This window comes from Gymnogyps californianus, chromosome 5, assembly GCF_018139145.2.
Source record: "Gymnogyps californianus isolate 813 chromosome 5, ASM1813914v2, whole genome shotgun sequence".
In the NCBI taxonomy this organism is placed as follows: Eukaryota; Metazoa; Chordata; class Aves; order Accipitriformes; family Cathartidae; genus Gymnogyps; species Gymnogyps californianus.
The window spans coordinates 9,467,134-9,611,312 of record NC_059475.1 but is presented as its reverse complement, the minus strand read 5'-3'; the positions used below and the strand labels follow the sequence as shown (position 1 = coordinate 9,611,312).

The 144,179-nt window shown below is 39.8% G+C and overlaps 2 protein-coding genes across 2 annotated transcripts; one reads left to right on the top strand and one right to left on the bottom strand.

Annotated features, from left to right (window-relative positions):
• The first annotated feature begins 31,166 nt into the window (after positions 1-31,166).
• C5H11orf91 (chromosome 5 C11orf91 homolog) lies at positions 31,167-32,902 on the top strand. Its single transcript, XM_050898449.1, has 2 exons — positions 31,167-31,524; positions 32,709-32,902. Exons 1-2 carry the CDS (start codon positions 31,167-31,169, stop codon positions 32,777-32,779), a joined length of 429 nt encoding a protein of 142 aa, XP_050754406.1. The 3' UTR covers positions 32,780-32,902.
• A 12,950-nt stretch (positions 32,903-45,852) lies between these two features.
• On the bottom strand, positions 45,853-118,756 carry KIAA1549L (KIAA1549 like). Its single transcript, XM_050898018.1, has 20 exons — positions 118,531-118,756; positions 115,063-115,677; positions 113,525-113,637; positions 111,837-112,056; positions 110,610-110,743; positions 108,045-108,207; positions 104,839-104,898; positions 103,104-103,255; positions 101,464-101,635; positions 97,856-98,019; positions 91,823-92,013; positions 87,177-87,304; positions 76,135-76,313; positions 74,273-74,490; positions 68,446-68,575; positions 62,628-62,975; positions 55,967-56,064; positions 54,596-54,741; positions 50,069-50,220; positions 45,853-46,140 (listed from the first exon to the last, which is right to left on the bottom strand). Exons 1-20 carry the CDS (start codon positions 118,739-118,741, stop codon positions 45,859-45,861), a joined length of 3,876 nt encoding a protein of 1,291 aa, XP_050753975.1. The 5' UTR covers positions 118,742-118,756; the 3' UTR covers positions 45,853-45,858.
• Between the last annotated feature and the right edge of the window lie 25,423 nt (positions 118,757-144,179).

Sequence of the window (144,179 nt, the reverse complement as noted above, 5' to 3'; positions counted from 1 at the left end):
TAGACAGGCAAGTAATTTTAAAAGATATAAGGAAGGACTCTAGTGGTGGTCTATATTAGCGAATTACTGTGTGAAAAGGTTCTTTTTGACGCAATTTGTCCTCCACCTGTACTTGGAGCCTTGTGGTGCGTGCTGCAGGCAGCCCTGAACACTTCCCCGCTTGGTGGAATCAGGGTGGACTCAGCAGCAGGTGACGCAGGCACACTTAATACGGTGCAGTAGGTCACAACTTTTTGAGTCAATCTAGCAGGTAAAATACACACTGGGATCCAATGCAGCCTTAATTGACGAGCCACTTGGAGCACAAACGCCGCAGCTCAGTTTTTTAAGAATATTGGACACAAAAGGTTAGGTGAGATGACTCTCACATGCCCTATCTATCATGATGATTTCAGTTTGCAAAGTTTTTACAGCATCCTGTCTCCCACAGGAAGACTGGCCAGCAGTGAAATTCCCAGTCCTCTTTACTTTTGAAAACTAATGACTTTGCCTCTTCTTTATAAGCCAAAAATTGCTTATGTACATGTTCATAAAGAATACCAAATACTAAATGTCTAAGTGTCATAACATACCACCAAATCCATTTTGTCGAACTTTACATGCCAAAAAGTTTCAGCTAGATGCCTTTTATTCTTGTTGAAGAGTTAACAGGCATAGACAGAGAATATTGTAAGACTTTAGTGGGATGAATCCAGAGCCTTGAGATGTACTTAAGACCAAAAAAAGGAAAATAACTTCTGTACCTCCTGGATTCTCCCAGTTTGATGCCAACAGGATACCCACTACAGGCAATATGTAGTTGCCACACAATACAATACAGTCTCATGGTACAAAGACACAACGCCTACAATACATTTGCAGAGACGGGCCACAGCATCCTTGAGAATCACAGAATCAGAAGTTTTAGGCAGATACTTAAAATTCCTCAGGAGCTCAGGGCCAGTCAGACCGCCTCTCACCAACAGAAGGAAGAAAATTCTTCTCTCTGCAAGCTACTCCTCACCCACAGTCCTAGCATGGTATGACTAGCAGACTCCAAGTAATGAAAATAACATTTTTCACAAATTTTACTGTTCTCAGCTCTGCAGAGTCACAAACAGCTCTGGGAAACAGTGGAGGAGCTCCCTATTGCATAAACAGAATTTGTTAACCAAGTTCCAATTACAGGACCAAAAACCTACCCACTTATCTGTACCTGCCATCACATTAAATCTGATGATAATTGGGTTGAACAGATGTGTAAATCAGGGCAGAATCTGACCTGCCCAATCTCTATTATTAGTGATGTTATTCATCGCATAAAACTCAATTGACTTTCAGACTCTGGCTGAAATCTGCATTTCTGCCCATTAAAGAAACAAAATCTTTTTCATTTAATGCTGTCCAAATTTTGAATTGGAATAAATAAGGAAAAAATACATAGCCCCTAAATTCTCATTTTGTGCCACCAAATACAAGTACACATACAGCAAATCTTGGAAGAGAGAAGAAACATCAACTAAGCCTGGGCATACAATGTAAACAAACACTGTAAGGGAAAAGATTTTCAGCAGTCTTTATAGGAGCCATTATTCAAAGATCGCATTAGCACACAAAAAGCAGAAGTGGGTATCTTGCATATCCTGGTTTTATTCACAATTAATTATGTTTTCTTATCTAGACAGTAAATTTTTAAGACACATTTTCAGTGATAGAAAAAAATGTTGATTATTCTTCTCAGAACTAGCAATTTAAACAATTTCTAGCATTTCAGAAATGTTACTCTATCACACAATGTATATGCCTCTCAAATCATCTGTTTTGCTCAACACTTGTGAAACTATTTCTGATAAACAGTCAACAAGGACCCGGGGGCATGCATGCTATGGCTGTTCCTCACCGCAGCAGGACAATGTGCATGTGCTGCCAAGCGAGCATGGTAGGACTGGTACCTGCAGGAGACAGAGCTATCTCACACTTCATTTTTTTCCCACTCAACAGACAAAACGTGCACAGTTCCTATTTACAGAAAAGACAAAAGTCATGCGTTCTCAACATTCTTTCCACAGCAAAAGTCAGAATACGTTCCTATTGTTGAAAAATGGAATATCTTTTGCCCCCATCTGCACTGCCACCTCTACTGGAGTTTGCCAGGTAGAGTTCCTATGCAGCCCTGCGGCACCTAACCTAGAAAGCAACGTACCTCTCAACAAGGAAACCCAAAATCAAGAACAACACTACCAAGCCTTTCCTGCAGTCTGTAAGCCCATTTCTGCTTTCCATCATTTCTTTGCCTTCTTGAGCTCCTGAATATCAGATCAGGTGTACTAAACTCAGTTTAGAAATGGCAATGCCACCCCCAGACTCTTTGAATGCAACTAATCCCAAACCAGAGGGATTTGCCTCCAAGCCTTTCAGAGGGCCAAGGACAACCCTGCCTGAACCCAGCAGTCTCTTGTGAAACATTTTGTTCTCTCATTGTTAGTCCCCTTTTCTCCAGTCACCAGATACACATCTATGTGTTATTGCCAAGGAGCTGGCACCCCATGTGAACACAACGTCTCCCCAAGGTGACCCACTACAACCAACTCCAGCTCCTGCAGAGCCAACGGCAGTGGCTGGTGATGCTACTGCCCATCAGCTGTGGCTAGCAGCCAGACAGAACAGGCTCAGGTCGGCACGAGAGTTGTTTGGTGGAAAGGGAAGAGAGTTTGCTTGAGTAACCAGGACTCGCAGGTGTGTGCGGCAGTTGCCAGGGGCCAGGTGCAGCACCCTGGCATTGACTCGTGGCGCCTGGTTTCTGAGAGATTTAGTCCATGTGGCTTCAGGTCTACACAGTATCTGCTAAACCAGCGCTGCCCTGAGACGGCTCTGATGCATTCCCCTCCTGGCAGGCATCCTGCTGCTGCTGGGTGTGTAACCAGCTCAGCTACACACAGGGCTGAGCAGCTTCCCTCTATGTTTTTGAAGGAGGACGCTATGCACCGGGCACCAGAGACCTGGCGAAGAGATGGTGCAGACAATGCTGCACGGTCCTGTGCACCATATAGTCACCTCCAGCAGCCACAGGCAGAAACAAACTCAGGTATCAATGCAATGCAAAAAACTAAAGAGCAGTAACAATGAGTCCAAAGAATCTTTCTTTGACATGCCAGTGGGGTGTTCTCAGTATCTCTCATCCATTACACCTTCCTAGCTGTGCTCCAAAGCCAACACAGCAAGGACAGTTATCAAATCCCATCACCCAGGTATCACTTAGAGCTCTTCAACAGGATAGAATAAATCCAACCAACCTACGTCAGTCTCGTGCAATTGCCGTCAATGTCAATCACAGCTACATCAGTTATTTGCATAACTGAAACTACACCAGGGACTGAAATCCCAAAGGAGACATAATCTGTGTCTCCCATCTATATACTGAAAATTACACTGTTCTATTTTAATTTCATTTATCAAATTCTCGCATGGGATCTAGAGCACACAATTTAAAGACCAAGAAAGTGGTTGGTAAATAACTGCAGACTACAAAATTTGACGAAAATCTGTGCAAGGCAAATTTGCAAATATTAAATCCATCTCAGTTGTTGAGGTTCCCCAAGTTCTGTTTTTTTGACAATGGACAGGAAATTCAAAACCATTAACCATAGAAAACAGGTCTTCAGTACAGAAGTCTTTAATCTGGTTGAATGCCTGAATTTCATCTGAAAAGCTCTTACATTAAATATTTCTCTATGACAGATAAGTAATTACCATGCATTATTATCAATCTAGAATGTCTTATGACGTAGGGCATAGATCTATTAAGCTCACAGATAATGGACTGAATCATGAAGTCCTTCTTTACACTGATTTTACATGAATTATTGTTCCAGGTTCCTTTCAATGAAATTGGTTATTCCTAGCATTGTGTTGCTTTTTCTTCCTTTAAATGTCTTAATTGGAGAAAATAGGTAGAAAAGAAACCATCTTAAAGACTAAAAAACTCAGATGAATTCATCCATTTGTTGTTTTGTTCTAACAAATTAGTCACGGTGGAACCACAGTGTCAGGGACTTCTGAGTTGGAAAAGAGCTACTAAATTATCTACTATGCCCTCCAATTCCTTAATTGTCAAGAAACATTTAGTTGTATTAAAATATACGACCCTTACCTGTTGCTTTATTTTTCTCAATAATCCTTCTTCTTATACTGCATATTTCATGAAATACCCATCTTCTTGCAGCCTTTCAAATGTGCTGGTTTTTAGTGCTGAAGAGGAACACCAAGAGCTGTGGTCTACATTTCACCTCCTGCAGTCCAGAAACTGCATTCTGCTGGCAAAGTGCTTACTTCTATTTTTTCACTTTTAAGCAACAACTATTTAAATTATTAATGTTTTTTTTCTCTGGTGCTTAAATTTAACTGGTTTTATTCTCTGGTGCTTAAATAGAGCTACTTTTATTCTTGAGAATGGTGGAATTAGAAATGGGTGGATTCACTTAGTAAAAATCTTGCCTTTTAGTTCCCCAAAGCTTCAATAATTCCAGAGCTGAAGTACAAAATATCATTTTAGTAGATGTCCTCAGCAGTTCATCTTAGACATAGTGATTACTGCAGCCAAAGCAACTAGGTAACACCAGAAAATCAGTTCTTCAGTAATCTGTAATGGAATTAAAAATGTTTTACTTGAGCTGTGATATTCATGAGTTTGCTTACCTTTCTGAGTTTGACTGGCTAGCATTTCCTTACATTTTGTTTTCTTTCAATAATTTATGTATTCCTGAGAACACTGAAAATATCAGGGCCTGTGATCAAGTCAAATCATGTCACACTCAATAAATTATGATTCAGAATTCTTGCCAATTCCTGAAATATCTTTAATCTTTAATTTGCAATTTAAGGTTAACATCCAAAGAGAAACTATTGAAAAGGAGTGCTACTAAGAAAAGTATCAACCCCCTGAAGATAGAGATTTATTAAAGTCACTTATAACTATTTTAAAACAAATCTTCAAAGTTAGATATGTAAGTAATACACAGAAATGTAGGTTTCTGAAAAAGGAGAAAAATAACTTGCAAAGCAAAGCAGAGTTAAAGAAGTGTTGATGTAGTGCAGACATCTGCCTGTGCAACAGCAGCATATTACCTTTAAATAATATACAGAAACTGTGTAAATGCACTTTAATTATTAGCATTTTAGAGAAGACTTTTTTCCTATGGTTGAAATCAGTTGTCATTACGTGTTAGCATAATATTTTACGGAATTTTTTAAATGGATGTTTAAATGTGGACATACAATGGTTTTGTCATACACAAATACATAAAATAAACCACAGAAAAATACAATTGTTTTTATGATGTTCTAGGTAATAAATGTAAAGCAACTAAAGCAGCATGTTCTTTCTTGACTTCCCCCAAAACCTGCTGTGACCATCTCTACCTCAATTATAGAAATACCTTCCTCTTTGAAGGGAGACATATGAAAAAATCTATCAAATTTTAAAATTCAGGAACAAATCACACAACACTTACTCACACAGTACAGCAGTTTACTATTTTGTTTCTTTCCCTGGAAGAAATTAATTATTTGGCACTAGATAGCAGAGTCGGGCCCTTTATTTATTTTGAGAACACTCCCAAACGGTCAAAGTCCCAGTTCACTTTAGGTAGTGCCCTGTCGAGTTAGCGCTCCATTGTTAATTAGAAATGCTTCTAGTTAAAACAATGCAATTAGAGAGGCATAAGGATGGACTAAATGAAATCATATGGAGCCATCCTCTCCAAACCTCTCTGTCCTGTTAAACTGGGATAAAAATCATACCAAAAATAGATTCTGTCATGAGAAATTTGCTCCTTTCTGCTGTCAGAGGCATTGCTTTCAGGAGACCTTTTTTCCATTATTTCAATAGTTCTTTAAAACAGGAATGTAAATGTTGAGCTGAGGGAGTTAAACAAGCAATTCAGATCATAAAAAAGCATCAATTCGGTTTACTCCAGATCATGTAAACTGGACTGTGTTATTTCCACCTTAGTATACATACACTTCTGTATGTTTTGCCCAAGGCTGGAAAAACAGTTATGCATATCACACAGCCTTCTTAAGGAGGCGTTAGCTGGGGTCACCAGTGGGAGGCAAAGGAGGAAAGTTTTGCACACAGCTCCCAGTTTCAGCAAACAGTCGCAACGTTATTCCACACACAGCTATCAAGAAATTCCAGAATCCCTTATCTCACACGTGTATTAGCTTAATATAGTCCCCTCTAGCACTCTGAAGGCCCAAAGCAGAAAAGGACCCCAGCACATCCCACCTCACAGGATACAGCTCCAGAGGAAGATTCCCACGACTAACCTCTTTCCTGGGTGAAATTACACATTTGAATGAGAGCTCCTTTAATCAGTGCTCAAATCAGAATATTTTTCCTTAACAGTAGCATGGAGAAAACTTATTGCTGACCCCCTCGGCATGAAGCAACTCAAACACACAGCGTACCCACAGCACAACTGACACCTAGTGCAAACCATCAACCCGGTGCTACAGCCACTGCCAAAAAGACAAGTAGCTGGAAAAATAATTCCTTGGCCAGAAGAAGTAGGAATGTTTCCTGTCTCTGACAAGGTGGGAGAGTAGGGCTGATCAACTTGCTGGCAGGCAGCATATATATGGCGTAGATGGTTCAAAAAGGAAAGAGAAAAAAAAAAAGTCATGTGTAAACAATTAATGCATTTGTGGCAAAGTTTCAAGTAAATGGGTTGGTCTGCCTTCTGGTACTTAATTAGTATGCTCTGTTCAGTACATACTGTGTTCCCAGTAAGCAATGCCTCCAAAGCAAATTAAAAGGAGCATAATAATCTTGCTTTTCCTCCAGACATACAAATCTCTCTCTACACCTATGTACACAAATATATATATATATGTATACATAGGCAGAGAGAGAAGATAAAAAAATAAAGTTGCAGGAGGAAAACAGAGCAACAGCCATCATGTTCATTTCCTAGCTTTCTGAGAAATCAGCTTTGTAGGGCTGTAGAGCTGATGACAACCTGCACAAGGACAGAGCTTGGTGAATAATTCAGACCCAGTAATTTTTAGATATATCTCACAACTTCAGTGTTTTGCAGATCAGTTAGATGTACCTGTATGTCTGAGAAAAAAGCAGCAAAATGTGAACCAATTCATGTAAAAGTTTGAACGCACATCCATGAAAAAAATGTATGTGGCAATATATCTATTTTCTCATGTCAATAATTTTACAATTATAATGCATTTCACCACTAAAGATAAATGCATTTCACCACTTCTACCTACTAGTGTCTTGGGGTTTTTTTCTGCATTTGACTCCAGTGGGAGCAGGCTGTAACACCTGAGTGTTTTCTTGCAAGTCGTCAATGCAATAATGAGAGGTTTGGGCTTCTCAGCATTAGTATCCTTGTGCCTTTCAAAATGGCCACACTGTAAAAGATGGTGCTCACCCAGCAAGGGAGAAAAAACGACCCTGTATTAAGGCAGAATAGTTTACAAAAGCAGTGAGAGACTTAAAGTGATACACAGCTTGTGTTTATAAAAATTCATAAGCATTTCAAGTGCACTCCTAAAGGAATCACGTAGATGCTGCAACAAATTATTATATAATATAATTAAACACAAAAACCTGCAATAGTAAAATAGCATTAAGGGACAGATTTTCATTGCTGTAGCAGTGGCAGATTGCAAGCAAAGATCCCATTAGAGGTAATGGGAGCTGAAGTTATAATCCACTGTGCAGTGTCAAAAATAATATCCCTGTGGCTTTGGCTTAAACTCGCAGAGTTAAGGCAGCAACCTGATTTCTAATTCTACCCATTGTGTGCAGACAGCAACCCTCACAACGCCCCTCTTCCCCTTCTCCCTCCCAAACACTTTTTCAAGGAATCCATATTTGAGCACGAGGGAGGGAAGGAGATCAGGCATGCTATATATAATTGTGCATTTCCTTTGCTTTTGTTGGTTTAAATCAAGCTTTTACTTTATTTTAGCATGGTTAACCGTTAGAGCAAAGGGCTACCACTGAGAGCTCTGATGTTTTTCACTTTGTAACCATGGGTAAATCACCTTTGGACTGGTGTAGCAAGGTGAAGTAAGCTGCTCTCCCTCTCTAAAATCACCCTTCACCTCTTAAAGGAACAAATTGCACCAGCCTGTGGCCAGTGCAAAACATCGGGGACTCCGCAGTGCTACGGCTGGTAGCAGTATTTCTTAAATGAAATACTCCCTGTAGGGTCATTTCGTACTCCCCAAGCTCTTGTTACCTGCTGTAACAGGTTTTACTTTGTCACTTAAGCTCTTTCAGAGGATGATCAGCTTTAAACAGACTAGATGATACCCACATGCAAATGTAGCCCAGCTCCAATCCAAACCTGTGGGCTTGGGCTGTCTCCCGTCCTTGAATTAGACCTGCCGACTCCAAAGTGCTGAAATAAAAACAATGCACATATGGAATCTGTACAAATGTGCATAGGGTTTTTATTAATTTTCATAACTTCTAAGTGTTTGAGGTAACACGTTTACTGCTGGAAAAGAGCCTTACCCATGCTGAGAGAGGAGATGGGCTTTCACACCTACATGTGGTTGATAGGATGGACTGTGCTCTCTACAAGCTTGCAAATGACACCAAAGTGGGAGGAGTTGGAGGGCAGGGCTACCATTCAGAGGGAACTCAACAAGCTGGAGGTAAGACCATCAAAAACTTCATGAAGTCCAAAAAAGACAGATGCACAGCCCTGAATATGGGATGGACCAACCCTGTGAATCCCTACAGAGAAGGGACTGACTAGCTGGGCAGCAGCTCTGCAGAAAATAACCTCAGGGTCCTGATGGACGAGTCGATGACTTCTCACTTGAATCCCCCAGCCTAAATCTCTGTATCGTTCTGCTTTCCAACAAGCTTGCGGCAAAGCCATCTTATACATATAATGCAATATTTGCCGCCCTTCTCCATCCAAACGTGGCAGGGAATTAATCCCATTTTATGTCAAGGAAAACAGACACATACAGACATCTGCAAACTTGTGTCTGGCTCAGTAGTAGCTCCGCTGGCACCAACCATCAAGTGAATCAGTAGCAGAAGCAGAATTAGAAAACAAGAATTACTGGCTTCCAGTTCTGCCCGTTATCTGTTCAACCACAATGATTTTACATGAAAACCTTGTCTTACCTGGGACAGCTTTCGTGATGTGTTTTAACAGCACTGAGCACAACAGCTTTCTGGCCTATGACTGATAATTCTTGGCATTACTGTAATGCAGATTATGATAATTATTAATAATGTGCTGGGGTATGAATAAATTACACGGAATATACGAAATGATTCTGGTGCAGAGCAGTGAGCTCCAATACAACAGAAAAAAGTAACTCATGGCAGAGTATGTGTAATAAAGTAATAATTGTCACACAAGTGATAACCTCTAGCACAAAGTTTTTTGGGAAAGAACTGGCTTTTTCATGTATGTTTGTACAGTACTTAGCACTATCCACAACCAGGCCTGCTACATAATGTTATGGTTCAAATAAACAAACAAACAAACAAAGACAGTAATACAAAATTTGAGACATACAGAGACCTCTCCAATAAAGAGAGAGGGAAAATGTGAGGAGAATTCATGCAGTAGGGGAGAATGTTTGCTACACCTATATCTCTTCCTCCTTTTTGATCACCTCGACTGAAAAATTTAGTAACTGGGTAATCAGAATGAAAATTTCTGAATCAATATTCAATAAAACTAATGAACTCGGTTTTCAATGCAAGGCATTTTGGGATGTGGCACACTGTTCAAGCCACTTTTATACTCCCCCTATCACAAACTAATTGCAAACATCAGTGTGAATGAGACTAGGACAAGAAAAGGTTTTGAAGGTATTCTCCTGGCCTCAGCCGTTCTGTCATTTCTAAAATTTCATAGACCGACCTTCTTGTCCAGTAGATTCAAAAGCTGACTCAAAAACCAGATATATGTGACCTAGGCTCATTTTCCAGGGAGAATACTAGGAATCCACTAAATCTGTTAATTCTCTATAGTGAAAGGGTCAAGTACAAAGTCATGTTTTACTTGAAGTTTGTTCCCTCCTGGAAAAAAAGGTTTTCAGATGAACTGAAAAAAGGAAGAAAAAACCCCCACAGTATCATGTGTACTAAGTCAGAGGCAAAGTCTATAAATATCACCCTGAAAGGATAAGAGAATTCTCTGATCTTTTCCAAGATGCCTGGGACGATTATTTCACTTTCTGCATTGCTTCTGCCACTAACTGTCTGTTAATTGTTTGATTGTTCTCTGCTGTTGCCTTTTGAAGTACCTTTTATTACATTCTATGCTTAATATTATAACACAAATATGAATTACAAATGAAGCAGCAGAAAGAAGAGTTGATGGCATGAGCTGAACAAAAATAATGTTTTTATAAATAATATTTAATACCTTTGTCAAAATCCAAGGTTCAAATCCTGCCTCCAGTAAAGTAAATGGCAGAACAAGGTATTTTATCCCACTTTTTGGTACAGCTCCATCAGTGTGCTTCAGAAATGAGCAAGAAATCTAGGTAATAAAACTGTATAAATCCTATGATCCTTTGGTTTTCTAGATGGCATCTGCTAGAACAGGTGCAATAATTACTGATTACTGGGGCCTAAGTGTCTATGATTGCATGACAGCAAGGATGACTCACAATTCATTTCATATAGACAACTGGAAAGAAAATCATTTTCAGCTCTTGACTCTATTTTAAGCATTTCTAAAGCATTATTCACCATAGTATCAGTGAAGAGGCTAGACTGTAAAAATGAAAGTCTTCATAGACAACCATTAACCCCCTGGGTCATTCATACACAGGACAACATTTATCATGTATCCTTTAGGGTATGCAAACAATACGGGCTTCAATCTCCATATTCAAATGTAGCTCTTAATACGTATGAGTGCAGTACATGCCTAGAAAGACCATTAATCTTTTGGGTCTTTAAAATGAAGAGGACTTTTCTAGCAATGACTTTGAACAGCTAAAGTCATGGAAACATATTCATAATTGGTTTAAGTAACTAATTTTGGCACCAAATAAAATTGTTGTTTCATCTTTTAATTCAGCAGAAACCTGCTTCAAAATTAATAATTTACTATCTCTATTAAACAGAAAGAACCCATATAAATTGTACATTTTGATAAAGTCCTAACAATTGTACATCTAGAGCTACATCATCGGTATTGCAACAGTCCACTCTAATAAATTTATGTTTCAACAAAACCCATTTCACTTTTTTTTAAGAATTCACTTATTTTTAGATAAATATAGAGTCATTAAGTGGATGATGGTAATTCTGTGCCCTGGAATTTTTCATAACACATAATATTAAATGCCTTGAAATGTTTGCATATCTGAGAGGAAATAAAATAGGATCTTTAAATAGAAGTTAAGAATTTATTTGATTCTTATACATTATATTCTTGAACATGATATTATAGTTAGCAATAATAAATACTATGGTCCTACTCTGATATCAAAGTCAAGTTGTGCTAGACACTGCACAAACACACAGACTACAAGAATTGCCAATCTGAACAGACAAATTAGCAAGCAGAGAAGGAAATGCATAAGGCAATTTTTCTCCTATATCATTAGCAAAGTCCAAAGCAGACGTGATCTGGAGACTCCATTCAGTGGACTACATTGCCTCTTAAAGAAGACTGGACACAACTACATGTTGGACTTTTACCACCACAATGTAATTAAACTGTGACACTGGCACTAGTCCATATGGCAAACACAGAGTAGACTAGTAGTTCTATGCCCTGAAATGGCAAGCACTTCCATGCAATAAATATCTATGTTATAGCAGCTACTGTGAACGCTGTAAGAAAAAACACCCGTTTGGTAAACCTCCACAAAGAAAGGCTCACACTTACAATTTATTAGCATTTCCACTATTTAGAACAAAATAATTCTGAAGGTATGTGCCCTTCCTCACCCTACGTCACTTGAGTTTAGGCTAATGAAAATAAACCTGACAGTAACAACCAACGCATCTCTAACACATCCTAGTGCCCACCTTCTATATTTTGTTACTTTAAAAGCATCAAGAAGCAGAGGAAAAGGCAAGACTATCAGTATGCCTCATTGTTCTTAGCATCACCAAAGCAAAGGGAGACAGGCAGTTAGACAATAAATATTAAACAGCAGAGATTCATTCTCTACACTCAAAAGAGTTCCTTCTAAAAATGAAACTGTCAGCATTGACTATAAATGTTTGTTTATTATTGATCTTTTAGGACCTGCAGTTGTTATGAAGTACTAGAGATTGCAAACTCTCTGTATTTTGGAAATCAGGCACTGAGCATTTTGATAGCAGAAGACAGGGGAAATAATTCATCTCTTTTTTAAAAAAAATTATCCTTATTATTTAGCTCTCCTTTCATCAGAGCTTCATTTGAAGTTTTTAGTCACTCTTGTATTAAAAAAAGAGTTCTGATTCTGCAGGAAACACTCTCAGTGGGAGGTATCTTATAAATTAATACACAAAATTGAGGATACCTTTTACAGTGCAAGAGTATAATCTAGAAATAATTTATGGAAACCCAGATTAAAGAAGACCAGGGAAAAAACACAGGAAGTTCTCAGAAGTGGGGAATAAGTTAAACATTAGAACAAGAAATGCTGGTTAAAAATACTTTAATCATGCAAAACCCTGGTTACAGTCTCAAGCCCAGACAGAAGGTAACCAAGCTGGCTTGCAAAACTTTCACTGACCTAGAAGAAAATACCTTCTTTAATGTGTACAGGATTAGATCTTCCAAAATTTTCTTCAAGCATTTGTTGTAAAATTTCATCCAATTGCATTAAATAAATCATCAGATTAAGTCTCCTGACTATGTCTTGTCATCCGGGAAGAGAGGCAATTCGACCACTTTGGGTGCATCTACACTGCAAATTGGGCCATGACAGGGGCACTGGACCTCCCATTTGGGAGCCAGTTTGTCTACTGGGCTGTGCAGAGTTACTTGTTCCAAAACAGGACTTTTAAAAGCCAGTGACGCACTGTTCTGACATTACTATTATACATCATACATGGAAAGTTGGAACGGAAAATTAGGTAGGTGCGTAACTTCATGCGTTCCAGCACAGCTCATAAACCTTACTGCGCTGAGCTAGAGTCAGGTTTTTAGGAGCTTCCTTGGCACCTGAAAGCTCTCCAGGGAAAGATAAACTTTGGCAAGGAGACACCAAGATAGCACTGCTGGACGGAAACAAAAACTGCAGGGAGATGAGATGGGGTTACTCCCCATGCTTACCAGAGTCTTCCACCGTGAATCAGACACTCCCTGTGCAAGGGGTGAATTATACTGCAAAGCAGGCTGAAAATGGAAAACCGGTCTCCCATCACAACGACAGACCAGCAGCCCCCTCCTGAAAATGAGCTGGTAAATAAAGGCACGCATCCTCCTTAAATCCAAGGTGATCCTCACAAAATGCAAACGGAGTGGCCTCGGATCCCAATGAGTCTGTAGAAATGCTGTTTGGGAAGGAAGTCAGACCAAGAAAGGTTGCAGATCATTCCCAACACTTGGACAGCATTTCAGCCCCCAGTGCTACAGATGGACCCACTACCAGATGTGCAAGGACTCCTTGACCCTGGAGGTCACGGCCTAGGAAAGCACAGAAAAGGCATCTGTGGTCCACAGCACTGTGGATATAATACTCCTCAGGATGTCAATTGGAGCTCAGTTCTCCCCAGGAAGAAATGAGCCATGCTTGAAGGAAAGGAGGATCTTCGATGACAATGGCTGTATTCTGTATTTTGACGTACATTATTTCCATTCAGCTGAAACAACAGCGTGTGCAAAGGCTGCAGTGGAATGAAAGGGAGAATATGTAGCACAGGGCAGGAATTTAGGCTCTTTCAGATTTTTTCATCTTTTTCTGCAGATTTACACATAGTGTTTTTCAGATGGGAAGCGGTAGCTGATGCCGTCCCATTCTTTGCTTTTGATTCTTGTAAATTCCTATTAGGTTAAATTCTGATTTAGTAGCTTGACGTACTGTGAAATGACTATAGATTTGAGCTCTAGCCAGGCAAGAAGCCAAGCTAACTGCATTGTGAGAAGGATGGGCCTTGGCTCTGCTCTTGAAAATTTAACACATTTTAACAATTGATTTTCAAATGAAATACGCTTATGTCACATCAAAACAGAGCAGTATTAGGTTTCCTCCATACTTTGTGCTGCCGAATTCAATTGCCTCATTTGATCCTAATTGCAGTAAAAAAAGACAAATGGCTCCTCACATTAACAATACTGGAAAAAACATAACTGCTTAAATTGCATCTAGCAACAACCTGGGAGTCAGCACAAGCACTACAAACTAACTGCAACGTATATGAAGCAACAAAGAAACAGAAACTTGTATTGGTTATAACTGAAGATTTAAAGTCATCTCTAAGCGTAGCATTCCCAAGCACAACAGAAGTAAAATTTTGCTGTGACAAAGCGTAACTGCAGCAAAACCGGTCCAAGAAGCCTAGAACAGCCCAACAGTGGCATATGAGAAAACAGAGCCCCTGCTCATCTCTCAATGTTCAGGACCATCTTACAATAAAGCAGAACAATAAGCTCCAAATCTGAATCAAAATTCCCATATTGCAAGGCTATTCCTATCGTGTCTTACTGCTGTTTTGAAAAAGCAAGATTACTTCTTTCTTATCCTGGGCAGCTCTTTCTCATCCAGCCTCTGCCTGAAGGAACAGATCAAGCAAACAGACAGGGCCGTCTCCCATCCACAGACCTTCAAAACACACAGCTCCCATTGCTTCTTCAGCTTTCCTTTAACGTTTTCAAACATATACGTGACTTGCTGTGGACTGGATATTTCCAGAAAGGAAAACACAACATTAACTACACAGATTTCTTTTTTCCTGGAAAGACTTCATTACAACTGCTATGTTCTTTCATATGAGAAGCAACAAGCTTAAAATATATTTCCCTGTAGAATATCTAATTATAACTACAAAAATAACCAGTCTGTTTGCTTTGATCTTCATAATAGCTGTAAATTCTAAGTATTGCATTAATTGTACATTCAAGCACCATGAGCAATTGTGTTTATTACAATCATTTTTCAATTACAAAATCATTTTTCATAGTCACCTTAAAAAAATGTTTCTAACAAGGAGCTTTGGGTATTTTAGCCTAAAATGACAAAGAAAGTTCAGATGAATAATTATGAACCAGGAAAAATTGTGACTGCAGTATATACTTACTAAATTTTGCAGAAGTATTAAGGCAATAGTTACTGGAATACAGTATCACATGAAGTTCATATATACTGACAAAAATCATATTAAAATAATATATTAGCAATAGAACACAGAACGATGAAGGTCAAAGAAATAATGTTCACTGATTCATCTTAATGTGAATGAAACTTTGAATAATGGCATCCTTAGTTTGGAATTTCTTGGCTCTTGTTTTGTATCATGCTTCTAGTATCATTTAGGAATCATATTATCAAATAATTCAAAGGTAAATTTTAGATACTACATAATAGATGTGACAAAACATTACAAAAATTATTTCTATCTTTCTAATGACACCATTTATAGAAATAGTACCACAAGGCTTTTCAAGTGAGGCTTATTTTAACTTGATATTTTTCTGCAATGCTGAAACCAAAAAATATATTGTGGCCTTAAAAATAATAAAAAAGAAAGTGTCTATACCCAGATGCATATCTACTTTAACTTCATAAATGAAATATAAAATGAAAACAAAATTGCATATGGTGAAAAACATACTGATTTCTAATATCAATCAGTATTAATAACTTAAACTACCTTAAGTAGCTTTTAAAACTGATTTTATTAGACATTGCACATTAAATGTGGTTTTTATACTATTTTCCAGCAGGTTTTTCTTTTCCCCTAGAAAAAGTTAATTCTAGAAAAGGATTTTTAAGGAGTGCAATTACATAAAAATTAAGAAAATTTTACTGTGTTTGCAGTAAGTGAAAATTTATGTGTAAAAAGTCTGACCTAACCTTTATTGCTGACAATAAAAATATTCTCATTCACTTCAAAAGGTCCATGTAATAGAATATTTGGACTGATTATCTAAGTTATTTTTTAATTTTAATTTTTATTTGTTAACAAATGAAGTAGCAAAGGACCACCAATGTTGCATAACTTGTTTGTACAGTTGTCATCACTAGAAATGGTACAGAAAGTTGTTTCTTATCATAGAATATACTCACAGAACAATTTAGGTGGGAAGAGACCACCAGAGGCCACCTGGTCCAACTGCCTGCTCAGAGCAGGGTGCACCAAGTAACAAGTGCATGCATCAGATCAAACCTTTCCTCCATCCAATACTGAATGCATCAGAAGAAGAAACAAAAGATTTATGTGTGGTACCTGTTGTGCACCAGTATATAAAAGCAAAAAAATTCCTTTGCCAATTAGACGCAACAAGCAGAGATTCTGAGCGTTGATTAACATTTTCCCCATCTTTGCAAACTGCAGCGCTGTTAACAGTCATAAACTAATTGACCATCCATCTTCTAAAGCCCAGACATCACTTCCTGCGTCTTAAAATCCACAGCAGTAATGAACATGTGTTGATCTGTATTACTTCTATTCAGAGAGGGAAAAACGATATGAGATTGGGGCAAGGTTGACACAACAGGGATGTTATGACTGAAGTCTCCTTATTCTCTTGCCCTAATTCCAGAGACAGATTACTACTTAGAGTCAAATGACTTGGATTTCCACAGTCCATAGTGAAAGCAAGGAGAAGTTTTTCGCTGCAGCACTTTCCGATCCCTTCCCAGTAAAGCACGGTAATTCAGTAAACCAATGTTAATGTTATGATCAGCAATTTAACCAAATTCCTTATCAGCAATTACTTATCCTTTCCTATCAGCAAAACCCACAGTCAGTATTTTGTGCAATATTCACTATATATATATATATACACACACAAGTGGAGTAAGGTCTGACCAGCTGTGCAGAAATACAGCTTCCAACAAATTAATTTCTGTTAATGTAGAGAGAGATGTTCCACTATTTCCTGGCATATGCAGAGCAGCAGGATGTGGCAGGACAGCAGCCCTAAGCAGCCTCTCTTAAAGGATTCATAAGGAAAACTCCATGGCTGACATTCGCAAAGCCAGCTAGGAAAATGGACACCCATTCTGCATTCACTTTAAAGGTAATTTGCCATCCAGGTATTTTTCTTCCTTCTGCATATCTAGAATTCTACACTCATAAAATTGCTGCTCACAGGCTTGGAAATAAGACTCTCTTCCCTTTTCTTTGTTGCAAAGTTATCAAGGGCCTCTTTGTTCTTACATTGTATGGTTCATTAAAAAAGGAGAACTTTAATTTCCCTTACAATGGAAGTTGTGCCCTCAGAAACTGCACATATCTCTGAAACAACCCTATGTGGAATCTGTTGATACCAGACATATATTTCCCACAGAAACACTCTCACAGTGAAAGAGAAATAGGTTTTCATAAAAGAAACTAAAAGAACTTGAAAAGTAATACAAAACACAATAAAAGAATTTATTTCTAGCAGTGCATTTCTGAAGTATCTATCCTTTTGGAGATGTGTCACAGTTTCCTAAAGGGTTTGTATTAAAAAACACTTTTAAAATACACAGCAGGTTTCTTTAGGGATTCTATCAGACTTCGTTTCTAACTGATTTTCCAGAAGTGTATATTTTAATAGAAAAAATCCTGCTACACTAAACATTAATGTCAGGTAGCAGACAAGATCCTCCATTCTAGCACTCCACTCATGTTGCACATGAGGAGTATTCAGTGGGGAAAATTACTTGGCTCGACTGTTAGACAAATTAATCTCTGCCCTCACAGCCCCCTCCCCATCTCGATCATTATTGACTGAGCTGTGTGTAAAATGTCTTTGCATTGCAGTGACATGTATTTTTAAGTGCATGCTAATGCTGCACACTCTTGCTTGGACACACCACCCCCGTTTACATTCGGCATGTTAAAATTGGAACCTTTCCATTATCCCATTTTCACTACTCAATAACCTCTTCCGTTTCTGAAGTTTCTTATTCTTCTTGTGAACCTTTATCTAAGAAGCAGGCTGAAGCACCAGGCTGTGCTAATAAGGAGAAAGTCCCTAGTGAATCCATGTCTGGTTTAATCCTTATTTTCAGACCATTTCTTCTGCAACATATACTAATTAATTAATTTCCACATTTACTTGCCAAACTCTATTCCATAACGAGTGAACCTCCACTGTGACTTCTCTCTCTTTCTCTGTGGACTTCTATAGTATGTACCTACTCCTTTTCAGTATGTCAAAATTTCTGCCACCCAACACAGCAGCTGGAATTTCAACCACATTACATCTTTGACCTGTCCTTCTACTGATAACCAGACAACCTAAGCCTTGCTTTCATCTTTTCAACACCTCATCAACGTTCAGTTTCCTGCCCCCAAAATTCCACCAGCATGTTCTTTACAGCAGCAGCTGCCACCTGTAAGGCTTTCCCATACCGTACACTGGACTTACTCAAATTCCACCTTGCTCAAACTTCTCCTCAAATTCCACCTTCTCATTCAAAAATCTTACTTTGGTATTAGTAAAGATAAAATATAAAAGGTTATACTACCTATTTTTCACCCCTACTTAAACTACTTTCTTATTTCAGCTCAGAATATGAATTGGGGAATAGGATCTAAAATGGCACTTGAGTAATTTCATGATTATACCAAAGATGTTTTCTCTAAGCTTTAGGTAAGAGATTTTTTTCTGCTAGATTATTCAAGCCTTGTCTGAACCCTCACTTTTTTGTAATATTCTTCACCAGCAAAATCAAACGAGATATTTCTCAAATCGTCTCTCCTGCAGTGCATCATTCCATTATTATTTTTTATGGAACTGAAGCACATTTGGATTACATTTGTGCATATTCATTCTTGGATACCATTAACTCAATATATTTCTAGATGTCTGTGTGCAAAGCCACATTGCTGCACAGAGGAGAAGAGAATTTCAGTTAATTGGGAACCAGCTAGAATGAGGTACTTAACAGCTGTACAACCTACGCAGGGACCTTAAATCAGAGTTAAGATTATCAATTGTCATGCTATGCAATATTCAAGAGAGACATCTGCTGGCAATAAAAGGAAAGAGCACCGATCATGAACTATCATGAAAGCACTACACATTTAATTATGCGGATATATACTTATCCATGAAAATGAACTATTCAGGGCTAATTAGAAATACCCAATCTGCTGAAATCATACATTTACTTTCATTACACCATTTTCCAGATGCATCCTGTTTCATTTATGATGCATTTCATCTGTTTATGTTGGATATGATTTGCTACATTACACTACTTCACAAATGTTGTCAGTGGGATGGATGCAGCTTAATGCAAGAGGCATTTATTTACTAAAAGGATTGTACATCTGGTTTAAAGTTAGACTACATGCTCTGAGTGCAAGGTACTTTATAGATATGAGTCCTGTAATTTTAACAAATCAATGACAGGATGCCATCCAATAACTAACTTTGATGATACCTTAACTAATGTCATCCACAGCAATGGCACTGAAGCCAGAGGAAGAATGATCATTAGCACAGCACCAGTGAGATGAGTCTCCAGCCAGCCTTCCAATGCTGAAGCTATTTTGCTATAATCGGGCCAAAGATTATTTTTAGCCAACTTTCATGTGGGCTATTAAGGAAAAAAAACCTCCTTAGCCAATGTCTTAAAATGACACTTAGCCACAGCCTTGTTAGCTTGGTTTGTTTTAGCTTGTGTTTTAGTATTCATATTTTGACCTTTGTCAAGAGCCAAGGAGGAAAATGTACCACAGGTGTCAAAACATTTATGATCGTCCAGCAGAGGACTTTCAACGAAACACTGAGGCACAGAATTAGCCATTGCTAGTGCAATATTGCTGATGCAGCTGCCTCGTATTTTATTCCACCTACTTTTTAAATTTTCTAGCCTTCTTTTGCCAGCTATGAAGCAATTTCTTTCAGCCTTGCTCAGGAAGGAGCCCATTCTTCCACCACCCCACTGCAAGATGGGAGAAGGTATCTGTAAGCAACAGCCATGCTGTTCCCTCTCCAGGATTTATCCTTGGGTCTTAGGAAAACACTTGTGACCAGACTTTCCATTTTCTTTTGGAATACACCAGATTACACATAATACCTTTTTTTTAAAAAACAACACTCTGGAGGGGTATCTTACGCTCCTAACAGTACGCCTATTCACATGGTCCTCCTCCTTGTGCCCTTCCCCCTCGTATTTCTTCATCTAGGTCATTTTCACAGACAATTGCCTCTGATATTTTTGTGACCGGGTGGCAATAGCCAGCAAGTCTTCACTGTATTTGCCCTCCCTCTACCCCCAAACTTGTGCTTAAATTAGATGACCTTTTTGCATTCTTGCTACAATTCAGTCCTTAAAGTAAAAAAACAGCAGAGGTGCCCCAGAATTAATTGAAAGCTCATCGTTCGTTGCATTAGGGCATTGAACTATTGTTCAAATGAGTCAATTGAAGAAATGGGAAAACAATTTTCCAAGAGGTAGCAGAAAAAGGACAGTAACAGACCTGCCTAAACAGTAAAAAGCCCTAGAAAGAATACTAATGCTTCAGGGAAAATATATTTTAATCAAAGTTAAAGCAAGGGGAAAAAAAAATCCCCTATCATTTCCCTTTAGGAGCTTTAAACTGTTTTCAAATTGTTTTAATAATTTCAGCTACATTATAAAAAAAATAACTTCTCTGTACATAACGGCAAGATTCCTTCTAGGCTTCCTTTCTAATTCAGTCTTTTTATCCTAAAAGGCCCAGTCCTACTTCTCGTCATCTCTCTCCCAGGTTAGGAGATGCTTTAACTCCTAATTGGCTCCACTCTATTGATTTCCATAGCTTTACTCCAGTTCTTTCCATCCACGTCATCATCATAACTACAGGAACCAGGCTTATCTAAAAGTTGTTTGTCGGAAGTGACCATTTTATATGACAACAGGCTATTCACCAGAATTAGTATTTCTGAGAGGAATACTCATCACTTTACATAATCTGTATTTTTTAGTGTGTCGATGCCTAGAGGCACAGGTATCGTCTGAAACACACTAACCTTAAATGCATGGATTACTATCTGCCCACTACTGAGAGACTGAAGCTTCAATCAAGCATGTAGGTGGTTCTCAGGGAGCTAATGATTAAGGTCATCTTACATCTGCTCTTACAGACAGCAGTACTTGGTGATCTTTTCAAACTCTTGTGTTTATTAATCAGAATTAGCTTGACATGATGATGGATGGGCACTCCTTTAAAAAAAAAAAATTATTTTTGTGTATTGATTTAGTGTATTCTGTTTTCTCTTCCAGATTCTTTATACATAGGGTTAAGCTCTCTGCTGGATCATTTGGTTTTTCATGATAAACTACAGAAAGAAATATAGAGAAAGAACTGCCAAAAGCACTGCTGTGGCAACCAGCTAGCCATAAAGTTATCTTCCAGCAGAGGGAATGAGGTCACAGCAGCTGAAGATGGAACTGCACAGAATCCATTTAAACCATGATATATTATCAATATAGTCCATAAGTCTTCCAAATACTTAAACTGGTGGATCTTGCAAAGAAAAAAAGAAAGAAATTCAATGACAGACCATGATTATTCCAAAAGGCTAAGACATGGCTAAAACATTAGGTTATGACTTTGCTGAGAAAAATAATGGCCTAACTGTAAATCTGTTTAAGATTCATCTAATTTAAGCTGTTTAAAATAAAAGAGGAAAGTTAAACAATCAGTCAACATATGCTAGTTGCTACTCCTGTTTATGAAACATATATCTTGTTTGTACACTTAAAAAAATCAGCCTGAAGTAGCTTCAAAGAAAATGCTACCTTTATCATAATTTCTGTTCATCAATGCATGGTGCTAGTAACGGTGAGCAAAGGCATATTGAACTGAAATACTTGAATGACATCTTTGCTCTGAATCAGCTATGCTGTATGATGAAAATGCCTCTTAATGAAACTCAATGTACCATTATAACACAATCTCACTGCAATCATTGTACTTTTGTTTGGCATGAGCCAGTCTCCATTATTCTAAGTAGTTAATGTAAGTAGCGCAGATTGTACTCACTGATACGATTTCACATTCCTTGATAGGATGGGCTGCAGCTCTGAAGAAAATTATTAGTGAGTCAGAGACCACTCACATTCCAATGCTGCTATAATTAGAAACCATCGACATCTCCAAACTGCGGCAATTCTAATCCTGAGGATAACTGGAGCCTATCTTTTACAGTAACTATTGGCAAGTATGAATAAAAACTCACTTTATATGCCAATAATATTTACACATTTCTGAAAATATAATCTTACACAATGCTAACCCTTAAAGACATAACAGGTTTTTAGCACAGTGCTTAGCCCCTAAGTATAGTGTAAACTAATAAAGAACAAATCCATACAAAGGCTTTTTCTGTTAATGTCTATTTGAAATAAGTTACGAGCATATGTATATTCACAGTAAAATCCATCTGAATTTTAGAGGCTTTGCATAAAATCTCCCAAGTAAATTTTGAGATCTATAGACTACATCATCATCTGAAAATGCACAGATTTATGACGGTGTCAACTCCCAACACACAAAGAAAAATATTTGAGTGACATGTAGATTCTCTTCCAACCTCTTTCATTTCACAACAGGAAAAAACAAATTATGCAACCCATTCCAGTACTATTAAATAAACTTTATTATTGTCAAATCTATTAGTGTTTATTGAGCCGAGATGAAATGGTTCTGCTATAGGAATTTTAAAAGGTGTTTGGAGTACAGCATATGAACAGCCAGGAGCAAGGTGCAAGACTGCCTTCAGGATTATTCATGAGTTCTATTATTTCAAACCTGGCATGGATTGGGCTCTCTCTAATTTTTTATGTGGTGAACTGTGCCTTTTTCGTGCAACCTTATCTGTTGTGATGACTCATTTCATGTGTGTGTGAGGTACCACCAAACCCAGATCTCTACTCTAATGCTCAGTGGAATTCAACTTTCCCATTCCACAGGAGGTCTCATTACTTCCTTTAGATTGCCAGGTGTACTCCTAAAACAATATGATTTCCAGAAAAGACTGTCAAAAATAACATTTCAAGAATGAGGTCATCCTAGAGATATACTTGGTGGCAAGAAGCAGGGTTTGACAAAGATTCATCTTTAAAGAAAAAGCACCCATCATTAACTCAGACACAAACACAGCTAATCAAAGTACTTACCTGCTAAATTAACATGCAGAAATTACTCTGCTCCATCAAAATAATCATTCCTTCTCCATCACCCTACACATACTCATACCCAAGATACAATGCATAAAAACAGGCAACTTCAAAAGATCTTTTCAGAGGGTAGATCTGGTAGGTAGATCTTTGCAGGTAGATCAGCTTTTATTCCATTTATGCACCCTTCACCACTTTGTCTTGTAAAAATGTAGCGTCTAAACCACTTCTGAAACCACTGGATTCCCATTCCTGACATTCCATAGAAGATCAGGACATAATGGCAAAGAGGAGAAAAACCTCAAAACATATAAAGCTCCCCATTACCAGACTTGAATGCCTTTAAACAAGCAACTCTAAGTCTTCCAGACAACTTCTGTCTTGTTGTTTCTTACCTCATTTTGTGTTCTTGGAATAAGGCAGGTGTTTTGAATTCAGTAGCACAGAAATCACCAGAGATGCAGAGAGTCATGGTCTCTCTGCCAAAATCTCCAATTTCTGTGACTGAACACACCATAAACAAGACTGAAACACCAACACTGAAAAACAGTTTGATTTATACTTTCTATCCAAAACAGTGTATCTTCTTCTGATCCGAAAGATTGGCAGAGACTTTTTTGCACTTCTGCTAATCCAAATTTCTATTTCAGGCACTAAGTCTCTGGCTAATTTTGCATTTCAATTGAAAACTCATCTCTTAAAAACTTTTTAATTAGCACTTCTTTCAAGTTGTATAATTGTTAATTAGTTGCTCACTGTTAATTTTAAGTTTGCTGGTATAGTGCTTTGAGACTTTATAAATAGCCCTCTGCACATCGGTTTGCATTGTTGTAACGTCATAAATCTAGCAGACCAGACACACGCATCAGGGAAGGGAGTGGCATACTTCTGAAATCAATCCTACAGATTATAAACTGAAACCAGTATAAACTCAGTAAAAATAATTATATTTTATTAATAGAAAATAATATAGTTTAATTTATTGTGGTGAGTTGACCTTGGCTAGATGCCAGGTGCCCACCAAAGCTGCTCTATCACTCCCCTCCTCAACTGGATAGAGGAGAGAAAATATGATGAAAGGCTCACGGGTCAAGATAAGAACAGGGAGAGATCACTCACCAATTACCATCACTGGCAAAACAGACTCGACTTGGGGAAAATAATTTAATTTATTGCCAATCAAATCAGAGTAGGATAATGAGAAATTAAACCAAATCTTAAAACACCTTCCTCCCACCTCTCCCTTCTTCCTGGGCTCAGCTTCACTCCCGATTTCTCTACCTCCTCCCCACCGAGCACACAGAGGGATGGGGAATGGGGGTTGCAGTCAGTTCATTATGCGTTGTCTCTGCCACTCCTTCCTCCTCACGCTCTTCCCCTGCTCCAGCGTGGGGTCCCTCCCACGGGAGACAGTCCTTCACGAACTTCTCCAACGTGGGTCCTTCCCATGGGCTACAGTTCTTCACAAACTGCTCCAGCTTGGGTCTTTTCCATGGCATGCAGTCCTTCAGGAACGGACTGCTCCAGCGTGGGTCCCTAATGGGGTCACAGGTCCTGCCAGCAAACCTGCTCCAGCCTGGGCTCCTCTCTCCACGGGTCCACAGGTCCTACCAGGAGCCTGCTCCAGCACGGGCTTCCCACAGGGTCACAGCCTCCTTCAGATGCATCCACCTGCTCTGTCGTGGGGTCCTCCACAGGCTGCAGGTGGACATCTGCTCCATCATGGACCTCCACAGGCTGCAGGGGGACAGCCTGCTTCACCATGGTCTTCACCACAGGCTGCAGGGGAATCTCCACTCTGGCACCTGGAGCACCTCCTCCCCCTCCTTCTTCACTGACCTTGGTGTCTGCAGGGCTGTTTCTCTCACATATTCTCACTCCTCTCTCCCAGCTGCTGTTGTGCAGCAGTTTTAGCCCTTCTTAAATATGCTATCATGGAGGCGCTACCAATACCACTGTTTGGCTCAGCCTTGGTCAGCAGCAGGTCTGTCTTGGAGCCGTCTGGAACTTGCTCTGTTGGATATGGGGGAAGCTTCTGGCATCTTCTCACAGAAGCCACCCCTGTAGCCTCCCTGCTACCAAAACGTTGTCATGTAAACCCAATACATTTATTCAAATTATCACAATTTATATTAATACACTGTGGTAGTAGTCACATGTCTAAATCAGGATTGGGTTGAACAGCACCAGCATCTTTTCACATATGGAGAAGAGAAGCCTTCTGGAAGGGACTCCAAACATAAAGAAACAGAAACAAGTTACAAATTAGATGCAGTACCACAGCTCACAAACATAGTGGGACTCTTCTACTTATAATTAAGAAACAGCACGACAAATGGCACAAATGTGAGAGACAACATGCATAAGGAGCAGAAACGAACAAGGGGAGCAGAACTGTCACAACTCACTGTCTGCAAACCCATCCATCTGAAGTACAGCATGGGAGTTCCTGTATAGACTTTTAGAAGCTTCTCCCCTAGAAAGGAGAAAATCTAGTAATTTTTGCTGGAGAACCTGAATAACAGGCAATAAAGGCTAGGGATTTAGGTACTGAAAGTGGGAAGTTGATATAAAATACATTATTGGACCAGCCAGGAACACCAACATAATGAAATAAACTAAAAAGGGACGAAAAAAAGACAACTAAACTAAAAAGCTGAACTAAAAAGAAGAGATGGCAGAATATCCATGCTGGAAGACCAACACAACTCTCAACTGAGTGCAAAAAATGTGATTTATTAGTATATATTTTAAATAACACATTAGATGTTAAATCCAACTTTGTAACATAACTTTTCAGGGTATCTCAGCGATGAAAATCTGATTTTTTTTTTTTTTAAATGCCATATAAAATTCGTTGTAAAAGTGGAAGAGCTGTAGCTTTTGTGGTTTTTACAGATTCTTAGAGCAATCTGTGTGAAAACATGAATTCACACACATGCATACTCAACACTTCTGAGTATCAGTATTTAAACTGCATATGTTGCCAGCAGCTGTAACTTTTCAAACTGTAAATATCAAGCCAACGGAAGACACTCTCCTAGGTATCATTGAATGTAAGTACAAATGAATGTGCATACAAAATGCAAAATAAAACTCTATATAGCTTAGATGGTGACACAAGCAGTTAACAGCATAGTTTACCATTCCACCATTTTAAATGTTAATATCGTCACTGACACTGCAGACTGCATTGCCTGCTGCCACTAACATGAGAATATTTTAGCTGCCCTCAGACTTCATAACTTTAATTGAGTATCCTTAACTTCTCTCAACAGAAAAGCCTTTCAAAAAGTTTTTAAGTACTGTAGAGGAGTGGTGGCTGGAATACTGTCACTACTGTCCTTGTTGGCTAGATAACTAAAAGACTTGCTTGTCCAAAATTAACATTGTCATAAGCACTTCAAATATCAGCACTTAAATACAGAGAGATGAATGTGCTAAATTTATCAAACTATAACCCACTACCAAGTATATGTATATTACTCCCTCTATTGGATCAAATCGGTATAGTTATTATCCACACTGCAATTGCTGGCCTACAAAGTACATATATACATTTTTTGTCTCAAAACTCTGCCCTTATATCATTTATGGTCAGGTTAGCTACACAAAATTTCTGTCTACATGATGTATTCATTTGCATAACCGAGGACTAAAGGATCCCAACTTTGGAAACAAATTTTGAATGCCGAAGATGAACGCACATGTCTGACTGGTGTGTAACACTGTGTAAATATGGCAAATGAACATATCTTTCTTAAAAGCAGAGTTTTTCTCACGTCTCACAGCATGACAGCCTTTCTCCATCTTGCACAACTAGCCTTCCTGGCCAGTAGACAGAAGTATTTCCTCTCCCTTCCCTGCCTCTTACCAGATGTCTCGCTTACAGGAGGCAGCATCCAAAATGCAATCCTGCTTTATCATGCATTCGCTTGTGCTTTAGGTAGGACCTGTGTAGACATGTGAAAAGGGCCTTATTCCTGAGGCCTAAGTAGAAAATAATATACTTCTAAACCCTTTGGTTAAGCAAAATGACAGTGCTTTCTCCCATGGGAGAAGTCCTACTGTAACTCATATAACTGACTCAGATGTCCTGAAGACATCTAACAACAATGTATATAGTGACTATTTTACTATAAAACTTACATAAACCCTTTTGCTATTTAATACGATCTTTGGGGTTATATTAATAGCAATGCATCACCTCAAGATGCCTGTACAATTACAAAAATAAAGCCTAAAATATCTTGACAGCATTCCCCTCAAAAAAGGTTAGACTGTAACTCCAGAATGTCATCATCTTAATTTCAAAATATCATTACCAAGAACATTATTTGCTTCACAGTAAAGAGGCTATCACTAATCATACATTAAACGAAGGAGAAAATTTTAAGAGTTATGAGAACTGGAAATCTCTGAAACCCATACTATAAAGATGTGCATTATAATCTGACTAACTCTCCCTGCTACAGCCTTTGCACTCCTGGTCATCATGTTTATCTAATCTCTGTATCTCTTAACTGCTGATTCTGGCAGCAACCTTTTCTGTGCTCAGCACATACTTATCTGCATGACTAATGCAATCAGAAAGAAAAAGCAGCACTTTCAACATGGTATAAAAACTCCACCAGATGGCATTTAAAGACAACATGACCCACTACTTCCGCATTCGTATCGCGCACTATTTTTGCTATAAGGATTAAAAAAAGGAACCTTCAGGTTCATGATTTTAGCATCTAGCATATAAAACCATGTATCCCTGTGATTCACTAGTCCACATGTTTTAGGATAATAGAAATGTTTATAAACTGTACATTTGACTGATACCAAATGATGAAAGAAAAATGCTAGAAAAAGTGTTATCACTACCTGTGAAATTACATCACTTGTATTATGCGCTCTCCTTCAAAAATTTTCCTCTTTGGTGAATGCAGGTACCTTCCTCTTACTTCTCAGGACATTTTTTCCCATTTTGCCCCTTTCAGCTGAAAATCTCCATTCTCTGTGTTCCAAAAGAGTTATCTTTCTCTTTTCACTAAGATTGATCTCCAGAAACTTAGAATCGCTGCAATGGATCAGGGCCAAGACCGACCTTGACATCTCTTGGCATCCTATCCCTGCTAGTTGTAATAAATGACCAAAACTTCACAATATACACACGTGTTAATGAATATCCACATTTCATCTCTCCCAAATTAAGTACATATACTTGCTCTAACTCTGAAAAATGGCATTAATAACCCTATCAAAATGTTTATCAATAGGCTATCCTTGTTTTCCATACAAGCATCCTTAAAACTAAGTTATATGGCAGAAATCCTTGTGCATCACCTATACATCAAAACATTATTTAGAGTATCTCTAGGACACTCTAGGATAGTATGAAGCATGCCACTACTGAAGAACAAATAATGGCTAGGACTGTTAATGCCACTTCACTAAAAATATACACATCAGTCATAAGCGCTATTTCATAAAACAAATGCTTTTACTAAAGACCTAATATTTTTCTATTTCTCAATTCTTTCAGAAGAATTTTTAAATTCTTTTTTCACCAGTCTTTTGAAAGCAGATGTTTTTCCTTATGACTCCCTACATAACGAATACACTATACAAATTTAAGATTGGGCTTTAAGGTCATGAGAACCTTACTGGTTTTCTAATACCCCTTCTCTTCCACCTACATATATACTTACACACAGCTTTATATACTTACATTTTGGTTTTCCCTACTGAATACTAACTAATAATATTTTACCTAATCTTCTTTAATAGTTAAGAGGTGGGGAAGCAAGGGTGTGCTTGACAGTGCAACAGCAAGACAGTAGTTACTCTACTGTGGTGATAGAAAAGGCTCAGAGGAAAAAAGTGCAAATCCAGTTATTCAAAGTATTACTAATTTAAAAGTACACCAATATTACCCCAGTGACAAAGTCCATTGTACCAATAAAAAGGGAGCTAAATTAGAGCATAAACAAAGACAGATTGAATCAGATTCAAATAAAATAGCAATGTGTCAGTCTGGTTTGCATGTTTACAGATATAGAGAAACTTATTTGAGGAAAGATAAGTGGAAGCACTGGGCCTTCTGCTGGTTTCAAAACTAGAGCTCCGTGCAAATTCTGCATGAGCACTGTTTTGCTTTCAAAAGTGACCCACAAAGACCTAGTTAAGGAAAAGTTATTGACTTTTACTATACGTTCCCAAATTATCATGGAAACAAAAAAAAAGAGACACTTACAGGTGCTGTGTCCACCTAATGCTTGGACTCTTTCCTCACATTGTCACACAGAATCAACTCTATTGGTGGTTCTTGTCTAATCTACTAAGAACTGGGGGAAAAAAAATCTTATTATCAGACTTCTCATCTGATCAGCGCTTATTTCAAATATGTGTGTTCCATTCACAAAATATGCAACCTGTTGTGGTATTATACTGGTACTGGAATTTTAATAATGTAAGCATACTGCATATAACGCAACCGGTTTTGACTCTAAGTCAGAGCACATTCCCTAAACAGTGCATATGAAAATAAAATACTGAATGACTCCTGCCACTATGTCTCCGCTCCTACCACTTTTCAGGGCACTGACTGTCACTCTTGTGACAGCTAATGTCTGTAGATCTGCTAGATTTCAAAAAAAACCATTCACTTCAGTATTGGCTCACAGCACAGAGCACTACACCTAAGTACATAGAAGTCTGCTTCTAGAAAAAGGTAATACCAAACTTCTCATTTTATTAAAGGGAAGGCTTTAAAAATGGAATTTACTGCAGAGTACATGGCAGTCCCTTAGGGGCTGTGTATTGCTGAAGTCTGCTCAAGCCTGCATTAGTCCTGCAGTGGGCTTTTCACCTCATTTTAAGTGAATTTACTGATCGTAACTAACCTCCACGGCCCCTGCAGTCATCAATCCTTTACCAACAGCACTGGTACAGCATCAGTCTTATTAGGGTTGTCCAGAACACCTCAAATCAGCTTAAATCCATCCCAGAAGTCCTCCTGCTGGAAGGAGACCGACAGGGTCTTTTTGGCCCGTTTTGAGCTCCATAGAAGTAATCAGCAATGCCCCTGATAGCTGCCTAGGGCTGGAAGGGGTTTGTCATGTTTAATGGAAACAGCTAAGGCTAAAAGAAATAGCAACCAGCCAGCCAGTATTAAGGACAGGTCTCATCCTCAAATCCAAATAAAATCATGGAAGGTTTTTGGGGTGGGGGAACACCCCACCCCCCCAAAAAAAACCCACCCTATAATCCTGAACATCAGATATGCTGAGCATTAGCTATCTGTGAGCAAACACCTGAAAACGAAATTTTCCCTAATCTCATCACCAACATCCTTCCATCCTCAGTATCTTGTTCCCTTATTTCACATGTAGCCTGAGAATAAAGTGCTAAAAGATGATTTTTAGAACACCACCTTCCTCACTTCTTTTAACAAATGCAACTTTCAGAGCCTAACGCACCCCTGAAATACCACGTCCCCGGCCCAGAAATAAAACTGGTGGGTGAAACACCTGCCCTTTCACAGGAAAACTCAGCCATGCTGGAAACATCACCCACAGTTGCGCTCTGTATCGGTCGTGTTAGACCTTGGGAGATTCAAAATTTACCCGCCGTCCCGCGCCGCGGGGAGGCCGCCGGGGCCCGCCCCGGCCCGCCGAGGGGAGGCGGCTGCCCGGCTGCAGGCCCCGGGGAGGGGGGAGGCCGGGGAGCCGTGGGAGAAGGGGAGGAAGGAAAGGGGCCAGCCTCCGCCCGGGCTCCCCCGGCGCTTGCCGCCGGCGCTGGGAGCTGACCCGCGACGCCCGGCATGGAGGAGCCCGAGCCCGGCCCGGCCGACTCGAGGCCGGCCCGTCTCCCGGACAACCGCCGTTGGCGGCCGGCGGCTGGCGGGCGGCGCCATGACCGAGCAGCGCCCGCCGCGGCCACTCTACTTCCCCCACTTCCACGATCGCGCCGAGCCCGTCCCACCCCCGGCCGATGGCGGCGGCCCTCGGACCCTCTTCGCAGTCATGGGCGGGCAGCGGCAGCCCATGCCGGCTGCCGCCGCGGCGCCCCGCTGGGCCGCGGGGCTGGCGCCCATCGCCTACGAGCCGCTGCGCTTCTTCTGCCCGGCGGCGGCTGCGGAGGAGGGCGGGGGCGCGGCGCGGCGGCCCGGGGAGCAGCCGCAGCTGGAGGGCGAGATCTGCGAGCTGGGAATCCGCCTCAAGGAGCTGGAGCTGCTGGCGCTCGTCGGCGACGGCTTCGACGCCCATCAGTGTGCGTCCCCCCCCGGGGCCGGGGGCGGGCAGGGACTCGGGGCCAGCCGCCGCTTCCCTGGCTGCGGAGCCGTCGCGCAGCCACCGCTGCCTGCCCCGGCCGGCAGAGTAGGGCTTGGCTGGGCAGCGAGGGGGGGGCCCCCCTGCCACCTCAGAGCACAGCCCGGCCTCAAAGGGAGCAGGTTCCTCCATCAATAACCCCCGAAACGGAAACCCCCTGAAGGGGCAGTCTTGGCTCTCTCTGCACCCACAGCCCCATAAGCCAGCCAAGGGACACAGCAGTGCTCCTGCGGGGTTAGGTGTGAGGCTCCCCAGGTTTGGTGCCCTGCACCTAACCCGGCCACAGGTGCCTGGGGGAGCACATAGGGTGCAGGGAGCAAAGCTGTTGTCTCCTGTCATCTACCCCAGTCACTGGTCGTGGGCAACCAGCTGAGGGCACAAATTAAAGGAGGCACAAGAATTACAGATGTGGTTACTTTTGCACAAAGGAACAAAACCCCCAAAGTCATAAAGTGTTAGCAAAAAACCAATTAAGACGCCACTTAAATCAGAGGGAGTTTATACATGCAAAATGTATCCACTACTAATGAGGTCCTGCGGTTGTAAATCAGCATTGATGTAAAATAAAGGCCACTGATGACCGCAGATAGTTGGAGGCATTTAAAAAAAAAAAAAGTGAAATAAGTTTGGCATTTTAATTTTAAAACCTGCTGGCCATGAAGGAAATACAGGAAATAAAATAGTTCAGCAGATGGTGATTACTGAGAGTTCCAGTAGGGAGGCCAACAACTGTAAGGATATGATGCTCATCATTTCCTTCAAGGCCACAGGCTGCCAGTCAGGAAGCTTTCAGGAGTGCAAAGGTTACAAGAACACAGAAAAAATGTCCATCAGATACACACATTCAAAGGAAGATTTCAAAGAAATTCTGATAGGTAGTTTGCATACCCTTACTTTTCAGAACAGGAAATTAACAGGTTTTTTCCTTCGTTATAGCAATATATACCTTTTTCCATTTTAATACCTATTATTTTCAATACATGTGAGAAACTTTAGTTTTCAGATATTTGCTAGACAAGAAATTGTAAGGAATATTACTAGCTTGCTTAACACATTATTTGATTTTCTTAAAAGTATTGTAAAAATGACAAAATTAATGACAAATTATGTTTTGTTCCTGTTTAGATAAACTTCTGAAGGCACTGAAAGAAGAAAAGATACAAGGCATGAAAGCAAAGCAGAAGCTGAAGAAATAGCCACCAACGTGATGAGGATTATTTCAGCTGGTTATTCTGTCACTATATCACTATAGAGTATTTTAATGGATCTTTGATATTATTTTTCTACTTATTATATGCTATTCTCCTACCAAATTAAAAAAAACCAGTATATTTTCTTCTTGACTTTTTTGTGTATTATTTGTCTGGTACTAGTTACTGATAACACTACTATGTATTTTAACTTTTTTTACTGCAATTACTATAGACAAACAGGATGAATAATATTTTCTTCAAAAACATTAAAAAATTAACACTGCTGATGTCAGGATTCCTAGCATTCCATTGATGTAGCAGGGAAACACAGTAATTCCAATGCAAAACATGGAGGGTTTTTTGTTTTAACTCTAAGTACGTTAAGTAAGTGCAACTGAGTAAACAGAGATGGTCAAAAGTCCTATGCCTCTAAGCAAGCTTTAGAAAACTACTTTCACATTAGCATAAAAATCTTTGTTACAATCACAGTGTATTCGTTTGTCTTTAGTGTACCACAAAATTACAGAATTTATGGCTTGAGTTAGTTTTTAACAGAATAGTCGTATAACATTTACTTTCAACTAACGTTTTACTACTATTTTTGGGACTAATAGTGCTTAGGCTAAAGCCTGTGGCAGTTTTTGGAGTGACAACATGTTTGGAAGGCATGTCCTTTCATGAGAAAAAACGGACAGAGGCAGTGATGACAGATTGAAGATCTGGGGAACATCTGCCATTAAAAAAGTGATGCCATGTATAACATCGAGAATAACCTAACAAAGTGGTAAATAGGCTCATAAGACTGATTAAAAGATACCAATTACTTTTTCCTGTTCTAATTCAAGAGCAGTAGGTGGCAGCATGAAATAATAAAGTTACCAACCCTGAAGCTATCATATTTTGGCAAGCAGCTTTTTTAAAGAAAGCATAATATTTTAATCTGTTTTTTAAAACAGCGTTCAAGTTGCTCGACTGTGAAGCATTTTAACACAATATGATATCAAAATTTTATTTCCTATCGCTGCTTATTACAGCATTCACTCTTACACTATCTTAATCTTTCCAGCCAGATTTTGATCTACCCTACACAGAGTTTATATTAAAAAAATATCTAGTTTATAACTCCCATTTGTCAATCAGCAAACTATAATAATCACATTTTATCAGAGCAGCTAGGAGATCTTAAACAGAATCTTACCATCTGCAATTGCCGTTGTCAGCCGGCTGTCTCCGCCAATATGTCAATTCATAGTTTCATCTGCTAATCAATATGCTTTTTAATGAAACAAAGCCTGAGCAGGGCCAGGGGAAGCGTGGTAAGGCCAGGTTTTGTCCAACGCTCCAGTGTGCCTCAGGCAGGACAAGGTGAGGGACCAAGCCCCGGGCCCATGCATGAAGCCCAGGGGCAGGACTGGCAACAAGACTACCTGTAACATAGGCCCATGGAGGGTCTCACCGAGGCAACCCTAAAACTTAGAAGACCCCTGGCAGGCACACCTGCAACGCAGCCCAGGCCAGGGTGGGAGCCGGGGCCTAAGCTCCAATGGGGCTCCCGGGCCTCTGGGGCAGAGAGCAGGTGGTGGAGGGCCCGGAGGAGGCTGGCCATGGTGCCTGCGGCCTCCTGGTGAGCCCGAGGCCCTAAACTAAACTTGCCTAAACTAAATACCAGAAGACAAACTCGGACAGGACAAAAAGGGCCAATATACAGGGGCCTTCAAAGGCTTCACACAGAAGTAAGAACTTTTAAATCAAGTTGGGTAGCAGAGGAACTGTCTTCATTTTCCCAAATCTCCAGAATAATTTCACTCCTAAACCACTCTTAAGTTTTCCAGGGTTATTGCAAGGGCCTACAAGGATTTCCATTACATATGACCACTGCTTCCTAACTATTACTTCCCCTCACCTTTTAGCAACCCTTTCACTTTGCATCCAGCTCTCATCAGCCATTATTCACTCAGGTTTTCTTGGCTTAAACAGAGCTACTTTTCCCTGCACACAGTTTAAATCTTTTTCCGTCTGTTGTTCAGTTTCTGTCTTATGGCCTTTATGTTAAAACAACACTTCATGTTTAATTACTGGGTGATAATGCAAGCAATAACATCAGTTACTATGTAATCTCAATTAAAGTTGCCTGGGGACACACATCTAATGAAAAAAAATCATTTGGTTCATGTGCCAAAACAAGGCAGAATGTTCTCCCACGGCACTCTGCTATTAGGATGCTTTGGTCAAAATCCTTTCACTGAAGCATCTCAGCATTCCAAGAAGATCATTAAAGGACAGTGGCTATCTTCACTGGAAAGCCAATTTGGCCTTCTGTGTGTGAAGTAGCACCTACAAAAGTAACTTAGAGACTGTAGGGGAAACATAGGACATACGATGAAATGTTTCTGCCTGGAAAGAATCACTGTTTGTACTTTCCGTTGGAAATACTAACATTCATGTGCATGAATTTGGCGAGAGACTAATAAGCTTGTATTAATAGCCTGGACAAACAATCAGTTAAACATAATGGCGCATACGTTGATTCTCATTTGTCCATGAACATTTTATTTACCTTTATTTTTCTTCTCTGTTTCCACCTGACCTTGTTACATCCAGTAATTTGCTCTCATCTCTGTAGGCTTATGGGTTCATCTCAAAACTGATCTATTTATTGTTTCCTTTGTAAAAATTAAAAGTATATTAAACCAAATAGAATAAGGATTCTTACTGCAGTTTTTTTATTCACAAAGTATGTGTCATTCATTTTTTTAATTGTTTCTGTTCTCTTAGACTGCTTAGGGAAGGCTAAACCTGACATTTAGATGCTGGCACAGCTCAGATCTCTTTCATATAGCTGCCTTGTGACTCAACAAATCTACCCCTATTGCATTCAAGAAAGAAACATTAGGCTACAATTTTGATTCATGGTCAGAGATCTCAAAACATCAGTAGGTTGCTCCCATTTCCAATTCTTAACAAAGAAGGCTTCTCAAAAAGCAGAGTGTCACATCTTCTCAGCCAGCCTGAGGGCTGAGCAATGACAGCTGTCTTGCTGAGAGAGCCATGTCTACACCTACAGTGATACTCATGTGCTCCCCGAGGAGCACCCTCAGGTCTTTCACTTCCGAAATCTGAAGCAGCCTTGGCTGCTTTATGATGGGAAAAATTAGATACAAAACCATTCGAAAACAAGAATGCATTTAAGCTTTAAAGTATTTTATACCAAACAGTTGGGTCCATCAAATTTCAGGCTGCTTTATTTTAGTTTGCTGTGTTAAAATTCTCCAAATTAATACTCAGCCTTATTACAATGGATCATTAGAATGTAAATTAATCTTCAAGTAAAGCTGCCTTAATTAGCTCAGGGACAGATTACAGAAGAAATCCAAAAGCACTAAGCTATCATAAAATTATTTTTCTGTTTTCAGCAGTGAATGCTGTATGATAGATTCACCTGTCCTGAAAATTCAGAGCTAACATCTCAACATAAAGTAGGGAAATCAAGAGCAGTACTTAACTCTAGGAAACTTGTCCTCTTTTGTTCGTTTGAGAGGTAGTGTTTCTTAAGATCAGTGACATCTAGATACTGAATCAAAGAGGTGCCATAAGAGGTGCTAATCAGGAAGCAGTTGATACGTGGTGCATTTGGCCTTTCTAAGGAAACATATAATTATTAACAACAGTAGTCAGTTGTTTAATGTTACACACTAAAAACATACATTCACGAAATAGGCTGAGATTTTGGTATATCTTGAGAAAAGCCAGAACAACCCCTTGAGGCAATTTAAGCACTCACAGTCACAACTTATGTATACGTAACTGTATCTTAAGTATACCATCTGTCCAGAACCTTAGTAGTGATACGTACACTAGCAAGTTCATTTATTTCTATTTTGGGAAGGTCCTTTCCTGCCTCATTTTTTCCTCTGAAAATACAAAGAGAGGGAGGAAGGGTTAGATGTGTTCCTTGTAGTAAAATGAACTTCTTATTCCAAATTTCCTGCATCACAAATTACACAAAAGCAGTACTGTCAAAAGCACATACCTGCATTTTCCGTTTTCTTTTCATATCACTTCAGACTGACAGCAGGAAACTTAGGCCTGAGTAAATACCGATAAAAAACACAGTAACGGACTGAATAATAGGGGAAGGCATAGAGGACATTAAGGTGAGAACGAAAATTCACAAAGGAAACGCAGGATCACAAGATGTCCTCAAAACCCACAAGCTTGCTGGTTACTGTCCTGCTCACCTCTGTAAGGTAGGCAAACGCCTTTCTTCAGAGGGAACGCCACCACTGAAATACATTGTTTTAACTTGTGGAGTTCTTCAAACTCCTTTCCTGTCCTTTGGCAGGTTCTGCCTCAAGAGCATGAGCAGCGGGACCCCTACACAGCCCAGGAGCCTGGCAGCTCCAAGGGAAAAGCATGCTCATGCTTTAAAGCAGCTGATATAAAGAAAAGGACACGGCAGGAACAACCAATAAGTAGCAACATAGATTTTAAGACATATTTTATTTAATGTGCAAAATTGCCAAGAAAAAACATGTACAACTTCAACTAAGCTGTAGCCACTAACATGAAAAACTATTCTATGTACTCATAAGCTTCATTTCTAGAATCACCCTATGGTTCAGAGTAAAAACACAGCCATTTGGTAATGACCCAGAACATTTTAAATGCCGCCTTTTCAGTGATATGTAAAATTCTACCATTGGTATGGTTTTACATTTGTAATTTCAAAAGGAACCAGTTCCTGGAGATTTCCCTTCTGATTGCATAGTGTAAAATTTTAATTAATTATTTTCTTCCTCTTTCTGTTTAATCCCTAGACTTGGCTTTACAAATCACTCTCAATTTTGCAGCTCTAACTGGCTTCAGAAAACTAGTTTTCCCATTTACAGCTGAAACACTTATAAATTTTGAGCAATTTTCACAGACACAGCCATTACAGTTTAGTTGAATCAAGCTGTGAACAACAAAGATAACATGGATATTTGTAATCATGCAGAGATAGTCCTTTCCATAATTCAAAGACGTAAGAAAAGTTCATTTCATCAGAAAGTGAGATCTGTTGCATGGGAAATGAGACAATTTATTGATACAACATCTCTGTAAAAAAGTGTAGAGGCTGTTACTGGAAAGGCTTCCTAGAACATACTGAAATAGTATCAGGAGGTGGGGTTTTTTTCTGGTAAATTCACATATATTTAACTGCTACCAGGCGAACAGGTAATTTGTAGTCTTGAACAATTACCAAGCTCCATGAAATAATAAATAGTGCTTCATACTAAAGTATCCACTTGCACTCCAGGGTTTCAGTGTTTCTAACATTATCAATTAGTTCAGCCTCTCACCAGGGGTGTGAGGAGAGGCAGTCCCTTCACCCTGCTTTACGGATGGGGACACTGAGGCATAGTCAGATTAAGTGCCTTGCCCAGAACCAATCTGAAATTCTGAAGAAGGCTGAACTGACCTCCTATCTCCTAATTTCCAGCTACCCATAACCAGATAGCATCCTTCCTCTCTTTGGACAATTTTAAGATATTTGTGATGGCTAATTCACTGAGAGAATACTGGATCAGTCCTGCTCTCGTTGAAGTGAGCAGGTGTTTTGTCAATAACTTCAGTGGAAGACGTTATCTGTATTCGTGTTTTGCCTTAATACTAATATGACATCCGTAAGTATCACAAAGCAGAACATGGGCCAAAGCCACGCAGTGCCATAGCTAATTAAAAATTATATCACATATGTTGGTTACTACTTCTATCACACCAGCAGTATATTAGCAAGCTAAAGAGTGCACCTTTTTGTGTACACTGATGTAAAAGTCAAATTCAGAATGCACAGCAATGGCAAGAAAGCCATTAAATGAAAATAAAAAGACAAAGAACATAGGAATATCTGTGCTGTATACTTGTCCTTTCTAACAAGATCCAAAGAACTGCCCGGAACAGACCCTTTGTTGGGTCTGAGCTGTTTCTGCTGGGTTGCTAAATCCTAAACCAAAATTCAAGCCTCAGTAAGATGGGTTCTATCTTGTTTTCCAAAATTTTTGGCTTCACTGTAATTTTTTCTATCAAATATGACCTTGAATGGAGTTTGAAGAACCCAACACCACCATGAAATGAAAAAAGCCTTCCCAGTCTGTCTGTCATAGAAAGAAATATTTAAATTAATTTGGCGGAGGGTGAAGTGGGTTTTTTTTTCCTACTTGCAGTGTTGAAAGTAGTAAAGGCAAGGACAAAGAATAAACCTCAAGTTTACTTACATTCAGATCTCCCATGTTTATAACTCTGAAATAGAATACGCTGTTAATGTTGCTATTTTTGCACTGTTTTAACAAATGAAGAAATCAAAAGCTAATCAAGTATATAAAATTGATTCCAAGCAGTTAACTTCAAGACTCTTTGACCTGCCATAGTAATAAATTCGTAATTACTTAGTGTCCATCCACTGCTGAAATAGAAGGTTTACCACCTATTCTTCTACTACAGTCACTTGCTTTTTAGATCCTGGTGAATCCCTGGCATAGGCTGCTGTATTCTGCTGCATCACATCTCAAGGTATCTGTTGGTTAAGTTTGCTGGTGATGCAGGACCTAAAAGCCACTGATTCCTTGCAAAAAGCCAGAGTTAAGGACCCACAAATTTCTGGTTTAATAGTTTAAAAAATTAATCATGTACACAGGCACTCTTTACAAGGTCCCACAGGAGGCTGCAAAAGTCAGTGCTCCTCACCAGATATACGAAATTTTAACTGATGCCAGCGTGTGTTATGGTGTTTAGACACTGGTTTACAAAGCATAGAAATGCATTGAGCTGCAGTGAAGAGGGACATACTTCGGAAGAAAAATTCACCTCCTCTCTAAATATTGTACTCAGTGGAATCAACTTTCTGTATGATTTACAATCCTTTGGACCCATTATTGCCTAGTATGTAAATGTGTATTTATAAAGTTACAAAACTATTTACAGAATGTAATATAGTTTCAAGCCACTCCTTGGGAATGAATCGAGCATGGAAATTCATGAAAAGTCAGGCACTTCTTAAAACAAGAATTATTTTTAACAAATGCAAAAAAATCAAATTCCTGAAAAACCTCTTCATGGTATTTGTAATTATTTTTGAGACATCTGCTATACATTTGACCACCTAACTATTTAAAACCTGTTTCTCATCTTTCATGAGCTTCATAACAGAAAAACTCTGGGAACTAACTCTTCATTACTGCCTCTGTACACCTTAAGGAACCTGAAATGGATGGGGACAAATAGATGGATCGAAGAACTAGTTTTCAAAAAATATTTTATATATTTATAACATATATATATATATGAGTATGATACCATACTCTCTTACTACCATGCGTATTGCTTTGGTGGCTGTAGTTTTTACGTCTGTTGGTATTAAGGGCTGCCCAAAGGGCAAATGTGTTACATAGGGTAGTCTATCCACCTCAGAGCCCCATCGAAATCCCCATCTCATCTCCCATGTCTTGTACACAGCCCAAGCAAAAATTTTCCCAAATAATAGGAATCACCAGATGCACAGTTTTCTGATTGCTTTTCACTCATTGGGCACGGCAAAACATTTTTGATCCAGGATGGGCAATACAGTTATTCTCAATAGAGATTCTGCAGTATTAACCAGGTTTGCCTTTATGACTTGGCCATCTTGAAACTTTCTTTTAAAGAGTGAGTCAGTACGCAATTCATTCACTGACCTATATAAATCTCATTTCCACAAGCTGAGTTTTGCATTATTTATTTACGAGAGAAAGGTAAGTGTTCAAAAAAAGCATTCTAAATGAGTAGTCTTATCCTTATTTTGCATGACTACCCTTTAAAATGGGAAAATTTAACTTTGAAGTATTTTGATAAGCAAAAAAAAAAAAAAAAAAATCTTACTCAGTCCTGGAGTTATGGCCAAAAAATTAACCCATGAAAAGAAAGTCTAGCACAGAAAGTGTAAGTTACCACTTGACATACTGATTCCATATAGCGCTGTTACGAAGTCTACAGTGCTATGTCTAAATAACATTATAGTAAACAAGCTTGAGCTAATTCATTTCTCTTTGAACACACACTGCTTTGTAAAAATTGCTTCGCAGACCAGTACTGCATCTGGAGCGATCACAGAGAGCTAGGTAGATGTTATTTACCCCCTATACTTACTTTCAAAATTACGTCTGTCGTACTCAGAACAGCTGTGTGCTTGTACCTTTTTATGGAGGGGCAGTAAGTGGCGAGAGGAGAGATCTGCTCCGTCAGCCACAACAGCGTACTGAGCAGAAGGGGGCTGTTGCCTTGCATGCACTCTGACTACTGAGCAGTCCTGATCTTAGCAGACCAAACTTTCCCTTTTTCACAAAGCCTTAAAAAAAAAAAAGGCTAACGGTATTAATATACTAACATACTGTATGATCATGTCTCTTTATTTTTCCCCCCTTCTAATGATGTAGTAAAATATATATAAGATGCCATACAACTTGGTGCTTTGTTACGAGAGATTACTTTGAGTAACTGGAAACCACCCGTGTTAATTATGTCACTCTCTCATATGGAGCTGCACAGAAGATGCACATGGCTTACACAAAGGAGTGGAAGCATGAATTGATACACTCTCTTGTGATAGGACCAAGTCTTAATTTATACATCTTGGTCACTGACAATGAAAGGAATGCACCTTGCCGAGAACAGCTGCCAAACACAATCATTTTCCAGTAGGTATGAGTTAACTTGCGACAGAAGATCCATGGTTTCCAGACCATTAAGGTACTCCTGACCTGTTAATATCCTTCATGTTATCTCACGCTTGTTCTCTTCCTATCCCATTTCATGTCAATGAGGTATGGGAAACCACTGAGATTTGCTTCTGCTAGCTCAGAAAACTTGCTGCTTTCAAGCTCCCTCAGACTTTTAGAAGCTGGCAGTTAGCTCTCATATCTGCAATGCACGACTAAAAAAAGTACATTAAAATGTAATTAATTCTTTAACAGTCAGACATCTTGAAATATAATGAAAACTGTAGTTAGCTTTGTATGTATCATCCCTTAAACAAGACAGTTCTGCCACTCAATCCAATGTTGCTTTTTCTACCTGCTTTGCATTTTTATCTTACATTTCTTACACATCTTACCTTTTCAAAGTTAGTCTGAAAAAGAAATGATCAGTACTTATGATAATTTCCCCATTTCTATATATAGGATTTACATACACTTCTGTCAAGTTCCACCCATGATATTATTAGATACAAATATTATTCATATTTCTAGACGTGAGTGCTAGAGCTTCTCTCAAATCCAGATAATATGTTTTTCTCAAAAAATGACTGTCAAAGAGTACCCTCGTATCCTCTTAAAGTTACTGTTCTACTGATGTTGTTAAATGTCACACATAGTATACCTACTGAAAGTGGTCATTACACACATACCGGGAAGTAATTTTACGTGCATTTCATTTGCAGATGTTTCTACTGATGATTTACAAATCTGAAGACAAATAGTGGTCAGAACATCAACATTTTTGTACACAGAAAACAGTCTTTTCACCTAAACATTTAACATCATTTTAAAGAAAATTGGGGCATTTAGTAGAAAAACCTTAATGACTAAGTTTTTATCAGTAAAAATGGCATGAATATATTCTGATGAGGTTATAACTTTAAACAGGTATACTTTCTTCTTTGAAATCAGTATTGAAAAACTATATTGTAATTGTAGCCATACAAAATGTTTATTATATTACAAATTATTTGTACACTATATTTTCACTTTATCATTGCTTTGTGCTCAGACGGTATAAATATTACAGCATGATTTTTCTTTCCCAGGAATGTCCTTACTGTCTTGGTATAATCTTACTTTGTACTTAAAAAAAAAAAAATACAGAAACATATTACAAACAGGATAAAAAGCCATTATGAATGAAGAATGTAAGATGACTTTGTGAATAAAGTGCACCACAATGGTTTCAGAGTGATGGTTCAGGGAATATTCAATAGACTGCACATCGTCAATACAATACCAAACAAAATTAATTTTGAAAGTCTAACAGGTCTTCCTCAGTAGTATGAAGAGTACTTTGTTTACTGAAATGGTTTTTCTTCCTAGAAGGCTATTTAAATGTTTTTATTTGGGGGTTTTCTATTTGTTCATTTTGTTTGCACGTAGGCCTTCAAACCCTGTACATCTACATAATTGCCAAACTTTTTGATTTCCAGTATGCCAAGATATATGCTTCATCATATAAGATATATGAGGCTTTACCTCCACACATTTTTCAATAGAACTACTAAATTGCTTAAATTTAAGAATGGGTACAGATTTACAAACAGAGCTAAGTGTCCCAAAGATACTGTTTAAATCTGGTACATCCTACCTCCTCTGACTCTTTTGGGAATATGTCATAACATTACCCTTCCCAACTATATGGCTTCAGGGCTCCCATCCATGTGATTGCTGCTGCATCCATACTGGCAGCTTTAGGATAACTCTGCAAAACTGGAGTCTAAGATACAGAAATGTATTTCACAGCACATTTCACTCCCATTGCATAGAAGGGCCTATCTACTTGCAAAATTTCACGGGGCTAAATAGCAGAATCATTCGAAAACTGAGGTAATAAAGCTGATGCAAAATGTGGCTGACACGATTTAGTGTAGATTTCACTTACCAAGTTAGGTTAAGCCAGTTATGAACCAGCTTAGGCTAAATAAAAGTAGGCCATTCTTCAATTATGTCTGCACTTCTGTTATGGTGATTTAAATGACTGAAAAAATAAGCAGAATATTGTTCAAGGGATTCTAGTGAAACTTGCACATATAGACGAATCCTAACGGAGAAACTCAGCCTTGCTCTCAGTGAGTGAAGTTCCCACTGAAGCCAACTAGAACTAGTCTTTTCATGGCACACTGAGATTGGCCCAGTATTTTTAAGTTGTTATTTTAAAGTGTGATATTCTTAGGCAGCTATTAATTCAACACAATTTGGATGTGTTGTATTACACTGATAAGATCAGTATTATTTAGCAGACAGGTAACTGAGACAGCAGTCTGTCTTTACCAGACTTGTATTTATATGAAAGATTGAGTTTCTTTGGTTGTTTCATATCCAAGTCACCCAAATGTATATTTGTGTACTCCAGACATAGTATGTTTATATTGATCATTAAAATCACTAGGGTTTTTTTCTTTTTTTTTTTTTTTGCACTTGGTTTATGGAAATTTTCTGACTATAGCAGACTAGTCACTTGTATAAATATACAGCACATATATACATAGAAATTACAAAAATACATTTTATTTATATCTGATTTTTAAATAACAAAAATGACATTTCACGTTTGTTGAAAGATTAGCTAGCATTCCGAAAGCTTCTGCAATATTTAAGGTATTGGAGCAGAAGATATCTGTATATTCTAGGGTAACTATGTATCACAATCTCAATCAGAGTTTATAATATAATTATTTGGGGAAAAAATAGCTCTGCTTTAAAAGTTTGTGCTTCATCAATTTCTTCTTCTATCCCCTATTCTAGTCTCCTCTCTCCTCCTCTCATTTTACTGATGGCCAAAAAGCTAAACCAAGTTCCCTTTCTCACCTCAGTAAAGACCAAAGAAACTCAGGGAAATGAAATGATCAGACAAAATAGCATAAGCAATTGAGGATAACTAAATAAGTTACTGAAATGAAGGACATTACCTTTAACTCCAGTCCATCAAACATGCTCAACACAACGAATTTTGCAACAACTTCAGTTCCCAAAGCTAATTGCTGAAGGAACTGAAGACAATTGTTCACGATCTCCAAGTAGTTTGTACAACTGCAAAAGATAAACTACTGTCCCATTCAACTGGTTTGATTTTCTTTTGGGATTGGATTCATACAACAATGCAGTTTAACAATTAGTGACCTTTATCTTGCACAATATAAAGTCAGCATAATTTCTGGAAATGCTTTCTTTTTCACAGAACATTAGTATTTTTGTTAATCCATGTAATTGTTTACTTATTTACACATTAATATAATAATCAGGTCCTCTACATTCAGAACTTCCTAGGTGTGCATTCACTGTTCCAGTGTAATCAAAATCAACTGCAGCTTCAGGTAGCACTTCCTGGCATCACTTTAGTAGATATCATTGTTTAAGAAAGAGAAAAAAGCACTGTGTTAAACAGAGGTTTTCTTGTCCAAGCAGGTGTATTCATTATTCCAGGTTGGAAAGACTTGCTCAAAGGTCTCAGGTTCACCAGCTTCACATGCATTCAGAGTGAAAAGCCTGAATACAGAGCAAATGCGAATAACCTTTTTTCATTTCTCCTGGAAGCTTCTAGCACCAATATCCTTTGTTGGCTGTTCGTGCATTGTATTCTCTCACACTGAAAAAAATCTCCTCCATAACTAATCAGTGGCATTGAGGGACAAGGTAGCCACCAATTATCAAAATATCATTCACCTTCTTCACAGTGTTCTCTTCTTTCACTTCTTTGTACTGTTAATAGGATGAGGAGAATTGGGGCTATTTACAGGACATTTATTTGTATTACTTACTCATCTTGAATTCTTTTGGTTTGAATACGGTCTCTAGAATGAAAAGGCTGAATGACTCTGCATTGCTGAAATCAGCATCCCTTATACAATGTCCTGCAGCAAACAATTACCGCAATGCCTACCATGGCCTTTAGCTAACTCTGTTCTACTGTATTTTCTTCTTTAATCAAAGTTTTGACATGCAGAAGTTATTTTCAGCAGCTCTGCCTTTCAGCCTGCAAATGAAACATCGTGTGGCCCAGACATGTTCAGCAGCATCTCTAGCAACGATGGGTCATAATACGAGAGCTAAGTGACAATTGCATATGATCAATCTTATCCGTATTAACCAGTTACATGGCAGCATTTCCTTAGCTGGCAAGCAGAATTACGTATCTTCAGAGTCCTGTTGCTCTACTTTCAGTCATTTCATAGTGTTGACTTTTCAGACAGAGAAAAATGCCATCGCTGGCACAATTCACAGCAAGTTTGTAACTGGAAATTAAAGGAGTCGCTTTCTTGGCTCCCCCAGGTTGCATGATACAAATACCGTGCACAAGATTTATTAGACCTGAAACTCAAACATATCTGTTTGCTTCTTGGCCAGTTTAGCAACTTCTTCTCTTATTGCCTTTACGAGGGCAGCTGTAGAAATGTTGGTGAGAGGAGCATCAGACGGGTCATTTTCTGTCAGGCTCTGCTGAGAAGCTGCGGTGGACGGCAAAGGAGCTTGTTCCAGGCTGGGATGCATGCTCGCTTGCTGGCTGTATTGGCGAGGAAGTCGCGAAGGAGAATTATGTTGGTAGCGGGGCCGTGGATAAGCCTCAATGTATCCAGGTAGTGGTACCTGTAGAGCATTGTAATTATACAAAATTATACAGAACAATTGATCCGCAGTGCCACCTGCCAGGTAACACAAACCTCCCCAGGGCAGAATAAGATGTAGCAGATAGGACCATATGAAGAGAACGTAAACCTCATACTCCTAAGTGTCCATTTACAAACGTCTATCTTGGCATGTGCCATTTATGCACATATGTCAATGTAGCGGGTACTCAACTCCCCAGACTGTGGCAGCAAAACCACCTAGCAGGAGAAACATTGCCTGTCCTAATTTATCATCACTGCAAAAAGTCAAAGGGAGAAGGCTTTCCTGAAAGTGTGTCCTCTGCTTATTATTCTTCCTAAACATATCAGTTTTAAACAGACAGCACCACTACGTTTCAGGACACCAAAAAGCCTAGAACAGAAAAGTAGAGTTTGCTGATTTGCAGCCACTGTCTAATCCGTCAGCCAAGTCTCTGGACTTACTGTTCCTAACAAAAACTCACTAGATGCAGACAACAGGGATAAGCTCAGGTATGCCAACCTGGACACTCAACACTGACTTCTCAGAAGTATCAGGATTTCTGGTCACATTTAACAGAATTACATGGGGGGGTTGCGATTTTACTCTGTTGTAACTTCACTGATTTCAGCCCCACATTACACTATCTAAAACTAAAATAATAACAGAGGCCCTTTAGTCACTGCAAGATATTAAATTTCCTTCACAAATCCATGAACCCCAATACCAGTCTTTCTAGTTCTCAGAAGTTTTTAATGCATCAAATAAAAATAGTATTTATTTATGTTTTGCAAAAGTCTATGAAACAGGAATGTACAGCCCTTCATTTTGAAGAAGGCTTTATGTTGTTACAGAAGGCAACCCATAACCTATTACTAGGACAAGATAATTTCTCCTTGAGAAAAAGCTTACCAGCTGATTGTTCTAGTCCATGCCAATGACAAGTAAGGAAAGTTCAGTGATGCTTTTTTATTAACTGAGTGACTCAGAAAGGTACACTTATCTACACTATACTCAGAATACTACACTTATAAGTTAACTGATAAGTCTCCACAATGTTTTATGACTAAAAAGTTAACTTTGTAATTCTTTTTGCTTTAAATGGGAAAAACACATGATTTTTATTTTCCAAATACATTAAGGTTTTATGTAAGCATATAATACAGGCAGCCAGGCAGATGTCTCAGCTAATTTTTGGATTTCAGTCAGGCTGCAGTGTAAGGTGCTTCACCCACCAGGGCTAAGGCTTTGGTGGGTATGGCAGAAGCAGAGTTTCAGAATTTTAGGTGTCTGCAAGCAGACTGAAATGTCAAGATGTGAAACATCTGCCAATTTTGTATACCTTCTGGGGAACATGGGACCTCAGCATGGACTTCAGAATGACAGCTTTGGAATTTTGCTTAAATCCCATTTTGACTCTGGCCCTGTGAGAGTTTAACAACCCCTTGGGTGCTTTTGAAAATCTTGCCACTTCAGGCATCTAAGAACCTATGAAAACCTGACCGCTAGGATTTACACATGCTTTATACGATCTTGGATATCCATCAAGCAATGAAGAGAATGTCAAACACGTTCAGTATGGTGTGATAAGATAAACATAGGAAGCAGGCATGATATGAAAGTGATCATTAAATGCAGTTGCATCTGTTTAGTTTACAATAGAGTATTCAAAAGACAAACATTTTAGTAGTACAACATGTGAACACGCCACTAGAGGCCACCAGGTTACTACTTTCACTAAGCAGCATCTAGCAATTTAGAAAATAAATGCTTTGCTGGATACAGTTCCCTTCTCCCACAAAACTTGGTGCTTCAATACTTACGTTTTAACTGAGAAAATAGTACATTACAGTAAATTGACCTTATAAGATAATTCTTTGTTGTCAAATCTCCTGTTTCCTATGTCCCTTTGTTTACAGTCCAGCTAGTGGAAATGCATGAAAAGTAAAAAATCTCAATTTTCACCTTATAGATATTAAGCCTCTGTTCTTACTAATTGTCAAGAAAACCTTGGAAGCATGATCAAGCTATAATTTAGTGGCTCAGAAACCAGAAAGCATCCAGAAACTCAAACTCTGAGTATTATTTTAGATCTTTATTTTTTGCAGTTTTATTCAGGCTTTCTGACCGTATTATGTTGCTAACACTATTACTAGTTCCTCTAGTAATGATTTTCAAATAAAGACAATTTCTTGACAGACTTGCAGTTGTTGGGAGGCGCAAATTCATTGTAGAAACTGAAGTGTTTTGGTTTTACATTTTTTCCTCTTCTCCTGCAAAGTCACAGAAGGAGACTGACCACACTCCTGAAAGTCTGAGTAACAAGAAGTTGTTAAAGCTCTGTAATGGGTAAGTGAAGTTAAAAGGAATATTTGTTTCCTTTGAATTCTATATTGCCACAGTTATTTTTCAGACAGCTTCTCGCATCCCTCTCCATTCCTCTGTGTACGGTCCACCAGCACTAACTGCTCTTCCCACCTCTTTCCCTGAAGACAGGGAAACCCTCAACAGGGTTACACACTTCTCCTTCCAGAGGAAGGAACTGGGGGCTGGAGACTTGTGTTCCAGTTTTGTCCAGTTTGTTTTCAGTCTCCTCTTTTGACAAGTGATATCTGACTCTTTTTTCATGGGACTGCAGCCAAGGACTAGGAATACAAAAAGGAAAAAGAATGAAAGACAAGTGAAATACTTTTCCTATTTTGTTTTTTCGGTTTTTTCCTTCTAAAAGAAAAAGTTTAAAATTATTGCTCAGACACAATGCGCCTCCTGGATTTAAAATGTCAGTAGGGTTAAAAACAACCAAAAAAATAAACGAACGAATAAATAGAACAATGAAAAGAAAAAGGGTTTCCATGCTTTAAAGGGCAGCTCTGGGAAGGGAATCTGTATGACAGCATCAAAAGCCTCCAGGTGTTGGGGGCACATCAGCAGATGTGCTCAGCTTACAGATGAATATACTTCTTTTTTCCTGACAGTTCAGCCTACAAATTCAGACTTGCATCTGACAGTCAAACTGAATTCTTTTCCTCGCAGGCATCAGGAGCAGTGATAAAGATTTGGCAACAAATAGCCGCCCCCAGGAACATTTATATGACTGTGTTGTCTCTTGCTTAGCTGCTCAAAGCCAACTATTAGACTCCAACTGCAATTCACTAAAATATTCTGTTGATGATATGCACAAGGAAATAGAACCCATCTCCCAGTTTGTTTGGCTGAATTGGTTCTGCATAAATACCAGATGTGAGCTCAAGCAGCAGAATTGATCTTTTTTTTCCTAGTGGAAAAAAAGCCCTGAATTTTAGAAATTGTTTCAAACATGATAAACTACTGCAATTCATTTTAGGATGTCTCAACTTTATTTCTTTAAAATATAGGTATACTTTGGGCTAAAAATTACATCTGTCCCAGACTAGAATTGTGCAATTAATTATTTAATTCGTGATCTGTCACGGCAGCCTGCAGGAGGACTTGAAACACTGCACAGCAGGGCTGCGGCAGAGCCGGGAGCTAGCATTCGGGAGCTGGGCTGTCGTGAGAGAAGCCTCCAGGAGGGAAAGATGCTCCCCAGCTTCCAAACAGCACAAGGCCACCTCGAGAGGCAGCATCACCTACTCCTGCCACGTGCATATCCAAATATTTAACCTCTGTCTTGGGAAAGAAAAGTGGTACCTAACCCATCAACTTTGAATGGGTGCCAGCCCCTAACCTAGTGAATGATTTAACTCTCTAAAAGACGTTACTTACAGTTCATGGGATGGACAGCTAAAGTATCTATGCCCCCTCTCATAGCTTTTCACTACTAGAGATTATTACCATTCAAGGAAGAATTATCTTGCTCGGATTCTTTGCTGATCACTTAGCATTGCTTAAAACCCCTCCTCTGCAAATCACAGAAAACATATGTAGTTAGAAAAGCAAGGATGCTTACTGAGTCTGCCCACTGTCCTGGTAATTCATTGTCTCCAGCATAGGGCATCCAGGCTTGGTTCCTGTATGCGGTGGGTGGTGTTGGGATAAAATAGCCTGTGAAGCCAGGTCGGTTTGCTGCTGGTATGGCAAACACTGCTGGTACAGTATTTCCTATTAAGAAAGAAAGTAGATATAATTAATAGCTGACATTTTCAGTTACAAATTAGAAGATAATGCTTATGAAGTAACTGGCCCCAGTCTTTTTCTTTTTTTTTTTTTTTTTTTTAATTGGTGAGAATGGGATTACCATCGGTTGGATGTAAGGCTCCCACCATCTGACTAGAACATCTCTATAATGCTGGGAAATACTGGAGAAGGCAAGATTTGCAGTTGTCTATATAATCATGCACAGCCTTCAGATAAAGATATGAGGACTTAGGACTTGATCCTTGTAACAACTGATCTTCATCAAAACTTTGAATCATTAGGAAAAAAAGGCTTTTTTTCCTCTTACATTTGCTTCCTTGTATTCAATTTTTAGCTGTTGTTACCATGGGTTTTAGAGTAGTGCATCTTTCTTTTCAACAGCAGGTTATAGAGCATTCAGTTTACACAGTAGAACTGTCTTAATATCTCTAGGCACAAAACCTACAAAAATGAGTGTGATGATACATTTAAAAGGCTGTAAGCTCAACAACCCCATCATAAAACTTCAATGCTTCCATAAAAAATACCAAGGCTTTACCTGCTGAATTCCTGTTCCAGGAACAGTCTATGACTGCAATAAATTATGCAGCTACGACTTAAATATTACCAAGGAAACTTGTTGACGTGAAATCTGTTTTATCATGTCTTGATCAAGATGTATGCATAGGGATGTCCAGGAAGCCTTCTGCTAAAATTCCACTATCATACTCCAAGTTGGGTGGGAGAAACCAGCCTTCCTAGGATGAGGTTCACCCAAATCTCTGGATGTGGTTACATCTGCTCTTTCAGGTAGGGTTTATAACTGGGGCTCACAGAGATGCAGAGAACAATGTGGTTCTTGCTGCAATTACTCAGATTATCCACAGGATATAACTAGGCTGTCTGGAAGACCAGCATCTTCTCACACGCTCCCACTATTTCCCTTGAGAGAAGCCATCATAACTCCATGCATTTACGAAGTTTAGAATAAAATACAAACAACTTGCTTGTCTGGTAAGACTTCCTTCCTCTAGTGTCTATTTACATGTGAAGGCAGACACTAGCAATGTACCACAGCTACACTAATGTCACAAAATCCTGGGTGGGAAAGCTCTATATCATCTTTATCAGGTAGTAAACAAAGCATGTGGACGGTGTGTTTTGAGTACTCAGTTATAATGCATGGACACGTATTTTACTTTTCAGATGCACAGAATATAGCAAAAAGAACATAATTTATGTGAAAGCGGAAGAGCCAGTAATCCCCATAAGAACACAAAGTATAACTCAGGCATTTTCACTGAGGAATGGAAGTCCAGTAACATTGGATAGATGGGCACTGGCTCTGTACTAGAGTCAATGCAGAGAAAATACACTACTTCTCCCTTCCAACAACACATCATTTGAATATTGCCACTAATTGCCCTCAGTAGATATGATGCTCCTGTGTAAGAGATGCCAACAAAATGGCAAGACATGGGCATTCCCCCAAACTTCATACAGAGAATAACTGATAGAAATTAACATCACTTACTGGCTGCTTCAAATATCTGCCCCCCGGAATGTCATTTACAGCCCTTGCACATCCTTGCTCCTGAACACTCTGCAAGAGGGTTATGCTGCCTACTCTAATAGATACTGGGAACACTGCACAGGCACATGCACAGAGATAGAAATACTCGAACAGTGACACCCATCCCCAAAGCAGTCTCCACAAAAACAGCGATTTATAAGTTCTCAATGATCTCCCATGTAGTTCTAGGCCAGAAGGGCTATGGAAGCAATCAGGGCTTGTGAAGAGGAGAAAAATATATTTTGTAGCACAACTCTCTCCAGAGCAGAAACATATCATCTGTTTCAACACTGTTTCAAAAAGAAAAAAAAAAAATATATATATAAGAAGAAAAATGAGGGATATGTCATCCAAAATATGGACTAAAAACTTCTGTGTTATGCTTGGCATTTACACAGTGTTTTCTACTGTTAGGGATTAAGTCCTAGCTTTCATTTTGATATTGGGTTGTAGCACCTTTTCACCTATGTCAGGGAGGATGCTGGAGTCACTCAGCCATCAGAGAAGCAGTCACCATGGAGTTGCTATGGACCAGTCAGATCTATGATGTATGGCTGCATGGCAGGTAGCCACAGGGTATCTCACAGGACCTCTATCCCAGTTCCCCCAGCCCCTTGGTTTGGAAGGAGGTGGGCTAAGAGAAGAGGTGTGGGCGATCTTTGTTCTTCCCAGGTCACAGACAGCACAAGGTTTGCTATTTTAAATGAGTTAGCAAGGCTGGAAATAAGTATTCTTCAGACGGGTATCGAGAAGAAAGTGCAGCTCCTGTAGATGACACATGGCTTCTACACCAAAATGCTCTTTTAATTTAACCAAATTGAGCTACTATTCAAAATGAACACTCAATTGGCTGATGTAATACCTTATCCCAATTCTTATTGCAACATCAGTATCTTAGAGCTGATATTGATGGGCTGCATGAGAGCAACTTTAGGCCGTTTCATGCCAAATCAGCACTTGCAGCAACGTTTCTTCATGCATTGAGGCAATAAAAATTTATTTTCCTATCAGAACATTAGAAATCCTTGTATTACAGTTGCAGGTTCCTCACAACTCTCCTTGTCTTTCCCTATATTACAGCCTTTTGTAGCATCTATCATATACAAAAGTTTCCTCCAACTACCCCCTGAATTATTCTGGCAAACTCCACAATGTACACGAAGGTCACTTTGTCTCTGCTGAAATGCAGCCACTCTTCAGTGGTAACACAACATACCTGTTTTTAACATACAACAATAAAATCTCCACATCACTGGAAATGATAAAAAAGTCTGTCACACAGAACACATTACTGCAGGCATGAAGAAAGAGCTCTTCGTAGTGTGGCATATTTTATAGCTCGAAATGCTTTAAAATGAAAGGGTGAGTGTCTGCTCTTTTCAGATTCACATGCACCGTTTGCAGAAGGTATGACAAGAAGTGAGAGTCGAATGGATCCTTCAAACCTACTATATTTAATTAATTGACAACAGATTTGCATATCCACATTATTATTCTCAGTAGAAGATGTTGAATACAATGCAGATAACTATTACTTCTGAGGAAGCTAAGAGAAATTTTTCTGGCAGATTAACAGAGCAATATCTAATAAACCTACTAATTTCAAAACTTTGAACTGACCATGTAAAATTTTTTTAATCTTGTAAGGTCTTTTCTATAGCTCTTCAAGAAAGCTTCTCATTGACAAAATATGTTATTTCAAATATTTTCCCAGCTAAATGTTATCCAGATACCATCAAAACAGTGTATCAGCTTAATCTCATGATTAAATCAATTCATACATAAACAAAATCCATATCAAAAGGACAGGAACTCACTAGGCCTTTAAAACTGGGACATTTAGACCCAAAACAAGTTCTGCACTTGAGCAGGAACTACGTTCTCCAAAATAGGAGGGGAGACAAGCTAACGGATTACCTTTGACTATGCAAAAGCACTGCTGCCTTGTGTTTTGAAGGGAAGCGGGCACATATCTTCAACTTACCCCCTCAGCAGCCCACTGTTGTGACAAGACTAGGGGTTAAGTTTCTCGAGAGGAAATAGGGAGTCATAAAACTCATCCCACAGTCAGGCTGGAAAACCTCAGTCTCGCACGTGCTGTTCTTCATGTCCACTTGTTTTTCCTCCCTTTCCTTACAAACTAAGCAGAGCTGAATGCCATTAAGCCTCCTTCTGCAGTACTACTTACAGCTCCATTGTACTTACTCTGTTTTCAAGCAGTTGGCCTGATGTTCTTGACTGATAAAATTATGGAAGGATCCACCTCATTTCTCCATTCCCCTCAGAACCCCGTTACCCATCTCTCCTGCCTTGGTTGTTTCTGTACATGGTACAACACAACATGCAAGTCACGCAGCAGTCCCAATGCTGCAACTTCTGCTTTTGCCAGCCAACACCCTCTGTACCAGCCCGAAAAATTCCACTGGATTTTGTGGTACAGATGAACTGTTTTACTGGGCTTTAATAATTCAGAGTCCTTACCAGTGAGCCAGCAGAATGCCATACTTGAACAAAGAGCATCTGGTGCGTTACTGCAGGATCTTACCTTCAGAAATGACCGTTTCCTGGTGCTTCTGCAGGATGAGTAGTATTTTACAATGCAGCTGATGGTGCATTTACAAAGGAGCAATCCTTTGTAGGTCTCCTTCAGTTGCACCAGGAAAAAACACCTAATACAGTCTTTCTCCAAATAATCACTTGTATTTGCTACATACATACATTCATTTATATGCAAAATAAATTGTGAGGCTCTCAAAGCTGCAAGTTGGGTCTGCACTATTTTTTCACCTGAGTGAAAAGCTGATTGATCAAGTGGACCAACAGACATCGGAGTTCTCGAACCAGGCGCAAAAGATGCCTGATCATGATGCTGGACCTGATCTGCCCCACTGGACTCAGGTATTCTCACTTTGCTGCCAATATCTGATGTAGACCTGTGCATTAAGAAAGAAAAAAATAGAAACTTTTGTCATTCTGACTGACAGATGAGATTCATAGCCACATACAAGCCTATCAGCTTGTATGACAAGCCAGCTAGGAATGAACTATCTGATTTTGCTCTGGCATGACAGAAGTTTGGAGAACAACTGGAGAAAAATAAGTCTGGAGAAGTCTGAGAACAACTTCTTTAGCCTGGTTGCTACTTTGCCAAAGCATGTTACTACTATTGCATAGAGCCTTTGCTTGCTGCTTCAAACAAATGCCTGTGACATGCAACACAAAAACCAGAGCTTTACCATAGTTCATCAACACAAGACTGCAGACAATACCATATTACTACTGTATATGTGACATGGTATCATCTAGTAGGAGACTACTACGGTAAGTAACGTTAACCGCACTTGGGAAGTACTAACATCTTTTGAAATGGTGTGTCCCAGTTGCTTTAGAGCTAAAATGTAATGGATGAACAAGAATATGTCAACAGACAGTGTCTGTATCCTGAATATTTGGATGTAGTTACGATATCGTTAGCAGCCACTCAGAAAAGTTTCCCTTGGCCTCGGTGCTCCACGGCAACTCTCAGCATGCCTGCGGTGCCTGAAATTGCAGTTGGCACCAGGCAGTACCTAACAGCACAGCACTGAAGGCTAAATGAGTTCATCCACCACAGAAGTGTAAAAATTCCTTGAAATGCATTTTGTGCCTTACTGTGAGGAATGCCTTGAGTGCCTTACTGTGAAGAGGAGGCAAAATGTATGCACTGAGCTAAGGCAGTCAGGCTTTTGCATGTATTTGGCTTCAGAAACACAGGTATGAGATATCCGAAAGCTAGGCAGGAATCCCCGGACCCGGGGTACTGAGAAACATCTTACAATTCATCCAACCCCACAATAGAGAAAAGCGGGGAGACTGACAGTGCGAACTATCTACCACACATCTGCAATACAATACGCCATTATGTGAGTTGAGGCAAAGCATATTTTAAAAGACATTGGAGCCTGGATTTCCTAATTTTATTGAAACTGATTAGCCAATAGAAGAGAAAATTCATTGTTATTCCTTTCCTCTTCGTGTTAAAATGAAATAAAAACGTTTCCAATTTCATGAATGTGTCTTTATAAGTGCCTTGTAAGTGCCCCTTCAGGGTTTGCCCCAGTTCTTATAACAACAGTGGTTTTTAGAGATCATACCTAAAATAAAACAACAGATAAATACCTCCTGAGAGAGGCAACAGCCACAGGACCTGTTCTGGGAGGGACAGGAGGAGGAGGAGAACCCATTACCATCTCAGGAAGCTGAGAAAATCTATAAGCCTGTAAAGGAGAAAAATAAATATTTTCTGAAACACCAATAGATCTCAGTCAAATTAAAAACCAAAAGAAAGTCAGAAATTAAATACCTGCTTCACGTGCCGGCCAACAGGAAGTTAACTTTTTGTGGCATCAATAGTAATCGCATTTTATTTGAGAATTTACAGTGCTTGGGTGATTTTAGGATGTGGAAGAAAACATGAACAAATGAGTCCAGAGCCAAGATGAAGTCTAATTAAAATAAAAGGTATTAAACACTGTCTCTGTGACATTTGTAACCTTGCTGGCAAAGCAGATCTGTTATAATTATGTGAGACTCAACAGCTGCTTTGGACCCACAGGAAAAAGATCTCAGTATTTTCGCTTCCTCCAGAAACAAACTATTTTAAACATTCAGAAAGCGTCCTCAGAGGAGCATCTAGTGAAGTGAAGGTGCCTGTAAGCAATGCATATTTCAACCTCTTCCTTTCAGCCTTGAAGGGATGAAAAGAAATTCTTCACAAAAACCCCAAGCTCTGTAACTTCCTAAAGCAATAACGAAGGTCTCAAACAGTTCTAAAAAAGCAGAGTAATTCAGAGGAACACAGGACCAACCCACTAAGTCACAAAATTAAGCATCTTGCCCATAGTAATTCTGGATTTCATCACTAATACATGTGAAGGACAAGTAATCGTGTGCATGAAACCCATGGCACCCAAGAAATTACATGCAGGACAAAATTTCTCTTCTAAATTCTTTGTACTGCTATAGATTAGAGGTCATAATTTTGCTAAATATACTTAAAGACAGAGGAATGATACCTTTCTAGCACTTCATTGACACTTCAACACATTGTGTTTTGGGGTTGGTTTTTTTTTAATTATGCTTTTATTGACGATGCTTCAGAGCGACGCACAGGATTAAAGATAAGATCAGAGCAATAGCAAATAACAAATTATGGGGAGGCTGTGCAGTATCAAGACATAGTCATTTTGAGAAAAACTAGAGTCCAAAGTCCAATGGTGGGACTTGGGCCCTCTAAACAAGAAGTGTCTGGTTTAGCCAGAGAAGCTTCCTCCACAAACAGCAGAGAAAGCTAAAAACACGTTACCATGGGATGAGTCACTCTCTATCTCCTGCCTGTAGAAAGAGCCTACAGGATTTACATGACTAGCTCAGACTTAACACCTACACTTAGGTTTGAATTTGGCAATATAAAGCCCACACTAAATATCAAAAAACACTACTTTCAGTAATCATCTTTAAAAATTACACATTTAGACAGTGTTCCAATACCTTCTTTCTCAAATAGCTGCAAAACTGGGTTAACACAGAGGAACGGTAACTTATCAAATACTGACTTTTGATGTTAGTGTCTCTAAGGGAAAAGCAATACAGACCAAGCATCTTTCTCCCGCCTCTCACTGCCACCACTTTTAAAGCAGGGTAGAGTCCCTCAAAGGCATCTCTATGAAAATCATTTTTCCTTTCATGCCACCTACAAAGTCTCCTAATATTTACTTTCACCATGCTACAATGGTATTTAAAGTATTTCTATATTTAGGTGAAAAAAAAAAATCTAAAAAGGCAATGGTACGTTTCCTATCCAGGGGTTAGAAATACTGATTTTTAATGAAAAAACTGTATAGAAAAAAACAAATGCTATTCGCATCAAAGGAAACCTCAATTAGATTCCTCCTAATAGTGCTGGACTTGAAATGATCTGCAGTGCCTCTTCTGTATATCTGAAAACCTGGCAGTGCTCTCACAGGCTGAACCTTCTGGCTCCACAAGCCTTTCATCCCACATCTTGCTCTCAGCATGCATTTGTACCAAGCATGAAATTCTTTTTTTCCCCCCTATTTTAAAGCAACAGCACATGAGCTAATGTTTCAGAGTGGTCGGTGACTCCAGATACTGTTTGGGTGTAACAGGGTAGACAGACGCACAGAGGTAGATTTAGGTTTTCTCTTGTGTGTTAGTGGATGTGCTTTGGAATATGAACATCAAAGGAGGCATTTTAAGGGATCACAAAGAACAGTTCACAAACATGCTGTGACTTGCACTGAAAATTTTGGGGAAAAAAGTAAAATAGAAAAGTGAAGCACTTATTTTGCTGCTTACGTAGGAGATGAACAATTTTGAGTGAGTGGTAATATTTTGCCAATGGCTGGGCAGAGGGAATCCTGTTAAGGTAAAAAATCCTGTTAGAAGATCTGCTACACCATGCCGAGGAACAGTCCGTCCTGGGGGACGGCAGTCAGTCCTCTTTGTGCTAAGCTTCCACAGACACCAAAATGGTTATGAGAGGGAGCTCCAATAAAATTTCTAGAATTTCTCTGATGGGCTGGGGCATTAGTGTTTTCCTGCATGCAACACACAAATGGAAAAAAACGTTCAGAGGCTAAATTAAACCAAAGTTTTACTATAGAGGCGTGTCTATTATAGATTTAGATGAGCCCTTAGGTTCTAGGCTAACTGGCATGATTGTAGAAATAAAGTCACTTCACTGAAATTTGTACACTGTTGTAAATCCAATCAGGAAAAAAAAAAAAAAGCTGATTTCACAGAAAATTTGCCTGATTTTATTCTTCAAAATGAGTTTATCCTTTTAAAAAAAAAAGTTGCAGCACTTTTGTTGTTCGCCAAAAAAAACCAAACAATGAAAACCAAAACAACTGAAAAAGAGAAACATTCTGCATGGATTCCAAACTCTATTTTGTTGAAAAATGAGGACTTGTATAATACAAAGGCTATAACAATCACTGGCAGAAGTAATCAAATCTGATATTCAGGACAGACTGCACAGGTACCAGACTGCAGACCCCACGCCACCCTTTCAGGAAGAAATGCCAGTGAAGGAATCTGTTGTGGCTAAACCACTGACAATTTAAAAAGAGAACCACTGAAGAATTTTAAAAAGTAATGTGGAGTTAGCAGAGAAGCTTCAGCCTTTGGGCCCAGGAAACATACAACACAACCCTCTGGAAGATGAAGTCCAGCCACCAGCAGACACCTGCACCAGTGTCTTCTACAACCCACAGAAGTCTAAGGTACCGCCTGTCAGGATGCAGGAAAGAAAAGTTAAATCAGCACACAATAACTGAAGTCTAAAGGAGAAACTTTGCAGTTAGCTTTTAAGGCTACGTTTCCCTGGTTGCAGTATTAAACTATTTTACCACCTCCAACTTACAGATTTGTCTTGGGTGAAATTATTCAATGTTGCCTTCTAATTACAGAAATATCCATCTCCTTTCATCTTACCATAGGAATTAGAAGGGCAGTGTCTTTGTTTACTCATTGAATGATTTAACTAACTTGATTATTTGATTATTAAATTGCAATCCAGGAATAATGCAAACATTGATTTCAGCTGGATTTGGTTTTGATTTACTAGCTGTCCTGTTTTATACTTAGTTTAATAACTGTTATTGAAAGTGGCTGAACTTTGGTAAAATACTCTCACTTTACGTCTGCTAAATGAAGAGAAGCTCTGAGGACTTGGACGCATTACCAGTCACTCAGCCTGCAAGTCTGTCCATCAGTGCCTGTTGTATGGTGCTAGGTCTCACCTTGGGACCCAGAGCTCTGTTACTCTCACTCCTCTTTCCAGAGCACTAAAGAGGAGAAATGGGAACTGGTCCAGCCTTGTAATAAAGAGGCTTTTTTTCCCTGGCCGTAGCTCTCTGCTCGGCTCAGCTGCGTGAATTTCCAAAGCAGTAACATGATTTGCCAAGGCACAACGCTGGCGGTTGTGTTATACACTCAACACTAGAACTCCATCCTCCAGTCGTAGTATACCAGCTGGATGACAAGGACCCAGCCAAGTGTTGCTCATCCCATTTTTGGAGGCTCCAGAACAACATTAAGAGTTTGCATTTTACTAGCTTTTCTCTGCCAGGAGAAGGCATGAGCCCCATATGAAGGAATCCTGCTATCCCAGGTCACCCATCTGCGGTTTGGCAAACAGGCCTTCCCTCACAAGAGCTATAGATAGTTTAGGTATTAATGTTAGCATGTAAAAAAAAAAAAAACACAGAAGGCCTCAAAAGGGAAAAGAAAAAGGAAAAGGAAAAAGAAGATCCATGCACGCTCTGGACAGATACACAATCATTTGATGGTGGGACTAGCCAAGAAGTTGACTGCAAAAAATCAAAGATCCATAACTTGGAGGAGACCTGAAGAAACATAGACCTGAAGAGTAGTTCTGGTCCCCTGAAAGCGTATGGCACAAATACTTAGGAACAGAGGCAAACACTAAGATGGAGATTTGCATGCAGATTTTTGCTGTTTTGCCTCAATCCGTTTACCATTTGTGCGTTATAAAGGTAGAGCACGTCTGTGCTAGAAATCTTATGCAGCACTTGTATCACCTATGAAATGCCTTTGCATTAGGTTTCATAAATGTTAGCACTCAAGTTACTGGAAATCTTGTGCGATCTTGTAAAAAGTTTAGTCTAGTGTAACTGGACTGTGAAGACCCAGATCTCAGAAGAGAGTGACGGACTGAAGACCTTTATACTTGCCTTGTATCTACTTGCCGGTAAAGCCAATGTCTGCATTTGTTCCATCTAAGCAGGCAAAATGCTCTTGAATCCAGATTTCAAATTGTAATAGCATTGTTAATGTTGACTTTTAATTGCCACTAAGAACTGAATTTTAAGAAAGGGCAAAAATAAATAATTCTTGGTTTGCAGCGGTAACATCTTCCCCCATATAACAAACATCCCAGTGCTCAGGTACCTCCCATCCCCAAAGCTGCTGGAGGCTGCTCACTCCCCCCTCAGCTCACTGAGCCCGGACACCTCTACGTGTCAGCCAACCCACTCCCGAGCGCTCCCTGTTGCAGCATCTCCCCCAAAGCTGCTGAGGGGAGGTATCCCAGGCAGGCAAACAGCTGCTAAGGTGCTGAGAGCAGTAATTCTTCCATGTTTTTCCTACCCACAGGTCACTTCCCACACACATCTCAGCTGGATATTTTCAATTCCAATCCTCCGTCCCCATTTGAGAACAAACCAGTAAATGGTGTGGTTAAAGTACAGCTCGTATTCGTGAAACTAATGCATAGAAAACTATGAATTAACAGCCCTTATCCAAAGTCCAGCAGCCTGTGCCTATCCTAATCTGTGGCAATCAACTATCTTCAGGGAATTTTTTGACACTATCTTCAAAATGCCAGAAAGATAAGCAAATGCTTAAAGGTCCTAAACATGCAGATGATTTAGAAGAGTAATAAGTCTTAGAAAGAAAACAGTGAAGCATTCACCAAAAAAGTATGGCTATTACATTTTTTTAAAACCTGTCGCCATATAATATTTTTAATTTCATTTTAGAAAGACTCTCTGAAGTGTCAAAGTAATTTGACTACCCATTAGCTGTCTCTTAAGCTTGTAATCGAATTCTAACCATAAAATATGATTATATGCTGTATGAAGTTCATCAGACCAATTTCAAAGTGCCAGAAATAACCTTTAGCATGATTTAAATAGCACCAGCCTGAACCTTTGCAGGCAGTGCCATTGGCTTTCAAATATGTTCAGAGTAGTTCAGAAGCAGCATCCCTTAATGTATTTTTTTATTGTCATGGAAGGAAGTCATAGTAATAGTTATTTTGAATTGAGGACATTTTTCTGCATTATCCTCTTATTCTAGCCAGAGTAAGGGACTCAATTTGAAATGCATTCTTTCAAAAAAATATTCGTTTCTGACCAAAAAAAGCCTTAAAATGAACAACTTTTCACACTGATATTGATAGATGGGTTATTTCTCATCTGAAAGCAATCATCTCTGGTTTAGATTTGTACCTGACATATAAGAAGGAAAATACGTTGCTGAGTGTCACAATACCGTATGTGGGAATTCAGATTTCACATGCTGAGGGTGTGCACAGTGCTACTGCGACTGCTGTCTAGATACCTACAAAATTCCATTAACAATTTCCACCCATGGATTTAAATTCTTAATTCATTTATTACTTCTGTGAGGTAAGGAGATTAGCCACGATTTGAGGCTAAAAAATGAAGGCTAAAGAGTAACTTACATAAGGTCAACCAAGAAACCTGTGGAGTTAAACCATCTCTAGAGTCCCAAGTCAATAGCTATAACTGCAAGATTATCAGTAACAGCCCACATTTCAGGTCAGTGATTATTACACTTGGTTCACTCTCTTGCAATGATGCTCTTCAGTGATGGACCTCATGTAGAAGCATTGAGTGTTTCACACCCAGCTGCCTACATAGTTGTTCTACAAAACCAGATTACTTCCTGATACGCATTCAGTGAACAGGAGGAGACATGCAAACAAGTTCTTGATCTGTTGAACAGCCTGGAGCTTAGTGCAGCCTATTCTCTCAAGCACAATTTAGACAAGACAACCTTGCTGCTAAAATAGATACTGGGTCTTCCTGCAAGAGATGGGTATGGGTAAGCATACGTACATACACCCCACTACCCATACTGATTTACTGTAAGCGTGGCTTTACATCTGGTTTTAAGCATGTAAACGGGGCTACTTCTTTAAAAAATGTGTCTCAGAGAAGAAATATCTTTATGATATTAGAGTATACTAAAGAGAAGTTTCACTTACTGGTCTTGGTAAACTGTACTGATACATTTCTGGTCTGTATGTGGGTACCCACTGTACCCCCCCTCTAGGTCGGGTCATGGTACCAGGAGCACTGGTCACAACCTCCGAGTAGGGCAAGTGCGGTGCTGAGCTGTACGCCTCCTGCCTGCTCTGTCCTCCGTGGCCCGCAGAGGCCAGGCTGAAAGCCTCTTCCAAGAGCATATGCATCTGCTGTCGAACCTCATCAATGGAGGGCTGAGAACTTAGTGTTGAGGTCTCCGAGTGGCCTTTGGCCTGACGGGACCTGGTGTAACTCCGAGGCTCATTGACACGGTCAACATTTGTTTCTTCTATAATTTCAGGCTCAGTCTGTTGGATGGAATAAAAGCATGTATACGTAAAAAGCTTTACAAGACAGTGTTTGTGCTGCTTCACACAAAACATTCTCAAACACAGATGTAACATATACAAAGTCAGGAATTGTGACAATATAGACGCATGACAAATATTGGAAAGGAGTGATAGGATGCAGGCGAGTATAATAGCCTTTTATATTCTACATTGTTTGCTGTGAAAACTAGCAGGGACACTCTGTAGCAGATTAAATTGTTAATGATTCACTTAAAAACAATTAGAATTAATGTTTAAATTCTTTTCTTAGTTGTTAGTATCAATGGGAGTACAACTGTGCCAGGAGGAGTATGGCTCTCTAAATAGTACCATCACTATGAAGGACCCCTTACAAGGGACTGCTTGTTACAGTTACAGAGACTGAAATTCTTTTGTCCATTCTCACATGTTAAGATTTCAGAAGAATTAAAGTTTAGTTTTCCTGAACTTTCTAACCCAGTGAGGACTACTAACGATGATGCCACAAACTAGGTCCTGTCCCTTGCAGAAAATATCCTGACCCAGCTTGGTCATCTTACCTAGCCACCAAACAGTAGTTACACAGAAATTTATCCACAACTGATGTGGGAACAGTGAATGAAACATGTACTCTAACGAGCAGATAGTACTCGTGCAGCTTAACTTGAAGGGTTACTCCTAGGGTAATTCCTTCTGTACAGATAAGTACAAACAGAAATCACCCCTCTGGTTTTTTTGCCTGTAACTCCAAGACAGAAAAAATCATCATATTGTAAGAACTTGACAGTGAAATACCTAAATTCATCTATATTCTGTAAGATTAGTTTTACAGCCTATAGTTGTAAAAAATACATTTTAAACAGGCAACCTGAAAAAGCAACCAATTCCTTGTAATTCTTTAAATATCAGTAAAATGCATTTAAGACAGGATAACTGGAATGAAGAATAGGATACGTACCTCCTTCTATATATAGCATGTGGTTAGAATTGTGTTAGCATTTAAAATAGCCACAAATAAAAGAATACAACAGGATGTTCTTATTAAAAATTCCAGCACTATCCTGATAATTTAGTTGAGTGCTCTGTAGCTCCTAGTGTGGCATACTTTTCTCCCATGTAATAGTGCTTTTCTATACCTGACTAGATAAGCAACTGTGCCCCCAACCTTTTGCAAGCTATGTACGGTCATACGTACTATAGAACAATCATAGTACATATTTCATCATTTGCAAAGGAAAATATCAAACTGACTTTCTTCTTTTGTTATCAGCTATTCAGAGAAGAGTTAAATGCTTATCCTAAAAACTGACAATAAATTTAAATAAAAGATCTTAATTTGTTTTGTCTCTTAGCTGTTATAAGTATAGCTATATTTTGTACTTAATGAAAATACAGCAATAAAAAATGAAAATTAAGACAATAATTAATCATTTGCATATTAGAATTTAATCATAATTTATATGGTAATAGTTATATGGTATGTTATCCAAATTCAAAACCACAAACCCAACTTCAGGCTTCCTAAGTGGTACACACATCAGATTGGGCGAGGAACAACGTAACTGCACAAAGTTATCTTAAACTGAAAAACTTTGTAGGAAATCTTCAACTAAATAGTTTCCCTTAATTTTCTTCCTACATTTTGGGTCCGTTGTTATTTGTGTTGTTACAGTAAATAAAAATCAGATAAATTTTAGAAGCCTGACTATAAAATGCAATGGTAGTTTGTATAAGAGCAACCAAAGAGCCTCTGAAATCATACTGCCCCAACTAAATGATTAATAACCATGGTTCTTCTATTTCCTCATGCCCATAAAACTGTCAGTGAATGGAATCCCACAAGAGACCTGTTAGTACCCAATGCTGAAATAAATCAGGTTCTCTACTACAACCCCTTGGTGAAGCCATTAGACCTCTACAGAATGTCTAAAATACATCGTATGAATAAAGGATGCATATTAGCAGTCAACATTAAGTCAGCTTTGATTTATCAATATAAAAGTTGACATGAAGATTTTGGAGGAGACTGGTGACCATTACTTTTCCTCAAGTTTTAAAATTTATTTCAATTCATCCTATCACTTTCTGATGTATGTCATTTGCTTTCCTATCAACTGAAACACGTAAGTATCATAAATAGATGCCATTATACATTAACGTTACCGTTATAAAAATCCAGATATTGTTCATACACATTTACTGTATAATACAAGGAACTGGAATTACACGAAGAAGGAAAAGAAAATCCTGTACTGACTTTATACACTTTTGGCATAACTCTGCTGCTGCAACTATACCAGTAAAATTCTTCATGCGAACATTAATCCATAAGCTTTTTGAGGAGTTGCATTAACTTAACTGTATCAATAAAATTATAGCAGTAAATTCTTTTGTATATTGATCTCTTAGATATGTATAAGGTCATTTTCTTCCTTTTACACCAAAAACAGCCTAAATATTTTCTGCCCTAGTACAAAGGTCATTAGCAGTCTCGAGGTTCTAGACTCTTTCATTATAGCATTTGCTCTACTCACAATTGTCTGTGAACATGTTGGAAATAATGAACAAATTAATAAAATCTCCTTAATCTACTTCCTAAGTGAAGGTGATGATAGTAAACCCTGTTGGGTTTATTTAAAATTGAAAGATACGTACTGTTCAATAATAATCCATTTATAAAAGATGCTATAAAGGCAAATAATATACTCAGAACATCAAACAGTAGAATATACACTCCAAAATAATACAAAAAGCTATGTATTCTATACGGACAGGTATGTAACTATTGACCTCATATCCTGACCAGTTTTTAGCTCTGAGAAACAGGACCATGATTCAGAGAAATATCACAAAAAATCAGTATAGGGAATGAAATATTTTTAGAAAACCATAATTGAAATATTAGAAATTTGTTATGTAAGGGGAACCAAAAATACATAAATAAAAAATCAGTAGTGTGGAATGGCAGATTTCTGAGCTCTTACTTCCCTCTCCTATTTAAAGGACAAAGCGAAATCATGCAGATCATAAATTCTCATGATTTGGTTGTCTATATGAGTCTAGCAGTTCTTAAGGAGTTTTCTTAAAGAATCTGGGGGATCTTAGTCTCTTTTCTTAAAAAAAACCAAAAAAATCCCCAACCAACCAAACAAAAAATTTATCATTGTTCGGAAGATAAACCTCAACACAGAACCTGGGCATACTGGTAACAGCTCAAAAAAAAAAAAAAAGAAAAAAGCAATTTGTTAATCTGTTAAAAAAATCTCATTATTTGAAGGTAATATGAGGTATTTGATTCATGAATTTAATTATTTGGAACTGCTTATAAAACACAAATTTCACTATTCTTTGGCAGGACTTGCTGCTAGATAACATACTGGGAGGAAGAGGTTAGCAGGAGTCTGAGAAGGCTGGAACCTTTAGAATGACAAAGTGGATGTCAAAAAATGGTACCAGATGTTACTAGATAAAAAGGAAGGACGCAAGAGTCAGCATACAAACCAGCCTTTTTCACCCATTTTCAGATGTCAGATTTACAGAGGTGTTTAGTTGCACCACTGGTGAGGTCCATATGAATTCCATGCATAAATATAGATATAAGTGCCCGCCCGTGGATATCCTGGGAGACCAAGCCTGTCAGATGCTCGGCACAGCTCTGAGGAACCTCAAACAGGAGTGAGGGAAACCAGCCCACACTGCAAGCTGCGGCTTGGGAACTAAATTTCAATATCCTGTCCCATTTTCCCCTGGCATTTTTCTGCTTTCAGATGGCAAATACATTTGAGTTGGAAGAGGTGCACTGCAGTGAATCTGCAGCACATCGGGCAAAAGGAATTTTATGTAACTTATCAGTAAAAAAGACTGTGCCACGGACAGCTCGTCCAACTGCAACGTTAAAAGAAAGGCGAAAGCAAACTTGTGTGTGATGTGCACAGATCTCAGAGTTTATAATTACTTTCATGACATTTCAGAATCTGCATAAGCTCATTAATCTACTTTCAAGGTTTTTAACAAATTTTCTTTAAAATATATTTTATATGTAGTATACACAATATATTAAAATATATTTTAAAAATCTTCTGCTAACTACTTATGGCATATTAATTTTGAACTAATAGCAGGAGGCCATGCCTGCTCCCAGAATGTTTTCAACATTCATTTCAGGAAAACATCACCTATGAAAAACTAGCTTTTATTAGCGTATTAAAAAAATCCCTTGCTTTCTTGAAACATAGGATTTTCAGGATACTGACGGAAGACTGGCTTGACAAAGTTTTTATCTAAGAAAGCTCCAAAAATAAAGGAAACATTTAAGGGGCGGAGGGGAGGGGGAATGATCTTTTTGAAAAATGTAAGACTTACAGGTTATACCTTTCTTTTTTCAGGCTACAGCGATGTATTCTAACGCCTCAGAAAGCAGTGAACCAGTCATCCCACTTACATGGCACAACATGACTCATGCAATCTGATGGAAAGTGTCCAAATGCAGAAAATCATTTAAGAAATCTGACACCTACAACATGCCCTGAAGAATTCTGTAAAAGATTTAAACTTCCCTGAACACATCCCCTGACCTTGGTACATTCCTTCACCTTGCTAAAAAGGCATCCCTGGCAGCTGAGAGAGTTGACAATTAAGCCCCACACAAAATGCTTGTCATCTACAGAGTTTAGAGGATGAACAACCACCAGATGAACTTCCTTATTTTCCAGAATGGTTTAGACCTTTTCTAGGGACTGATCTTCAGGGGTGGCTGAGCTACAGCATTCTGTACACGTGACGAAGGATTGAAAAATTCTACATTACCCTAGTGTGGGGGCTATTTTTATCATTCTGGGTGCACGCAGTGTCAACTTGCACCCAGTGTATGTTCAGACTGCACAAGACAACTCATCTGCCTTGTGTTGGCTGCGTGAGTTCCTTGGACCATAAACCAGCATCTCCTCTGGCTGGTTTTGACATTTACCTATGCAAAACTCTCCCAGTTCTGATGTAGTAAGAGGACAGTATCTCTTCCTAGAGGATTTCCACAAAACACTGACAGCTGGACTTAAATGAAATTCCCAGAAGTTGGTTGTTCATTCTTCTGAATCAAGAGAGCGGCATCAGGGGTACAGAACAAACACAGGATTTTAATTGCAATGAAAAAAAGTTCAGTATCAAGTAAGTGGCTGCATACTTAGAAGAACTATCTAAATTCAAACTTCAATACTTTGGCAAATAACGGGTTTCAAGGCAAATGTTTTGTTTGCATTTCAGACTGTAAAATGATGTACAGCTATAAAGTACGTGAAAGAGTCTGTGCTCTGAGTATCCTGAGCTTTTTTCAGGATGCTGAGTGCACATAAAGTACTGTAACATTAAATACCCAATGGCACTCTGGCTTGTAACTTATCAATAGTTTCCTGTTTCTAGGAGTAAGTTAAGACTTTGCTGAGCAAATGTCACTGCATATATCTGATAAACTTACATCATAACCACTGTTACGGATTCCACGTCTAGGTCTTTCTCGAGTCACAAGAAGATCCATCTCAGTTTCTCCTGGGCTAGGACTGTTCAAAGACTGCCTGCTTCTGTATACCGAGTTCTTCATCGGTTGCCTAGAAAACATGAAACAAGAAAACAGTAAAACGAAAAGAAAACAAAAAAATGACAGGCAGCAGTTTTCAATACTTACCTTTATTCTAAAATGATGAGGTTCATAAAAATGCCACTTTATTATAGGATATTCTTTCTATGTATATGGAAGTGCTAGAAATCAGTAACATTATTAAGAGATCATTAATTTTGTTTACTGTTAAAGAAAATAAAGCTACGTAAAAGACATGGACATCATATGTGGGAGCTTATCAGATGAAATATGTCCCAAGAAGATATCAGAACCCTTTTAACCTCAGCTGATACGATTCAAATTCATAAAAAATAAATAGGTGCTATTATGAAAAAATAATAGGACCTCCCACACACTCAGATGGGGAGCAGAGATTTTGGTTGCTGGTCTTGAGCAACGAGAGAGAAGCGGAATAACACTCCACTGAAACAAACACCCAGCAAAGTGAACGGGAAGAGAGACAGGAGTGGGAGGGAACTGCTTGTAAGACGCTGTTTTTAAATAGCCAGTTCAGTAACTGGCCTCAACTTTATCAGAGATCTGTACTCCCTGGAATTAAACTGCTTCCAGCATAGCTCTGAGCAGCACTAGGGCAAAGGCATCCCTAGGCGTTGAGCTTTCACCACTCTGTGCTCAGGAGCGAGGGGAAGCAAATGTAATAGAAAGACAGCATATAACTCAATACACAAAATATGCTGTAATCTTTCCATCCCAACCATTTCTTCCCTTGTTATTGGTTATAGAAAAACAAATATAGCATTACTCTGTAAGATACAGAACATATCTGTACATAAACTCTTCAGGAGTGGTTGCCAAATAGTGATACAGGAACTTCATGCTTCATCAGGCTGCATGTTTCAAGAAGGCTACATCTAAACCAGAAAAGTTTAGGAGATGTTGTTCTCATAGTGTATCTGGCCATCAGTCATTTTCTTGCATATCCCAGAGAAGCACTCCTCCCATTGTAGATCAAATAATGGCATGCCAGTTTCATTTACTAACACAGTGATTACACTGTTGTTAGAGCCTGATATAAAGTTGTCTTTGCCTAGTCATGCTATTTTTCTGCTTTGTGCAATTATTCCATTCAAAATATTAAAAGTAGATCAGGACATCTAACATGTCTGCGTGTTGCTCATTTTGCACAGGGGACCTGACGATGTTCATAGTGAAGTAAGAGAAGTTGCACTATTATGTCTGAATTCACGCTTTCAGTCTCCGTTTGCGAGGTGAGATTTACACCTGAATACTTTCATCGTGCTATCAGATGGATCCCCAACACGAGCTGGGGCCCACTGGACCAGCCCTGGTTGCTATGCTCAGCAGACAATAGTAAGCGATATAGCAAAGGTGTAACAACACAGATTTTGAAGTGACCTGCTTCTTCAGTGTCTGCACTTAGGTCAGATGGACAGCTATCCATACCTGCCAGGATATATTGTCTCTTCCTCTGGCACTTGAAGCCTGCAGTTCTCAACTAACCCTCACAGATTGACTGGAAACATACACTTATTCCTTGTTTTCCCAAGGTTGTCTTGGGTAGCTAGTACTACCCAAGTAGTGATGTTGTAGTAATGTTGTGTGTCCACAACATTATTTTGCTCAGTTATTTGTGAGAAAGTAAAAACATCCTTAGTGTATCGCATTCATCCAAGTACATTTTTACATTAGAAAAATTCAAAAATGACAATCATTTTTTGGCCTTCAGTCAAATCTTAGCAAAGGATTGCTGCTGTGGTAGAGGGTTCAACACAGTGTTGGGATGATTTTGAGGCTACAGCAAGGGAGGGTTTCAAAGGCAATAAACATCAGTCAGATCACAACAGCCTTTCAGCCATGATTGATACATTTGTGGCAATCAGAGAAGAGTTGAAAACAGAAATTTGGAAGGGGGCTATTGAAGGGAGAAGACTTGGGTGACTTCCAACATTCTCCTATGCTTGCCAGGTAACTTGAGAAAAAATGCAATCTTGTGCTAAGATTTGATTGAAGGCCAAAAAATGCTTGTATTAAAGTTAAGTGAGCCTGTGGCTGAGAGCTCTATTTGAGTTAATAAGTGGGGTAAAAATAAGGTCTCCAGAGTCTGAAATGTTTGGGACTGCCTGAACTGATTACAAAGAGATATTTTGAGTACTACAATATTTGAGATATTGAAAAGCCTAGAACCATTTCTGTGACATAAGAAGCAACCATGTTAAGTAGCATGTTCCATTCAGCAATTACAGACTTCATGGTTTAACGTCTCAAGAACCATCAATGAAATGAAAAGACAGCACAGTTCAAATGAATTCACTGCTAAGAAGAAATCATTCTTCAGATATTACAGATTTGGTTAACAGAACTTTTTGCCTTGACAGATTAGAGCAGCAGAAACTGGTTTGCAGAAATCCAGACAGACAGACATTTACATGATCAGACAGGATAAAAGGTAGGGCAAAAAACCATCAATTTCACACTTCTGATTAAACTAAGTACTCAGGCACATACTTAATTTTAAGGCAACTTTCAAAAACTTCTGTGTGACTTTTAATCACAAATCTCCATGCGCATGTTTGAAAGTCCCAAATGCACTGCCAAAGCAGAAGACAAGCAGAGGTTTTGGAATAAATTTCCCCTATAAAAATAATATTGAATAAATTAAAGTGCCTTATCTTGTGTCTTCCAAGACTATACCACCGGTATTACCAGAAAACATGGGAAACTAGGTTATGCTAAGGCTAATCAGATCTGACAATCTTTATGTTCTTACATTAAAGGTCTCTAAAATTTCATATATGTTTTACAATAGGTCCATAAATACTTAGTTGATGCAGTTGTGATATATTTTCTAAGGGATTCAAATATACAGCTCTCTAATACATACAGATTCTTGACCTGATTACAAACTATTAAAGAAAATCCCAGAATAGTGCATATCATCAGTAGGCTCTTAAAAATTGCCTTGAGATTGCCAATTAACTCATTTAAGAAAGTTTTACTAATGAGAAAGGAGGTATGAACGCTAACAACTGGTATTCAAATGGGTTAGCAAGTGCCTTCTGGGAACACAACTAGAACATTTTAAAACATGAATTTTATGGTACAGAAGACTCAAGTTACTAAGAGCACAAAGCTGTTTGTTCTTGAACAAATCAAATTATTTAGTAGCAGTGTTTTGTAAATCAATTTTAAATACAATTTAAAACAAATCCAAAATGTAAAGGTGTTCTTGAGTAATGTAATCAACTGCATCTTTATTTTCTGATATATTTTGGAAATGCTGTAATAATGTGATTTAAGTTAGTGGAATATATACAAAACAGAAAAGAGTGGAATAGACCTTTTCCCTAGAAACTTTGAAATCTTTGACTTACTCCTAAGTGATATTATTTTTAAAAACAATATGCAATTTTTCAGTTTTTAATTGCTGTAACTAAAATGATATAAACAATGATTCCAAGCAGAAAAAGTCAGAAATCAAATCTTTTCAATTTTATGCTAACCTAGATTGCTTTAAAAGCAATTTTATTTCATTACAGAAATACAATTGTACTGATTCATTTATCAATAACCAAAACCCACGTTACCTTCTAGTATTATTCAAGGTTTTACTCCAGCAGTATGCCATTTTAGCCATCTTATTTTTAGTTAGAAAAATGAAGACAATAATGCTGTCATGTGTGTTGCAGCATATCAAGTTCAGTTCCAGGTCTTAGTATGGAAACATAGACTTTGGAATTGGTTTGTCTGCAAACATCTGCAACATCTGTGAAGTTCATTAAATGCTTCGTGTCTTTACAGAAAGTGCATCAGAAATGGTTCTTCTGTCTTCCTGTGTAGGGATACAGACTATATATTTAACAAGTAAATTCGGCAGTCAGCCTTTTATGGTTCAGCTACACAATGAAATCATTTCTCTACAGCAGTATACCTGCCTTCAAGCAGTTTATATCATGCCAGTGATCACTATCTCAAATAGACTATGACAGGTTTACACAACACATTAGAAAACACACAGAAAAAATGTATTCCAGGACCTTTCAGCACATTGGCACATGAACAAACAAACATCAGTATATTTAACAAAAAGCAGATGGCTAGCATTAAAGCTTCATGTGTAATGTTTTAAACATTTCCTACATGATGCGACAAATAACAAACATCCAAAGTAATGCCTCAGTCCTTCACTATATGTACAGCACACAGTCATATCAATGTTTCTACTGTTCCATCTATATCTTCTGGACAGAGCGTGCAGACCGAGCAGGACTCCTGTGTACTGAGGGTTCAGTATCTTACCTTTTCAGTGCACTTGGAGTAATTTATTCCTCCCTCACTGGAAAACTGCAGAAGGAAATGATGCCCCAGACCCTCCAGCAAGGACATAACATACAGTTAAGTCAGCATCTTTTTTCTTCATTGACCAGTGCAACCCTGGGAAACGGCCCATCAAGGGCAGTATCCCTCAGTCATTTAACTCTAGGCCTATAGAAGTTCATCTGATCACAGCTTTTGCCCATATTCCAAGCCCACACTGCTTTTATATTTCCCATTACAGTCTTTTTCATCTCTGTACCCCAAGGGTAATTGCTGAAGTTGCACTGTGTGCAAAGACCGTGTCACCACCAATGCTTTGATTGCAATCATGATTTATGCTCATAGGAAAACTTTGGTCTGAACTTTCCAGGAGATGGGATGCCAGATTGCACCTCCAGGCATGAGGGCCATTTCCAGAGGAAATGTACTTTAGTATCCCTTTTCCTCTCATGGATCAACTGCTGCTGGTCCCTGATTACAGTAAGAACCAGAGCCCTCGTGGTGCGAGGTGCAACGGCAAACACACTCTCTTATAATCCTTCACACCTCCACCACCCCTAAGGAAGAGGAATCTGCATACTGTGCCATTCCTGGAGTAGCACTGGTGTGATCTCCTCTTTTCAATGTTTCAACATGTGTTTCAGAGAGCACCAGCAACAGAGCAGGTCCACCCACCCACCCACCCACCGTAGGCTCAGGCAGAATCAGCATGTACACTCCCCCCTCGTTTCTAAAATGGGGAGATGAATACTACTGGTGTGCCATCCTCAAGAGAGAGTGAAGTGTTAATCAAACATTAGTACTGTTATACAATAGGCCAGCTTCACGTCACAGATGAGCAAATTATGAATTTCTCTGTTAAAGGCACAGGAAGATCACCAATAACAGGCACACACACAACCTTACAGATACCATCCCTGCAGGACTTACTGAAATACATGGGCAACGTACTGGTTGTGTTATCTTATGCCTACTGCAATAGTTATATTCAGATAAAAATAATGACAAAATAATAACACCACTGAACTTTGGAAAAGAACAAATTCAGATGCTAACTTCCTGGCCTAAGTCCACTCTCAGTATTACCAAAAACATTACTACCACTTTTTCTATTTACCTTACTTGGAAAATGACTCACAAGAACTTGCAACAGTTCCTTCCCTTATTTTTTTGTCTTTCCATTTCTTTCTTTTCAATCACATTGCAGTTTTACCAGATGACATACTTGCATAAATAATCATGGGTTATATGAATTTTCTTCATAAAGTAGAAGGGGCCAGCTGACCATGCAACAAACAGTTGGCTCATTAAGAACGGCTCCTTTGATTGCCTACAGCCCCTGGGCATCAACTTTCCTCCCAGACGAAGAACTGCATATAAAACGTCTCACCTGTTCTTAGGCTCAGCAAACGGAGATGAGACATCTGCATCTGGATCCAAAATATGGTCAAGTTCTTTCTGGTTTTTTTCATACATCCTTTTTCTCTCTGTCAGCCCCTTGTTGTTATCAACCTGTGGGAAATCATAGTACCCCTTCCTCTTGGCTTTCAAGCGCAGCTTGTTGCGGTAATGTTCTATATCGGACTTCTGCTTCAAAGCCTTGTTCACCTAAAAGGCAAAAAGACGTTTAAAGGACGGTGCTGGGCTGGCTACTTCCAAATGATATTGTCAGAGTGTGTTTGATGCGCTGCATGTGTCATTTTACAGAGCGCATTTTGTACCACACTGTGCCATCTGTAAGCAGTGAGGAACTGCAAGTGAACAGAGTCGCTGCATTTTTATGGCTTAGCAGATGGTTAAATAATTTTAGCCTAAAAACTATGTACCATTACAACAGTGACTCAGATACACCCACTGAAGAAAAACACTGATGATGTTCGCCAATTGTCATGACCGAACACTGTGCTTGCTTTTGGGCACCACAGGGAGAACTCACTGATGAAAACTCTTCTAAGGTCCTGTAAGTACAGACACATTGCCCCTGACTACACAAAACCTTACATAAGTCATCAGTGATGGCTGGGGAAGAATTCCAGTGAAATATCATCATGTGTTCCTTTCATTTATATGCTTCCTTACAAACCTGTTATGGGCCCGTCAGAAACAGGATCCTTAAATAAATGGGTGTTAGGTCTGACCTGGTACAGGTCAGGTCCAATGGATGCTCCTAAGTATTGAGAAAATTTCCCTCCTGCTTCAAATTGTCAGTTACATGGAAATGAGCAATTTACTTGGGCTTTGTGCTTCCAGAGTCAAATTCCACAGTCTTCTCACAAATTTCTAGAAATGTACGTACAAGAGAGCACACAGTACCAGGAATGCCATCCTGTTGACTTACAGAAAATAGATGCTGAAATCTAAATAAGCCTTTCTCTGAGTTTGGAAACTACATGGCACATCAGGGCTTAAAATACAAGCACGAAATGGAGCACGACAGACTGCTCTGATCCAGGCCCACATGGGAAGCCTGATGACACTGTCTTTTACTATGTCTCTGGCGGCAGCCCTCACTGTTGCTTTTAAACAGCATCAGGGAGATTCTGGCTGATCTTTAAATGACTGTTACAGTGCGAGATTGCAGACAAGACACCTCTCTGGCTTATCCCCACCATGTTTAACAACTATATAAAAACCTCAGTCCTTTGTAAATGGACCAGTCTTGATCAAGTCTACATAAAAACATGAATAATCATACAAGTGTTGGAGCCAAAGCATGGGTTATGGCCAGCACCTGGATCAGATGCTTGTGCCTTCCCCACCTTGTTCCCAGGAAACAGCTGCACCCTCTGTGCACAGGCTGGACCCTCTGTGCAGACTGAGCAAAGCCATGGTCCTGTTGCATCCCTTCTTGCTCTGAATGAGATGGATTGCTCAGTATAGAAAGATCAGCTTGGCACCCAGATGATCTATATACATTTCCTTGCTCAGCTACAGAATTCATGTAGGCAAAGATCTTATTCTGCTCTCTGCCTTCATTACTCATTTTGTTAAAACAAATATGATAGGAGAGAAGGATATTGGGAAGGTAGGAATATAGAAAATTGCCTCTTCCAAGGTCGCATGCATTCATAGGTGCATTGTGAAAGAGCAGATCTTAAATTCTCAGACCTCTGAGCCCGCAACGCTAATGGGACTTTATATAGCATCAAGGTGAAAACCTCCTACCAGTCCTCAACTCTAACAGGCTTAAGATTGTTCCACCTGTGGATGTAGCCAAGGAAGCAGCTGGAGACATTATCAGACTGTCCTTACCTCTCCATTAATGATGGCAGATTCCTGGCTTCTGTCTGATGCAGCATGAACAGCAGGTAGTGCCACAGGTTTGATAGCTATCAGCTGTACCGATCCAGAAGAGGTGTCGAAGGGGTCAATGGCAGATTTGGCAATGTTATCAAAGAGAATGCCTCCTTCCTCTTCATCACTTATGGGCACTAAAGCACATCAAACTTATTCAGCATAAAGACACAGATATTTTTACTGCATGTTCAAGGTGAAATTCAGCGAGCAAATGCTTTAGATTAATGATGTGCTCAGTACACTCGAGGAGCAGACCTGGGAGACCTTTACACTGGAAAAAAATCCCATTAGATTACAGATAACATTATGTATTCAAAGGATTATCTGGCACTCTCCCAAAGACGGTTGATTTCCAATCTGCACTAATAAGATGGAAAAAAAGGAGAAAAAGAATGACACAGAAAATGGGATGAAAATGACAATGAAAGTCAAAGTACATCTTTTGCTAGGTTTCACATGGAAAAGACATTATATGCGCGCACACGCACACATGTCTCCACGTGCCAAGGCATCAGTAGTTACACCTGATCTAACCCAAGAGTGCAGCTGTTTTGTGTCTTATACTGCAAGAGCATGGGCATTCTCAAAATTTGAAAAATAAACCTACTGATTTTAGCAAAAGTTATTAATGCTAAAATGCGATCTGTTAAAATGAAAGCATTACTGTTGTGTGTTAAAACATGCTTAAGAAATTGATGGTGTCCAAGTTATTTTGTTATTTTTTTTGCTTTGCAAAGCAGTACCTCAGGTGGCTGTAAAGTTAGACCATTAACATTTCTTAAGAGACAGGAGAAAGCTTCTGAAAATCTTTAAAATTAAATGGCATGGCAAAGCATCTTTAATTTAGATTTCTATATAAATGGATAACTCTTTCACATACAATTGGGTCCTTTCTCCAAATTTTGTTTGTAAACCTGCATCACCTTGTCAGCTGTTGAATCTTAAACCTTTTATCCTCATTTTGGAATAAAAGAATGACTCTAAAGCATGAGCACAAATTCTACAAAGAGATCCTTGCAAACATTTTTGAATAATTATGCTATTAGAGGGAAGAATGTTTGCTCCATCTCCTAACTGACAGGAGCAGAGATCCTCTGCTAAAGAACAAAGTGGTCTGCTCTAAATTTATTTCCTCTGAAAATACACTCTGGTTTAATATTTAATCACTGCACAAATTACAATGGACTTGTACAAACTCAGCAGTTTAGACAGCCAATGATTTTGGTAAGAAAATATTTGACAGTGGTAACTTAAAATATGAACCCACTGAGTAAGCTCATTATCTTTCTGTCTGTACTCAGTGTGGACTGGAGTTGACACTACTTGAGCTTTTTAGAAATACATGGGTTAAATCACTCTGTCATTAAATATTGTCCCTCCGGCTCCACTGAACTGTCCAAATACGAATGAGTCTTTAGTGGGTCTGAAATCCCCTCAGCCCTCCTGGGGTTGTTCAAACACTCTGAATTTGTATGCTCACCGGAGCGAGCGGTTCACAAGCCTGGCTCACTGAAATTAACTGCCAGACTCCCACGGACGACCATGCTGCCAGGGCACCACACCAGCAAAATCAGATGAACGAAGAGATACTTCCCTGTCACAGACCACACTTGAACAGGAACGCATTTACATTACAATGAGTGTAAAAGTGAGGCATGGACGTTCTTCCCTGGGGGCATTTTGAATCAGTTCAGTTCTCATGTAAGTCACCAGATGCAGTTCTGGAAGATGGGGCTTCTCTGTAATTCACTGCTGAAACTTCCACACCACCCTAACAAGGTACCTCTGTTGTGGCATGACTATCTCTGAGAAAGAAAAAGTTTGTCTGAATTGTAGTTTTCACTGACAGAGATGGTCTCTCATGATGATTACAGCTCAGGTGAGCCTGGATAGTATCTCGACAGCGGTCCAAGTACCAAGAAGTTGTGGAATTCCTTCTCCTTGGCTGCGTGTCTCAGCATTTGCCTGAGCCAGACATGCCCAAAAACCCTGGCTAAGCATCAACTTCCAAAACATGATTCTTTCCAAACATCCTCTGTGTACCCTACTTCAAGCAGAAAGCACCGAGAAGTGCAGCTGCGTTTCCACCCCAGTGTTTCAGAAGGACTGAGCTTGCTGAGACCTCAGCGGTGATCTCCAGGCACCCACAGAGAGCATGACTAGCTACAGATGCGTGGGTTGTCTCCTCAGACCTCATTTCAGGATCAGAAACCAAGAGTTTTGCTTAATTAAACAGAATTCCTCTGGTTCAAAGACTCATTAAAGAAAAGAAAAATTAAGGGTAAAGAGAAGCGGGAATCACAGACAACAGCTGCGTCTGATGTGGTACGCTAACACCAAAGAGCATCCTCAGTATCAGCCCTCTCATTGGTGAGCACATCTCCTGCATCTACTGCAGTGCTATTGGCATGGAAGTAATCACCAAATGGGACTAGAAATTGGAATTCTATTCCACCTTAGCTTAGCACTTGTTCATTAATTGGCATTTATAATATAAAAGTAGTTTATTTCCATTGCCCTTTTTTTCACCAATGAATGATAAAAAGAGTCTGTGATCTGCAGTTACTGGCATGCTGCTATAGTTTTTATTGGCAGTGAACCATAAGCAAGGAATTGTAGGAATTTTAATATTTGCTCCTATCCATCTCTTCCTGAGAGAATTTACAGCAAGCATTTATAACACGATGGAACCACAGCAACCTCTAAACTTTAAAAAACAAACCAAAGGGAGCTCAGAGAAAAGTGGGAGTGCTGGAGTGTTTGTTTCTGATGTGTATCCCTGCCCCGGGCCAGTCTACCCATCTGAACACCTCAGCTGGGCAAGCGACTGACGGGCATGGGAAACTTCAGAAAACTGCCCAGGTATTCTTTATAGTCACTCGCAATAAGCACACTTGCTTATTATAATTAGCAACACAGATTTGAAGCGATGCTTTTAATTTCTGTTTTTAAACAGATGCATACCAACATTATTATGGATTCATTATTCTACTCTTGCTTGCACTGTCTGCGTGCACATGTAGCAAGAATTAGAAGTTCAGCAGCAGAAAAGGGCAAAAACCCGACTTAATCACCTACTTAACAGTAATTTCCCATCTCTGAAATATCTTGTGCTAGGTATCTCATGCCATATGATCCATTGAGATTGAATTACTCCTCCTAATCTTCCTGTGACTGAAGTACATGAAGATATATCCAAAGCAATCATTTATTAAGGTTGAGTGCCAATTGCAGTGAAGATCAGCGTGGCACTGGGTTTTTGAAGAGCAGGACCATCGCTGAAGCTTTATCTGCACATCACTGCAGCTATTAGTATACAAGATTTGCTAGATTAAAGCTGCTTCAGGGATGCTAGCCTCCAGTTTCGGTGCCGCTCCGCACTATTTCCAGCCGGCGACGCCAGCAGGTGGTGCTACCCACTCGTGCCACCGGTCCTCCCGCCAGTGGAAACGGGGCTGTGGAACTGTAGCTCTGAACGGTTAAGAAACAACTAGCCAGGTGCAATATTCTGTTTTTATCTAGTTAGTAATTTATATTAAATTAAAAAAAAAAAGTTATATTTTTGTCAGCCTAAGATTTCGATATGAAGGCCACACAAGATTTCTTCTCCCTCTCTCTTTCCCTCCACCTTGTCTTTCCTCCCCTCTCCCAAATCAAAATACAGTGGAAGGGAGAAAAGAAGGACTGAAATGCTTACTTGTAGAAAAGACTAAGGAAATTGAAGTTACCTGTGGATCAGGTAACCTTACAGCAAAATACTTGAAACAGAGATATGTGCTGTCCTGCTCAGAAGCAACCATTTGAGCGATTTTGGAAGTCCTCAGAAAAAGAATGATATCGATGGAGAAAAACACATAAAGCCAAAACCTGGGAAACACTCGCAAGCAGGTAGACGTGCTCTGCCTTTTCTTAGGTCATTCAATGAAGCATTTGAAATTTTCAAAGATTTATTTTGTATGAAGGGAATGCAAACATTGTAACCATACCTATAGCGTACACCTATAGTTTGACAAAGAGCAAACTGTGCCACAGATCTAAAAGACCATCTCCTTAGAAAAGAGCCTGTATATCAGTATTTCAAACAGAAATCCAGACTCCTGAATGTAAACTAATAATGGGGAAATAATTTTCATTTTAGAGAAAATCTCTATATAGAAAAAAATTAGAAATTTTCTACATCGTCTAAATCATTCCATTTGTCAGCTGACTGTCTCCAAAAAGGTATGAACAAGAGCTGTTAGCAATAAAAAAAGTATGCTTCTGAAGGAGTTTATAAGCCTATAAGTAAAATACAAATTTCCTAACATCAGTATCTGAACCTATTCAGGACTGAAATACCTCTCTATAAGATACTGCAGTGTAACAGAAAACATACTTGTGTAAACACACATACCCCCTTTCCAAAATACACCCATCTGTGGGACAGTGCAATTCTAAGCCTTTCACGAACAGCAGAAATATTACATTTTCAGAGAAGCAGATGGCTTACAGACTAATGGAAGCAGGTCATGACTCCTCCTCGATATTATTTTCTCATATGCAAAGTCTGCTAAATGCCAGGCCACATGTCTGAGGTGTTGCAGTCTGGGTTTGCCTGGGTTCCTGAAATAGGAGTTACCTGAGCAGGTTGTTTGAGATCTCTAAACTGGTATTTGCAGGTTTTTTATGAAACTGTATACATGGGGTGTCTACTCTGTCATTAGCTGCTTGTTTTGTTCACCTTCTATGAAGCAGAAGCAAGAATATCCCTCTCTGTGGTTATGCCTTCTCCTCCAACCACATCTGCCTCATCTATTTAAATATCAAAGTCTTTCAAAAAGAGACCATGTATTTCATAATGTTTGTAGAGAATCCATCAGCCCCGTTTCTTGGCTGGCACTTCTTTTCATACCATCCTAGACATGTTCAATAATTTAAAAAAAAATTATTCAACTGACAAGGATGATGACTATACAAAAAAGATAGGGAAGGCATGAGAACCTACAACAGAAGCCACGTCTTTAAGAAAGTAGTGCTCTATGAGTTTAAAAAAGCTTTGCAGAAATAGTTTTCTGTTTGCACAATAAAACCATACATTTGTCTTCTTCAATACTGACATGTTAGTGAAAGATCACAACCATCCAGACTGCCACTGGATCTGATGGCATGAACATCTCCACACTCTTCGTACTGTTGCTTGGATGAAAACTGCTGTCAGACTCAATTAGTGGCAGAGAAAAGCTCATCCAGAGGGGAAGGCAGATGTGAATCGAGGACTACTTAGTTGCGCAACCACCTGCAGATCCCAGTTCCTTCAGAGGTCTGCTGCAACAAGCACCTTAGCAACATAGGATAAGGTATTTTCTTGCCATGAGAAAAGTAATCAAAAAGACTGGCTCAAAAAAAAAAAAAAAAAAAAAAAAAAAGGCAAGCTGGGTTAGCCATGCTGACCTAAAAGAGGCCAAACAAAGTATTTTCCACTTATTCTATGCAAGTTCTACTACGCCTGTGAATACAGCACCTGGGTGGCCCCACTCACACGGTATGGACAGCTTGGAGGTGCTGTTTTTCTCCCACTCTCTCTCTGGGGAAAGAGGCGGTGGAGCACTGGCACCTTTTGCTTTTGTAGGAGTGTGAAGAGGCTCAAAAATGTGGCTTAGAAGTTCACAGAATAGGTTACAAGGCTTGGTTTGCCTCTTGCAAACCAAAAACAAGTGGAGAAAGCCGTGGGAAATGGTATTGGCTACGTCTGAGGAAACAAAGGGTTCACTGTCACCAGCAGGATGCTAGGAGGGTCACAGTGCTCTCTATATTTAAAACAAACACACACAAAAAAAAGACAGTGGACGAAATGGAAACAGTATGGGGAAATACTAGGCTGTGTCACGCAAGTGGAAATCTTTGGAGAAAAAAAAAAAAGAATCAACATGTAAAGCTTCTGGGAGGCTCAAGGAGAATAGTAACTGGTGCCAATACAAGGGATTTCAGCTGAACAAGTGGATTTTGTTCATTCTTTTTTTTTTTTTTTTTTACCCTCCTATGGTTACATATCAGGAAATTACTCCAGAAAAGCCTAGCAATTTACTGTGAGGGGGTGAAGAGTTAGACCAAGATCCCCACTAACGCTTTCTGGGGCAAGTGAAGCTAATGCTTCAGGATGAGGGAATGAGTGATAAAAAGAATAGACTCCTCTCTCTACACCATAAATTACTCCTAGCACTCTGATTTCTCAGCCTTTCAGAGACACAGGCATCATGAATGGGCATCATCTCACTTCAAATCTGCACGTGTGCTCCAATGCAGTTGTCTGGGCTCCTTCCTTACTGGAAAGAGAAAAGCAAGTACCTGCAGAGCAGAGATCTGTTCCAATTAGCTATGATCCTCTGGAGTCACTAGAGAGCCTACCTGGGCAGGTTAGATTAGGACCAAAATTTGGCAAGATGAAGCCCTTTCCACTCTAACTTGTATTTCACCCCACCCAGCACAGAAAAGGTAGATGAAGGGTGCTGGACGTTTGCTGGGATACACCAGATCCTCCAGCTAACTCTGTGTCAAAGCAGACTGCTACTTTGCTGCTACTGGATTCAATTGCTGTTGCCATATTTCATTTTAATTTGAGTCACTACAGACAACTGCTCAGAAATTCAGAAAAGCTGGCTCTGACGCTGAGCTGCCACATCAGACAGGGTGAAAACTGGTGGCCCACACTTCTGTAGAATAAAGGAGGCAGTGTATCATAGCTTGGGTGAGTTACATCCAAAAATCCCTTTGATTTTAGCTAAGCCAATAATACAGCCAAGTTTTCCTCCCCGGTACTTTGTTCCTGCAGACACCTGATTTTCAGATATCCCTACAAAGAACACGGAAAAGAGAATTAAAAATTTATTTGACAGCTTCTGCCTGGACAGAGAAAATGATAGTCTTAGAGACTGGTATTTTAAAAAGGAGTGGGGCCCTTGGCTGAATGACTTCTGAAAAGTTACATCTATTTTTAAAGACAATGTCCAAATGCTTGGAGATGAGAAGTATTCCAGCTGGGATTCCTAGGAGGAGGAAAGGAAGGTTTCTTACTCAAGGAAGTTTGACTCTTTGGGAATGCTGTTGTGCATCTCCACCTGTGATGTGTGTCCTTTCATGATGATGAGGTTCAAGTGCAAAACTGGGCTCAACTATACGAGTTCTCAGCCCAAAAGGTATGGAGTCACATGCTTCGTTAAGAACTGCTAAGCAAACTAAACCTTATGTTTTTCTCAAAACAAAAAAGCAATCACAGCCTCCTGAAGATGCTAATGGGAAGGTTACAAGATCAAGCACTTAAAGGTTGGAAAAACAACCTACATAACTTTCACTGGCTTCATTTTGGGAGGAGCTGGTGAAAGGAAAGGTTTTACTGTAGGCTGCTATAGTCCTTTAAGTACACGTGGGTTCAGCCATTTGCTTCTCCCTGAATGATGTTTGGCCTGATAAAACGATAGGTGAAAGTGCTAATATCCTGTTGTTCTCTTCCATGCTGTCTTACAAACCCATCTCGGAAATTGCCAGCACCGCTGTTGGCTGATTCATTCATCTCACAGTCCTCTAACCTAGGCAATTGGGCACTTTCAAAAAAAGATTTTAATTCTGGTTTTTTTAAGTGCCCAAAGTAAATGAAAGCACAACTCATCAACTTTTAGAAAGGAAACTTCCTATTAAAATACTAATAACTGTTTTCCAAGAAAAACAAAAGGAAAGAAATGCAACTATCTTACCAAAGTTTATCACTATTGTAATGCAAATAGATATTTTATTCGTGTTTTCTGTAGAAATAAGGCTCAGCTGAAGAGTTCTCCTGATCCTCCAAAACATCAGGTCCTTAAGCCAAGCCTGTCTATGCTGGTTTCACATTGTTGACTCTCAGCCCTGACACACTCCATTCGGAGTCAATTTTGATACAAGCCATACAGAGTTTATGTACTAAGGTAACATCCAGTGCTGTCATTTTTCCATGTAACTAAATGTCAGCAAGAAATAGAATCTAAAATTGGTCTGTAACTATGGCAACTAATGAGCCATTCTAACTTGGAGTCCCCAAATCAAACATGTGACCATCAAGGGATTCATTCCAGTTTTAAGATGCTGCTTTTCAGAGAAGAAAATATGCTGCTGCTTTTGCTGACATGCGCATTAGAGGCGTTAGCCTACAACCGGGCTAGAGAGCTGGAGCAGGTTCAAACAACTAGGAGAAAAGCAGCTTCTTTCTTAAACTGGAAGGAAAAACAGCCAACACATTCTATTGATGCTAATCACGCTGGATAAAGATAAAACCCAGCAAAAAGAACAAAATATCAGAGATGACAGCAGTGTTTGTAATCATAGCACTGGGGAACAAAGCATAAGCTCTGTGATGAAAAGTAATGGGTGCCTTGATTTTTGTTTTTTAATTTTAACTTAAATAGGCATTTGGGATCACACAACTCAAAAGTAAAAAACACATCTGGACATGCATATAAGAACAAATGTGGGGCCAGCTCCATAGTTCTGGTAAGAGGGAGGCCATTTCACCTCCCGTGACCACGTCTTCCTTCTCAGAAGCTGTTCTGAAAGGGTTGTATAACGAAACTCTCCTAAACACATCTTAAAAGATATGCCCACAGCTAAAAAGTCCCCATCTCTTTACCAGAAACAATGTATTTATTCACCTTCATATCTGTGCCTGGAAACTACCAGGTGACCCTTTGTAGGGCCATGGCAGTCAAGTGAAGGAAGTTCCTCTAGAAGTAGCTGAAGTCTCTACCAGGAGGGCTCTGCAGATAAGGTGTTTCACGCACAGGTTCCTTCAAAGCGAGAATAGTCAGACAGAAACAGCCTATATCTGTTTCATATTTTGTATATATGCTGTACTACTACTTTTTAAGTGGGCAAATACTGCTCTTCCTTTCTGCCACAGGAGCTCAAAATCTTGGTGCCAGCATGCAGTAGGAACAAATGACAAGAATCCATAGTATGAATGGAGTAGACACTAAAGATGTTTTCCCTATGGCGCTAGAACTAGAAGTTATTTAGCTACTTCGAACAAGGAGCACCTAGACCATATTAAGTAACATCATTATTCAGGCTTTTTTTCAGAAGACAGAAGAGAGAAGGTAAAATAAACATGTAAATAAAGCAGTTTACTAGTTTTCCAGCATAATTTGAAAATTGCATAGTTATTGTTATCAAATAAAGTTGAAGCTAAAATTATAATGAAATTAAGACTTAAAATAAAGGGTCAGCATTCCCTTATACTACATTGAAAGGTTTCTTTAAGTATCATGTGTATGTTCTAGAAACGCACTACAGTCCAGATCAGAAGAAAGGTTGTTAGGTGTTAGTCAATTCTTTAACAAAGAAACTGGAAGTTCTTACCAATTTTCTTTGAAGATTTAAAACCTAACGAAACAAAAAAAATACCTTCACTAAATTATTTGCCTACATGTGTAAACATCACCTGACACTGTTTTTGAATATTGGCTTTCCTGGGTAGGGAAGAAAAAAACCAACATAAATTACAGCTTTTAACTCTGGAAACCATAAATGTTGTTGTCTCGTAAAATGAGCTACATTTGAAACAGTGTAAAAATAATTATGACCCTTGAAACTTAGATCCATGAAATATTGTTACACTGTCTATGAAAAAAAAAAAAGACCTCTTGGAGAAAGACCAGTCAGAATACTTATTATTACAGGTCTGGAGTAATCAGTAAAGTGACAGGTCTGTCAGAAGAAAGCAGTACTGGTGACAAACACATAATAAAAGCAGATTAACAACTTCACTTCTCTCTGTGAATTTGCAAATGTGCATAAATCTCAGTGAAGTTGATTTAAAAACAGAGTACTACAGTTATATCAATTATATGGTCCCCACAAGATGCAATGCTCTATGGTACATGAATGGAAAGAACAGAGGAAACTTAAAAAATGCAGTATGATTTTACTGTACAGAACAGAGGCCATCTCTGGTGCTTTGTATCTGTCTCTATATCGCACTGTATTCCTGCTAAAGCAGCAAAGCCCTTGTGTGACACTTTAGTATTAGGTATAACGATCATCAAGAGATGATATGATTTGATACCAGGGTTGCCATCAGAATGCTCCACAGAGGTTACTCAGGTGATTTACTGCAGAAAGGAGAAAGAGATCTACACTAAGGTTTTCTCTTTATCTGAGTCCTTCCATCCACACTTACATTTTTAACAAAGAAGAATTATGGACTTGTGTTTATGACAGAATCTGATGAGACCACATCCAGTTTAATTCCCTCCCTTTAGAGGGAAGTGATCTATTGGTTCAGCCACAGTGTTTTCTATTCATATGGAAAATATAGCTATGGAAAAGCTATAAGTCAGGAGAAATGAACAGAGACACCGACAAAAGAAAAGCAAGGAAGAATGGGGATGGAATTCTACTCTCATCAGATGTTCCTGATACATCTCAAGTCACAAGGTCACCACCATCAACCAAGGGCTTGTAAAAAACATCCAGCGTAACATCCTAGGTGCATCAGGAAAAGCTGCCAGTAAGTGTTAACAACAAAAAGGTATGACAAGGATGATAAGAGATGGAAAGTTAAAGCTCTAGATATCTCACACTTTCTCAGATTAATTTTTACCTAATTAATTCATCTTCATCAGATCTGGGCCAGCTTAGCAACAGCAGTAATGGAACTTAATATCTTAGGGCTCTACACAGAAAAAAAAGCTGTAAACCCTGTCCACCTACTAAGCAGCATCATGTCTTCATTAGTTTACTGGTATTTAAAGAAAAAAGAAAAAAAAAAAAAGAAAACTTGCAAAGGCCCACACAAAGAGTAAACACCATACTGTTTCATGTGAGGTTGCGAAACAGTTATAGCAGTAAAGGGGGAGAAAAAAAAAAACAAACCAGCTACAAACACTGGTACTGCTGAAGGTATAGGAAGATGGTTTCAACATAGTTAGCGCCTGTGTGGGTAGGGCTACAGGGGTGACCGCAAGCAGCTTTCATCAAGAAACACTTCTCACCGTTTCTTTTCCTTCCTTCGTCTTTTGTCACTTTTTGTGGTGCCATTACTTTCTGGAGGGAGCTCCGGCCGGAGCTGGGCTTTCCCGACCCGTTGCTGATGATGGAGCCGTTCTGACTCGGGGACCGGCTGCAAGTAACCATAGCAACAAGGGAGGCTGTGAGTTCTTCCTTATAAACCTCATTTCAAGGTTATTTCATTCGCACAGTTTGCATCACTGAGTTTTCAAGTCTGATTTTGTACCAAAAGGAGACAGAATATAAACTGCACAAAGACAGACAGTAAAGGCAGGAACAGAGCGACGGTAGGAGAACACGACTTCTCAATTAGCTCAGGGTTGATAGGCATCTTAGTGGCATCGAATGCAACCGTTTCTCATGCACAACCCCCACAATGACAGAAGCGGCACTGCAGAGGACAAAAAATCCTGTTATCAATTCAGTGTCATTTATACAGCTAAAATAAAGCAGATCTTTGTTTTTGTATATATGGCTAAACTAATCCCTTTATTATTTAGCCTGCATTTACACTCAACTGTTTTGTCAGCCACAATGCAAAATTCACTCACTTTACACATACGCACATACAATGCGATAAGAAAATTCTCCTTTTTTCCTTTTTGTACATAACCTGGTTTAACCAGCACCATTATTTGCTGAAACTCCTAAGAAAAGGCTTGTTTTACTCAGCCATTGCATATCCTTGCCCTGAAACTGGTCCCTGCAGAGGGTGAGGAGGGAGGGCAGAGCAGAACCACTGCGAGCGTTCAGACCCAACGAGGAGCAAGAACAGAAATGAGCAGCGTAACTCCGGGCTGCACTGGGAGCAAGCTCTCAGCAGAAGTTCTCTTCTTTTTGGGGTGGGCAAATTACTCAAATCCTAATGTACAAGTTGGGAAAAGGAGGCCAAAGTGGAAAATGTTAAATTTGGTGCTACTCCACACCCAGACACGGTGTCACATTGTTTCTACACGTGAAACTTGCCACAATGGGAATGAAAACTATCCACAGGACCTGTATAGTTACTCATGCACCTGTCTGCAATCTGTCACTGAATTGTCATGGCCAATGATGGGATAATGTAAAGAGGTTGCATTGGAGGAAAAAAAAATGGACTTAGTCACAAGGACCTTCATTTACAGAGAAAAAGATCAAATCAAGTTCTATTGCTGTCACAATGGCTTTATATCCAGAAAATAGTACTAAAGCAAAACAACAGTAAAAAACATCCTGTAAATTATTGCCAATACTATATCGACAGCTTGAAACATTCATTCACCTCCAGTTCTGACTGCCCTGTCTGGTCTAAGTGGACAGCATTTACCATGGTCAGAACAGGAAAGGGCAAGTGTGAGAAAAGTAATTCTTAGGGACAGTTTTTTGAAGACAGCCTAGGTGGAAATATATTTAATTTGAGACAGGCTCTTTCCAGCTACAGGGCTTCAGGAGAACTCAGCATGCAACCCAGCTCAGGTCAGCCCAGCTTGAGGATTTTCTTGTGAAATTCTATTGAGAATAAATATTCTTGAAAAGTAGCATTTCTCCCCTATAACCTGTCTGTCACTGCTAATGACTAATCCCAGCCCAGTAAAAACATTCATCCAGGGACAGACCAACACCTGAAGAAAATCTGCTCCACTTGGGAACAAGGAAAAGAAGTGACCACAGATAGCTTGTGCAATGATTTCTGCTGCCACTAATCTAAATATTCATCCTTTTTAAGTGGCCATTTAAGTTGTTAATACAACAACTGCGGAGTTTCCTTCAGTGGTAATATCAGAGAAGATATTCTGATCAGTTACCAGCCACTTCATGGCAGTCTGATTTAAATTGACCTTTCCAGGCTGCAAAGTAGCCTGGATGAAAGACCAAATAGATAAAGGTCAAGAAATATTTCTTCATCTTCAGAAACCATTAAATTCCATTCCCAGACACAGCTCCTGGGAATGAAAAAAGGCTAAAATTCTGCATGTTCTCTCTTACTCAAGTCATCACCCTGAAGGAGGCAAAACTAACTCTTAGTTATTTGCTTAGAAAGGCACCAAGGTTCAACACATTTTATAATGAGAATAACTTTCCTGTGATTTCCTGGATCGAGTTTGCTTATCAACATTTGTTTAAAATTGTGCAGATTAAGTAGAGGGGGATTTCTGCGCTCATTCAAAGGGCTGAGTGAAGTGCTTAATCACTTTTGTTAGAGGATTAATTAATAGGGCTGGTTTACATTTTTTGTGTGTATTTACACATGGCTTTGGAGAGGCTTCAGAACATTTTAAAGAACAGTGCCTGCAAAGACTTAACCTGTGGCAGTCCAGCACCAGCAACCGCAGCCGGTGTCATGGTTATCTTCCATTTGTCATTTCATCAGAGGACGGAAGACTTCAAAAAGAACAAGTGCTCTTTTGTTCACATGGACTATATAACCTGACTGTCACCATTCGAGTGATTTATGGTGCGAACAACACATCGCTGACATTAAAGGGCACAATAACAGTTTACACCCAAACGCAGCGAAGTAATCGCAGGAACGAGGGGAGTTCTCAGCTGGCTTACTCTTCTCTATTGGTACTCCCTGCAGACAGCTCTCTCCATATTCCAGGTGATTTACTATACAACCAGAGAAGTACGCCAAACCAGACACCAGCTCAGAATCCTTCTGTTGCCATTTTTCTGTAAGGAAAACCTCAGCTTATGACCAATGGGGAGGTCTAGCCCCCGTGAAGAGCAGCAGCACTGGATCCTCCAGCCCTGCACTGTGCAGGCTGACACCTTCCAACGCGGCCCCTCCCGCGGCTGCAGGTGGCTCCAGTGTGTCCCTGTCACAGCATACAGCAATACTGTGCCGAGTTTTCCAAGCTTTTCAATTACTCCAAAGGGGCAAATATCATTGTGCATTGACTAGTACAAGATGAGGTGACTCAACTATGAAGATTTGATTTTCTATAGAATTTCTCTGCACTAGCCAGATACTCTTCTTTTATGTTATCAAGTCCCTTCAAGAGTCAAGGACTGTGTAATGCCAGTGAACTAGACAACAACTGTTACCTCTATTCAGGCTGTTTACCTAACAGTTTTATTTTCCTCTCTTCGCTTCAGTATCATTCTTCAGCAATAAAAATTTAATGATCCTCCACTCTAAATTAATTTCAAGGGTCAAGGAAAAATGGACTTGAAGCATGCAAAACAGCTAGGATAAAGGGATGGATAATCTGCTTTCCTTGCCTGAGATGACCAAGACAAAAAATAATGAATGACCTTCAGCTATTCTGATGATAATTGAGGATAGACATGAGGTAAAACTTCCTAACGGGAAAGGTAGTGAAGAACAGATTGCTTGAGGAGGCTGTGATCATCCCACCACTGGAAGACTTTAAAACGAGGTAGATTAAGTTGAGTTAGGGATGTATTTGACCCTTGTCCTGGTTTTGCCTAGGACAGAGTTAATTTCCTTCTTAGTAGCTGGTACAGTGCTGTGTTTTGGATTTAGTGTGAGAATAATGTTGATAACACACTGATGTTTTAGTTGTTGCTAAGTAGCGCTTATCTTAAGCCAAGGACTTTTCAGTTTCCCATGCTCTGCCAGCAAGCAGGTGTGCAAGAAGCTGGGAGGGAGCACAGCCAGGACAGCTGACCTGAACTAGCCAAAGGGGTATTCCATACCATAGAACGTCACGCTCAGTATATAAACAGGGGGCAGTTGGCCGGGAGGGGGGATCACTGCTCAAGCATCGGTCAGCGGGTGGTGAGCAATTGCATTGTGCATCACTTGTCTTTTCTTGGGTGTTATTTCTCTCTCTCTTTTGTTATATTCCTTTTCATTACAATTACTATAATATTTCATTATTATTATTGCTAGTATTATATTTTACTTTAGTTATTAAACCGTTCTTATCTCAACCCACGAGTTTTACTTTTTTTCCCCGATTCTCCTCCCTATCCCACTGGGAGGTGGGGGGGAGTGAGGGAGCAGCTGCATGGTGCTTAGTTGCTGGCTGAGGTTAAACCAAGACAACCCTACAGTGGAGAAGAGGAAGAGCCAGATAGCTTCCTGGGGACCTTCTAATCTGTGATCCTACAACCCTGTAGACTTGCTATGAAGAAACTGCAAACCTAGGACACTTCACCCTAGACACTGACGTTATCTAGTCTATTCTTACACTCTCAAAAGTTTTATCCTGCTGTAGATGCTTTGGATCTAGAGGTCTTCCATAATTTAGCGGATGTTTAGGGTTTGCCCTTCTGCTAATGAAGACATTGGGTCCAATTCTGGAGCAACAGAGTCTGTCAGTGGAGCTACAGCAATTTACAGTGGCTGAGGTCCTGTCTTTTGGTTCATTTGAGAGATGATTGGTGTTCATGCTCCAGATCCCATGTTTCATTTGGGTTCATCTCTTGTACAACACCAGCACGCATATGAGAGCCACTTCCCATTTACCTCCTGTATGCATGTACAATCTGTGAAGACTTCACTTTATCTTGTATTTTGCAGCAATCTTACACATCCAGCGCAGACCAGCATTATGCCAAGAATATATCATGGAGGAACCATCTGCCACACACAGAGCCTGCCAAACCTTATAGGTTTTTCCTAAGCAACGAGCAGTATGTACCCTATCCCACCCCTCTGCAGAAACACGCCAGTCCATACCTTTTCCTTGTTTCATTGGATTTGGCAGTTTTGATGGTGCTCCCATCCTGAGTAATTTCTCTCTCCTGGGAGGCAGGAGCATCTCTAACTGGAAGTGGAAGTACGACAGTCTCCTGAGTTACAGGTAAAACCTCATCTTCAGCTCCCTGCTGACCTAAGTGTTGCTTGGCATAGTCAAAGCCTTGTACTGGCTGCAAAAAAAGTGGGAGAAAAAAAAAGAAATTTCCAGCATGCGTCATATGTCAATATAAAATTTCAACTCCAGTATAAAATTTTCCCCTACCCCTTAACTTCTTTAATTACGTAAGCAACAGGTGAAAATATGTAGATTGCCATATGAATGCCCAACAACAAAACAATTTTCTGATGAGATCTCCATTCCACGTATTTTAAACATGATTAGTTAGTATAAAATTGATCTTGGCTAACCTTTCTTACCCTGCCGTAACACCCCCAGAAATTCCTTTAACAGACAATGGAAGAATGAGCATATGGAAGAAAAAATTAGGAGGGAGAAAAATAAGACCGTACAGAAAATGGAAAACTTTCTCTGACAAAAATCTTGTGTTTCCAAAGAGGGTGGGAGTAGTTTATTCCAAATCAAGACAAAGTAAAAAAGGCACACATCAAAGTTTCATGGGCAACATTTTCCAGAAAAGGATCTTTTTCAGATCAGCGAAATTATATTTCCCCTGGCTTGCCAGTTGCCTACTGGGAAGGTTGTTATTGACTTCACTTGTTTCTCTAGGGAAGCGGCATTCGCAAGAGCCCTGCAGCAAGGCAGCCAAGGGCTGTGTGCCCAGTCTCTCCTTCCCCGCAGCCCAGCCGGGCTTTCCCTACTGCCTCTGCAAGGAACAAGCAGAACTGACACATGCCTTCTGGGCAAAGCAGCTACCAAAAGGTGGATTCTCTTAATGGAAAAATTAAAGCATTTAAGCAAAACTTAACCTTACAACCTGCATTTTCTATTGGGAAAAAAGAGGAGGAAAAAAAATATGAAAAATAAGTCACTCAAAGAAATTCCTGGCCACCTCTGGAAAAAATATGTAACATATAAAAATGTTCTTGCTACACTAAATTGAATTAATTTACCAAAAAGTGGAAGGATGCTGTTCCTGAAGTACAAAGACTACTGACAGAATGCTAAAAAAGCACCATAAAAAACTTCAAAGGTGAGTAATGGTGATTTTAACCCTCAAACGTACTTTGGGAAACACATCAGAATTAGACAGTTAATAACTGAATAGTCTCTCTCAGGTTCCTGTCATGTTGCCATGGAATACTTTGGTTCCAGAAGAAAATCAGCTGGATAAAAAAATTTGCTGATGGCATAGAAAAACGATGACCTCTGAAAAAACATTTTCTCTTGTTCTGTCCCTTACTAAATCTGGGCTATAGCTATAAATACAGAAAAATTTCATAGGCGATCTCAGTCTGAAAATAATGGGGCTGTCTTCTATTTTTTAAAACAAAACAAAACGTGCTTTTTGTTTAAGGGGATCTGCATCGCATTCCCAATCTCCTGTTCGAACTGAGGCTGATGATTTCTAATGTGCTCACGTGCTTCAGTATTCCTCTGATAAGTAGCTCCAGTGCATTAAGGAGACGCTAACTGGGCTAATGCTGATTTGGGAGAGCAGACATCTCCGCACATTACTACAATGGAACTTGCAAAATATCAGAGAAATGCCAATTCACCATCACCACCCCATGGCCAGTCATGATGATATCGCCCCTGATGGAGCCTTCTGCCTGCCCTCCTCTGAAGGCAGAGTACCACAAAAGCAGCCACCAAATTAGCTCCGAAGGGAGGAAACGAAGAAAGGGAAGGGAATGAAGAAAGGGGAAGCAGAAGCTGTGTGAAGGACAGCTAGGAAGAACTACTGCACAACATCCTAGATGATAGTAATATTTTTAACCAAAATAATGTTTTTCAACCTTATTATCTATATTAAGTGTTAGTCAAGACCCTTCTAGATATTCTGCAAAAAAAGGTAACAAAAGAGAAAAGCTGATTAAATCAGTTATTTCTCCCTCCATGCCTTTGAAAGAGTAGAAGTTACAACTTATACTTCATCTCTTATTTAAAAAAAAAAAAAAATTAACAAAAACAAACAAAACCAAACCAGAAGCAGCAGAACATGAGAATTACTAAACAACTCTGCAGAGTCCCAGCTCAGATCTGCCAAAGGAAGAAAATGAAGGATTATTTTAATCTGAGTTCTACTTACCACCATGTCTAGTAACAAACTGCAATAAAGGAAGAGCTGAAAAAGCCATCCTCATCAGCGGACATATTGCGTTAAATAAAATTTGATCTTGGAACCCTGCTCTGTAAAAGCCCACAGGAGCAGATGGCTTTACCACCCCTGAAGGGAACTGGCAAAACTAAATCACGATCAGGCACTGCTGAAGCACTGCAAGTGTAGATGTCCAATACGGCCAAAATACTGAGAAAGACCGAAGGACTGGGCTTTGAATATTGCTTTTGAAATAATAAATGAATGATGAGACCATTAAATTACATTGCCTGGCAAAGGGCAGATTGAATATAAGGAGTTGTTTCTGTGACTTTTTCCCTTGTAATGGTCATGAAAAAGACACTAATAGTTAAAAAAACAAAAAAAAAAGGAAGAAAAGAAGAAAAAAAAAAGAAAAGAAAAAAGGAGGATCAGCCCCTCCCCTCTACATGTATACCCATGTACACAGACAGTTTCTCTGATCTTTTCTTTTCCATGCCCTTTATCAAATTGATAGTGGTTGTTTTCTCATGGCCTGCAGTATTTGCTTTTGCTTGCGGGTCTTAGACTGCAGATCTTATCTCTGTTTACCTGCAAGCTTATTCTTTCATGCTCTAAAAGAAAGGAAAGGTGACAAATCAGATTACAGCCTTTAAAAAAGCATGCTGTGAATTAGAAAGCAAGGGAGGTAAAAACTAACATCTATCCAAAACCTCAAAGTAAAAACAGTTGCTCAAAATAAAAACAGCATTGAAAGAACATAAAAATAAATTCCCATCAGAATTTCACCGATTTGAATTTATACTTCTTTTAATTTTACAACTGGAGAGCCAATTGAAAAAAAAGGTAACAGTCCCTTTTCCCTGCAACTTAGTCCAGATGTCCCTGACTGCTAAGGCAATTCAGAACAGCAATACAATTCCTAAGAAAGATACTATAAATTACACTACGTATGAGAGGTCATTTTTTAAAGTTCATTTATTTAGCCTTCAGTCTGTTACAACAAAAAAGTCATTCCTTAATTACCAGGCACAGGCAGCAATCCTGCTGTTATGTTACATCACCTCCTCCAGCTACAAGAAGGATATTTAACGCTAAATGTTTCATTACCCCTCCATGCTGTATTCGTGCATCCTATCCCGCTGGCACGGGACGGAGCCTCTGGAGGGACGTGGCAGGCAGCTCTGCTCTGCGAGGACCTGCAGCCTCCCGCTGCTCCCAGCAGCAGTGGGACTGCAGCGATGAGCAGGCAGCTCTGCTCTGCCAGTCCCCTTGGTACAGGACCTTTGGAATCCGAACACCTAAAATGGCACCACTGAAAACAAAAGCAGCTGAAATCCAAGGCTGTGAGTATCCCATAATACTCTCTTCTCCCCTCTATACAGTTTGCTGGATATTCAAAAGGTATCAAAAAATTGCTCCTGTGATTCAACAGCAGATCTCAGACGCACAGAAACAAAATATTAAAGCTGCTGCTTAAACTAAAAATCACTCTGCTGTGACTCCACTTACAGAACAGATTCAGCATTAATCAAGCAGTCTCAGGCACTTTTCTAAGCCATGAAATATAATATATTCCTTTTAAATGTGATATAGATATGTGCTCATCAGCTATTTGTACTGCCAAACTGCATGAAATGTAGCAATTACAGTTCAAGTAATTACCACTATTCCTGATATCCCTGATGCTGGAATTAAAAATAAAAATAAAACTGTTCTTTTCAAAATGACCTTATTTCATTATCTTCCCAAAATACATTTCTTAGCCTTATTTTAAGTAAAGATGCTGAAATCAGGAATGACAAAACCAGTCCATTCCCAATCCCGCTGCAGATTTTATCTTCCACGGTCCATATACCAGTGTATACTCTCAACTAGACCTGGATGAACGTTTTTGATGGAGCCATTGTTGTGAAACTAAATGGAAAGCAATTTAGCTTTCATTTTGAAATGCATCACTTTTCATATAATGAATTAAATTAAATTTTATGGAGTCTCAAAACATACCAAAAAGGGGAAATGCACTCTAGAAGCGGACCTCCTGCACTCCAGCTGCAAATGTGAGCAAGTCTGCAGGAAAATGTCCTGAAACGAGTGTAGTGTGGATGCTGGGAGCTCAGTACCAATTGTTTTGTTCTGCAGATCCAACTCCCGTCTGATGACATTGACTACTGATGCAAATGTAACCTGACCGTGTATCTTATAGCCTGATTAAATCTGATTTCTCAGGAAAAGTAAAAATTCAACTTTCTCTTTCTTTTTGGAATGACAACTATGGATTAAAATATTAAAATACTTTCAAGTTTTTTCTGTGCTGTAGCTTCAACCAGCAGTGGGGGTTTTTTTAAATACCAACTTTCTTTAGCTGTAAAGCATCCCATAATGATGGCCAGCTCAAAACAATGTAGAAATTCAGTCTCCTTTTGTCCTTTAGCTGGGACTAAGATTACATATAAGAAGAATCAAGTGGTGCATAGTATTTGCAACAGCCCCTAATAAAGCATGATTTGCATTTTAGAGGTTTCAATGGGATGTTTTATGATATCACTGCATTAGTATTAATTTTTGTTTGTGTTTGTGATATTGCTTGTTTCACTTTTGCAGATCTAGTCTTAACACTAGTTTGATAACATCAGATAAATAGATGAGCATGCTGGAACCAAAATGGAAACGTCTTTTTCAGATCATTTTTGATACAGATGTCTTTTTCCAGCTGGCACCAGCTGCGCCCATCTACAACTAACCTAAGATAAGGAGAAAAGAGCTGTCATATGCATCATGCCTTCCTTCAACTCTCCCTCCAATCCACATTTTTCAGCGGAAGCAACAGAGCTGAAATCACAATAATCCTGCTGTCTGTAGCATTAAGAAACCAAAGAAAAAATTTATCATTTCAATCCCATGCCAATGGAGAAGAACAAAGCCAGCTAAAGGGGTGAAGGAACAGTGTGACTTACACACAGGCTCTGTAGGCTAAAAACTCCTAACTTTGGGTGGCCCTGTTTAAGAGCCATTTAATAGCAGCATTGAGAAGGCAGACTTTTTTCACTACAGAGACAAATCAGTATTCTGTGACATTGTTCTGTTAGAGACAGAGAATCAAACTGGAAACGCATTTGATTGAGGGAAAAAAAAAATCTTGTAATTGATATGGGTTAGTAACTTTAAGGAAAATATAATTGTTTGAACCCAACCAACAATATCCACAAATAAATTAGAAAGTTCAAAACATCTAAAAGAAAAATAGCAGCGGGAGAAATTTTCTGAAAAAAATTCAAAGCATGTCTTTTCTGGATTAGCAGTTGAGTGGAGAACTTCTGGTTAGGACCAGGTCTGAACTGCTGCCAAAGCCCAGAGCTTCGGCCATTGCCACTTGCAGCAGGCAGGAGCAGCTCAAGCCATGGGTTTGAGAATGAGGTCCTACGGGAGACGTGCTGCTGACGAAGCCTAGGCATAGTATCCCATTTCCTCAACTTTACAAAGGAAGCAGCTGCCCTGAGTAAAGCCCATTCAGCCCTAATGGCTCAGTGCCTTACATCACTGTGTAATGGTTATTCTGTCACTGCTACCTATGCGGCAAGGGACCTGTGACGGAAGTTGATGAGTTCTGAGTAAAACAGAAGGGTAATTGCTGTGACTGGTGGTATCAAAGACAGAGAAGAAGTGCAAAGATCCAACCTGTGAGTAATGACCGTTTCAATTCCAAACATCCTTCAACTACATCTAGCAGAGAGACACAGTGAAAACCTCAGAAAGCAAATGGACATCTTGGATCTAGAGACTGGTCACTCACTTTAGCTCTCTGAGGCAGGTTCATCATGGTGTCTGGTTTGAAGTCATTCTTGTTCTTTCTGCACAGAACCGCTGTGATGATGATGATGATAACTGTAACCACAGCAATGGGAGCCAGCACCGCTGCAATGATCCACAGGTTGTTTGGGGGGTTCTTCACCACAGCTACAGAAAGCCGCAAACCAACATTGGTTAAGTTTCGCTGTGCAAACGCAAGATCTAAATTGCTTCCAACACAGTCTTCAACTGCCTCCATATAATAATAAGTATAAAAGGATTATTAGTAATCTAGCTATACCTTTGTATTCCTTAAGTAAAAAAAATGAATCAGCAACACTGTTCAATTCACAAATCCCTGGGCTCTCTTCTCTTAGTCATATGTTACTTACTTAGTTATATGCAAAAGCGGCCATCAACTCCCAAGTCAAGTTAGGTGCCATATTAGATATTACTCAGAATAAACAACTAATAAACAACTACAGAATAAACAAAAAAAGGTGCAAGTAATACATCCTTAATTATTTTTCAAACAAAAAACCAGCTTATAGTAAGGTAGCATGTATGTTAAAAGTATACACATGGAGTCCATACCTGGTGTCAAAGACTTACTGGCTCAGCAAGAGTAAACTGGCAGAGCTTTTTCAAAAACAATGAAGCTAAGCACACTAATAGTTATTATTGATATCAATAGGACAATTAAAAAAATGCTTCTCTTGTGCTCTAGAAATACTTTATCATAGTTAAGGTCAAAATGAATCCATCATTTCTGAAGGAGGGGAAATTATTATGTCGGAAAGAGCTACTTGCAGATATATCGATAATGGCACCAGGAAAAGGGTACATTTCAGAAATGCAGTGATGCTAAAACATTTTAGATTCCGTTTTATCAGAATAAAGTCTCTTAGTATGAACCTTCAACTTATACATACATAAGAGATCCTCCTGTGACACATCCCCGGTTCTCTCATTTCATTTCTTTCTGGAAAAACACCAGGTAATCTCCTATGATGCTGAATTTCGGTTTAGTGAAATACTTTGTGGACTTCACCATGCTATCTCTATTTATTTTCCTATGCCACTGGTTGCTGGCATGGACAGGCAATTGTGAGAACACCAGCGTAAAGCAGCCTTTCCCATTTCCTAGGGGACTAGCACTTTCAAATGTCATTGAGCTTATTAGCTGTCAGAGGCACTCAGCATCTTTCAGGATCAGACTTCAAATGCATACCATCTTGTTCAGCAGCTGTTACGAAAGCCAGCTGAAAGTCTGTCTGAAGCTTGAGCCTATTTTCTTTGTAGATCTACAACTTTTTGCAAAGCCAATGTAGTTTGTTGGGTGATGTAGGAATAGCAGCATTAGGTACATATCTTGCACACAGTGTAACAGTAACCGCATGCTTGAAGACTGTCCAAAAAGCCAGGTTGAAGCCTTTCAAGGTTCACTTTTCAATGGACTTGCATAATTCTAAATTATTGACTTTGACATTTAGTTTGGGGATGAAAGGGCTGTGGGGAAGGAAACTGAATCTGAATTTTATCAGATAACAGTAACTTTAATTATAGACTGCTGTTGTGGGAGCAGCAAATAATTGTTGAAAAATTACAATTATTCTTTCTAGGGAATGCAGAGGAAATGATGACCTTATGGCTAATAGGACAGACATTTAGGAATCCTGGTTTACATCTTTAATTCAGTTACCAGCTTCCAATGTGACCTTGAGTAAGTCAATCCACAGTTCATTCAACTCAATAAGACTTCAGTGGATTTTGAAGCAAGCCTTTCATTTTGCTATAACTCAGTCCCTCACTTATAAAACGGGAACATCCATATTTTTTGTTATTATTCATCTGTCTTGTCTAACCAGACTATGAGCTCCTGAGGGTAGATGTCTTTTCTTACTGCATTTTGGTACAAAACTTTTCATTCTGCTATAACAGAAATTATAATGAGTAAAAATGAAGTGCACACAAAGTATTTTCTTTGGGAATACAAAGACAGACTACAAATACCATGTCCAAAATGAAAGAAATTGATTTTTTTCCATAATAAGGCATAAAGATAGAACTACCTCCTACATTTCAAATACTCTAGCTTCACAATCTCAGTTACCTGGGGTCATAATTTCAATTTCTGTATATTCTCTTCTTACAGTATTCTGTGCATATTTAACTTGCATGAAAATCTACAGGTGAACGAGGCTGCCTTATCAGCCCATGGAAGTAAAAAGTTAGCTGATGAGCAGCAGATGTCATAATTACCTAAATACCCGTATAAATCACAAAACTGCACCAAGAGCTAGGAAACTGCTATGTATTTTCTATAGCTGCTTTAGTAAAAATTACATTAAAGAAATATTCTTAGGGAAAACAAAGTAATTTAGAATTTAAATGCTAGACTTTATGGAAGCAGGAATGGAGATCCCCGGTTTCAGTCCAATTAAAGTCAGTATCAGACTGTAATCAAATCAAGGATCAGGTACAGTATATAGTGCATTCTCTGGAATTATATCATACTTCAGTCTTCTAACTCAATCATATGTTTATGGATGATACGTCAATTACTTATTACAGTGATCCCTTCTTTTCCTGTCACTGTTACATGTAATTATTTCAATACCACTGCTCCTTCAGGCAGAAATAATGGCACCAGAGAGTCCCATTTTATATGCTGTTTAGCCAGCAAGGAGATCCAGTACGGAAGTCCATTATATAATTTTAATTCCATCTGGATAAATACCTTGGCAAAGTGGAGACATTCAGTTAGCTAAAGGCATCAATTCATATATTAAGCTGTTATTGCACAAAAACCCCTCCAAGCTCCACCACAGGCTTGGGTCAATTATACAGGAATACAAAAAAAATTTTTTTTTAAGAAAACACCTGTGCCCACAATCACTCAGTAACTGATGCAAGTCTTAAAAGAGAAATTTGAAAGCACTTTACTTTTCAAGAATGGATTACTTCTTTGGCCCCATTATTCTGAATGATAGTACCATATCTTGAATCTGAAAGCTGTCCATACACACAAGCAGTTCTGTTCAATTTCACTTTTCTGATTTGTGTCTAAACAGTATCTTTAACAGCCATGTGGTACACTTTACAAAAGATTGGTGAAAATGATTATTTTAAAAAAAAAAAAATCCCTTTGAGATAGAAATAATCTATGTTATTTTGAACAAGTTAAAAATAAGGGACATCCTGATAGCCCTTTGGGCCAAGTTATTTGAATAGCAGTTTAGCCCCAGCAGTCATTAGCCTGTGGTGTCATGGTTTCGTTAGCATCAGAATTAATTCTGACTTTACAGTTCCATAAAGTTGTTCAGTTCATACAACTGTATGTGTGTAAAATTAGTTGTACAGTAGAGTTTACAGTGATTGGCTAAATAACAGTTGGTATATAGCTTTGATTTACTATGATAAAAGATTAGTCTGTCTTCCATAGGAAAAAGAGCAGCCTGACTTAAGCAGCTGCTCAGAAAGGTGCAACTGTGATCAATGGAGGCTCCCCACACCTACACTGGTGTTTTCACAGAGAAAGAAAAGGGAAAAAAAAAAAAAAGAAGAAGAAGAAATACAGGACTAAACCAGAATTTTTAAAAGAACTCTTACGATCAGCTTGAACTTGAATAACATAACCTAGTGTCAAGGCCATCCGCTGGGAGTCAACGGTACTCAAAATTTTGGCAGCTGCAGTGCCCAGCAAAGGTTTCCCATTGTATAAAGTATAGTATGTCAGTTCAGCCGGCTCCTTGGGTCCTGGAATACGTTGGATTTTTACCATCTTTCAGGCCAAAAAAAAAAAAAAAGAAAATGAGAGAAAGATAAATAAACTGTGTTCATATTATACCACTGCAAAACCTGCCAGGAGCTACTTGAAGGCAGTGCCCTCAGGGAGCTCCTTCAAGACCGCATATAAGCATAAGCTCCATGCAAACATTCTCACAGGATCAGAGCTTTTCCCCTTCATAGCCTAGGCTATTAAGATTAGGGAGGACTGACTGCCGCCTTAGAAAATTTTAAACATAATCCTAAGGTAAAACCCTATACTAAGAAAAGCATGCAGTAAAAAGGAGGAAAGGATCAAATGTTTGGACATTACAGTCCTCTCTAAAAAAAGAATTCTTAAAATCTGTCCTAATATTGAAAATTATACTTTACTGGCATATTGCAGTTGAAAAATTCCCTCACATTTTACTTCTATACTCATTATTTTTGATCCCAAGCTGACAATGAAGAGAACCATGCTTTTTCCATTTTATTCTGCAGAACACCGGCAGAATTTTTACACTGTACCTCTGTCTTTCCTGAGAGTAGAGGAAGTGTCAAACACCTCTAATGATGAGAGGAAAAAGGAGTTTTGTGATTCTTCTCCATTATGTTATGGACTAAAATATGTCATGTTTTCATGGAAAATTTTACAAAGGTTCACACTTTTGGCAAGTAAAAACCTGTTCCCTTTTTAAAATTCTTTCAGTGGGAAAACACACAGAATTGTGGGCAAACGAGAAAAGTAGTAATTTGTTTTTATCTCTCACAACAAGCAATTCTTGAAAAACATCATGTAATTAAAAAAATAAAAGCAATAACTTGTCATGCAATTTTTGAAGACAGATCCTCTTTGAATCCCCCACAACTAGCATCAGTTGGCTAAATCAGTGAGAAAACAAAATATGATCATTTTAAAATACTGAATGGGAAATGTTGCTAAATAAGAGAAAGATGATTAATAAATTACCCAGGACTGAAATCTCTACTTCATAATGTGATCTGTGGCCACATGATTTGGTGACTAACCCTGTATAAAGACTGCCTCATACATTTTTTTTCAACAAAAGGACAAAAGAAGTTCTAGCTTTATTGAGTTACCTAGGAAAGGAAGACCTAGGAAACTTTTTTTTAATTTAAGAACAAAAGCCTGGAACTCTTCATTATGCTGAATACGAGACTTTACACTAAAATATGTACTTTGTACCAATCCTCATAGCAACCAAAGAGAAAATGTTTATTAACGCTGATTAACTAATGACAATTTCTAAAAGATGAGAGGCATGCAAACATAGCTGACTGCAAAAAAAAGAAATCCATTAGTAATGCCACGCATATTGCACTCGCTGCTTTGGTATTCATGAAAAAAGACAGGATATCTCAACCCAGTTAAACAGTTTTTCACACAAATTGAGGCAGTACACATGCAAACGAAGCCCTTTTTTCAACACACATCTAGGCGCAACCGATGCCGCATTGACCACCTGCACAGTGTAGCTGCCCACAGTAGTGGCACGTTTGAATCGTCTTCCTTGCTGATGGGACATCATAAACAGCGGGGCCAAACGCTGCTCCATTAATCTGGCAAAGCTCTGATTGTTCAGTCCCAGTAATGCAATATCAACCCCTTGAATAACTGTGGGAATGGAGAAAATCACATACCAGCACACCTCACATGGACAGATAAAGTAACACATGGTCTGCAGGGCAGTTTGGGAGAGGGATGTACTAACTAGCTTAGAAGAAAAATAGCTGGACACTGTTACACCCCCTCAGTAATTCCCGATGGGGATATAACGTGCTTCTGTTTCAGCCCCTGCACTGTTCTTCTCAGATAATGTCAACAATATTTCAGAGAACAAAATCCTCCAAAAACTTTCTGAGGCCTTCAGTTTACCAAAATGGCTTCGGGAAGCACCTAATCTATGATCTTCAATGTAAAAAGTAAGTTAAAACCTGTTTGAGACCTGCCTGGTTTTATGCTTATTTCCAGATGTTCCTGTTAACTAAACCACAGTTTTTCATCCAGCAGTTTTGAAATCTGAAGTTAAGATTTTGTACAACTCAGTTTGAAACAAAATATCATACGTTTGAGAGCACTGAAAACTGAATAAACATTTCCTAAGTATAAATAAATGTAAAATTAAAAAGATACTAAATTTACATAAAGTTCAAAAAAGTGATATGGTATGCTAATTTAATTCATACATATGTATGATTTTTCAATATTATTTCAAAAATCTTTTGGGACCATTATGATTTTTTTGAAAACAGTGTTTCCATTGTAATATCAATAATACTCCATTGCAGTAAGCGCACAAAGGCAAGAAGTGGAGTATCGGGTTCACGGGGTCCAAATGGGGAGGAGCTGTACCACTCCCTTCAGAGGATCATAATCTGCACAAACTTATTTTTTATCTCAAAATTATGAATAGATATAACAGCTGCCAAATCACACTGGCTTTTGGAAGCAGAGTGTAGAATTTAAGCTGTTTCATGTCAGGCTCCTTTTCTCTTGCTCTCCTGAGCATTAAACAATTCCAGGTACAGACACACCGATTAGAAAGGCTTTGGTATCTACTCACTCGAAGATGTCTGAGGGAAAGGGTGTCTTTCTTGCCCAGTTATCACTTCTAAAGTCAAAACGATTGTGAATGAGAATGTGATACCAGTGAAATGACTGTGATAAAACAAGTATTTTTGAAGCCTAGTAGCATTCTCTGCACCTTCTTTTCCACCAACAGAAAGTTATATGCTTAATGGTTCAGGTGAAAGCTGCAAAAATTCCTGGACCCAGACAGTCAGCAAATCATAACAAACTTCCTCGGTTTAACAGATCACCTTTCTTCCTGGGTTATGTGTACAAGACTTTTTGATTTCAGATTTAAATCCAAGTTGCAGGGGAAAAAAAAAAAAAAGCAAGCCTATTTGTGTTTTAAAACTCTGAGAAGAAAATGCTGCTCTCAGAAGTGCTTAAACCAAAGTGGCATAAATTCTGAGGTAGGTGTTGGACGCAGGAGATGTCTCTGTTCAAGATGATGAATCACAGTTATGCCCCAGAGTAACATTAAATACATTTGCCCAGTTGAATGCAACAGGAAGGTTCAGTGGGCAACCACTTATTTTTGTGTAAAATTACTGCACCGATGCGTTTATATAAATGAGCACTAAAAATTATTATCTGAAGTGCATGGAGGAGGGAAGGAGATTAAAAAGTACCTGTTATCACCCAGTAGTCTCTAGTTGACTCTGAGACATCAAGGTTTGGATACTCCAAAGCTTTAAAAATAAAAGTTGAAATCACGTCATAATATTCCAACATCCTACACATTATATGTCCCAAAACTGGTTAACCAGACAGTGATAAATAAAATTGAACTATGGCCCAGGAGGAGATCTAGAGGCATAATTTTCAGGGTTACAGTTTATCTTCTGTCTGAAGAAGGACATCAAGTGTAAACAGTACAAGCACTGCCGTACAAAGTAGAACATACATCTTCTGTTGCCAAAATATTGGCTGGTACATTGTCTGGGTCAAAGCCCAGGATTGCCCATTACTAAAAATGATAGGTAGTATGCACGTCTATGTTATATACATTTCTGCTGCTTTCTCTCTGTGAGTAAACCCCTGGGGAAAACAAGATGAGATTCTATGATGATTCTGTGATTTAATCCTTACTTAACCCAGACCATAACTTTAACCTGAAATACTAATAGGCCAGGATCAGATTCCACCAATCACAGAGTGCAATTCCACATGAATTACAAATGAGACTAACGAAACTGCGAACACACCTTAGAGTGTGGTACTCTCACTCTCTCACTCTGCACCACTTCAGGTATTACTGCCATATGCGTTTACATCTGTGAGAAACTGATGTTTGCCATTTTGATGCCTTTTGTTAGCTTTTCTATCTCCGAAGTGCATTAGGCTGTAAAGTTCAATATGCTGCTAATTCATTATACAGCTCAGCATTTTTTCAATAGTTTATGCAACGCAGAAAGCATTAATACTTGCAACGTAATTCAGAAAATATCCATGCTTTGCACGTTGATATGCTGCTATTGAGTTACCTTGATTTTTAAACTCTAAAGTGGCTTGAAATAGTAAACATTGTAAAGGATCTGATTACGCGCAGTAACTGCTTTTGAGGAGGGATTTCACAGCGTGTCCTGAGCTGTGCATTTCCATGACAGACTGCGAAGGCTCTGGAGGAGCTGCTGGAGCCTACTGGGAAATAACATGCTCTGACAACAGCCGCAATATTTGTTTGATAAACTGAAACAACTACACTGCCACATGAATAAGCATCAAACACTTTTCAAAGTAAAGATTTTCACAAGACACGCTATCAGTCTGAAGCCATAAACACTACGTGCACATTAAGTTCATGAGTTTGCAGTACACCTGCTACACTGGGAATAAACCCAAGAACTCCAAAATGAAATATGAGCCCTTAGTTGTTAAAGGAGCACTAGCTAAAGACTTTATCGGGTCAGTTCATCATGTGCAGGCATCAGCAGAGCACTGCAATACCACACGAGACTCTTACTGCGTGACAAATGGCTCCTGAGTACGAAGCATACACCTGTACTGCCTTTGTGAGAAGCACCATAATCCTTTTCCTATGCAACAGGCCTATTTTGGAGGCCAAACACTTGAACTGAGCACAGCCATCATCAAAACTTCCTCGGGCTTTCTTCTTGTGCTCCTGGATGCCCCGTGAAGACAAGTCCTGCACACAGGGCACTCTTCGGACAGGCTCACCCGCCAGCCACAAAAAGGAAGGAGCCCGTCTGATGACGAATGGTCTACATCCCTTTCTAGGTCCTCAAGCACACCCTTTGTCAACAGCCTCCCTCCACCTCCCCTTGCCTGTGGAAAGACTTGATGAAAATGCAAGTCTACCCTGAGATGTGTCTCTTACCCTGTGATGGAAAGTCTGATTCAAAAGTGCACCAACGCAGTGCAAGAACTCATCATTGGGCAGTTTCATCTATTTGTTTACAAATATCTGGTTTAGATATGTAATACCTCAAAAATAATATACACCTCTCCTTTTTCAAGGATTTGCACAATCAGCAGAGTTAGCTGTGATTCCTGACTGCCTTGCACCAGACAGTGACCACTTACCCCACAGACAGCTCATTATGCAAGTAAATGATGAAGAATTGCACAAGATAATTACTCTGCTGTTGGGCTGTTTGCAAATAAAATGGATTGAAAAAAGGTAACTTGTGTTTTCCCCAGTGCTCACTTTCTAGCAGCCTGGTTCTGCTTTTTCTTAGAATCAGAAAATGAACAAGCACCTTAATAATTTTACCTAAAGCTACGAATCCACTCAGTTCAGTGTTCCGATCATAAAGACATATTTGGCTCTACCCTTATGTGCCCGATTATTTCCATACTTGAAATGAAAAATCACAAACTACTCCATCACTGGTTTAGCCTTATCAGTGAGTTTGATAGCTACCAGAAGCTTAACCAGATCTTTACTGGTATTTGAGCACAGTATTTCAAATTTAACAAGCATCTCATGAAGATTTAGACACAGTGAGATCAGCTGAAACCTGCCCTTCCTTAACCAGAGTCCACTACCATGCACTGACGTACCCAGCACTGTCTCCTCTCACTTCCAGTAAACACTGATGTCCTCCAGTGAACGGATAACCCAGCTCTACAGTGAGCTTAATTTCACATACCAAGTTTAACAAGCAGGTTAAACAGAAATCTCCATAATCAAATGTCTTGTCCCTTTATTCATTTTAGAGAAATTAGCATGCAGAGTCAGAAAGCGTATATGCCATAGAGGCTGCCCAGACACACAACTTTAGCTCTCTGTACCTGACTCTTCATAACAATTGAAATGCAAGCAAATTATTGACGCTAAAGTGCTTAGACCACATTTTAAACTGAGGATGAAGTTCAGCAAATACAGCAACAACTTTTTAAACGGAGAAGCGTAGATAGAGCTCACACACTCAAAGCGTGCTACCCAGCCCTGCCACTGGAGCAAGCACCAGGGGCTGAGTCTTCCACTGAAGTAAAGGGCTATGCTGAAGATTAACTTCATCTGCTGTGCTAAGTTTTCCTGAAATGGAGAACTGGGGACATTCTGTGTTTTGTTTCATATAAAACTACAATTTTATTTTGTTTCAAACCTGGCACAGGCATTTTTTTTATTAATGACAGCATATATGCGTTTTTCTTAATTATCTGCCAGTGTTTCTAGCAGCTGAAGTAAATACTGAACCCAGAAAAAAAACCCACCTAATCCCCCCTCTTTTTTTTTTTTTAAAACAAAAAAAGTCAGCAAACACACCTACAATCTGTGAGCTGGACGACAAAGCTTATGGTGCTTGCAAAGCAAAAGCCCAACGCTGGCTAATCTTAAGGAGCTGTGTGCTGGGAAGCGCATACTTACATTCTGCAATGGTGAGAGGCGGGTAGGTTAGGTAGAAACCCACCAGCTCAGCTGACAGCTGATTAAGAAGGTTGCTGGAAATAGTGCCATTTAGAGTTGTGCTTTGATTGTTCACTACATAAAACAGAGTGACAGCTTGGGAGACATTGGAGGTGTTCAAAATCTGAAACAAAGGTAAAGAAATAATGTGTAGCTGTGTTCCAGCTCGGTTAAAAAAAAAAACAAAAACAAACCACCCAATCAAACTAGTGCAAACAAACTGGGGAAATGTTAACTTGAACAATTAATTAGATACAGCTCACTCAACATGATTGTGTAAAACTTTACTTGTGTGATACTTTAATTCCTACTTTAGCACATGCAGAGTTACTGGAGGACAGCAGCAGGCAGAAAAGGTGCAGTCAGGACTGAAAATACTTTTCCCTGTTTCTACCAGGAAATGTAAGATGAGGGAGAGGACGCTTATCAGAAAAAGCATTCAGTGTTTGATGCAGAGGAATTAGGCCTGTATGTCTTGCTCTCTTTGCTGCCTTCCTAGTGCGGTTATCTAGACCTACACCTTTTCCATATAAAATAAAGGGATATCATGTCTCTTCCGTTCCTAGCATCATACGATTACCTGCTCTCCTCCCCACTTTAGCTCTATGCCAGTCTCTTCCTGAGCCCAAATCTGATGACTGCATTTAAGGACCAATTCTATTTAGTGATTACTGGATCAGATCCTCAAACACAAGTTTTATGCAGGAAGCAGAGAGGCAAAGGTGGAGCAGGAATGGAAAAAACATATTTTCTCGGAAAACTGATGCCCTAGGACAAGAGGGATGTTTTTTGGCTACTGATACTGTAGGCAGGGCTGACAGCATTCAGCATTCATGAATGTTAAATACTCCATTTTTATGATTTGGATCACTAAGTAAAAACATTAAACATGGTATAATAAAAGCATCAGAAGAAGAGTTCAAGGTCAGACCAAAGGTCTGCCTAGCCGACGTCCACTTACAAATGGCTGGGAGCAGATGGTTGCAGAATGAGCACAGGGCAAGAGGAGAGTACTCTTTTCTGCAGTGTAAGGTTAGCCCACAACTATGGTCTGAGCCATAAATCATATGCTTGGGTTTAAAAAGGGTTGATGACTTTTTATTCTATATGTTTGGCCAATTGCTTTTTGTAACTTCCATACTTTTTCTCCAGTTACACCCAGACATCTTCAAGATCTTATTACCCACTGTGTGAAAGGATTCTTCTTTTTGTTTAAGCCTGAGTAGTTCTGTTATGGGAAACTCCAGATGATTGCTCCTGATTCACTACACCACTCATGGTTGGAGAGTCATGGCCAATTTCATTTCTCCTTGCATGGAAGTTGTTTCATACCTTTTACCCATCTTGCTGCCCTTCCCTCTACTCTTGTAGTGCAGCAACACCTTTTCTGAATCAGCCCCGTCTGCTCCAGAACTGTTCCTCAGTTTGTAATTAATCTAAAACCCTGGTACTATGTGCTGTTGTACTGACTTGGTCCTTTGCATGGTACTGGAATAATTTCAGAAAAGTTTATCATGAAGATCACACCCTTCAGCTTCTTACTTCCCAGTTTATATCTTGCCTCCAAGACCTCCATCCTATCACTTCCTAAGTTGGCAATACCCACAAAACCCACAACTACTACCTTCTTCTAGGGCTCTTTACAAAATTGCCTAGGTGCTTTGTGAGATCTGCCACTTCTGCCGTGAGCAAATTAGCCATGATGAAGTTACCCTCAGCATCACGGGTCCAGCTATTGAAAAGCTTGATAATCACTTTACCTACTGCAGTAGGTCATCTCTTGCCATACACTTTTCTCCCTCTCTGAGCTCCTCCAGTTTGAACACAAGCTTACAAGAAACAGTACCAAAGTAACTAAGCAGAGCTCTGATGACCAATTTTCTCCTTCGGGTAAGCTACATACAAACTACTCCAAGGAGCACAAGTCCATACACAGAGTTTTATCATAAGTCAAATGCATATCATAACATCACCCAAAGGATAATTTCTTTATTCCTGAAGTATGGCACAGAGCATAAGAGTGTTGGCCCACTATACATATAAAGGTCTGCAAAAAACAGGCCCTTAATAGTGAATTTGAGTCTGCGAGTATGGAACTAGAATGCACACAAAAAAAAGAAAAAAAATATATTCCATTAGTTCAGATCTTACAAACAGCTACGCATGTCACTATCTTTATACCTGAATAGCCTCACTGAAAGCAACTAATATGTCAGAACAACATATTCAGTAAAAATACAAATTTCGAAGAATATTTGTATATATTTATTTTTATTTGAATTTCACTTAAATGATTTAACTGCAAACAGTAAAACTCAAATTCATGAAAATAACAGTAAGTCTTCTATAAATCATGCATTTATAAGTTTTCCTGCAATACATAAAACAATCTTATTTCAGATGAAAGCATAAACTTACTTCTATAGAGGCTATCAAAGGCATTATGTTGAAATACAAGCATACACATAGCAAAGAATAACCCAGAGAGTTTGGCAACAGGCGCTGGCAAAGCACGCAACGTTGTACCTGAACTGTTAAGTTGTTGCTGGTGTTTAAGACCTTTCTTTCAGCATCCTGAAATGCTCTCTGTAACCGTTGCTCCATGGTCTGAACAAATTTGCATGACTGTATATTGTCTGTTTGACCCACAAACTGCAGCTCTGGAAAAGGAACAACGTATTTGTATGTGGACAAAATATTCTTGGTTGCATAACTCCTGTAATGCCCGACAGCAAAATGATCAATTTACAAATTAAGCAGGTGAAAATAATGCCACATAAGATCAGTTTATGTCATTCAAGCACTGCACTAAACTAGCCTTAACTAAGACAAAATGTAAGAATTAAATTGCATTATTAGAGCTGATACTCTCCACAAGCAAATGGAGATTGTTTCTGCAGTGATATATAAGATGGTAAGACCAGTTCACTGTACATATACTTACTCGGAGCCAGGCAATAAGTGAAATCACTCTAAAACGCAAGGTATACTCTTAAATCTTGCAGGTCATTTGCTCTTGCAAGACATAATCAATCATAATATTGATTCTCATTCTGTTTGTGCTAGGAAAAATGTACTTAACTGGGTAATTGCAATAAGTATGTGTATATAAACATGCAAGCACACACATAAGAAATCTTTTTACAATTGAATACGTTGTTTTACAGCACTCTCTGCCCTCTCATAGCTTATACTGTTCTGCTGCACTGCAACTGCTCTGCACTGATGCTTGCTACAGTACAGGGGGGTTACACAGTGACTCTGGGTCAGACAGCTGGGACCTAGGTCAAATCCAATGGGTCCAGCCAGAACAATATGTGTGTATCTCTCTCTCTCTCTCTCTCTCATATAGTCATGTTTCTCATCTGATCATCCTCAAAAGAAACACACAGGTTACTGCACAACCCGTCAATTAAAGTCCATTCAATCAAATGCCAAGTCTTAGTCAAGCATATGGGCGTGACTCATCCCTAATGCAATGCCACTTCATTTCACAACAGTGCCAACAGAGGTGACAGCAGAGCACCACGAAGGACAGAGATGCACACACCGGCTGTCCTGCTTGTGCTGGGAACATCAACACCTGAAACCAACGTAGAGCTTGTCCTGCTACTGCATCGCTGCACCAGAGAGCAGGGGCTGAGGCAGGACGGCAAAGGGGAGGAGGAGCATCGTCCCTGTGCACCGCACCGTTAACACACACACACACACACGCACACAACCCCAGGCGCGGGCGGGCAGGACCTCGCTTACCTGTTTTCAGCTGGAAGTGGTACGCGGGAAGGGGCTTCCACGGCAAGGCCAGGGCTGCCACGGACTGGAGATGTGGTACATGCTGCTTTATGTCTGCTGTGGCATTGCTAATGCCGTACGCAAGAAGCCTTTCAATTACAGCAGCTGCAATAAAAACCAGTCTGCCCCGTGTAACGTAGTAACCAATTGTTACATTATTTGATTGCTCCAGGATTTCAACCTAAAACACACAGGGAAACATTTTTTTTTTTCAGTTTGTTTGCAGTTCAACCACTATTTGATGGGACTTCTCATCCTGAATATGGCTCCCTTGCAGGGTTTTTATCCTGTAATCCCCTATAAACCCTACAGGATCAGTTAGTGTCGTATCAGACATGGTATTAGCAGAACTGCTTAGAGAGCTTTAGACCCAGCCCATGCAGCATGTGCTCCAAATTGAAGCAGTGCAGTATTGCTACCACAGCTCACACCTCTACGTTAGGCTGGGGCTTCATTCACATATAGATACTGGGACATTTTACTTATGAATGTAAAAATACAGATGATCCAGAGAACTTCCAGCTCCTACTTCATACCTGAAGTTCACTGACTTTGTGCATATGTCTATCATTGCAGGTTTGGAGACAGATTTTTGAAAGACAAAAGTTTCCAACATTTGATTCAACCTCAACTGTCTCTTCTATGCTATTTTCCTATACTATTTTCCTATACTGTCCCAGATGGTTAAGCTGTCACCTATATGAGCAGAAATGACAAACCACAAGAACGAACACACTGCGAGCCAAAACACGAGTTGAGTTTTACCTGCTGGTTTCCTGTATTAGAAAAAGGCAGCTTCTCTCAGGTTTACAAGAAGGTGGGGGACTAAACCTGACAGTTTTTATTGCTGCTGCTCAGACTCAGGAACATACAATTCCCAAACCGACTAACATCATCCAAACTTGCAGCAATACAGCGTGAGGACAGAAGTCAACCTGATGCCCTCTATTTTGAGCAAAACTACTTTTTTCCTTCCCAGTGGCTTGGTGAGTATAACTCATAACAGCCTTGGGCTCAACACAAACCCCTACCTAAGTGCATGGGAACCTGCATTGCAGAGAAGAGTGCCCCAGCAATCCACCTAAGCCTGCTCTTACACGCAGCAATGCAGAGGTTCGTGCAATTTAGCTGCAAAATGGTGAACACATCTCCCTCATTTATTTTCAATAAAACGTGCTTTCTCCCTGCTCGGGATTTTCGTCCCTGTGGAATTGCACTTGTCAGGTACTGGGTTTTGCAACCAGCGAGTGGACTGACAGCAGTGACACCCCATTTACCAGCCCTGCTCTTGCAATCGATCCGGGCTGAGCACAGCAGCACTTGGCTGACTGTGAACAGGAGTCATTCCGGAGCTGCAGGGGGAGGAGGAAACTGCTGTCAGTAGTCGTTTCCCAGAACATACCAAAAAGAAATTTGCATTTCTTACTTCTACTTCATCAAATAAAGTGGTAAAAGCTTTAGAGCAGTCTCTATATTTTTAGAGCCCAGATTGGGTGCCACCTATGCCTGCTTTCCATAGGAAAAGCTCGGCGCTCCACTCCAAGAGGCTTCCTGCATCCAGAGACACCACTGGAGCTGCAGCTAGCTGGGATTCTCTTGGTGGAAGAGCTGTTTCGGTGACATCATGCAGGCAAGCCAAGCATGCTTACCTGAGCGCTGACATTTTGGTTGAAAGCTTGTCTCAGCACTTGGTTGAGTCCTTTTCTCACACTCTCCTTGAAGGGACTGCTGATCAGCATCCTCCTTGTGTTCAGAAACAGAACTGTGGAACAACAAAAGCCACATGTTAATTTGAGACATTACCATGCTACTGTTTGCTTTTTTCAGTTGTTTTACGTTGGGCTAGCTTGGTGGAGATCATCAAAGCAGCTAGGATTTGCAGCAACTCCAAAGGCAGCAAGAACTGCAGGGGCTCAGCAGCATCCCCGAGTTCCCTATTCATCCCGTGGCAATAGCCTATTGTTTCCAGAGTGAGGTCTAACAAATGCAATCACTTTAGCAACAACAACAAGTCTTTGCCATGCTGCCTTTCGGAGTGAGGTATGATGTCACTCGATTGCCTGCGGACAGAGTGGTGCAGCATTCCCAGGGGACTGAGCTCGTGCTGCACAGGCAGGCCTATGTAGAGGACATGCGCTTCATACCTTCATGGCCAGAGTTAAACAAAGAAACGTGTTACTCCACTTCTACAATTATTTTCCGTTTAGGAAGTGTCTGTACACTTTCTTTATTAACATTATCACTAGCTTTTTCTTTTTCTCTTATAATTTGCAGAAAGAGTTTTATAGCTGCACTTAAGTACTTTCAATCATATACTGTATACAAGCTATTTCTATCTTTAGAAATAGTTGTTGTACTCATCGTGGTGCTGATGTAGATATTTAGCAGCTACTAAACACACATTACGTCCAAAAGCTGCTTATTTCATTGTCTCCAGTATCATTCAGGTCTATACAAGGTCATAAACCCTTTTATGTAGCTATTCTTCTTTGTGGAGATCTCCAAGATATACACATCTTCTGGTGCTGCACTGTGCTACCATAAAGAGTCCATATGAAGCCTGGGCAAGGGACCTCTCCACACCCCTTTAGTTTAGAGTTCCTACCGCTAAGGAAAAGCTGTCTGTGAAAAAACAGCTAGAGCCAGACGTGGTACAGTTCACACAGAAAGCTCAAAATCCTCCCATTTTGAAGCGTACAACTCTAAATACTAAACATTATTTTCAAATGAATCTTTAATGACAGCATTAGGCCTTTGTATAAAAACAGAGTTAGGTATTCACGTGTAAACAGGGCCAAACACTGAGGCAGGTCACTGCACTGTCTTCTTCAGTGACACAGACTCCTTACTGCAGAGCAGAGACCAAACCATCATGTCATACGGGTTGTCCCTCCACATAAGTGGTTCTGCTAGATTCCTGCAGTGACCCATTGAACTTCAGAGCACCTAATCTCACTACTTCATTTGGCACATTCATTGTAAAATCCAAGCTACAAATAAAGCCAATGCCATTCCTATCTAGCAACCCTGCTTTTATCTGTCCGGTTTGTCAGTGCAGCAGCCTCGTCCCCAGATTAATCACCAATTCCCCCACGTTCTTTGACACTTGTGTGTATTTCCCACTCATCACCAGTTGCCCCTTATAGACAAGCGGGGTCCTTTCAGCAAATTCAGTGGCCCCACGTACCTGTTTTAACCATAAGGTTCCTGGAGAGCCGGCAATCCAGGGGAGGAGCTGCTGTCATGTTAGCGAAAGCGGCTGCTGCTGTGGTTTCGGGAGGAGCAGAGGTGTTTTCCACTGGAGTAGGGGGAAGCCTAGTTGTTTTCGCTGATGCTGTAATAGATGTCAAAGCTGCTGTAATTGTCAGTGGATACGGGGTTGACGTTTTGGTGATTTCTGAGCTTGGGAACTTCTGGGTGTCAGTTACTGTTGTTTCTATCTGCCTTGGTACATGTGCTGTGGGTGCAAGTGTGGAAGCTGTGACCGTGCTGCTTTTAGGGGTTATGAGCATAGCTGTCATGTCCACAGGTGATGCAGTTGTGTTTCTTGCTGCAAAAGGAAAATCTGTATGTGTTCCTACTGAGCTTAGATCCGATGTCAATTTTGTGGCAGTGTTATTTTTTGTTAGTGTCGGTATCGGTGTGCTTAAAGCCATCACAGATGGCAAAGGTGTGTTTTCAGTGCCTAGAGAAAAGAAGGAAGAAGCTGGCACTGGTGAAGCTGGAGATGATTTTCTTGTTAGTGGTTTTGCTTCTGAAGTTCCTACTGTAGGTATTGCACCAGAAGATACTCCAGATAACACTGTAATGACAGAATGGGTAAAGTTGGTTGTTGACAAAAAAGGAGAAGTTAGTTGTGTTGGTGATGCATGGACGGAAGTTATGATGACTGACTGCAGAGCACTGGTGGTAGGGGTTTGCAATGGGATGCCCTTGGTAGCTTTATTAGATATATTACCGGGAACTAGACTACATCTTGTAGCACTTGTGTCCCACTCCTCCACACTAAATGTAGCTGGATTTTTATCAGCCGTAACCAAATAACCAGAGGACTCTAATTGGTTATCTGCAAATTCTGGCAAATTTCCAGAACCGATGTCTTCTTCTGTAATAAAACCATGCAAGAGAGTTGAGCTAGAAGGCTTGGTTACGGGAGAGGGGGACTCGGTTGGCTGTATGCTGTGGATGGCACCGTTTTCATTGCTGGCTAAAAGAGTCAAGTTGTCAGTGAGCTGAAAAGCCAACGTTGGTGTTGTGCTTAAGGTTTTTATCAGTAAAGTAATCTTTCCAGCATCAATTGTTTGTGATACTAGAGAGCTAGGGAAAGCACCTGTATCATTAACAGAAGGCACATGTAAATGGAGAGGTGCTTCATAGTGTATACTGATATTAATGTCTCCAACAGTAAAGAAATTAACAACATTTTCAGCTGTCCTTCCATGCTTTTTTTGCCGGGGGTCAGGCACTGTCAAAGTGGTAGCAAGGGATGAATACTGAACAGGAGATGTTTTCAGTGCAAATGCATCTACATCAAATTCTGGAAAACTATTCGACTTCATTCCAGCAAAGGGTGAAATTGAAACATTTTTACTAGAGTTTGCATATGTGTAGTTTGCTGAAGGGGTGGAGAAGAATGGCTGCTTATTTGTATTCATTTTCTTTTGCAGACTTGAAACTACTGAGTATAGTGCATGGTACTCAGTTTCCAATGGAGAAGTACTTGGAGGAATTTCTCTTATTGCTGTTTTGACTGAAGTTTTTACTGAAGGAATACTAATGCCAGCTGAAGACAGCAATGCTGTATTGGTCCACGTAGAAGCTGAAGTTGCGACTTCAGGAGAGCTGACAGGATCTAAATTGCCTTCAGAGTCCACATTCAAAAGCCCCGAAAAGCTGGAGCTGTGGCTGTCCATCACCGTTGTCATGGAAATGAGTGATGGCAGTGTACCCCACGCTGGAGGCACGACAGAGGCGAGTGGCTCTCTATCAACTGAATGTGAAGTCTGATCAGAGGTAAAATGATTTAAAGCTCTTGGAGGTGAATATTCTGCATGTGGGTTCACAACAGTGGGTACTCTCATATTTCTGTCTTCATTTGCAGTTACATCTGGACTTTCCACATCTCCAGGTGGGAGATGTGCAGTCACAAAGATATTAGTAGCAAATATATTTGTGATAGCAGGTTCAGGTTTTGAAAGGCCTGTAGTAGAAGTAATTAACGGCACTGCAGCTAGATCAGGACTAGTCATGGCTGTTTCCAAAACAGTGCCTAGTATCTTTGATGCTTTGGGGAGTTTACTGGTTTGGATATCTGGAGAAACTTTGGAAAGCTGAGATTCATAAGGCAAAACTCTATTAGCATTAAAGTTCACGGACATCTTTGCTGTCACCCCTCTTGTGAAAGGCTGCTGAGCTATTCTTGCCACGGGAAAGCCATCAGAAGTTGCGAGAGTACGTGCAGAAGCAGTTGGCAATCGCATGCTGTTTGCCTGATAAGCTCCATCAGTCAGGTCTTCTGCAAAAGTCTGATTCAGAGCCACCACCAAGTGCCGCGAGAAAACAGTCAAAGGGATTTGCAAAGTATCCTCATCGGTGCCTGCTGCACTGGGACTGTTTGTGCGTGCTATCCTAGTAAAGGTGTCATTTGTCTCAGTTAGCAAGGGAGACCTTGTGCTTGTTGAAGAGGAGTGTGTTGCATTTCTAAAGAGAAAGTCTGTTTCACTTCTAAATGCTCGTACTGGCAGCACTGCATTGCGAGCGTGCTTTGCATCTGCAATAAGTGATTTTGGCAATGAAAGGGAAGACGTGCTCTCTGTTGAGCTGGAGACCTCAGCCAGGCTCTCGGAAGCTGATGACATGAAAGGTGCACTGGTAGAGCCTGTAGTGCAATTAGTCAGTGCTGTGGAAGACTGAGGATGACTCATTCGGGGTATTAGATGTGGAGTACCCACAGGATGGAAGACTGATGTAGGGACCTCTGCTTTATCCTGAAAAACTGGTGATGACAGAGGAGTGATATCACTGTTTCTGTCAGTCAACGCTGCCTTAAATGGCTGACTGTTTGGTTTTACTCCAGTAGAAGATACATTATACATACTGTTATTGGGAAACCGTGACAGGCTTCTGGAAGTTACTGGCAGGGAAGACTGATATGTTTTTGACACAGGAATATCAGAGTATACAGACAAAAAAGAGGTCCTTTCTGAAGGAGACCTTTTTCCCACTATTTCTGTGAAATGCACTGTTGTCGATCCAAAGAGACTGAAAAGCATGATACCCGTAAACAACTCAGGACCCTTTCTGTGATTCACCATACTGGAATGTACTACAGTGACCGTGCTTAGAGGGCTATTTCTGCTTTCACTAACCTGCGAGCTGGCTGAATCTGTGTTGAAGAAACCTTCAGGATCTGCAGACAAAGGCACTTTGATGGGCAGTACAGCTGGTTTAGAAAAGTTAATGGTATGAGGTGACTGAATTACCAATGAGGAGAATGATGGTGATGGAACAGCAGCAAGCATGTCTGATCCTGATGTGCTTTCTTTTGAAATGGAGGGTGTTTCTAATGGTATTAGCTGAAATGGCACAGCTGTACTCGAATGTGTCACTGATGGTGTAGTGGACAATGTGGCAAACATACTAAGTTGAGGCAAACCTGATACAGCAGCTGTTTCATCTGCATCTTGAGATGATGACCTCAGAGGTGACTCAGCTGAAACTTCAGCAGGTTCCTGGGATGCACTGTTTCCACTGCCTTGATAAAGGGTGGGCGACAGATGAGTTTGATCCAAAGTCCTGGTACGTGTGCCAGTCAATGTTGTTTTTATCATCTGAAGCAAGTTTGCATTCTCCAAAGTCTGTCCCATAGAAATATCAGCTACTGAGGAAGTCTTAGTTTCTGTGGAAGGCCGTGTTGGTGATAGTATAGATCTCCAATTAGGAAAAGATCCTGTAGAAGGAGCAACATTGATATGCTGTTGCCTGATACCTGTAAAATAATAAGTAAAATGAGTATATTCTTCCCCAAAAGGAAGAGGAGCTGTTGTCTTGTTGGAAGAAATCACAACACAAAATGCATTATGTTTAGTAAAATTAGTAAACTTTTTTTTTTATTCAAAGGGCATAAAAATTCACAGAAAGTTAAAAAAAAAAACCACCACAAAAAACAGTGAAAGGTGCAATGTGACAGATCATAAACCCCTCAAGTCATTTCATCTGACAGAAGAATAAGGAAAGCTTCCTAGACCATACTATTTCAAAATACTACTTTTAACTGGGATGGTTCAACATACTAGAAGACACCTTCTTAAACTTGGGACAATTCTTGATGTTATTATCAGTCACCCTGTGTCAAAACATTATGTGAGAAGATGGGTTTAGAAGCAGTGTAGAAAGGGAATAGATTTTGACAACCAAGCTTCACTGACTTGGCATGCAGTCTGACATGGGAACAGAGTCAACATTGGCTGGGTTCCTGTAGGATGCATCTGGAGGTGCTTGTCTTGCCAGTTCTAATAATGCATGCAATTATAGACACAAAAGGAAGAAAATAAAACAGAGATGAACATGAGGAAAGGGGGGCAAGATCCAAAACAAATTAGGAAATTAAACTCCTTTTTTGATATATGCAGATGTACAACGCATCATTTCAAACACCGGTTTACTCTACATTCAATACCATAATGTTCCTAGGCTTTGTTTTCTTAAAATGATTACAGTTATTTTAAAATCGTAGCATGGGAAGTCTCACATTCTTACTAATTTAAAGATTAAGATTCACTCAAGAGTAAAATTTAAGGGGTTTTTTTCCCCTCCCCCCCGCCAAGATAATAGATCAAAACTCAGTACTGGCACTTGCTACCACGCCAAGCTGCGTCCCCTTGCATAGCTAAACAGAGGCACAATACAGAGCTAGTCCCTGCCCTCCAACTGCAGCGCATCTGGATTAGACACAGAGGATGCCAAACTCCTCCATACCCCTATGAATAACTCCAGCGTAATGGCGTGGAAGAGTAAGCAGGGCCAGACCTTAAGATACATGGTTATAAAATGGGCTGGACATTAGTTCCAGCCACCAATGAACCCAAGGGTCAACAGAGCCAACAGCCCCGAAGCGGATCAGCCCATACAAACAGGAGCCAGCAGCAGAACACCATGCAGTGCAAGAGAGGAAAATGGGTCATGCTGCACCTATTTAAAGATAAATTTCTTTCTTGTGATACCCTTGTGCTACAGTGCCCATCATCCATATGCGCAGGCCAAAGTAGATGATTAGACTAGCTCCTTCAGGCTCCTGTGTGCATTCAACAGGAACGTGCTGGAATTATGTTCAGCATGGCATTTTCACTCTAAAAACAAACAAACCAACCAACCACAAAAACAACCCCAACCAAACAAACCACAGATCTTCCCTTTTATCCCTGTATTTAAGAGTTTCATTAACCCGTGGTGAAGAATGGCCATTATTATCTTTCCTCCACTGAAATGCAAGAATGAATATAGAATCCAGAAGCAATTTGTTTTAGGGGAGCAGCTCCAGGATGAGAACAGAGCTCTACCCTCCTAGCAACCAAAAAAGTCCTCAGACCTTTCACTTAACACAGGCTAACTTGCACACTAGCATTTTAGAGAAAAGCAAAGGTAGGCAGACACAGGGCTACCTACAGCAAGGAGAGATAAGCAGGCTAAGGGGAAGTCCAATCAGCCTTTATGAAGCTGCACCATAAGATCAGCAGGCTGGACAGGAGGCTGCAGAGTCCACCAGGGAACCTGACCCACCAGGAGAGGTTTGCAGCACAGAAGTAATGCTTTTGTATTTGTGCTGTGGCTGCTGATGTGTCATTGGGGGACCAGAGACCTAAATGACTGGTGTAGCCTGATTTCTGATATTCTACATGCTCCACCATATGCTGGGAGGCACACTGTGATTTAGACTGTGTTTTGGTGGCTTTTCCTTCCCTGTTACAGTCAGGCAGCTTTTTAACAGAAGGTAGGAAAGAAGTAGACATGTATTTTGCTCAACTAGAATGGATTCAAACATATGCTTGAAATTAAGAACTACATGATGTGCTTTGCAAAAATCAGGCCTTAGGCAACCTGCAGTTTCAATTTCTGTGAGGTCATCTCAGCTGATGAAATCATTACCCGATCTGTTACACCTCTAACTGTCTTGTTTCACCTCTGAACTGAAAGGCCGTACTGAAAAGTGAATGCAAAGCCTTCACATGGGATTTCTTCTAGCACTTAGCAAACACAAGTCCTAAAGGAGAATTAAACAAGTCAATGTTTTCTTGTTTTCTAAAATAGCGAAATCTGTCAACATCAATCCGCACACAGTCTGCACCATTCCTCATATATTTCTTCACACTTTGGTTTAATGAGAATGATTACGAGCAGAAAGACAATATAAACCTGAAAAAAACATTGAATTGATGTTTCCACATTTTGACAAGAAGTAAAGGAAAGCTCAAATAATGCAAAGAAGATAAAACACTGAATAAAAATGTCCTCTAACCACTGCTTAATTCTAGTTCTTTAGTTCGTGTTTCTTCCATTCCGTACCAACTGGCAATTTTTCTGTTTATGTCCATTAATGAAGTAAAGCTCTTGAGTTACTGAAGGTTTAAAAAAACTATACAATATTCTGCAACCAATATACAATGCTGGTATTCCACTGCAGCAAGTTTTCTTTGATTCTACCTTTACGGAAAGATACTGACTATCAGTATCTATTTCAAACTTCTGCCATAAATTCAACATCCTGGTAGTAACTGGATGCAGCATGCAAAAGGCAAAATTATCTTCCCAATACATGGAGTTTAAACTGAAGTACATATTCTTTGCTTGAGAATTGGTAGGATGATATCAATAACTACAGATCCTTATCAAATACTGTGCAAACCAAGACTGTATCATGGAAAAAGGGTGGACATGGGAAAATATTTCACTTCTACATCTATCAACAGCTGAAAACACTTGATGAATTCAAATCAACATGAAAGTCGCAATGAGAACTCCACCCTGCATGCATTTTGCACTGAGCCATTGCTTGTACATACCAGTAGCTGTTCCTCATGTCTCAGGATTACCTGTTATTCTTTCATACTTCAGGCTATTGACTAACTGCCACCTCCAACAATCCTAAAACCCATTTAGCAGTAACCTCATTAAAACAACCGTCATTGATTAGGGATCTTTCCATTTGCAATAACAAGAAACATCTCCAATATGCCACAGCGGGAAGTTAAAAATTGATGCAGTTTAGAGAAAATCACGGCTTTATCATTTCTGAGCCCTTTTGTGCACACCTGAAGGAGTAACAGACACCAAAGAAAAGCACAGAGGTGACGAAGAGGAAGACCAACATCTCCCCTCACCCCCTCTCTAATAAAGTAAAAAGGATAGCTCATTAGCATAGGTACCCTGTGCCTGTCCAAAGGTTGAAGGTGATACATACGTCTAATTAATGTACGACAGTAAAAAAGGATAATGAATTATACACTTCTGGAGCAAGAAGTCTCACTTATTGTCCAACTTCTGCCCCTGCTCCTGAAACACCACAGTTGCATGTTATTCTTCACACAGGTTTGGTTATTTCTAGTGAGACAACTAGTTGGTAAGCAAATTTGCCCTGGAAAAAAGTAGTGGCTAATGAGAATGCCTGTCTATTTGCCACGCCCATAAGATCTATACTTCAGAGAATCATAGAAAATCTCAAGTTGGAAGGGACCCATAAGGATCATCAAGTCCAACTCCTTGGTCCTTGCAGGACTACCTAAAACTAAACCATAGGTGAAAAGCGTCATCCAGACGCTCCTTGAACTCTGATAGGCTTGGTGCTGTGACCACTTCCCTGGGGAGCCTGTTCCAGTGACCGACCACCTTCTCAGTGAAGAACCTTTCCTAATGTCCGATCTGAATTTCCCCTGATGCAGCTTCATTCCATTTCCTCGTGTCCTATCGCTGGTCACCAGAGAGAGGAGATCAGCACCTCCCCCTCCGCTGCCTCCCGTGAGGCAGTTGTAGACTGTGATGAGGTCACCCCTCAGCCTTCTCTTCTCCAAGCTGAACAAACCAAGTGACCTCAGTCACTCCTCCGAAGTCTTGCCCTCGAGGCCTTTCACTGTCTTCGTCACTCTACTCTGGACACACTCTAAGAGTTTGATGTCCTTCTTATACTGAGGCGCCCAAAACTGCACACGGTACTCAAGGCGGGGACACACCAGTGCAGTACATGAAGAGGTCAAATTGCTTATCTGTGCTGCTAATATTTGAAACCATGGTCCTGTTTGCTTTATGCCATAATAAGGCAAAGATCTATAATGAGCAACGTGAGCGTTCTGCGGATGCCGCAGCACATGCTCTCTTGCCTGCCCTGCCTGCCTGCCGGCAGACAACCAGCAAGAGGAGCAGCCATGGAGAAGCCTGTAGGACCCCAACAGCAGAGCTCCTTTCGGGATAGATGAGTATCTGTCTATTAACATGCTCACAAAATGAATTCAGCTCCAACTGAATTTAAAAAAAAAAAAACAACAAAAAACCCCAAACAGTCAGGAGTCAAACATCTCCCTCCACAAAAAGGCTAAAAAAGTTTGAGAACTTCAACTGAGTAACAGCCTACAACTCTACTGAAGGAGACACAATGATGGTCCAGAGCTTCCTTCACTGTCATGGCAGCAGAGAAATATTGTTTTGCTACTTCTGAGCCATTACAAAATATCAACTCAAAGGTATCTTCAACAGCAGAAGATTTTTATTGTCTTGACTTCCATTTCATTACTCACAGATCATTTGGATTAGTAACATTTAAGAGTGAAGCTGATAAAGAGGACATTTGGAAATTTTATTATATGAGTGACCAAGACATCTTCCCATTGTACGTCAGGTATATATCTTTTCATAACCTTCAGCATATTGAAGACAGGATTTCAATTTTCAAATTAATTTGCTTTAATTATTAGTTTCTGAGACAAAAAAATATGACTAAAAATAATTCCCAACTGCTATTAACTATTGTAAAGACTAAATTTTAATAATACAATAGTATCTATGTAAGAGTAACTATAGCCATCTAAAGCACAGCAGAAATCCAAACATTAAATTACATAAGCAATCTAGATTTTATACAGGTCTAAATCCATCAGCCTTAAGGCAAAGCGATTCCAAAGATAACTTAAAAAAAAAAATCAGCTTGTGAAAAACACAATTACTTAAAAACATACATAAAAATAACAATCTGCTTACAAGATAAGTACTGCTGAGAGAGACCATTTACCACTTTACCCCAGCCTACCCAGTAATAGATAGCACTATCCTATGGCTGCATCACCTCTTAAAAACAATGCCACTATTATACCAAAAAATGCCTTTTTTTTTTTTTCTCCTTCTCACAAGTGTGAAGTTCCCTGCTTATTATTGTTTTACCATGGGAGACTGAGTGATCAAAGGCCAGATGTGACTGATATGAGATATGATAGGGAAATAAACAGGAAAAAGAACCTCTGTTACACCAGTGGGAACAGGCACCACCCTACTCACAAGGTCATGCAATTTACTTCTGTTGAAGAATATTAAGCCAACACAGTATGATGATAGCATCAACATGCATGTTGCCTGAGCCACTTCAGAGTTTCCTAAAATGATGGTTTTTTTATTATTATTATTATTCCTTAAGAGTTTACAATTGGAAAAAATGGCACAAGGAATGCAGATTTCACAGGTCAAAGGATACGAAATATGCTACCAACAAAAGACACAAATACTCAACAAAGCATTTCTAAAAACAGCTATGTAGCATACCAATTTTTACTCTTACTCACTGTGCAGAATGGTAAAACTTAATTATGCCTTCATAATATCTGTTATTCCAGCCATACATTGATGAAATTATTACATCACAACCTATGCATCCCATACACCTCACTTTTGGCACCATTCCACAAAGATGTTTGCAGCTTAATTTCACAGCTTTTGCATAACATTTAACTTGTAAGTGATTTCTAGCCATGTCAAAAAGCTTACCTACAAATACAGGTACTGAGCCCTGGTTCACACACCCTGAGCCATGCCTGTTTCTGTGGTCGGTGTGGTTTGGGTTAGCCCCCAGAGGAACCTGCCCAGAGGGATTGCCAGGCTCAGTCAATGCGCTGGAAGGGAGAGAACGCAAATACGTGCATTTTTGGCAGCTGCCAACCCACAGCTACTACAGCAGGAATGGCTGGCGGAGAGGTGGAGAAAACTGCTTCCTTGGGATTGCACTAACTTTCTCAAAAGAGCGAAGGTAAATAAACCAGCAAAATAAATCCTGTTCTGTGACCTCCTTAATATCAATTTCTTTACGCAGATTCTAGGAAAAGTTTTCAGTAATTCAATAGACTGATTCTCACATTTGTTTCAGTTGTAACTTTTCCCAAATTAGTTATTGACCTTCTAAACCCAAAATTCTGACCTGGACGATTAAAACACAGATCTTCTTACCAGCACCTGAGGTTGTTCACATCCTAGCCTCTATTTACCTGTAATAGTCAACAGCTATAAAAGCCAGTCATTAAAAACAAGCACCGTCTCCCATCTAAAAAAGCCCGCTTTCCAGTGATCTTAGAAAATGATATCTGAAAACTATTATTAATTTATTTTTGACAACCAGGAAAAATATTTTGTCCCCATACTACCAGAATTGTGTTTAAATGAAACAGTTTTTCAGTGAGAAAAACTGTATGAGGAGGTACCATATTGCACAAAGTTTTCTCCTCAACAAACAAAAGTTTGGACTTTGTAATAAATAATAGAAAAATATTTGGACACTATTTTCAGTCATTTCAATTGCACGGCCATATTTTTGCTCATGTGAAAATCAAAGCAGCAATCTTTTCCGTTAGGAACGTTTGTGCACCTTCCTCTCTCACAGGCAGATTTCCCTTTGGGTACCAAGGGAAATGCACCAGCAGCAAAGCTTTGCATCAAGGACAACCTTTTAGCTACAAAATGAAAATACAGGGCTGCAATGAAAACGTACTTCTCTCCCACCTCATGGCCTGCCTTCATTGCTTACCCAGCCCAAATGTAAGCTGGCTGGGATTCAGGAGAGCAGAGCCTAGCCGAGCCTGCAAATGCTTCACGGCTGTCATCAATATTGCTTCAGGAACCGACAGACTGGTGTGACTTGTACCAAGCGCCAGCCTTGCCTGGGGGCGAAACGTGTCTCCTTCGCCACACAGGCAGCTCTGCCGGGATGCTTTAATTGCGTCCAGCAAGCAGGGATGGAGGTGAAGAGCAGTATAATAGACAATAGATTAGCCAGGCTAAAATAACACGCTCCTGTCGTCGAGGAAACAATTCTGCCACTGGCAATTCCAGCTGCATCATCTGCATGTTGTATTCACAGAGCAGATGTTCAGCCAGATCATTAGGAAATGCGGGAAAGAAGAGCGTGGCAGAGGAGGATTTCATCGCCATGCGGTGCTGCGGGATGGTCACACATAATCATATAGAAACCAGAATGTGCTATGGGGGCTCTTGTCTTTGCTCCCGCTGAATGTACCTGTTACCTTTTCTGCTTGAGCTTATCAGATTATTCACAGAATTTAAGTGAATGAATGACATACATATATATTTATTTTTTTATTTTAATTTTTATTGCTTATTCAGCAACACTTTTAGGATCAATGCTTTTGTGAGCCTGACAGCCTGCTTTACAAATAAACAGATAAACAGTGTGCTAAACACACATTTATACAAACTTTTGTAAAGGAATTGTGTTTATTCATGGAAATTTATATAGACACTGCTAGCATCAGCATAAATGATTTAATGAACAATGTAGCAAAAAAAATTCAAGGTCATTTGGGAACGTGCAATACCAAAGCTGCCAGTTCTTGTTATTTTACCTTGACTCTTACAATATTTGAGGGGCTTTTTTTGGGGGGGAGGTGGAGACTCACAAAAAAAACCCCACCCACAAAAAAACAACCGCCAAACAAAAAACCATCTCTTAAGTGAAACAGACTGTATTAGTATTTCAGCTTTCATTCTTTACATGAAAATTCTGAATTCTTGTGGCAGTGGGATAAAACAAAACTAAAACTTTTTAAAATTCCATGATTTTTAAGCAAATCATACTTTTAGGACTGACTTTTTGTTTGGCTTTTTTTTTTTAATTTCCAGAGCTAGGACAGACCGTAAGGGTGGTACCAAATTCTGAATGGGCATGAGAAGAGTTTTGGGGCCAAACTCTGATCTGCTTCAACTCTTTGGGAGTTAGGCAGCAAACTACAGAAAATGTGGACTCAGCTTACTTTTTCCACTAGTAGTTACAAGTCAACAACAGTACAGCTTTCTTATTATATGCAATAAAAATGTATTTTCTTAACTACAAACTACTCCTTTAATAAAGCTTTCAGAGTTTAAACTCCCCCTGCAAAATCAAATACAAGAGGACACTGAAGAGAATCCCTGCTAAAAGCCATGTAGATTATTCCTCAAAGCCAAAAAAAAAAAAAATTTATTGTCTCTAGAACTTTTTTAAAGAAACGATAGTGCTTTCAAAAGGTTGAACTGTGCACCAAATTACATAATATGATATATTTTGACATGCTGGTTGGGTAATTGTGAATGTTCCCTTGAATCAAAAAGCTTTCTGCTCACAAAACCAAGCACATCTTCAAGAGAATCTTTTTTGCACGTAACATTTGAGGCCGTAACCTGTGAACGGAGAAGACCCTCTGGACTATGCTCTGCCAGCGCTAGGACGGCGACTCACTTAATCCACTGCAGCAGCGGCAGCTTCTGGCACCCTGCCTGAAACTCCACTCCCCCACCGGAGGGGAGACGCCCGCATCAGGGCTTCAGCAGAAGTCTAAGCTAGGACACCAACACACCGACGTGCGGGTGCATATTCCTCTGGTGCTGCAGGTGCGAGAGCCTCCAGCAGAGAGACGGTAACAACCAGGCTGGCGGCGTGAGCGTCTTTAGCCGCTGCTACTGTTAACTGAGCGCATGAGTGTTACTCCTCTGAGCGCTACTCATTTTACAGACGAGCAAGCCTAGGAGCAGAAAGCACTTGGATTACTGCACATTGTAGACCAAAACAGTTTCAGAGAAGAAAATGAAATCCAAGAATTGCTGACTATCACAACATCGGCTCTACCTGATACATATATGTACTAGAGGCATCAGCTGTGAAAGGGTACATTATGTGGCTGTAGCTAAGCAGTGTGCAACCCAAATGCCTGACACTGTGTCCAGACAACCCTAAAACTTCTTAATTTCAATTTATTTCATCCTTTTCAGAGCTTTGAGGTTACAGTTACTAGATGCAACACACATGCAAGCGCCAAGGCCAGGGGAGGATGAGCTCTCTGTGTCTTCCAGTGACTATTTCAGGCCAAGACATGACGGGCAGACAAGGAGGCTGTGCCCTGGGCACCGCTGTGCTTGCCCCAGAGGACATGGAGGCAGACCCTCTTCAGTGTCTATCCCAGCAAGATCACCAGGAGAGAAGTTAATCCTCTCTAAGGAGAGATACGGTCTCAGAGGTGCGACGTATACAGGATCAATACAAGGACAGAGGTTTCCACAATGTCTTTTGCTACTCTCAAGCTCTTTTCACTGCCTGTGGCCTCTGACTGTAGTGAAGGATAAAGAGGTGAAGACCAGGAAAGAAATGTAGGTCACGCACAGAAGCATCCTGCTTTCTCTGTCTGCACAGTGTTCAGTACTGCCCGACTGATAATGCTTTCAAAGTATGAAAGTCACTGCTCTTAAAAAAAAATTTTTTAAAAAATCAATATCTTATTGATTTTTAGATTAGAAAAATTTCTGGTCACACTGAAGAGAGTGTCTGAAAAGACCACTCGACATTTGAAGCGTAGTAAATAACATACCTTTTTTTAAAAATACAACGAAACAATAATCAAGTCCAAATTCTATTCTCTCTTTAATATTTGCACCAAATAACCAGTGTTTATCCCTCCTGGTATATAATGCAATTTCTGAATCCAAAAAAGCAAAGTCTATTACTTGGCCCCAGAATGCACGAAGGTTAAATCGGTGAATGTATAAGATCCACTACCATGAATGAGCTAATAGACAAATATTGAGTTGAAATGTGGCACATTCTTCTTTAGAGGATCCTCTTTATGTCAGTGAATGAGGCTAGAAACATAAGCTCTTGCTGAGAAAGAGTCCATGTAAAATGGATGTTTTTTTCTTACATTAGACAAATTCCTTTCCTGAGCAGGCTTGACAGCACTGAAGGTAAGGGACAGCACAGAGAGCTGCTTTTTAAGGCTTTGGGTTTTCTTCCTCTCTCTCCACTTAAAGAAGGACAGAAACTAGGAACAAAGCCTTATACACATCATCTTAATTTGTTCTTTCTTATGTACTGACTTCTCAGAAATAATCAATTTAAAGGCAATCCTTATTAAAAAAAATTCAGATTTTTTTTTTTTAATTCAATATTGCCCTTTGATTCCTACCTTTTACAAATGTAGCAAAGGCCCTCTCTCAAGAGGAGGGAAATCACTTTCCTATGAAGGAAACTTTCAGCTTCCAGGGAGCTGTCAGAGAGCTTCCTGAGGTCAAGTCAGGATGATGGAACAGCGACTAAATTCTTCTGAACACAAATCAACCTGCAACTTTGCTATGACCTGCAGTGGATATTCAACATGAAGTGCAATATACTTTACAATTAAAAATTACATCTTAATGAACTATGCATATCAACTAGGTAATTAATTCTTAAGCTCCTTGTCTACTCTACAGTAGATGAGGACTTGGCTTAGGCTAGAAACTATCACGCAAATGTTTAAAAATTATTTCCATTTTCTATTACTTTCACTGTGCTTTGCACAGCTCATTAGCCTTTATTTTCAGGATCTTTTCTTTGCTGCATAAAAGTGGCAATAGCTCAAGTTTATAGCAATATGTCGCCTCATTTCACTTTCTCACCTCTTGGAAATCGCTGCAAATAGTTGTCTGACAGGACACCATTACTGTCAGTAATAAAAAAATCAGCCATCCCCATTGACAGAATACAAAAGGCTAAAAGCACAAAGGGGGAGTCCAGTCCCTGGTGGTAAAAAGGTTAAATAACTGCCCAGTCAAATCCAACTTTTCAGTCATGAATTAAAATCCAGAAGAAACATTATACAAATGCAAATATATGACATCTGCTTCTGAATCTGAAAAATAAATGGTAACATTGGCAGACTGTGGGGTTCCCAAGAATGCTGGAGAAATACCTTAGCTCCCAGCCCAGCTCCAGGCTCCCCTATGAGCGATGCACGCTCAGACCACCACCAGGATGCAGGTGCCTGCATCTGCTCCTCACCCATTTCCCTGCAAAAGCGATGGACCTCTCTGCATCATTCAGGAAGCCCCATCCCTCATACAGAGAGCTCAGTCCTATACAGGCTGTACCCCTGCGCTTCTCTGACATGTTCAAATGCAAGTTATATATTCTACAGTGGTTCTGTATTTAATTTACAGGCATCAACATACGAGTACAAGCATCAAATGTAGCAAAGCCAAAGTTCACAAAGACCCAAATACATGGATAAAGCAGGTAGATGTACTTACAGACTGTAGCTCTGCTCTTGCATTGGCTGCCTAAACATGAAAAATGTGTACTAATCCATGATGTGGTATTAAAAAGTTGATTCTTTTCCCTAAGATAAAGGTATTGGCATTTTCTGCCAAGTAATTAGACAACAACATCTTCCCTGTGAAATGACAGGAGTCCTAAAAAAAAAAATCGTACAAAAAAAGCAGAATCACTGCTACAGGCACAATCATTTTTTTAGTAATAGCTGAAGTCACTTTTAATTGTAAAACCAGTAGTTTTCAGTTAACAGTTACCACAGCGAGCAGCTGGTTCTCAAAAATAAGACGCACTGCCTGGAACAAAAGGCATTATTAGAAAGAAAAGATGCTGCTATTTCCAGATGGTGCCTGAACAGCACTGCACAAGTTGGTGGACCTCCTAATTTAAATCTCCAAAGTCCTACAGAAAGGTTCAGGGCTCATGATAGAAAACGATTAAAATATTCCCTCTGAAAAGTTTAAAACTAGCCAAATAAGATATACTTTCTCCTCCATAGCATATGGTTTGTTTGGCTGTCTTCTGCTGTGCTTTTGTCCATGGGACTCACATGCTCCGTCACATTGCACCTTACAGAAAGATAAAAATGGCTCTGGTAGGAAAGCAATTGGAAGTGCTTCCCCCTTGGATCCCCAACTGAAATCTGTCTTTCTAACTTCTAATTTAACTCAGAACTAAACCCCGAAAAAGCCTGGCTCTGTGACCCACTTTGGGTACCGCCATGATACTTCTTGTCACTTGATTGCTGCTCTTTGTGCTAAAGTTTCATAAGATTTTGTTCTCTAAAAATTTCTGGAAGCTATTTCCAAAAACAGCCTCTAACCAAACCAGACCCTAATTTCTTTCCAACCACTCAGTTAATCTTTAGAGACATGTGTGGTCACTTTTAACAAAAAGAGAAAGACAATGCCATACTCAGACAGGCTTTTCCTTTGTACGTACACTATGCAAACATTTTGCATTTATGTAAGTATTACTGAATATCTGGATTTTAAAGCTCTCAGGCTAACCAGGCTTTTAGGAGCATTACTACTACACTGTCAAACACATGCACTATATAGCATTTAAGAAGGGTTTCCATTTCCATGGTATTGCTATCGAAATGAGATAATTCAGATGAGATAGGGATAACTGGGGGAAACTCATGAATACAGAGTATTATTTTTTTTAAAATGAAAGAAAGATATATGAAAAGAAAAGGCATGAAGGAAGAAGGTGCTAAAACTGCCAGGTCACACAGTCATTCATTATTCTTATTATCAAGTAAGAGTTGCTCAGGTGTCAAAATACCAGCATTAAAATCTGAGTCCCTGATGCTACCAAAAAGAAATCCTGACCATCCCAGGCTTTGCTCCAGGTAAGATCAGAGGCGTAAGGTAAAAGTTTCTTCCCATAGCCTCCCTGACAGGTGACTTATTGCACAGATCAGGGCAGTGCTTAAGCAAATTCCTTAAGTCAGATTTATGCCACTTCCAGGTAGTCTTTCAACACACACTCTTCCTCACTGTCAAGATTTACTGGCCTGGATGCCAGGAAAACGGGGAACCGTGTGCACAAACATAGCCACAGAGGTGACACATCACACTCATGAGAAGTAATTTTCATTCCAAGACTGCTGCTCTTCTTTCATCGATCAGGACACCGTTACAGTAAACTGGTGACTTCATGGATGAACCACCATTAAGTAGAACTAAAATTGTGAGCACAGTAAAGACTTAAAGTGTGGATGCTGAACATACAAAAAAAAAAAATCAGAAGAGGCTCATGACAGTTGCACAAGCAGAAAAAAGTCTGTAAATTATTTTTTCAAATATCCATTTGGCTCAGATACATCTACATTGTGATTTTTAAAATTCTCTCAATGAATGGTGCTGCTTTGCCACCTTCTCCCCCAGGGTCTGTCCTTCCTTGCAAGCCCCAAGAGGAACACTAGCGTGAGCTGTTGCACCTACCCCACTCCCCAACAGCTCTCACACTATATCTGCTGCAGCTCTGTCTGCTTTCCTGCCCCTTTGTAATGGTCTAAGAGTCCCAGGTAGGAGCTTGGATCACCTGCAGAGCAAAGGCAAGCCAGCACAGAGAATTAATACAGAATTAGAGCTTCATTGGCCAAAAGTTAGCCAAGGAGAAAGTCTTTTTTACACAATGCCAAACAGGCTACCTTGAAAGAGCAAAGAAAAGCAGCTGGGGGTGACGGGGCGGGGGGGGGGTTTAAAAAAAATTAAGACAAGTTCTGGCTTCACAATTGTCTATGCCCAAAGCCAGTTCAGACCTGAGCGGCAGCAATGGTTCCCCAAGGAACACCCAAAATGCTCCTTTGCACCTGTGTAACAGGAGCACGACAAGGTGAACAACACTCTCAAGGCAGTCCCTCAACCTGCTGGAGACTCCTCTGGCCCCACAAGGAGAGGGACACATGAGAGACCCCTTACCTTGGTGGCTGGGCTAAAAGGCGGGTGCTATTTGGAATTACCTTAAACTGAAGCCAAATGCTTTATTTGCATGAGAGGGCAGAAATGAGATTGTAAATTCTGGTCACAGTCTAAAGGTTTGTCTTGTTGACTTTCACATTAATTTCTTTTTCATGGTTTTACTAAAACTGATTTGAATCTTAAATAAAGACTAATAATTCATTTCATTCTTCATTGACTACTGCTTTTTCATTAACAGGTGATACTTAAAATAGTACAAGGAACGTATCCAGAATTCCAATTAAAAATCTAAATGTTAACAATTTTCTGCATGAACCCAAGATTTGTTATCTCAGAAATTGTAATTTCAAAGTGATAAATACGCTTCAGTCACATTCCCTTTCTGCAAACCACCAGGCACCATGTTTCTCATCCCAAAGCTTCTTTTATTGCAGCAATTATTTAAAACTCTGCCTAGACATATTAAAATGTTGACAATAACAAAAATAAATTTTGACAACACAACGCAGTATATTACATGACTTAATAGCATCAATCACAGGATCTCAGTTTGCAACTATCACAACGAGCCTGCACTGCTATGAAATAAGATGGTTTGTTGGCAATGCAAAGTTTAGCTTGAAGCTAAAAAATTAATACTACATATTTATTCCCATGATAAAGAAACAATGCTATAGAATAACAGTGGATTAAAAAGGGAGCCTATACTACAGGGTGAGCCAGGATGTGTTTAAATTCTGTCTCCCTGTGTGTGACTAGTTGTGTTCTATCATGAAAGCATAATTTTTTTATCATCTGAATAAGGTTTTTCACAGCAGTAGAGGAAAAAGAAATATGAATTGACCCAACCTGTCAATTCAATTTGTTTATGAGAACTATTTCAATCAAAATATGGCCTGCTTTCTTCTTACTTTTTTTTTTAATTAATTACATAAATACATTCCAACCTGTTGTAAGCATAGTAAGTCTAATCCCCACTGCCATGAGCCTACTGTTATCACTTGCATTTTTGTAAAGTAAGCATAAAGCTCTTTTCAACTCAGGTGACTTAATACCATCTGGTCACAGGAGGGGACCGAAAGTACTACCATTATATCTTGACTCCTGTTTTAAAGCCCACCCTTTCTACAACAGTTGTATAAATCGGCCTTAATGCAAATAAGAATAAATACTTATCTTTTGATCCGACAGCATTTTGAACTTGCTTTGCACCGCTGCAAACAGCTGCAAGAGCAGCAGGGCAGGGATGAATCAGGCCTGCTGCAACTGTATATGCTTCAGCAATTCACTGCATCTCAAATCCAGCAAGCGAGTGGCAGGATGTGCTCTTGAAAATTTGTGATTTTTTTAAAACCCCATAAAAATACCCTAAAAATCATCAACCGTTTTTACTTATTTTATTATTTTTACCTTTTTTTTAATTTTTTTATTTTATTTTATTTTGGTCACCAGCTTTCCCAGGGACTCGAGGCTAATGAGAAACAGAATGTCTAAATGAGAAACCTGAGAAATCATCCAACAGTACATCCAGTCAGGCCAGGTGTAAAAGCAATAGAAAGCAGTACATGGATACCACTACAGGCAAGTTATACATTCTGGATTCCAAAGAGAAATACATTAATATTTATTTATTAAGTTCCTGGCTGTAGCTTTTTTTTTTTCCCCTGTAAGCTATTGTGTTAATCACCTTCATTCTCCAGGTATCACCATCATATGGAAAGAGATACGTTAAGAATCAGTAACAAAGTGTACTCTATATATGCAAGTAATCTAGGTGGAAAAAATCCCCAATTTCAATTTGGTACTCACTAGATCAAAATACAGTATATAGAAAAAGTATTGAGTAGATTACAGACGGCAGGTTAAAATGGGAGACTGCACCTCTGCTCAGGCCAACTCAGGAAATCTAATTTACCAAGAACAACATAATGGATGCAGTGTAATTACTGTAACTGTCAACATCAAAGTCTTTGAAATCTCTTGGCACTATCATATGAAAAAAGAAATCTTCAGGAACTTTATTTAATTGTAGATGCACATTAGTCATGCTGTCACACTGCGCCTGGTATCACACAACTTGCCTAGAGGTAGGCATTTCAAGTTATTCGAGAAATACCATAGTGAGCTAAGTGAAAACAACATTTGGAAGGCAACAAATATCATTCAGTGGGTCCCCTCAGTGTGGTGAAGGGCTCTAAGATTAAAAATAAACTAGCATGTTCAGTCTTCCATAAGAGTTCAGGCATTCTGCACTGATTCAACTTCCGAGCCAACCTGCAGCCAAACCATGTTTGCTGTAGGGATTTAGAGGAACAGTCACCAGTGATTTACCTACAACTTTCCTCAGACTCCAGCAAAATTAGTCCTTGCTGGCCTACAGTTTCTTCAGGAAAATGTGATCTCTTTAAACAAAGACAAATAAATGCTGGGGTAAGGTTTACACTGATACTGAGAATAACATTGCTCCCTACTTACAAGATATAATGCCAAAAAAAAAAAAAAACACCACCACATACAATTTAGACAAATATCCTGAAGATAATACCATTCCCTTAGAAGAACAGGCAGAGGAGGAATCAGTGTTCAGCAATCCATGACCTCTGGTAAATGACCTGCTGCTTGGCTACCAGCTAGCTCACAATTTAACAAGCAGGCTTGCCTGCAGACAAGCCATTTCTTTAAAAAAATAAATAAATAAAGCCCACCACTGCATTACCAGGTAGATAATTGATAATGTTTACTTCTAGATTTTATTATATATTGAATTATATATGTATAATTGCTTAGGTAAACTGAAATACAACAACAACTTCAACATCCAGATGAGTCATAAAGCATCATCAAGAAAGTTTCTATCCAAAATGTTGAGTATCTACTTTAACTGAGCACTACTTTATTTATTTTTTACTAAGAAACAACTCAGTTAGTTACCCAAACTTTACTTTCCTGTGGCATGCTGATTTCCCCTTGTCATGGTTTAACCCTAGCCAGCAGCCAAGCACCACGCAGCCGCTCCCTCGCTCCCCGCCCCCGCTCCCAGTGGGATGGGGAGGAGAATCAGGAAAGAAGGTAGAACTCGTGGGTTGAGATAAGAACAGTTTAATAAATAAAATGTAATACTAACGATAATAATAATGAAATATAATAATAACTGTAATGAAAAGGAATATAACAAAAAAAAAAAAAAGAAGAGGGGGAAAAAAAAAAAAAGGAAAAACGCCCAGTGATGCACAATGCAATTGCTCACCACCCGCTGACCGATGCCAGAGCTGCAATCCGTCCCTCCTGGCCAGCTCCCCCCTGTTTATATACTGGGCATGACGTTCCATGGTATGGAATATCCCTTTGGCTAGTTCGGGTCAGCTGCCCTGGCTCTGCTCCTTCCCAGCTTCTTGCACACCTGCTTGCTGGCAGAGCATGGGAAACTGAAAAGTCCTTAAGATAAGCGCTACTGAGCAATAACTAAAACATCAGCGTGTTATCAACATTATTCTCACACTAAATCCAAAACACAGCACTGTACCAGCTACTAAGAGAATTAACTCTGTCCCAGCTGAAACCAGGACACCCCTCTTTACCTTCTCTGCTGTCTCTAGAAGGCTTTCAGACCCAGGCTTGTGTGCCAGGCATCCTAGGCAAACCACCATTAACACAGACCTCACAGAGGCACCAATTTACAGCGGTGGTTTGGACCCTGTGGGCAGCCCACCCTTACCAAACCCACTTTTGCTGTGAATCATTTCCCTACTGGGGCAAAGCCCATCTCCGCGCTCATCCACTCTTACTGGCTTGTGAACACGTTCACTTAGAAAGGACACGCTGAGCACAGACATGTAGACCTGTGCAGTATTTTCTGTGAAGACATTTATCATCTCCGTGGGAAGAAGAAGGTTACAAAAGCATTACTGAATTCTGTGCTCAACCAGCCTTCCCTCCATATGTCCAATACACGTAGGGACCAGCCTGGAAAACAGAGTGACGGTGTTGTGTGACATGTCAAACTAAAACTGCCCAAAGCCTGCTAAGTCAGCGATATTATTTATTTATGGCAACATTTACAAATGTGGTGGACTAAATTCCAGACTCAGTCACTGAAACAGAGCAACCTGATTCCCCAAGCTGCTTACCCCTAGCAACGTCCACTGATTACGCAGTGGCCTGGGGATGCTCAACACTTGAAAGATAAGCCGTTTCTACAAAGATAGCTAACTGGAATTCGTGTCCCAAAAGTAAGACCCCAAATACATGCCTTTCAGACAAATTAATTTCTAAGAAAATAAAAATATAAATGGAGGAACCCAGAATTAAGAATATTGCATTCCTGTGGGATTTCTTCTCACCATCCCTCTACAATGAGGTCACTAAACAGTAATTTAAAATTTTATGCATGTACATAGCATTAAAGATTTATATGGTAGCTTGGTCTCCAGCTTCTGAAATACATAAATACATTAACACAATATGAAGGATTCTCAGAGATTTATCACAGTTCTAGGGGCTTTGAAAGTAGTTTTTGTTTTTTTCTCCTCCCACCAGCTTCACAAAGCCCAGATGAAGAGCTGCAAATCCCAGTTACTATCAAGGGGGCTGAAGCCCTCTGGTACTTCAGAGGGAGAGAGCAGCCAAACTCCCAAGGAAAACACCATCACACCATGATTAAAGGCTAGGTGAGAAATATTGAAATACAGATGCTGTGGAAGAGGGTTGAGAAGACAACAGCTGGAAGGCAACAAGGAGCAAGGGGATGGCATGGGAAAGGGAGCATCCAGCAGTGTTAGCAGGGGATGGAGCCCATCAGGCAACACACACTCATCATTCAAAGAAAGGGTAAACTGCCCAGGGGGCCTTCTAGCAGAATAAGACCAGCATAAAAAAAAAAAAATAGAAAGCTTTGCTAATTGTTTCAGACTACCTCAACTCACTCAAGTCGATCTTGGTGTCTGGAAACCTGGCTCACTGATTTTGAAAGTGCAGGAATAGCAATTATGCACTTATATGTCATATATTCTTCAAAAAAGAGGCTCAATTTGCAACCTACTCGTCAGCTGAAGTGCCTGAAAATAATTTAATAAACATCTAGTAAGTATTTGGCATTAACAAGCTGGCAGGCACATATCAACATTTTCATGCAGAGTCTGGACATCTGCCCTCTGTGATCTGCCCTTTCAAAAATAATAATATTAAATTAAAAATAAATTTTAAAAATAAAAATTTATATATTGTGCTATTCTTTTCAAGGTTTGGGGGGGGGGGGGGGGTTTAACCCTAAAAAAAAAGTCCTGAGTACATTGCTACTTTGAGTAGATAACAGTATTTTTGAGAAAGGTGAAATTTAATGCTGAAGTAATACCCATTTGTGGAAATAAATACACTTGATTTCCAAGCATATGCTGGTCTAAATGGTGCTAGAATTAAAATAAGGGCAGAAAAAAAACCAGGGTGTGATTCCAAGCCAGCTGAAGACAATGGGGAAGAATTTTATTTTAAATAGTTCCATTAAGAAGGCAGGTTTGAATTATTTAATCTATTGAAGCATTTTGATGCAAAAAAAAAAAAACTCACAAGGAAATATTTCTGAAAATAAAGTATTTCATATTTGCATTTTTAAAACATTCTTTTTTTAGACATGCTTAGAGAGTAAGTAATCTGAAGGTAAATAATATGAAGATTTAGTTAAATATTTTGTTGCATGTCAAATCCGAAACACTTGTGAGAGGGCTGATTGACTCAAAATGGAGATGTTGAGGAAGTTAATCTGAAGCAAAACACTTTTTTCTGGTTTGGCCAGAGTAAAAACAAAGGACCCCTTACTCTTCCAAGTCACTTTGATTAGATTGCTTGCTGTCTTACAAAATGTTGTATATTTCTCATTAGGTAAAGACAATTAAAATAATCAATCTGTGAGCAGAGAACCACATTTTGCTGTAAATAGTATTTATTGAAAAGGTCGAACATTGGACTGTTGTTGCTGTAGGCTCTCATCTGTAGCATCAGGAATATGGAAGAGAAGTACCAGCCACGGAATAAAAGGCCACACACACCAGTCACTCCTGCGGCCAGACTTTCAAAATGTCCTAGCTTAAAAACACTTGGCATTCGTAACCAAAGCCTTGTTCTGCCCATGGCCCAGACCCCAGCATCTTCCCTGTGGTCCAGGGATCTGCTCGGCAACATCTCCTGGAAGACTTCTCACTTCTGTCCTCAGCCGAGAGGATGCATGGCTCCCCTGAAAGCCTGGCCTTTAAAGCACTCTCTGTCCTATAACACCTTCTGAAGCAGTTCTGCTTTTCCAGAATGTTTGCCTCCCACAGCAAGGGAGGATAAGGGCTTGCGATTGGCGTCTCAAGTCTGCCCACAGAGCCAACAGAGTTAGAAGAAACCAGACCATGTCCTAAGGAAATTTAAACTGCACTGCCAGATGCTAAACATGGTAGTGAATTGGAAACAGTGATAAGAAAGAGTACTAAATATTGTTAATGGGGCAAGATATGCAGTTAATAGACCATTAGGTTAACTCCCTATTAAATGTGAAGGTTTTGAGTGCAATCTTTTCAAACACATTGAAATACATCAGTCCAAGTTAAACAAAGGCATAGAGCCGCTACTGCTGCTGGGGGCACAATTAAACCACAGACACGATATACGTACCACTACATAACTACCACATAGCATAGTGCAGTAGACACAGCTTTGGGATCATCCACTTCAAATCCCCAAGCCTGCCAGCAGTGTTCAGTGGCCAAGCACCCTCCAGCAGCCGCTGCTGACCCCCCAGCCTCCAGGTTAACGAAAGTGCTCTCCTACCCCTCCATTGGAGAAGGTACTCGCTACGCTTGGCCGTGCCTGTTAACTGCAACACAAACAAGCCCAACTTTTGATCCGCTCACTGCAACAGCTTCTAGCACACAATGTGCAAGTCGCCTAATTGTTATAAAAGGAGTTTATTGGCAGCTTGTTGACACCTAAGGAGAAGGGCAATTGCATATTTCTATATATAATCTCTCTGACTTGGATGCTCATTACAGATACAATTTATTAAAAAAACCACAAACTATCAAACCAGATGTGTTTGTACACCAGAAATAAAAGCAGATCATTCTTAGAAAAGCATTAGGCTGAGAGAAAACAACTATTTTTTTTCTGACAGTAATGGAACAAAGTCGCTGCATTTCCAATGAGACCAAGAACAACCTTTTCCGCACACAGAGGGGCAAGATTTTACAAAGTATTCACCCAGAACTAATGTGACAGTACTAATTCCCAGTGGCTGCTCATTAAAATATCATAGCATTAAAAGACAGGGCATAAAATACACATTTTCCTAAATTCTTCAAATGCCAGCGGATGAAGAAACACCTCTGAGGATCTCACTCAAGAGAAAAAGAGTTACAACTAGAAGACAAACAGGACAGGCTTTCTTTTCAAATCGCTAAGCCCATACAAGCTTGCATCATCCTGGCTCTTTAGTTTGAATTTGGTGACTGTGCTGAGTCCTGAGCTGGGTTAAGCAGTCATGGACAAGCCTGCAACATGGGAATGGAGATGATTTCCCTGCTTGTCTATTCTAGCACATGTTTTTTTCTAATTTAACAAGGTAATAATTTTACACAGAACCACAAGAAAAAAAATAGTATCTTCTTTTACATGACAAGGAGAGAGTCCTGCATGCATGCCCAGTGCTCTGAAATGTTCCTGTGAAAGACCCAGAAGAGACCAGACACACACACCTTTTTACACAGCGCCGCATCCCTCTAGCAATCAGCTCCCTAAATTCTGGCCGGGTTTTAACACAGTTTATGCTGGTTTTCTGTGGTGTGCTCTCATCCATCTGTTCTCCAGTGCAGATTTCGATTAACATTAAAACCAATACTGTGCCGTGAGTGAAGTCACGGCCAGATGATTTGCATGGCTCTGGAGAGAAACGGTTTTGGTGTTCTTTTCCTCTGTCCCTAGCTAAGCAACCCAGCCTCCTCACAGCATCTGCTTCACACTGCAATGACCATTTTTCTCCTGCTAGTTCATGCTGCAAAACAAATTTCTCCTCTAGGACAGATACTTTTCCAGCCTGAAATGCTACATATGTTCCCAAAGCACCAGCAGAAGCCCTTTAGCGAGCTGTCAGATTGGCCAAAATCTATGGGTCCAACACCCCCAGCAGGCATAAATCAGCCTGGCGCCTGAATTGAAAAAAGGGAGGAAAATCAGGTCACACCAATAACACCAATACTTACCTTTATTTCAGATCTGGTCGGTACAACCTGCTGTCTTCAATCTAGCAGAAAGTTCAGCCTTTACTAAAAACGGGTCATTTCTTTCGGGGGTAGAAGTGAAGAGTGTGGCACCAGGTAACTACACAGAGAGGGGGGTTTCTTTTCGGACCATCACTGCAACGGTCCCAGAAACCAGGCAGCCACGGGCAGTGCTGCTGTAACCTTGAAACAAGCATTTGCAGACCACAGTACCTGCTTCTCCTGATTAATAGCCCTGCCCTCAACTACTCAGTGGCAAACATTTACATCAAGGAAGCTAATTATGGGAGTGGTGAAAGAGGAGGCAAATCATCCTCAGGGGGCAACTGACCTTCTTGCCTTGATGAAGCTTACTAATAGGTTTAGTAGGTTATTATTAAAAAGATTTTCTGTGTGAGCGATTTTCTTTATAATCCACAGTCCCAGGACACACAGAAAACACACTTCTCCAATTAGTTAATAACCATCATTTTATTTTTCAGACTGTATAAGTAGCCACAGGATGATAAGAATATGCATTAAACGATTCATTTATGCTCACACACCTGCTTCTACAGAACATCCCACAGCAGAGTCCTACAGAATGAGTACACCAAAATGACATGAAAGGGAACTTAAAGAGTCAGAAGCCCACTTTTGCTCTGATTCAAGACAAAGAAAATTTACAGCTCAGACCTCTAGGCACTTAGAAGGTCAAGTACATTTACACCTCCCATCCCCCGTTTACTCATTGAAAGCTAGGTGTTGCTTTTATCAGTCGAAGAGCAAAGGGATACAATATATGCTTACCATATTTTCTTCTAAATGAAAGTACAATTTTTTGTAACTTACTTCAAAAGAATATATAATGCACACCTTTCTTGCATGTATCATTACTATGAATCCACAGACAATTGCAGATTGATAGGTCCTGAGAAAAACACCTCAAATTCCTCAAAAAAAGGAAGAAGAGTAAAGCATATGACAAATGAAAAACTCAAAAAATGATTAAAATTTTGTTCTTTCTTTTCAGTTTACCAGGCATAATGCATGCCAATTCATTAGGCAGAAGTAGGCTTGTTTTCCCATTATCATTAATACATCTGCATGATTCCTTAGCAAATTAAAAGTAATTAAAAGAATTACCTGCCACTTGTATTGGCAAAACAATACAAGAAACTAGCAAATACTTTAGAAACTGTTTTTCTAGAGAGAAGTAGTTTCATTTCGGACACACTGATTGACTGTCGTGCATATGCAAAGGCCTGAGCACATTCCTCTGTGAAGCACAAATACATGTTGACAACGTTTTACATTTCTGTTTTTCTTAAAATCTGCAAAAACTTAAGGACAAACTAATCCACAAAACTCTGAGTTTATTACACAAATCTGAACTGTCAGCATCACAAGACCATCCCCTCTGCCTTTTGCTTCTAGTGTCAGTTCATCAGTGCAACTCTGCGTGGGGCACATTTGTTTTTTACAATGCCAGGTAGAGTTTTCACTATACTACTAATTCAAACAAATAATGGGAAATTCAAATCTTTTCTATGCTTAGCCCAAAGACCCAGAGATGCTCAAATGTCATTAGTTCAAAGCGTAGTAGTATCATACACATTTGTATTGGGTTTGCGTGGCAAGGTTTTGGTAGCGGGGGGGGCTACAGGGGTGGCTTCTGTGAGAAGCTGCTAGAAGCTTCCCCTATGTCCGATAAAGTTAATGCCAGCCGGCTCCAAAACGGACCCGCCGCTGGCCAAGGCCGAGCCAATCAGCAACAGTGGTAGCGCCTCTGGGATAACATATTTAAGAAAGGGAAAAGAAGTTACAGGGAGGAGCAGTTGCAGCCAGAGAGAGCGGAGTGAGATGTGAGAGAAACAACTCCGCAGACACCAAGGTCAGGGAAGAAGGAGGGGGAGGAGGTGCTCCAGGCGCCGGAGCACAGAGATTCCCCTACAGCCCGTGGTGAAGACCATGGTGAGGCAGGCTGTCCCCCTGCAGCCCATGGAGGTCCACGGTGGAGCAGATATCCACCTGCAGCCCGTGGAGGACCCCACACCGGAGCAGGTGGATGCCCGAAGGAGGCTGTGACCCCGTTGGAAGCCCACACTGGAGCAGGCTCCTGGCAGGACCTGCGGACCCGTGGCCCCGTGGAGAGAGGAGCCCACGCTGGAGCAGGTTTGCTGGCAGGACTTGTGACCCTGCGGGGGACCCACGCTGGAGCAGTCTGTTCCTGAAGGACTGCAGCCCATGGAAGGGACCCACGCTGGAGCAGTTCGTGAAGAACTGCAGCCCGTGGGAAGGACTCACGTTGGAGAAGTTCGTGAAGGACTGTCTCCCGTGGGAGGGACCCCACGCTGGAGCAGGGGAAGAGTGTGAGGAGTCCTCCCCCTGAGGAGGAAGGAGCGGCAGAAACAACATGTGATGAACTGACCCAAACCCCCATTCCCCGTCCCCCTGCGCCGCTCGGGGGAGAGGAGGTAGAGAAAATCAGGAGTAAAGTTAAGCCCGGGAAGAAGGGAGGGGTGGGGGGAAGGTGTTTTAAGATTTGGTTTTATTTCTCATTATCCTGCTCTGATTTGACTAGTAATAAATTAAACTAATTTTCCCCCAAGTCGCGTCTGTTTTGCCCATGACGGAAATTAGTGAGTGATCTCCCTGTCCTTATCTCAACCCACGAGCCTTTTGTTTTATTTTCTCTCCCCTGTCCAGCTGAGGAGGGGAGTGATAGAGCGGCTTTGGTGGGCACCCGGCATCCAGCCAGGGTCAACCTACCACAACATTTCAGGCAGACAACCTGAAGCTCTCAGTCACGGCATTAAACGCACCTTGGTGCAGAGATGGTACATTTAATGCTTGATTGACTAAATATACAAAAACATGTTTTATTCTTTTAAATATTATTTCTTTACCTTTTTAATTAGTAGTCATATCAATATATAAAACCTTTAGAAAGAACATGTGAGATGGAATACTGATTTGACTTGCAGGACAACCATGCGTTCCCTTTTATTCCCTGACTGCGAGTCACACAGAACAGGTCTCCTCC

Coding starts and splice junctions, on each gene's coding strand:
- C5H11orf91 (XM_050898449.1), top strand. CDS start 31,167: ATGACCGAGCAGCGCCCGCCGCGGCCACTCTACTTCCCCCACTTCCAC. Junction 31,525..32,708: donor CGGCTTCGACGCCCATCAGT/GTGCGTCCCCCC, acceptor GTTCCTGTTTAG/ATAAACTTCTGAAGGCACTG.
- KIAA1549L (XM_050898018.1), bottom strand. CDS start 118,741: ATGGGACAGACTTTGGAGAATGCAAACTTGCTTCAGATGATAAAAACA. Junction 54,742..55,966: donor GCTGTTGCCTCTCTCAGGAG/GTATTTATCTGT, acceptor CTTAATGCACAG/GTCTACATCAGATATTGGCA. Junction 46,141..50,068: donor CAGGACAGTGGGCAGACTCA/GTAAGCATCCTT, acceptor AATGCTCTACAG/GTACCACTACCTGGATACAT.